At 54.9% G+C, this 121,896-nt stretch overlaps 3 protein-coding genes and 1 pseudogene across 4 annotated transcripts; all 4 read left to right on the top strand.

Annotated features, from left to right (window-relative positions):
- The first annotated feature begins 8,736 nt into the window (after positions 1-8,736).
- On the top strand, positions 8,737-29,195 carry DRG2 (developmentally regulated GTP binding protein 2). Of its 2 annotated transcripts, none has more exons than XM_090290994.1 (13): positions 8,737-8,928; positions 12,343-12,503; positions 18,107-18,196; positions 18,762-18,822; positions 20,285-20,375; positions 20,909-20,981; positions 21,104-21,194; positions 22,077-22,180; positions 22,589-22,665; positions 23,914-24,002; positions 24,778-24,836; positions 28,603-28,656; positions 28,994-29,195. In XM_090290994.1, the coding sequence occupies exons 1-13, from the start codon at positions 8,865-8,867 to the stop codon at positions 29,078-29,080; spliced, it is 1,101 nt and encodes a 366-aa protein (XP_090147120.1). In that variant the 5' UTR covers positions 8,737-8,864; the 3' UTR covers positions 29,081-29,195. The 2 variants fall into 2 exon arrangements, with proteins under 2 accessions (XP_090147120.1, XP_090147121.1); XM_090290995.1 differs by having other exon boundaries at positions 8,738-8,928; positions 22,083-22,180.
- LOC149997473 (U1 spliceosomal RNA) lies at positions 12,660-12,840 on the top strand (annotated as a pseudogene).
- Positions 29,196-37,821: 8,626 nt separating the features above from the next.
- Positions 37,822-89,256, top strand: MYO15A (myosin XVA). The gene is made up of 65 exons (XM_090291229.1): positions 37,822-41,613; positions 43,569-43,651; positions 44,217-44,280; positions 45,065-45,174; positions 45,524-45,598; positions 45,825-45,915; positions 49,216-49,221; positions 49,590-49,693; positions 49,812-49,875; positions 50,781-50,894; positions 51,412-51,573; positions 52,377-52,490; positions 53,001-53,059; positions 53,142-53,265; positions 54,273-54,368; positions 54,774-54,905; positions 55,447-55,572; positions 56,274-56,351; positions 57,111-57,259; positions 57,355-57,400; positions 57,579-57,703; positions 58,192-58,309; positions 58,641-58,816; positions 59,302-59,386; positions 60,094-60,147; positions 60,247-60,328; positions 60,410-60,540; positions 61,039-61,134; positions 62,011-62,246; positions 63,610-63,791; positions 64,100-64,172; positions 64,365-64,556; positions 64,795-64,955; positions 65,061-65,155; positions 65,636-65,750; positions 65,954-66,021; positions 66,104-66,181; positions 66,336-66,516; positions 66,606-66,738; positions 67,025-67,130; positions 67,293-67,365; positions 68,501-68,622; positions 68,782-68,841; positions 69,283-69,358; positions 69,882-69,997; positions 70,096-70,214; positions 71,138-71,279; positions 71,778-71,889; positions 71,975-72,049; positions 72,461-72,639; positions 73,134-73,249; positions 73,490-73,562; positions 73,813-73,885; positions 74,109-74,182; positions 74,396-74,478; positions 75,990-76,120; positions 77,170-77,264; positions 77,468-77,545; positions 77,916-78,012; positions 80,247-80,407; positions 81,322-81,455; positions 83,429-83,562; positions 83,932-84,065; positions 85,370-85,510; positions 88,532-89,256. Exons 1-65 carry the CDS (start codon positions 37,822-37,824, stop codon positions 88,631-88,633), a joined length of 10,776 nt encoding a protein of 3,591 aa, XP_090147355.1. The 3' UTR covers positions 88,634-89,256.
- Positions 89,257-92,744: 3,488 nt separating this feature from the next.
- ALKBH5 (alkB homolog 5, RNA demethylase) lies at positions 92,745-118,032 on the top strand. Its single transcript, XM_090291339.1, has 4 exons — positions 92,745-94,289; positions 102,076-102,156; positions 112,805-112,960; positions 113,843-118,032. Exons 1-4 carry the CDS (start codon positions 93,520-93,522, stop codon positions 114,018-114,020), a joined length of 1,185 nt encoding a protein of 394 aa, XP_090147465.1. The 5' UTR covers positions 92,745-93,519; the 3' UTR covers positions 114,021-118,032.
- Positions 118,033-121,896: the final 3,864 nt, after the last annotated feature.

The raw sequence follows: 121,896 nt of genomic DNA, 5'->3' as shown, positions 1-121,896 counted from the left end.
GGGAGACCAGTGAGGGGGCTACTGCAAACCCCCAGGGGAGGCAGTGAGGTTTGGAGGAGTGAGGTGTGGTGTGTGTCTACATGTTTTGCAGGTAGACTCAAAAGGATTTGCTGGTGGACTGGATATGAAGTCTAACAGCAGAACAGTCCAGGGTGATTCCAACCAAGGCGTTTAGCCTCAGCAACTAGAAGGATGGAGTGGCCACTGTGTTCATTAAGGTTACTATCTAATTTTTTTTAATCCTCACCTAAGGACATGTTTATTGACTTTAGAGAGGGGGAAAGGAAGAGAGAGAGAGAAACTGATCATTTGCCTCCTGTATGCTTCTCAACCAGAGATCAAACCTGCAACTTAGGTGTGTGCCCTGACCTAGAATTGATCCCGCAACCTTTTGAAACGTGAGGACGACATTCCAACCAACCTAGCCACCTGGCCGGTGCTCTCATTTTAATTTTAACTTATGGAGTAACTAGGTGAAGACAAAGATTGGTCAATGCCACTGAAAGAACATTGTTACCGTGTTTCCCCAAAAATAATACAGTGTCATATTAATTTTTGCTCCTAAAGATGCGGTAGGTCTGATTTTCAGGGGATGTTGTATTTTTCCATGAACAAGAATTCACATTTATTGTTGAACAAAAAATCAACCTTTATTAATATACTGTAGTCATGTCATCACAAACATCAGCATAACCAGCCAAACTCTGAATTCCATCAAGAATTTGGGGGGAGCTGTAGCAATGACTGCCGCTAGGTCTTATCTTCAGGGGAGGCCTTATATTTCTAAGCTTGAAAAAAAATTGCACTAGGTCTTATTTTCGGGTAACGGTATATTTCTCCAGAGGAGAGGCATGCCATGCCACACAGGGCCACAAGGGGGCACCAGGCTTTGGTCGGGAGGCTGAGGGAGCCAGGGGCAAGCCAGCGTCCTTATTGGGGTTTCCAAGACAAAGGCAGTACCTGGCAGAACGAGCAGTTCAGAAAAGAGTGCACCTGTATGATTCCACATAGCTAAAGCTCTAGAAAATGCAAACTGATCTGTAGGGACATAAAGCAGATCAACGGTTGCTTGTGGACAGGGCAATAAGAGGAGGGAGGGAGGCCTTACCAAGGGGTTCGAGGAAGCTTTTGGGTGTGATAGATACGTTTGCTGTCTTTTTTTCTTTTTTAATTCATTTTTTATTGTTTTTCTATTACAGTTGTCCCATTTTTTCCCCCTTTGCTCTCCCCTGCTCCACCCACCTCCCCTCTCTTTCATAGTCAGTCCTCATTTAGTTGTCCATGTGGGCCCTGGGGCATGGGTCAGTCCCTAGTAGTCTTGTAGCTGAGCAGGGGGAAAACTGGTTTGGTCTGTGAGAGTTTGATTAGGAGGTGGCAGCGGTGTGGGCTCTGGATAGGTGGCTGGCATATGAAAGGCGGACTGAGGAGCAGGGAGCTCTGTGCTCTAAGAATTGGCTAGACTTGGGAGGGACAGAGTCTCCCCAGTTAGCTAGGCCACAAATGCCTGAGTATCAAGGATAAAGTAGCCCTGGCCGGGTGGCTCCGTGGGAGCGTTATCCCATACACCAGACGGTTTCAGGTTCAGTCCCTGGTCAGGATACATACCTAGGTTGCGGGTTTAATTCCCAGTCGGGGCACATATGGAAGGCAACGCTCACATCGATGTTTCTCCCTCTCTCTCTAAAATTAATAAACATATCCTCGGGATTTAAAAAAGAAATAATTGGCCCTGTGATGAATAAATGCCAAATGGACAAATCCAGAATCTAAGAAAACACAGACTAGTTACATACTTGTATATCCGCTGCTAAAAAAGTACACCCTGGACCCTCAGCGGCGCGACCTACAGAAGTTTATTGCTCATTCACACCAAATCTGGTTGGCACAGGGGAGGCGGGGCCCACCAGCCATCAGGGGCTCAGCTGACAGCAGGTGTGCCATCACTAACCTGCACCTCCCGAGATTGCTTTGGGCAGCTGGGGCATCAAGTGGTGGGTTTAAGCGCAACAGGTCTGGAAGGGGCAACGTTGCTGCTGCCCAAAGGGGCAACGTTGCTGCTGCCCATTCAAGTGGCCACACCTGACTGCAGGGGCGTGGCAAGGGGATGTGGCCTAGCTGGGTGCCCAGAGGACAGGGAAATAGGTTTGGTGAACCACATGTCAGTTCTAAGGCAACAGCCACAGTGGCAGAGGTCTGGGGGCAACAGGCGCAGTGGCGGGGGTCCTGGGGAAGAGCAGGACATGGCAGGTCTGAGACAGATAAATGCCCAGTAGACTTCCAAGTGGTGATGGGTATGTGGATTTGAAACTGGGGAGAAAGGTCTGGACTGGAGATACAGATTTGACAACTATCAGCATCTAGATGCGGCATTTAAAACCATGATGAGGTCACCAAAAGGGTGAAGGTAAGTGGAGGGTCCCCCAACATGAAAACTCAGGGACAAGAGGAGGCATCAGCAATGGAGACCAAAGGAACAACCAATGAGGCCAAAGCGGGCTAGCAAGCTGGCGTCCTGGAAGCCACGTGACGGCAGTGTCTTCAGAAGGAAGAAGAACGTGTCAGGAACCGTGGGGCACAGGTCTGGGAAGGGCACTCTGACGCTGATGGCAGCGGCTCCCATGGGATGGCAGGGGCAAAGCAGGGTCCCAGCACGTCTAAGAGAGATGCAGGAAAAAGCAGAGATGTGACAAGAGCAATGTGCAGGTTTTGGTGTACAGGAAAAGCACATAAGTGGGAAATCACTGCGAGGGGGAGTGGTCAAAGGGTTTGGGGGGATTTTCTTAGGCAAATTATTTTATACCATCATATGTAATGAGGTTTCTATGGTGGTAAATGTATATAAAATCTACCACTTTAACCATTTTCAGTGACCATTCAGTGGCATTAGCACTTCCACATTGTTGTACAACTGTCATCACCATCCATCTTCAGAACTTTCTCATCACCCCAAACAGAAACCGCTGTCCCCGTCACACACTGACTCTTCCTCTTCCCTCCCCCAGCCCCTGGTAACCTCTAATCTTTCTGTCTCTATGAATTTGATGACTGGGTACATCATATAAATGGAATCGTATGGCACTTGTTCTTTTGTGACTTCACTTAGCATGTGTCAGAATTGTCTTCCTTTTTAAAACTGGATAATACTGCACTGAATGTGCAGAGCACATTTTGTCCCCCATTCATCCATCAGACGCCTGGGTTGCTTCCACCTTTTGGCTATTGTAAATAATGTTGCTGTGAACATGGGTGTACAAATATCTCTTTGAGACCCTGATTTCTATTCTTCTGGGTACATACCCAGAAGTGGAATTACTGGGTCATGTGGTCATTCTATTTTTAACTTTGTGAGAAGTCTCCATACTGTGTTCCATAGCAACTGATATCACCATATTCCATTCCTACCAATGGTGCACAATTTTACCAAGATTTGTTGTTTTAAAAAATAATAGCCATTCTAATGAGTATAAAGTGATATTGTGGTCATGATTTGCATTTCCCTAATTAGTGATGTTGAGCATCTTTTCATGTGCTTATTGTCAATTTGTATGCCTTCTTTGGAGAAACATCTATTCAAGTTCTTCACACATTTTAAAAATTGCATTGTGGATCAGACTTTCAGTCAAGATGCAGGTGTCAGTAACCATAGCTCACCTTTGCACAATGACAGCAAAATTACAACTAAACTGCAGAACAACCATCACGCAGAACCATCAGAAATTGGGTGGAATGGAAGTCTTGACAACTACGGAACAAAAAGAAACCACCTCCATCCAGACAGGTAGGAGATGTGGAGACTCGGAAGGGGCTGGTCCCACACCTCCATGTGGTGGATGAAAATTTGGGAGGGGTATCTCGGGAGCTGGGGTCCCAGCCCCACACCAGCCCCCCCAGCCCAGGGTTTCAGTGACAGGAAAATAAGACACCATAACTTCTAGCTGTAAAAACCAGCAGATCAGAATAACCCAGGGTTTACTGCCATTGAATATTTTACTTATAGTTTATTTAACTATTGTTTTAAATTTATTTATTATTTTTTCTGTTACAGTTGTCCCATTTTTTCCACATTGTTTTCCCTCCACCCTGCCCACCCCTTCTCCCACAGTCCACCCCCACCCCATTGTCCATGTCCATGGGTTATTCATACTAGTTCCTTGACTAGTTTATTTAACTATTTGTCTATTCTTAAAAGTATAGACCCTCCACCAGCCCACAAAAGTATCAGTATTCATAAAACCCAGTAAGAGTTCATGCCCACTTTCTGGACACCTCTAAGATAGCTGGTATCCTAAATCTATTAGAATTAATATATGTATAATTAAATCTAAAAAAAATATTGAGTTTTTTTTCCTCCTAGGTATAGACCCAAGAGAAATGAAAGCATGTCCATACAAAAACTTATAGGTGAATGTTCACAGCAGCATTAATCATAATATCTAAAAAGTTGAAACAACCCTAATGTCCATCAACTGATAGATTTAAAAATATATTATATCCATATAATGAAGTATTGATGATAAAAAATAATAAATACAAATGTTACAACATGGATGAACTTCAAAATAAATAAGTAAATAAGTACCAGCGGGATTTGAGTCAGTGAAAGGAACTACCAGATTCCCAAGAAAAGGGCCCTCATATGGACTTACTCAGACTCACTCCCTCTGAGCTCCAGCATCGGAGTAGCACCAGTGGCATATATGGAAGAACTGAAGTGTCTGACATCTAGATGAGAGCTGGGGGACAGCTTTCTCCCAGATAGAAAAGCGGGCAGGGTCCATTGTTACTTTTCTGAGCTCTCCCCCAAGAGAGCCACAGATCTCATAGGCGGGGGCATATCTGAGACTCCATCAACCTGGCTCACACAGTTTGCTCCGCCCTGGGGTATCTGTGAGGTTCCACTGCACCCAACTTACTGGCCCACACAAGCTGTTAATAGTGGCTTTTCCGTATGAATGGCTGGTCTCTGCTCAGGCTTCACATCTTCCTAAATCCTCTCAAACAAGCAACAACCAGCCTCAAAGAGCCTCTAGCCCCCCTACCTCTAGCTAAGCAGCCCTGAGCCCAGCACTAGCAGCAGCCAGCTTTGGATCACAGTTTGGATTTGCCTGGGAATCTCCAAGCCCAGCACAAGTAGCAGCCATCTCAGGTTGCTTTGTAGCTCAGGCAGGGTGGCCCAGGAAGAACACAGGTAGTCACTATCCTGGTCTACACCACCTGGGAAACCCCAGGGCCAGCGCACCCAGTGGACAGCTACGGACCGTGTCAGAGCACCACTACCCTGCCCCAGCACAACTGATCATACAAGGTGGGTGGAGGTTGGTTGTCAGTGGTCACAGCCAGTCCTTGCAGCTGACTGGCCTGGGTAAATCCTTCCCATTGGCCTGCAAACAGCAATCAAGGCTTACCTGCATGAGGAGGATATACTTGGCCCACATGGAGGGCCACCTCAAGTACCCAGCTTAAGTGATAGGGGAAACTGTGTCACTGGACCCTACAGGACACCTACTACATTAGGCCACACTACCAAGACAGGGAGTCATAGCAGCTCTACCTAATACATGGAAACAAACACAGGGAGGCTGCCAAAATGAAGAGACAAAGAAACATGGCCCAAATGAAAGAACAGATCAAAACTCCAGAAAAAGGATAGAACAAAATAGAGATGAGCAATTTATCAGATGCACAATTCAAAACACTGGTCATAAGGATGTTTGAAGGGTATACTAATGGAAATACAGAACAATTTACAGGAAATCAACAGCAGAGTGGATGAAGCTGAGAATCAAAGCAATGATATGGAACATAAGGAAACAAAAATCAACCAATCAGAACAACAAGAAGAAAAAATAATCCAAAAATAATGAGGATAGTATAACTAGCCTCTGGGACAACTTCAAGTGGTCCAAAATACACATGATAGGGGTGCCAGGAGGAGAAGAGAAAGTGCAAAAAAAAAAAAGGAAATCTATTTGAAAAAAAAATGAAAGAAAAGTTCCCTAAGTTAGTGAAGGAAATAGACATGCAAGTCCATGAAGCACAGAGAGTCCCAAACAAGTTGCACACAAACAGGCCCACTCCAAATCACATCATAATTAAAATGCCAAAGGTGAAAGAGAATCTTAAAAGCCACAAGAGAAAAGCAGTCAGTTACCTACAGGGGAGTTCCTATGAGACTGTCAGCTGATTTCCCAAAAGAAGCTTTGCAGGCTGTAAGGGATTGACAGGAAATATTCAAAGTCATAAAAAGCAGGGACCTACAGCCAAGACTACTCTACCCAGAAAGATATCATTTAGAATGGAAGGGCAGGTAAAGAGCTTCCCTGACTAGGAAAAAAACTAAAGGAGTTCATCACCACCAAACCACTATTCTATGAAATGTTAAAGGGACTTATTTTAGAAAAATAAGGTCGGGGATCTGGTCAAGATATTGGTGCAGGCAGACATGGCTCGCTTCTTCACACAATTACATCAAAATTACAACTAGAATATAGAAAAGCATAGAGTTACCTACAAAGGAGTTCCTGTAAGAACTATCAGGCGACTTCTCAAAAGAAACTCTGCAGGCAAGAAGGGACTGTCAAGAAGTATTCAAGGTGATGAAAAGCAAGGACTTACAACAAAGATTACTCTATCCAGCAAAGCTATCATTTAGAATGGAAGGGCAGATGAAGTGCTTCCCAGACAAGGTAAAGCTAAAGGAGTTCATCATCACCAAGCCTTTATTATATGAAATGTTAAAGGGACTTATTTAAGAAAAAGAAGATCAAAACTATGAACTGTAAAATGAAAACAAACTCACAGCTGTCAGCAACGGAATCTCAAAAACAAAAACAAACTAAGCAAACAACTAGAACAGGAACAGAGTCATAGATATGGAGATCATATAGAGGGTTATCAGTAGGGAGGGGGAAGGGGGAGAATTGGGGAAAAGATACAGGGATCAAGAAATGTACGTGGTAGGTACAAAATAAACAGTGGGATGCTAAGAATAGTAAAGGAAATGGAGAGTCCGAAGAACTTATGTGCATGATACATGGACATGAACTAAGGGGGTATTGCTGGAGGGAAAGGGAGTAACTGGCAGAGGGGACCAAAGGGGGAAAAATAGGGACAATTGTAATAGCATAATCAATAAAATATACCTAAGAATGAAAAAAATTTTTTTCACTAAACTCTGTTACAAACTTCAGATTTGAACAGTCTAAGGACTCGATCCCACCCAAATTTTTATTAAAAATGTACAGAAAAGTTAAAAGAATATTTCTCCTTTAAAAATATTTTTAAAATTTATTCTTAGAGAGAGGGGCAGGGAGGGAGAAAGAGAGGTAGGCAAACATCGATGTGCAAGAGAAACATCACTTGGCTGCCTCTTGCTCCCTCCCAACTGCACCCCAGGCATATGCCCTGACAGGGAATTAAACCTGTGACCTTTCCATCTACAGGCTGGTGCTCAATCCACTGAGCCACACCAGCCAGGGTAAGGGGACCTTTCAGTACACACCCACATACACTTCTCCCAGGTTAAACAACTGTTAACATATTGCTACATTTCCTTAGCTTGCCTTCTCTAAATGTATACATACTATTTGAACTATTTGAAAGTAATATACAGATATTATGTACTTTCACCCCTGTTACGGACCAAATATTTGTGTCTCCCCTTCAAATTCATATGTTGAAGCTCTAACCCCGAATGTGATGGTATTTGAAGATGGAGATGGGTCTTTGAGAGGTTATTAGGATCAGATGAGGTATTGAGGTGGTGTTCTAATAATGGGATCAGTACTGTTATAAGAAGAGATGGCAGAGAGTTCTTTCCCTGCCCCTCTCCCTTTGCACACTCACCAGGAAGGCAGCAATCTGCAAGCCAAGAGGAGGACTCCCACCAGAACCTAACCACACTAAGCATCCCCATTGTGGACTTCCAGTCTTCAGAACTGTGATATGTTCTGTTATTTAAGCCACCCAGTGTGTGGTATTTTGTTAGGTTAGCCCAAGCAAACTAAGAGATTCCCAATGCCACAGCATGCATCTGCTAATAATAAAGACATTCTCCTACATCATCACACTAGGAAAATTAGCAATTACTCCCTAATATTCAATATCCTATCCAAAGTCAAAGTTTCCCCAATTGTCCTCAGAATGTCTTTTTATAGCTGCTTCTAAATTTTCAACCAGAATCTAGGCAAGGTGCACAAAATATATTTAACATCTTTTTATCTACCCCCCCCTGTGCTTTCCCGTCATTTACAATTTTAAAGAGCTCCGACCACTTGTCTTAGAAAATTAACCACTTTCTAGATTTGTCTGTATCCCCTTATCTAAACTCTGATGCAGTATTTTGTTGTCTACTTCATGCTGCAGCGTATCAGGCGGTATCTGATGACAGATATTAAGGCTAGGTTGAACACCTGGTTAATGCGGTCACGGGGACCCACTTTTAACATCTACGTAAAGTACGAGCCACCAGGCTTACAGCTCAGCGCTTTTTCTTTACACTGGCAGTCGGTTACGCTCGGGACCGCAGTTCAGACCTCATCACCAAAGAGTCCGTCTGCGCCTGCCAGGCCCGGAACCCTCTCATCTTTGCGCCTGTCCGGGGCAGCACTGCCCCGCCCCTGCCCCTCCTAGCCCCTTCCGGTCCACCCCAGCGCCCCCAACCCTGCCGGCCCAGAGGGCGGAACCAATCGTGTCTGGCACTTCGCTGGGCGTCACCCGCCCGGACTCTGAATCCCGGAGCGCCGGGAGGCGGAGGACGCTGTTATCCGTGGGCTTCCGGGCACACGCTGTTCGGCGGCCGCCACCAGGCCGGACTATCCTGACCCGCCGCTGTAGCTGTTGGTCCTCTCCCCTTAGCCGTGGCCATGGGGATCCTGGAGAAGATATCCGAGATCGAGAAGGAGATCGCTCGGACGCAGAAGAACAAGGGTGAGGGCCGGCCCAATGGGCCTTCCTTTCCGATGGGCCTCAGTTTTCCTGTCCGTTCAATGGGGAAACAGCTCCAGCGGCAGAGCTGCAGCCAGCTTGGAGGCCGCGGAGAAGTGCCGGAGTAGTACCAAGGCAGGCAGGACCCTGAGAGATCTGATCAGTGCCCGACCAGGGGGCAGAGGAGAGACCGAGCAGAGAAATCCCAGCTCGCAGCGCGAGCGTCCGACCCTGAGAGGGGCAGGGCCGGGGTTGGAGCCCGGGCCTCCTCGTGGCGGGGCTCGGGGAGTTGGTGCTCTACCCTGCTGTGCTGGGAAGTCCGGGAGGAGACCTCTCAAAGATAAAACCTCATCCAGAGGCCGGGAGACCTGAGGTGGAGTAGTGGAAGCGATCAGGGCTTTGGAGGCCGGCGGACCTGGCTTTGAACCCCGGCTCCACCACTTACCTGCTGTGAAACCTTGGAAAGCCACTTCACCTCTTTGAGCCGCAGTGTCCTCATCTGCAAATGGGGATAGCAATGCCCGGCCCCGTCTTAGCGCACAAATAGCATATGCAGAGCACTACGCACTTGGTGAGCACTCAGTATTTAAAGTAAACTTCCCAACGTGGTGAAGGCACATGATGAAGCATCAAATCTGGGCTTCAAGTTGTAAGGGCTGGAGGAACTCAGAGAGGTGAGAAGACAAGAATGGTGACACCCAGGAAGGCTTCCAGGAGGAAGCTGGTAGAGGGAAGGACATTCCAGGTGGGGGGCAAAAGCATGGGAGTCTCTGTGAGCATGCTCTGTTCGTGGGACAGTGAGGAGAACAATCTAGATCGGAAGGAAGGTTGGGAGTAATGGTACATGCGATTGGCTGAGATGGGTAAGGCCCGGTGCCTGGCCAGACCTGCTGTGAGGGTGCAGGAGCAAGAAGCAAAAATGCTAGGTGGCTGATCTCTGTCCTCCCTTGGCTCCATTTAGTTCTGAAGGCTGAGGAGTTGAACGGCTTCTATCATTCATTCATTCATTCTGTAAATCATTACTGAGCCCTACAATGTGTGGTTAAAGCAGTGAACACAGCAGGCATCCCTGCTTTCACAGAGCTGACCATCCAGTGAAGAGTTTGTAAATAAGTAAATAAACAAGGTAATTCCAGATAGCAATAAAATCCCATGAAGACAATCCAGAGTGTTGGGGGTAGGAGCTGGGCCTACCAAGGCAGAATAACCAGAAAAGACCACGGTGAGGAGGAGGCATTTGAGCCGAGACCAGAATTTTTGCAATGAGCCAGACATGCAAAAAGCTGGGGGAAGACTGTTCCTGGCAGAGGGAACAGTTGGTGCAAAGACCCCAAGGCAGGAACACACATGGTATGTTTAAGGATCAGAAGATCTGGGCTTGGAGTGCAGTGAGGGAAAGTAGAGGGCCAGTCATGTAGGACCTTGTAGGTCATGGGAAAAGTCTGAGTTGTGTTCTAAGGGCCGTGGGAGCTAGTGGATGGTGTTAAGCAGGAGAGACATAGTCTGCTTTCTGTTTAAAAGTTCCTTTTCTGGCTCCCCTGTGGACTGTCATCTACAGGACTCAAAGAAAGTGGCAGGAAGGCTAGAGATGCTGCCACTTTGGCAGTGGTAGAGGAGGAGAACGTAAAGGTGATTAAGACCTAGTCCCTACCTTCAGAGATGCTCAGATTTTATGAGCTGGGATGATAGGAAGGCCCTGTGTGAACCTGTTGCTGCTGAAGCCATTCTTGACCATTTCTCACTGCCACCAGTTCGCTCCTTCACTCACTTAAACATTTCCTGAGCACCTGCCCTGTACCATACCCTGTGCAGGAAGCTGGGGATACAACTGTGACAGTCCCAGTTCCCGCCCTATGAGAGAAAGGGAACTAAAGACAAGGTTGTTTCAAATAATGGTGAGAGCCATGAAGACAGTAATCAGGACCATGAGGAAGAGAGCGGTCTAGGGGGAGATGGGGTTCCTGTAGATAGTGATAATAACCAACTTTTATTGGGTGCTTACTATGTGCTAGTCATTGTCTTCGTGATTTCTGTAAGCCTTACAGAAATCCAGTGAAGTAGTTATTGTTAATATCCCTCTTGTGCAGGTTATAAAACGAGTGCACAAGAAGATTTAGTAACATCCAGAGTAAAATGATCAGTGACTGCAGGGTGGGATTCCAACATGGGCTCTTAACCTCTGCATGACACTGTCCCCCAAGGCCAGGTAAGGGAGGCCTCTTTGAAGAGGTGCCATTTGAGTTGAGCCTTGAATGCTGAGAAGGAGCAAGCCCTGGAAAGAAAAGGTTGAAATGGAAGGAACAGCAAATGCAAAGATCCTGAGGCAGGAATGGGGTCAGCATGTTCTTCTATAACAGACAGCCACCATGACTGGAATGTAGTCAAAAGAAGCGAGAGTGGTAAGAAACATTGGGGAAGTGGCCAGGTCACCCAGGGCCTCAATTCTCAGTCTCAGCCACCGCCTCCTTTTACAGCAAAGATTTTGTAATACCCTCTTTACTGTCCTGAAATGTGATTCCCCACCAATAGTGTAAGTTTTGTACGCAGAGAATGTGAAAAATGTCAATCTAATGTCCTGATAGTAATATAGAGGAGGAAGAAGAGGAAAGTAATTTAAAATAAAAATACTGTGGGTTTCAATATGCAGATATTGGGCAACAGCCAAGATGTAATGAAGTGATAATGAAGCAGTGATATGCTTGCACCTCTGGGTTTGCGGCAGCCCCCCACCCCCACCCCCTGCAGAACAGTGCAGGCGGATTGTGTTGGTGCCTCAGGCACCCTCCAAGAGGCCCTGCTGTGGGCAGCCTGGGATCCCAAGACCACGAGCAGCTCTAGGTAAAGTTTCAAACAAAGCGTGCTATCATCTACCCTGAACATACCCAGGGGTTGCATTCCTGGATATTTCAGCATTTATTCACACTACAAAAAATGCCCTGTGTTTATATGTGAAATGGAGTTAGATTTCAGGCCCCTGTGAACCTAACCCAGATTTTCCCTCTGGGTGTCTTTGGGACATGAAAGGTCATGTGGGACACAGGACAGTTCTGGACTGTGCCGGACTGACTTACACACTGGCCCCTGCCCGGTAAATGCTAGTGAGGGCCTCACCGTCGAGCAGCCATGGGAAGCCTCCCTGGGAGTTTCCAGGATGCCCCCAGGGAGTGCTGCTAGCCCTTTTGAGAACCACTGACAGGGGTCTCAAGGTCTCCACAAGGAGACTCACTTTTATTCTAAATGGAGAAGCCAAGGGGGCATTTTCAGCAGAGGGGCAGTGTTTTCTTTCCCGTTCTTGACAGGGATTGCCATTTGGTTCTGATATTCCCGGCCAGCGCTTGGGAGGGTGGGGGGCCCCACCTGACCCACGGAGCTTGGATACTTTGGACACTTACCTTCCTCTTGCTTTTCGTCTTTTAGCCACTGAGTATCACCTGGGCTTGCTGAAAGCAAAACTTGCCAAGTATCGGGCCCAGCTCCTGGAACCATCCAAATCGGCCTCATCCAAAGGAGAGGGCTTCGATGTCATGAAGTCGGGCGATGCCCGAGTGGCACTGATTGGATTTCCCTCTGTGGGTAAGGTCAGTGATGGTCATTGTGGGCCTTGGGGAGGAAGGCGGGCTGTCTCCTTTCCAACATGACTCTTCTCAGAGAAGTCGCAGCCTACCCCATGATCAGGTCCCACCCTGTATCATCCTAACATGGAGAACAGTCTTTTAAAATTATTTTATTTTATTATACTTACCCGGCAAGGGAGACCCCATGATCGCGGAGGTGGGTATCCCGGGGCGAGGCTTATCCATCACGCTCCGATGTGCTGGCCCTGCGATGTCCCCAAATGTGGGAAACCCGACTGCATGATTTGTGGTAGCAGGGGGGAAATAAAGAAATAAAATGATTTTATTTTATTTTTTCATTTTAGAGAGAGGGGAGGGAGGAAGAGAGGGAGAGAAACATCGATGTAAGAGAGAAACATGGATCGGTTGCCTTCTGTGCGCCTCGACTGGGGACCGAACCTGCAACCCAGGCGTGTGCCCCAGACCAGTGACCTTTCGGTTTGTGGGTCGGTGCCTGACCAACTGAGCCACACCCAGGGCTGGAGAACATTCTTTCCTCTCTGGCAGAGTGGCTGCCCTTAGTCTCTGGCTCTTCGTTGTGCACATTTAGGGAGTATGCCCCGTGGGCCAGTTGCTGGAGGTACAGCAGGGTTGAGGTAATTGTGGCCCTGCCCACACAGAACTCCTACTCGGGGGAGGAAGGACACGAAGCTCATGGAGTATCAGGTGCATCAGGTGGTGGGGACTGCTTTGAAGGGGTGTAGGGGTAGGGGCTGACGTCCTTCCAGTCGTGGGTCTGGAGACTGCTCTGGTGAGCAGGTATTGGAGCAGAGGCCTGAAGGAAGTGCGGGAGCTTGCAGAACCCCGGGGACAGAGCATCCCAGGCAGAGGGAACAGGGAGTGCAAAGGCCTGTAGGTGGGAGTTTGCTCGGTGTGTTCAAGGGGGCCAGGGCAGTGGGGTCTGAGTGAGCAGCAGTGGGAGACGCGTTATAGAGGCTGGATGACCTTGGGGCCAGCATACACCTTTGGCCTTGGGTGAAAAAGAAGGAAGCGGGAGCCACTGCAGAGCTCTCTAGAGGTTTCTTCTGTCATCTTCTTAGTTTAGGGTAAAATTCATATTTCATTTTTATGTGGGGAGTAAGATAAACATCATTAAAGGGTTTTGAGCTGAAGAGGAGGGACTGAGCTGACTGGCTTTTAAAAAAAATAAACATAAAAAATAATAAATAAATTTAAATTTTAAGAGTCCTGGATTTGCAAAAAAGTTGCAAAGCTAGTAGAGAGAGTTCCTGTATCCCCCACACCCGGTATACGCTGATTTCCTTTGTTTTTCCTGCCCCAGGAGACTAGGTTATACTCAGTGTGTGTGTCTCCTTGGCTTCTTTTACACGTGGCCTTGATTTGATGACCCTGATAGCTTTTAGGAGTGCTCGTCGTGTGTTTTGTAGAAAGCCTCTCAGTTGGGGTTTGTTTAATGTTTTTCTCATGCTCACACTGGGGTTATGGCGTTTTGGGAGGAAGGCTGCAGAGGTAAATGCCATTTTTCTCTCATCATGTCAAGGGTACATACTATCAGCATGACTAATCATGTTGATGTTGACCTTGATCCCCTGGCTGAGGGAGCATTAGTCAGTGTTTCTCTCACGTTCACATTGTCCTCTTAGAAGGGGGTGCCGGGTTGCAGCCCACACGTGGGAGTGGGGAGTTAGCTCCACCGCCTTGAGAGGGGAGTAGCCACAAAAATTATTGGGAATTCTGTCCATGAGATTGTCTCTTCTCGCCATTTTATTTAATCTTTTATTTATACCGGTATGCACTCACGGGAATTCATTGTATACTTTGGGCTCTAATATCAGACTGTTCTTTTGTTACTCAGATTGTGCTAGCTGGGGAGTGGTTTCATTTGGCTCTTAGATGTACTCCTGTTGCGTTTTTCAGCATGCCCGTACTTTCTGATACTGTAAGATGCTTCAGGCTCATCTTGCCTATCCCCTGCCCCAGCCCTAGAATTGGTCATTTTTCCAAGGAGCCTTGGTTCCTTTTATTGGAGAGCGGTATTTAGAGACCAGGGTCTGGGAGCTGACTTCTTTGTAACGGAATCACTCTGACTATGTGCACGGATGATAAGTTGGGGCAAGGGTGGAGGCAGGGAAGCCAGTGAAGAGGCTGCTCACACATAAGCTGAGTGAGCAGTGACCAGGTGGCTTGGGCCAGGTGCTGGTGGAGCAGCTTTTAAATCAGTCAGCTAAAAAAAATGTATTGGACCCATTGCTCTGGGCCACACATAGGGGTAGTTGGTGACAGCCACCACTTCTGGAGTGCTTGCTGCAGACTGGGGGTCCACCCTGCTTTACATGTGGTGATTCTGTTTGCTTTTCCCTCTGCCTGTGTAATGGGTATGTGTGTATCATGGGGGTGGGAGCTTGATGTGCTCTGGCTACACACATGCAGTGCACATGGGCTCATATCTCCATTTCCCACTGGCATTTTCACTCCACTGAGGACATTGTCGTATTCAAATTAATATGTTAGAATTACCCATCTCTTCACAGCTGCCTCGAGTGCCATGCTGTGGTCCTGTGGTCAACTGTCGGCTACTCCCGTCCCCTGCGGGTGGTAGCTGGGTTGTCCAGGCTCTTGTCTGACCACACAGTGCTGTGCTGACTGTTCTTGTGCTTGAAGCTCTGCGCACTGCGGCTTGTGTTTCTGGAGGAAGAGTTCCTAGACGTAGGCATAGTGGCTCAGGGGATTTGGGTTCTTTAAGCAGCCATCAGCCTTGCTAATTACCCACCAGAGAAATGCCATCTGGGGGGAGCCGGGAATGTTCTCTAGTGTACCCACTAGACACTGGTGTCGGGGCTGGGTAATGAGTGCTGGGGTGGGCGCAGATTGGACCGAGACTAGGCTCTACTTCAGAGTCTGCGAAAGGACTCCACCCGATGGCATGCTTGTGCTTTTCCACCTCGAGGATTTTATTCCTGGTACTCAGCTGCATTCCTTTTCTCGTCCTCCCACGGTGTGGCCTCAGGGAACACTACTGCCATGGTAGTCATCGTCTGCACCAGGTAGACTGAGGCTGGGAAAGCTGCTGTAGATGAAAGTTATGACACCGTGGGAACCAGCCGCTGAGCCCCCCACAGCCCCTGCTCCTCCAAGCCTTTTGCTGTTCGTGTAGTGTATGGCTTTCAACCTGCCCATAAAGTGTGATCACCCATTTTACATGCAGTTTCCTGGCTTGGGCTCAAGTTCCTTTAGTGATGGGGTGCTCGTGACTCCCCAACTTCATAAAAGCCAGAGAGAGCCACCTGGGGGCCTCCTGCTTCAGCCCCTCAGCAGGAGCCACCGCCCCTCGGCTGGAACCCCTGCAGCCAAGAGGGCGGGATCCCCCCTGCCTCCCCAGCGCACCCTCTGCGGCTGAATGCGGTATGCCTTCACAGTCTCCAGTCTTGGCATGATTTCCTGTTCTTCCCAATTTTGTGTGATAAAAGTTCCCAAGCACACGGTGGAGGTGAAAGGACAAGGACAACGTGCCTTCTCTCAGATGCAATGCTGACGGATGTCTTGCCACATTGCTTTGTCTCTGTTTGTGCGTATGTGTGTGGGGAGTCTTGTTTGGACTGAACCATTTGGAAGTAAATTACAGGTGTCATGCTTCGTGACCCTACACCCCTAAATATTTAAGCTGGTATCTCCAGCAAAAAAGGACATTTTGCTCCTTAGCCACAAACTGGTAGAGCACACCAAACAAAATTAACAGTAATCCAGTAATTATCTGATGCCCCGCCTATATTCTAATTTCAGTAGTTACTCCAAAATGACCTTTGCCACTGGTCTGTCCAAACTAGGGTCCATTCTGGACTACATGTAGCCCCTGTGTGTGTGGTTTCTGCAGCTGCTTGAATCTAGAAGAGTCCCTTTTGTCATGACCCTAACTCGCTTAAGAGACCAGACCCCTTGTCCCACAGAAGGGCTGCGCTCCGGAGAGGTCTGCTGCCTCCTCGTGGTGTGCTTTGGCTTGTTTCTCTGCGTGCAGTTTCCCGGGACCTGAAAGCGGGGGCGGCCTCGCCCAGCTCCATGCAGTAGGTGGCGGCCACCTCACTTGCCACCATGCCAGGAAGCCCGAGTGCAACTGTGGTGCCCACAGAACTCAGGGCCTGTCAACATACTTTTAGTAGCTTTGGCGACCGGTGAATTGTCCTTGCCTCGGGGTTGTGTCAGTGGTTGTAAAATAGCAGTTCTCTGGTTCTCTTCCTCCCCCTGCTGGCTAGCTGATACTCCCTGTGATGTAGCACTGTCTCATCCTGGGGCTGTTCGGTTGCTCTGAAAGTGTGCCACCCGGAAAGACAGGGCAGATGCTTGCGCATTGCCCTTAAGTGATCTGGCAAGGTGTTGTGCTCACCGCTGCCCCACAGGTGCCAGGGGAGGGGTTCCAGGCTTTAGCTCTTTGGGTGTTGTTGTGGCTCATTAGTTTTCGCCTTTTCTTTCAAGTTTGCTTTCCAGTCTGCCAAGGACCTCTTCCCCAGATGAGACACTCAGGCTGGGAGAAGCCACTGTAGTTTCCCAGGTGTGGGCTCTGTGGCCAGATCCCACCGCCCCACTGGGAATCCAGGCTCTCCGGCCATGGGAGGGCCCAGGCCTCACCTGCAGAGGCCAGACACGGTCGGTGGTGTCCTTCAGCGGCCCTTGCTCTACCCTGCTCCCGGCCCCAGAGGCCCGCAGGGCGGAGAGTTTCTGGATTTGAGGCCTGTGTTTCCTTCACGTGCGCATTCTGGGTTTCAGTCTAGTGGTGCCTCCAGCCCTCCTGCCTACCAGTGAAGGGCACAGTCCAGGCTGCATCAGCCCAGACAAAACTGCATCTCAGTCAGGCTTTTTGTTCCAGGCGCCCTGCTGACTAGATGGGTGCCCGAGGCCAGGGCTGGGTATCTTTCCCCCTGGCTCCGCCCGCTGCTTTGGTTGCCCCTTGGGAGCAGTGTCTAGCACTGTGGTCTTGCTGTGCCCCAGACTCAGTGCACCACGTGCCTTATCGTCTCCATTCTTCTCCACACGGCCCCTCAGGAAAGGGGCTGGGGGGATGCCCACTCCCCTGTGAGGGCTCTGAAGCTCAGGAGATGAAGTTTCTTGCCTGGGGTCCCCCAGCAGAGGCGAGATCCAAGGCCAGGTCTCTGTCTCCTAGCCACACCACAGCCCCACTCCCACAGGGAACCCCCAGGCCCTTCCCAGTCGCCCTCCCTCTCTCCTTCCTAGCACCTCCTCCCACCGTCCGGCTTTGTCTCAGACCAGCAGGTCGGCATCCCCTCGCACATCTCGCCTCTCCCTGGGGAGCAGCAGCTTAGAGTGCTGTTGGGGCCCCGGGAGGTCTGGAGGGTTTCTGTGGAACTAGGGAGGGGCCCCTGATTTAAGTAGGGGAACTTACTTACTGTGTCCTCCTGAGACAGGCTTGAAGCCTCCAAGGGGAGCCCAAGTCCTCCTGGGTGGGGCTGGGCCGGAGGCAACTTTTCCCGCTGTCCCCTTCACACCCCCGTCACCAAGCAGAGGTGAGGAGAGGACCTCCCTGCTGCCCGCAGCCCCGGGGATTCTCCGAGGAGATTGAGACAAAGCTTGATGCGATGGCTTTCTTTTTCTCCTAGTCCACTTTCCTGAGTCTAATGACCTCCACAGCCAGTGAAGCTGCATCCTATGAATTCACCACTCTGACGTGTATCCCTGGGGTCATTGAGGTAAGTTGTACTTCGCTGCATCCCAGGAGGGGGAGGGGTGTGTGCTTGTGCTTCCGGTGTATATAAGTGTGTTGTGAGCGTGTGTGCCCTAAAGCATGGGCGCCTGTGGGCACTCTGGCTGCTGGGACCCCAGAGATGCATGGCCATCCTGCAGTACTGACTGGTTCCAGGGATCGGCCAGTGTGGGGCAGATCTCCGGGTGCCCTTTGTGCCTGCTCTCCCCACCACCCTGGCTCAGGTCACTCCCTGCTGCTGGGCTGGATGCTGCTGCCCGGCAGGCCTGGGAGCCCCATGCAGCTGGCATCCCGTGGCCTTGGTGAAGCATTTTATTTGTGCAGAGCTGTCGCCATCAGCAAAGAGTGTTGGGGGATTGTAAAAACCCCAGAGCCCTCCCCAGCTGGCTCCTCGGCTCCCAGTGAGGGGTGAGGCTCAGATGTGGCCATGGAGGCTGACCCGGGTTTCTAGTAGCCCCTAGCTGATGGCTGTTGTCAGGGTTCCGGGCTCAGGCAGACCCTGCCCAGTGGCAGCCCATCCTCACCTCCCTGTCCTCTCTTCTGCCTCCTAGTACAAAGGAGCCAACATCCAGCTCCTGGACCTTCCTGGGATCATCGAAGGCGCAGCACAAGGTGCGAGCTGGGCGCCCAGGGTCCACCTTCTCCCCCAGGACACAGGGGCCTCACTGTTGAAATGGGGTGGTGCTCACGATCCCTGCTGTGGCTCAGTGCTCTGTACTTAAGGGACCCTGGCCCATTACAATCCTGAGAGACCCATCTTGAAGCTGAGGAAACGGAGGCAGTGCAGTGACTTGCCCAGGGCTGCCCAGCTCACCAGACAGGCTTGAGTCCCCACTGCCACTCCATGTGCCCCGCTGTGCCCTGCGAGGGTCGGGCGCTCGTTCGCCGGCTGTTTCAGGCTGTGCTCCCAGTCCTGCCCTTTGTTGTTTGGAGTTGGGTTTTTTGGGGGTTTTTTGTTCTTATTTTGTTTTGTTTTGTTTTTGAGATGGGAACGTGCCTGTGGCTTGTGGCGGCAGGTGGCTGCACGCAGCACTTGCAGGGATGGTTACCAAGTGCTGGCTATCCAGCACGTGCCAAGTGCCAGGCTCTGTGCTGACCATGATTGCACCTAAGCCTTCAGATAGCCCTGTGACGTAGGGAGTGTCATCGTTTCTTTTCATAGCCAGGAGGAGCCCTGGGGACCGAAAGGTCAAAGGTCTGCCCTAAATGACTACATATTCAGCTGTTCAGTGGCAGACCTGGGGGTGGAGCTACCTCTCTGGCCACACAGCCAGGCCCCCTCTCCAGGTGCCCAGCCCCTCTCCGCCAGACACCTTTCTACTCCCTCCTGCCGTCATTGCGTCCAGGTGCTGCCTGTTGAACTAGGTCAGGGGCAGTGTGGTTCCCATGCCATCCTAGCAGCATATCAGCGGCCTGGAGGGGTCTGTCACCTTTGGGCACCTACACAGGCCAGAGGCAGCGGGCAGTGGGCTTCACCTTGTCCACCCCTCATTCTCAGGTCATAGGTCTACCTCGATCCTAGTGCTCCAGTTTCGGTCCCCAGCTTTCTGTGACGTTGGCAAGGCGCCTGGCTTCCCTGGTCAGCTAATAACAGCGGAGTCTGAGCACCTCCACCCGTGCTGCCTCCTGAGGCCCTGCAGCTCCAGGGGCACTTCGTCACCCTGTTCCCTAGACAGTTTCAAATCCTGGCGCCTCTGGCTTCCTTTTCTTGGGCGAGTGATTGAGTCCCTCTAAGCGAAGCCTCTGTATTCTTAGCTGTAAACGGGGTGCGATGAAACACAGCCATGCGGGGTAGTGTTGAGGGTCAGGTGAGGAAATGTCCGGGAAGCTCTTAGCACAGGGCCTAGGAGCAGGCGTCTCCCTCCTAAGGTGGTGAGGTTGAATTTCCTTCTAAAACAAGTACGATAGCATCTCGATTAAAACAGAATGCCACAGAAATCACAGCCTGGGAGGTGGCCCACGGCAGACACCAGGCCAGACTGTCAAGCACAGGAGTCTGAGGTGCTGTGGGCTGGGTGGGGTCACATGGTCCTGCCAGTGTCCCTGTGTAACCACATCCCTTCTGCCTGTCCAGGGAAAGGCCGTGGCCGGCAGGTGATTGCTGTGGCACGCACGGCTGACGTCGTCATCATGATGCTGGATGCCACCAAGGGAGAGGTGCAAAGGTCCGCAGGGCGGGGTGTGCGGGGCAGGTGCCCTGGAGCCTGCGGTGGACCCTCTGAGTGGTGCTCGGTCCTGTCGCATGGGAGTGGCGGCGGGACTGCCCACAGGCCAAACCCAAAGCGCTCAGGCTGCTGCCGCCTCTCCCAGAGGCTCACGCCTGGCGCAGAGGCCGGCTGAAGCGCGGCAGGAGCCCTGGCAGCACTGGCCGTCCGGGGCCAGAGGAGCGTGGCTTGACTGGCTCCTGCTGCAGAGGCCCAGGGCCCCAGTCCCTGCCCCAAACCTGCCAGGGGCCCAGCCCCAAGTCACAGCAGCCTTGCTCATGCCCCGGCCCGCCTCTGCCCACAGACTGAGTCCCGGCCATTCTCCCCTGGACAAGGCAGAGGGTGTAGAGGGTCCCCTGCAACTCTGGGTTGTTGGGAAGGAACGTTCCAGGTTGCTGGGGGCAGGTAGGGGAGGGTGGCAGGGGCGCCCTGTGGAGCAGGGAGGCTGCACAGCCTGCCCCAGAGCCCCTGTGCAGGCTGTGGGGTCCCCCCAGGTCTCTGCTGGAGAAGGAGCTGGAGTCAGTAGGCATCCGCCTCAACAAGCACAAGCCTAACATCTACTTCAAGGTGAGGCCCCGTCATCTGCGGGCTGCGGCGTGGGGACCCGGGACGGCGGTGCCGGTAGCTGAGGCATGGGGGGCGGTTGCAGCTGACCCTTTGTCAGCAGTTTTCCCTCCCGTCCCCCCCAGCCCAAGAAGGGCGGTGGCATCTCCTTTAATTCGACAGTCACACTGACCCAGTGCTCAGAAAAGCTGGTGCAACTAATCCTGCACGAGTACAGTATCCTTCATGAAAGCGCGGGGAGGGACCGCCCACAGCTGCCAGGGCAGGGGAGGGGCGCCAGAGACAGGCCTGGGGCCCCAGGGAACAGCAGCCACACACACACACCCCCACCCCCACCCCCACCGAGCCCCCTGGGCCCACCAGAGCAGGCTCCGAGAAAGCTGTAGCGGCGGGCACGGGGCTCCTGTCTCCCCTGCCTGCGTGCACACTTGGCGGAGGCTTCCTGGCTCCTCGCTGACTGCCGGGTGCCGTGGTGGCCGGTCCCCTCCGGAAGGAAGATGAGGTGCAAGGGAAACAGCTCCAGGGGCCCCAGACCTCCTGGTCTGCAGAAGCCTCAGGGAGAACCAGGGGCCTGTGCACACACCTCTAAAGTATTGTTGGGGATTGGGTGGGTTCTGGGGCTCCAGAGGTCGGGGCGGGGCCCCAGAGGCAGAGGTGAGCTCAGCGCTGGGAGAGCTCACGCGGAGGCGGGGCACCTAAGGAGGTGGTGAGGCCCCCGACCCCAACGGTGTGCAGGCTGAGGCAGGGTGGCCCCCAGCAGAGAGCTCTGCATGAGGGGACAAGAGCTAGACGAGAGCCTTCAGGGGGCGCTCCAGACCCTGAAAGCTAGACTTCCGCTGAGGTTTTCTGGGGATTCTGGCAAGTGGGTTTCCTTGCCTAACAGCAAAGATTTAAACTATTGATTGAAGGTTTTACACAGTATGGCTTCTTTTGAAAAGAAAAATGAGGGGCTCCCCAAACTTTAAAATCTGGTAAAACCTTGCAAGCAGATGACCTCCAGCATTGCTTTCAGCCAGCGAATTTCCTGATGGGAGGTTTCGGGCCCTCACCTGAGTGGGCCTGAGGGGCCGCCAGTGCACAGTTGGCCCTTAATCTGAGCCTCAGAAATCTTCAATGCGGAAGTGCTCTTCCGAGAGGACTGCTCCCCGGACGAGTTCATCGATGTGATCGTGGGCAACCGGGTGTACATGCCCTGCTTGTATGTGAGTGGAACAAGCCCCCACCCTTGTCCTGTGAAAGGGGAGCCTGGCCCTGGGCCACGTGTCCTGAGCCCCCTTGACCCAGACAGGAGACAGGCTTCTCTGAGAAACAGAAAGCAGTCTCCACCCTCACATCCCCTCTGCCCCAGTGGTTCTTTGAGTCTTGAAGATATGTCTCGCTTGATACTGGGGTTCCAGCCCAGCTTCTCCTTATGGGGCTGGCGGCCCAGGCCCCTTCCACCTTCCCCATCATCGAGACAACAAGGGCGGGGAGGACACTTAGCATCAGCCCCTGCAGCACGGTGTGCAGAGGGAGGGACTGCGGGCAAGTCTGTGGCTGTGTGGGGCCCTTGTCTTGTGCTCCTTTGTTTTGTTCCTTCCCCGGCACCCACCTCTACCTTTCAATCCCAGGTTTATAATAAAATTGATCAGATCTCAATGGAAGAAGTGGATCGCCTGGCCCGGAAACCCAACAGTGTGGTCATCAGGTGAGGCTCTGCCATCCTTTATGTGTGTGAGCCTGTCAGGGAGGCCTCTCAGCCCGCTTAGCTAAACGAAGCCTCCGGGGCACGGCTCAGACAGAGGAGACCCCCCCAGTTGCTGGTGACCTTGGCTCGGTCCCACCCTGAGTCACCATGTGGGTGAACGCTGGTTAGGGAAGCAGGAGGCTGGTGTCTGTCAAGGTAAATGGCTAAGAGTGGCGCAGAGGCTTCATAGCTTAGTAGTTAGACGGTGTCCCTTGAGGCCCGGGCTGTGAGCCAGTGCCCTTGGAGCTCTGGACGGGGTGGCTCTGTCAGCACAGAGCAGAGGAAGAAGGGAACCGAGGTGGTTAGGTGGGCAGAGCAATCCTTGACCACCTGCTCCCTGTTCTTCAGGGCGGGTTTGGGGCCAGGTGCACCCTGGCTGATGGCTGCTGATTCACTTCCCATCGCCATGGTGGGCACCTCCTTTTGAGGCACCCTGACTGCTCCGCTTGGCTGGTTTCCCAGCTCAAACCAGGTGCTCTGTAGCTTCACAGTGGGGCCTGGCTTACAGGAGAAAGATGCTCCGGGACCAGGTGGGGGTGCAAATAATGGAGGAGGGTCCTGGGCGCAGCATGAGGGCCATTTCTGGGCATTGTCCGCTGCCTCAAAGAGCAGCAGAAAGCCAGCGTCCCTCCCGTAGGACAGCCTAGCTCCTCTCCTGCTGCCTCCCAGGCATCCTGCGGGGGCCACCTGAGGACATGCCTGTCTTTGGGGTGTGAGAGCATCTTTACCTGCTTATCATGCCCAAAACAGCTCTGCAGAGGCCTGACATTTGCTCAGCATAAGACAGCAGTGAAGGGTCAACAGCCAGCCCCAGTGTCGCTGACATCCCTCTCGGGAGGGGGCAGACTCTGGATTGTCATCTTCCCTTAATCCCATCACGGCCCATCACCACTCTACGCAGCAGGTACCAGGAGGGAAGCCCCACCTCCAGGCACTTGTCAATTACACTTGCCATGCGCCTTCTTCAGAGAACAACGGTGACCCCCGGAGACGCGGCCGAGCTCTGTGGGGCGTGATGGCAGTTGCTGACTGGAGGCACTGGTGGCTGAAGTGTCACATAGCTGCGAGAACCATAGGCTTGGCTCCCCACAGGCTGCAGCTGGGCCGCCCTGCCCTTGGGGCCTGCGCCCAGCCAGATGGAGTTGTCCTCTGCCACAGAGAACGCAGAGATCTGGGGGCTCCTCTGACTGCCCGCTTCCTCCCTGGCAGCTGCGGCATGAAGCTGAACCTGGACTACTTGCTTGAAGTGCTCTGGGAGTACTTGGCCCTGACCTGCATCTACACCAAGAAGAGAGGACGTGAGTCAGGCAGCATGCAGCCCAAGGACAAGCTGTGTCTCCCCCGTCATCAACGGTGCCCGCTCTGCGCGCGGCCCCCAGAGGGCCCAGTGCCCCGGCCTGGCTGGTCTTATACACAGCTCAGCTTTTCGCCTACTCAGAACTGGCACTGTCCTCTACCCAGGCTGGTAGAGACCTCAGTGTGAGGTCCACGTTCCAGGGCTCCTGGTCTTGAGGGTGCCCTGGGGGGTAGGGGTAGAGGGTCTATGGGATAGAGGCAGCTCTGGAGGCCCCCACCAGCTACAGCAGTAACCCCCCCTCCTGACTTCCACAATGGTGGCAGGCCCCACTTCAGGACTTAAGGAGCCTTTTCCATATCTCCAGCCCCTGTACCCATACCTCACACACTCAGAGGCCTAGCTGCTGAGTCCTGGCCATTTTCATTGACCTTGACCTTGCAAGCAAGTGGAGAGATGTGGCTGCCCCAACTGGTGCCAGCCGCCGTCACACTGCGCCAGTTCTTCCCAGATGCTCTGCGTGACTCACCTCAGTTGGGGCCCTCGTGGCTCACTGGGTTACAGGCAGTTTGCCTGCTGAACTAGGATGTGTTCTGATTTTCTCTGTTAAGGTCAACGTTGTAGAAGACTGGTTGGGGGTCCACAACAAGGGGGCGCTAAATAGGGGGGAGGCTAGCCCGAGGCTGGAGACTGGAAGGGTCTCTGCCACCTGTGGAAGGGGACCCCAGAGCACGGGGCCGGACTGTGGCCCACACCCACACCCATCTCTGCCTGTTCAGAGAGGCCGGACTTCTCAGACGCCATCATCCTCCGGAAAGGGGCCTCCGTGGAGCACGTGGTGAGTTAATGAGACCTGCCTGGAAGAGGGTCAGGGGGCTCTCCTTCTGAAGCTCTCCTGGCCCTCAGCTGACTCTGGATGGCACGTGCTGCGGTGGCAGAGGGCCAAGGGCAGGCCCTGGCATTAGAGCTGGGATGCATCCCATCCCGACTACCCTTCCTAGCTGCCAATCAAGCCTCCGCTGTTCTCTGTGAGACGGGGATGGTGCTGCCCCCACTGGTAGTTGGGGGCGGTGTGGAATGAGGTCCAGCATGGGAAGCCCTGGGAGTGCTGCCTGGCACGTGGTAGATGTCCAGGAAGCAGTGGTCCTCACTGGCCTGGCCTGGCCTGTGGCAGTGCAGCGGGTTCCTCAGAGCCTCCAAGGTGTTCTGCTAAGGAGAGCTCCCACCACGTATTCCGGTGTTCATTTCAAGTTGTGTCTCCTTGTGCTGGCCCGGGACTCGGTTGCCACCTGCTGTGCCAGTGGCCCCTAGCTTCTCCCAGCGTGGCCTGCCCTCGGTGCTTCCACTTCCTGCCCTCAGCCCAGGTGCTGCTTTGAGTGCTTTCTGCGCTCACGCAATTTATTGAGCATCAGCAAAGTAGACCCAGTTCCTCCCAGAACTAGGGTCCTTTGGGGTCAACAGATGCCAGACACCTAATGTCAGAGGTTAATGTAGTGAAGGAGAGGGGCCACCGAGTCCACACAGAGAGGCCTGGAGGTCTCAGAGGAGGTGGTCTGAGTGGGCCTGTAGAGCAGGCAGGACCTGGCTGCGGGGTTGGGAGTGGGAGAAGCGCCCCGGGCAGGGGCTCTGGGCTGAGCTGGTGAGTCAGGGAGAGGAAGGGCGCACTTCTTTGTCCCAGACGGGGGTCACCCTCTACCCTGGAGATGTCCCTGCACCATCTCTTTGGGAAGGTACCTTGAACCCTGCAGGAGCAGGTAATAGCCTGAGATACAGGACGATGCTGCAGGTCACACAGGCATCTTCTTGGGCTGTTTTCGTCTGGCTCAGTGACTCAGCCCTGCTCACTGTACAGTACGTAAAACAGTTAAAATTCTGTGGCACACCAAAAAGTACATTGTTGTGCCAATCAGACAAATAAATAGGTATAGTTTTTTAAGATTATTTTTAAGACTGTATTTATTTTTAGAGAGAGGGGAAGGGCGGGAGAAAGGAGAGAAACATTAGTGTGTGGTTGCCTCTTGTGCACCCCCAACTAGGGACCTGACCCTCAACCCAGGCATGTGCCCTGACTGGGAATTGAACCAGCACTCAATCCACTGAGCCACACCAGCCAGGGCAGGTATAATTTTTAAAAAGATTTATTCGTTTTTTTATTTTTAGAGAGAAGGGGAGGGAGGGAGAAAGGGAGAAAAATAACAATCAGTTGCCTCTCACACGCCCCCAACTGGGAACCTGGCCCACAACCCAGGCATGTGCCCTGACTGGGAATCAAACCAGCGACCTTTTGGTTTATGGGATGAGGCCCAGCCCACTGAGCCACACCAGTCAGAGCAAAGTAGGTGTAATTTTGAGTCATTCACACCGGACGGCTGTTATGTTGGCATCACTTTTTTATTCGACACTAAGGGAAAAGAGGTCAGTACCCCTGACTAAACAGTCAGATGCTGCATGTTTTAAAAATTCTTGGGGTACACCAGTGGCAAGTTGCTGCTCTAGCTCATTTCTTCTCCGGCTCTGTTGATGGGTGAGCCTGCAGTCTGGTCCCCCTCATCCTTCCCTTCATTCAGCAAGCCCAGGCTCAGGCCAGTGTCAGCCTGGAGATGCCGATGCAAACAGGGCAGGGTTTGGCCTTGAAAGCTCGCTCGCCAGGTGGAAGGAAGCCACAGAAACTCAAGATCACCCTCCCACATCCCTTAGGTCACTCCAAAGAGCTCTGTGTGGGAGTGCCTGTCCCTGGGCCTGTTTTGGAACCTGTGACTGCAGTGTCTCCTGCCGGAGGCCAGCAGGCCATGGACTCAGGTGCCACGTGTACTGGCCTTCCCCATGGTTACACTGCCCTGTGTGGGGGCAGTTGCCTTAGCCCTCAGAGCCTCGGCTGCTTGCCCAAGAGGATGTGGGGTTTCAGCTGCACCTGGAAAGAAAAGCAGGAAATACTAGGAGCAGAAGAGTATTCCAGGCAGTAGGGGTAACAGGTACAAAGGCCCAGAGGCAGGAGCAAGTTGGGCAGTGCTGGCTATTTGCTCCCAGCTGTCACAGAGTCAAAGCAGCAGGTGTGGAGGGGCTTTGCAGGCCTTGCTCTGGAGCCTGGACTTTGTCCCAGGGAGGCCTGCCCTTCAGTGGTTCCCCCTCCTCACTCACGCTTCCTCCTGGGACACCTACCTGTCCCAGGTGCCTGGATGCTGACAACAGAAACCGAAGTAGAGGAGCGAGGTGGGCATTGGAGGGAGGCAGATCTGGGGCTGTACTAGCTCCCTGTACTGTCAACGTCCCAGTGCCCTGCATGCTCATGGCAGGGGCAAAGTGACCCCTCCCCAGGGCCTTTGTAATGCGCCCAGCCCAGGCCCTGCTCTGTCTGCACTGAGCTGACAAAGGCCTTACCTGTGAGTTGCGTGGCCCATAAGCCCCAGGGGCAGAGAGAACCAAAGAGTGCACTAGTAACCATCCCAAACAAGGTGCTCTCCCATATTGGAACAATGGCCTTCAGGGACCTTTTATTCCCCACTGCAAGAGACAAGTACACCTCCTGCTGACGACTCAACCTTAGTGTCCGGTATACTAGGCTGTGGTAGCACCTGTGGCCCCACGGGGGAGCACGTGCCCCACCTGCCTCAGTGTGCGTGCCGGCCCAGTGTTCCTGGAGCTCGCGGGCTTCCTGGAGGATCCCTGTGACAGTGGGACCCTGCTTTGCCATCTCTGCCTGTGGGTTGCATCCTGTTGCTGGGCAAGCTGAATAAAACTTAAGACCTATCTGCAGGTCAGAGCTGACCCCTGGGCCACCAGAGTTTACTCTGGTCTAGAGAGCAGCGAGTGTTGGAGCTGCGTGGGTGGCTGTCTGCCTGACACTGGCAGCAGTGTCCTCTCTGCCATGGCTGTGGCATCCTTGGTCACCCAGAGGAGGCCTGGACCAGGTTGGCTCCTTGGGAAACATTCTTGCAGGCCCCAAGTCTACCTCTGTCCCCACAGATGCTGGGCTGAGGCATCTGGTCTCCGGCCAGTGCCAGTAAGGCTCTGGGCATGTGGGAAGAGAGGCACCATCTGCTCCCTAGCCCACCTACACTGTCCCCACATTCTCGGGACAAGCTGGCTGCCCCTCCAAGGCTGCTGCCTCTGGCCTCCTGACAGTACTAGGATCCCTGTGACCTTCACCTCTGCCTGGGAGTGCTGAAGGACAGGGTGTCCTGGGGTGGGAGGGTGATAGGGGAGGCTCCACATCGCAGCTGTGGACAGAGGCATGAGAGACTGGGACCAAGCATGGTGACTCCAGGCTGAGGTGGGGTGTCCTGAAATCCTCTCCCATCGAAAGGGCATCTTTCGGGGAGGAGGGCCGCTGGCAGCCAGCCAGTTCAGACCTTTGCCCAGTGGCTGTGAGGACATTCCTCACTGGGCCCCACGGCCCTTGGACAAACCTGGGAGCACAAACGCCAGAGCAGCCTGCAGTTGAGAACAGGAGGCTGTGTGCGCAGAGCATGTGTTCCTGGACGAGGCTGCTGCTGCCTAAGTGCCCACCTTGGGAATGGCTGCTGCTTGGGGTGTGCCTTTTGCTTGGGGGTGGGGGTGGGCGTGGAGCCCCAGCTCACTGTCTGACACTCCTGTCCTCCCATTAGTGCCACCGCATCCACCGGTCGCTCGCCAGCCAATTCAAGTACGCGCTGGTGTGGGTAAGTCTAGGCAGGTGACGGGCTGCGGTCATCTTCAACACCGTCCCTGTCCCTGCATAGGGGGACCACAGTGTCTACGTGTCTGCCCCACTCCATGAGGTGTGCATGCTGTCCCAAACTGGACACAGGCCTCTCCACCTTCAGGACCGAGAGGTGACCAGACCACTGGGAGCACTGCTCTCTGAAGCCTGCGCTGCTTGCCAGCGCTGGGATCCCCTGCTTTAGACTCTGGTGTTCACATCCCACCCCACCCCACCTTCCTCGAGAAACAGCTCCCTCAGACCTGGCCTTTCAGTACTGAAACTGATGTAGTCTCTCTGCCCTGTTCCCCTCCCAGGGCACCAGCACCAAGTACAGCCCGCAGCGGGTGGGCCTGACCCACACCATGGAGCATGAAGATGTCATCCAGATTGTCAAGAAGTAGTGGCCAGGGGCCAGGCCACCAGCCCACCCACCCTGTCTCCCCAGGAAGTTGGACCCAGTGGGACACTCACTCTAAAGCCCAAATAGGAAGAATACAAATACATGTATTCCAGGAAGGGGTCTCTCAAGTCTCTGCTTTTTCCAGAAGTTTCTTCAGTTGATGATGAAGAGTGTGGGACCGAGGGACAAAGTTGGGGGGACTTAGGTTGGGCTGGGGTTATTCCCATGAGACTCACCCCTTGGATGAGGCTTCAGCCCCGTTTGGGCACTGAGGGAGCCTGTTGCCCCCTTACTTCCCAGCCAGGACCTAATGCAGAGGGGTAGCTCAGTGTGGGGCGGGTCGCTGCTGGGGCACCGCAGCCTCTCTGCTCCTGCAGCTCCTCTGGTATTCCAGGAGGGGGCCTCCTGGGTCGAAGCCCCCACCCCAGTCCTCCTCGTGGTGGTGGTGGTGGTGGAAGCTGGAGGCCAGTGGGTGTACAGACCCAGCTTGTGCCCTCCGTGGCCCGACAGGCCCTGTGCAGACGCCTGGGCTGGGGACTGTGGAGTCTGGGTTCTTTCTTTTCTCTCTCAGTCCTCTGATCTCAGCGCTTTCTGAAATAAAGGATGAAAACCATTTCTGTTCAGAGTGAGGTCAGTTGTGTACGTTTCCTGAGCTGCCAGGCTTTGTCAGCAGGCAGCACGGGACTAGTGATCAGAGTGGGTAGAGCCGAGTGATAGGGGACCAGGCTCAAGCCTGGCGTGCAAGGGAGAATGTGGGGACCTCCAGGATGGTTTGTGCCCTGGAGGGTTGGCGAGGGGCTGAACATCCCAGATGTGCCTGGCTGCCCAAGTTGGGCAGGGTCCCCAGAAAGCCCTTGTCATTTGTGGGGTGGCAGGGAGGTCCTCCTGTGAGAACAGGGTAGCCAGTACATTTCTTGTTGCCCCTGAGGGCAGGGGTGAAGGGGCCTTCGCCTGGTGCCAAGGAGTGGCAGCTGGTGTTCACTGGGATCCGCACTGCGTGCCAGGGGCTGTGTGGGGCCATCTCCACAGCCACCTGTTCTCCATGGGCAGCAACTTGCCCTGGGCTACATGGCTTTTAAGTGCAGAGCCAGGATTTGAACTACAACCTGGTGTGCCAGGACCTGGGAGGAGGCTTCCTGGAGAACGGGTGTCTTTGGGGGTGAATTGTAACAGGTTGGAGACTGCCGGGCACCAGGCCTGCAGCAGTGGCAGAGAGCCCCTGGGGGGCTCGGGGCGGGCTGGAGTGTGGAGTAGGCCTGCTGCCCAGCTCTCCAGGGTGTTCTGGGATCCTCTGTCAGCTGCTCAGCCCCCTTTCCAGAGACAAAACAAGAATAATAGATGTCATTAAATATACATGGGGCCCCAGGCGGTAGGCGCGGTGGGCTGGGCCTCTTTACCACCCCCCTCCCCGCAACACTGAGCTGCTCCGCTGGGCCAGCCATGCTTCTGGGGCCAGCCACGGGACCCCCATTAGGCGGGATGCAGGCAGGGAGCAGGCCACGGGACCCAGGTAAGGAAACCCTGGTCCTGGACCCTTGGTGTCTGCCCCTAATCCCATCCCCCAAGTTTGCAGTGGGAAGAGGGGAGGGGCCTGAGGGGACCTCAGTTTCTTCATCTATAAAATGGGCCTGATGATGCCCATGCAGCCCCCTTCTTGGCATTGCCAAGACAGGCGCATGCTCGGACTTAGCCGGCACCTCACCTGAGCAACAGCCACAAGGCTGGGGAGTGGTCACTGCCACTTCCTGCTGTACAGGTAGGGAGGGGCCTGGTTTCACAAGGCATCAGACCCAGACTCATTCTGTCCCCAGGCTGGCTGAGGAGGGGAAGATTAGGCCCGAGGTCTGGGTGTCCTCAGGCAGCGCAAACTCGGGTGGTCGGGTCAAGAGGCTCCAGCCACTGGGCCACCGTGTCCCTCACTGTGGATGGTCTTGTTTCCTGGGTTTGGTCTGTGCGTTCAGGGGTCAGGGTTGTCTGCGTCTGTGTGGAGCCCTAGGCCTTGGCTGGGTGACTGGCTTGGTGATGCTGTCTCACCTGAGAGAGCCAGAGGCTCTGCGTACTGTGCTCAACCTGGTCAGTGCAGACTTTGCACCAGGGCGGTGTCCTTGGGGCAGGAGAAGCCCCCCTCTCCTCCCTCCCCCAAAGCTCCTTGTCCCACCCCTCCAGGGTGAGCTCAAGGGTTGAGCCTTGCCCCTGCCTGCCAGCCTGTTACCTCACCACTCCGGGCCTTCTGTGAAGGGGGCTTTGTCCAGGGCGACCTGAAGTCCCTTCCTGCTCAGTTGGTGTGGTCCTTGTTCAGCACAGCAGTGCCCCAACCCCGACTCAGGCCTGTCCCTGAGCTACAGGGCTGCGCTCTCAGCCGGTGGCCCTCCTGAGGCTCTAGATTGGGGTACACAGGGGCCCAGGGCATGACTGACCAGCTGTATGTCCCAGTGTTATCTCCACGGTCCTTCCTCTCCAGCTTAGACTTCACACACAGGCCCTCATTTCAGAGATAACCTCCTTCGGCAGGAAGCCCAAAGCTCACCTGTCCTCTCCAAGGTCCCCTCCAGCCCTGAGTGCTGCTGCGGGGACTCGTTCCCCTGGGATACCGACTAGAACACTCATCTCCAAATAGCTTGCTCATCTGCATCCCTTTTCCCTCCTGACAGAGGGTCCTCCTCAGGGACTCCACGCCACACCATGGGAGACAAGCCAGTTCCACCTCCTCCCCCTCCCCCCCTCTACTGGGTCTGTTCCCTGGATGTGCCAACTACAGTTGACCCTTGAACAACACGGGTTTGAACTGCAAGGGTCCACTTATACATGAATTTTTACCAATAAATATACTGGAAAATTTTCTGAAAAAACAGATGAACCTTAAAATTTTCCTAATAACATTTTCCTTTCTCTAGCCTACTTCACTGTAAGAATACAGTATATATATATATAATACATATAACATACAAAATACATCTTAGTCGACTGTTATCAGTAAAACTTCCAGTCAGTAGTAGGCTATCAGTAGTTAAGTTTGGAGAGAGTCAAAAGTTATACATGGATTTTCCCAACCCCCACTTTGTTCAACGGCCAACTGTAACCTGCATTCATTTGCTGGGGCAGCCTTGACAAAGTACCAGGCTCGAGGCGGCTTAAGCAGCAGCAGCAATTTACTGCCTCATAGTCTGGAGGCTGGAGTCCAAGGTCAAGTTTGTCAGCAGGGCTGGTTTCTCTGGAGGCCACTTTCTCACTGGGTCCTCGTCCGCTGCGGCCTTGGCTCTCTCTCCTCTCTGGGGAAACCATGAACCCCCTGGACACACCATTCCTGCAGCTAGCACTTCCTCACGGCTTGGCTTCCCCAGCCCATCCCTGTGCCAACCTTCTCACCTCAGCGCTCTTCAAACTGCCCCCAAAACAGCTCCTGCCAAGGCCAGATGCCACATGTTGCTCAAGGGACCACTTCTGACCCTGTTTACTTGGGCACAGCCAGTGGCAGCCCACCTTCCCTGGCAACTTCTCGTTCTCTACAGTCTTTCAGGACCAGAATCTGTGTCCCTGCCTTAGGCAGCCTCATCAGCCCCCCACCCCCAGCCTCCATCTCCCCCAACCGGTGGGTCTAAACCACCTCCTTGACTCTCCACCGGGAAGTGCCACAGTCACCCCAAGCCCTCCCTGGCCTAGAGTAAAGTTGTAATGTTTCCACACTCCCAACCCTGTCCACTCAGCTGCACCAAGCCAACCCCAATGGTGCCCCAGGCTCCACCCCATCCCAGGCCCCCTGCAGCCCTCCCTGGGTGTATCCACCACAGTGTGTCACCAATGTCCCAGGCCAAGGCACTGTCCCCTCTCCCTGTTCCACTGTGCATCCCTGCCCATCCTGCTCCACGCAGTAGCTCAAGAGCTGGAAAGAGGACACTTGAGTAAATTCATGGTCAAGCTGTGTGGCCTCAGACAACTTTCTAGACCTCTCTGGATCTGTTTCATCATCTGTAAAGTGAAGAGGATAGTCTTTACTTCCCGAGGTTGTAGAGGCTGACTAAGAAGTGTGTGAGCTGGTAGTTCTCAGCACAGGCCCCACTGCTTCCTCCCTGTGGGCTCTGGGCTGGGTGATCTGACCCCTTTAAGACTGAGCCCTTCGTCTATAAAGTGGGAATAGCAGTTCCCACATTACATATTGTGAGAATCCAGTAGGTTATAGGAAAGCATTCAGCACTGAGTCTGGCACATAGTAAAACTTGGCAGTGTTGATTTAAAAAAAAATATGTTTATTGACTTTAGAGAGGGAGGAAGGGGGAGGGAGAGGGAGAAAGAGAGAAACAACAATCAGTTGCCTCCCATATGCTCCCCCACAACCTGAAATCAAACCCACAATATTTTCGTGCAAGGGACAACGCTCCAACCAACTGAGCTACCCAGCAAGGGTGGTGTTAATTATTCTTATTATTTTCAAAATGCGATTCTTGTCACGACAATCCTGACAGTGTAAACTTTGCCATGGCTCCCCACTGCTTTGGGGCTGCGCACTAGAGTCTTGCCCAGCCTCCACGGCCACATGGGCGGGGCCTTCCCGCTGTCCCATGTGCTTCTCCCTCCACATGCCCCATCACTCTGCTCCTCTCCCCACGTGGCCTTTGCACACGCTGTCCCATCTGCTGGAGCACTTCCCTCTTCCACTTGATTAGTTCCCTCAGATCTCCACGCAGGGTCAACTGGGGGAAGCTTCTTGGCCTTCCAGTGTGGTGTTTGGCCCCATGCATGGTGGCCTGGCCTTCGCAACTCTATTCTCGTGGTAGTTACCCCCTTATTGATGTGGCTCTTTGCCTAACGTCTGTGTCCACCATGAAACTGGGAGCTCCACGAGGACAGAGGCCATGCCTGGTTCCACTTGACTCTGGGAGCCCCTGGCACCCTGCACAGTGCCTGGCACAACCAAGAGTTGAGGAATGAGCAACACTTGCTCTCTGTGCTGGCTGTGGAGGCTGGGCACCTGCAAGGGAGGTGGGACCCTGAACCCACCAGAGACCAGAAAGGTCATGTGGGCAAGCCCTGCTGCCAGCAGTCCCCCAGACACCTTTCCAGAGCAGACGGAAGCAGCGGCCAGTCATGCCGATGCCAGCAATAACAATAACAGCCCTTGATTCCAGCCTAGGCACTGTGCCCAGCTTCCTATTTCTCTCTGAATGCTTCCCTCAGCCTCGGGAATAGGCAGCACCATTAGTACACACACTTGCAGGTGAGGAGAACCGAGGGGCTGCATGACTTGCTGAGGTCAGATCCAGGACGGGAGCCGCACCTGAGCCAGAGCTCTGAGCTGCCCAACTCCACGTGCCCTGGGCTGCTCTGAGTGCCATGGGCCCTCCTCCAGCTTAGCTCTCCTCTCTGAGCTTCTCTTCACCTGAAAAATGGAGCGCTGGAGCCCAGGGATGCTTGCCTGAGGTTTGCTGGAGGCCCCAGGCAAGCCTGTTGGCCACTTGCAGCTGCTGGCCTCTCAGTCCTTCCTGGTCAAACCCCTGGAGGCCAAGGAGTAGCAGGCAGGGAGTGTGGCTGTGGGAGCTGCCATGAGCCCGAAACAGCCCTGCCCCTTCTCCCCTCCTCTGTCTCCTCAAATGTCACGCAGACCTGGAGGTCGGGGTTGGACCCTGCAGCCCTGAATTCTGGGAGCTCACTGTCTCCAATTCTTTTTTTCCTCATTTTCACTTTTTCTCTTTTTAAATCTACATTTTTGTTTGTCCCTTTGAATCAGACACGCATTCTCGTTTCAAAAATCAAACCACAAAAAACGCTTACAGTGAGATAATCACTGTCATCAATTTCTTGTGTATCTTTTCCAGTTTTTCTACATGTAAATCAAAGCAAGCATGAATTTATCTTCTTACACACACACTCTCCTTACAAAAAGACAGGCCTGCGTGTGTGTTAGCGACAACACACGGTTCTGCACCCTACTCCATGCAGTAGCAGGCCTGGGGAAGCTTCCCTCTCAGTGCACAGAGATGGCTTCTGTGGATGAAGTACACCAGCTGCAGGGCAGCGCTCCACTGCGGGACGTACCGTGGTGGACGGCAATACATCGATGAGCAGTTTGGATGCAGGATTCCCTTTGTGCACAGGCTCTGCAGGACACTTTACCAGCAATGGCCTCCTTCCTCCCGCCCCCTCCTTTCTCTGAAACAGCTTCATGAGATAGGACCCCCATGCCACACGATCGGCCTCTAAGGTGCACATGATATGGTGGACTTTGTATGACACAGGTCTGCGGGCGCGCACACGCCCCGTGATGGCTGCAGTCCTTTCCTCTTTGCGCCCTCTCCTGCCAGGCAATCGCCCCCTCAGCCTCCCCCGTCCACTGGGACCTCCCTTGTCACTCTGTATAGTTGCTTCCGGTGGTCCGCTCTCTGGCCTCAAGTACCTGACACATGTGCCCATTTGCTGCAGCTGCCCTGCCCTCCTCTGCAGCCACTCACCATGTCACAGGGCCTGCGCTCCACCTGCACTGAGGCACCGGGTCCTCCTCCAGAGCTGTGGCTTCAGCACTACCATGTGCCACTGACTCCCTGATCTCTGTGATGCACCCGCTCCAACTCCCTGGTGGTGCCTAACAGACATCTGAAACCAACACGTCCCAAGCTGATATCCAGTCTTTCTTCCTCCACCGGCTCTGCCCACAGCCCTCCTCACCTCAGCTACGGCCTCTCCGTCCTCACCCTTGTTGATCTCAGAAACGTTGGAGGTGCTTGTGGCTCCCCTGTAGATCCTGCTGGCGCTGCCTGCCGCACATACTGACTGGCACTCCCATCACTTCTCTCCGCCTCCCCAGCCCCATGCCTGGTTCAGGCCCCCTGCAGCAGCCAGCCAGAGGGGTCCTGTGACGACTGAGGTCCAATTCCATCGGTTCTCGACCAAAACGTCCCATGGTCCAACCTCACTCATAGTCAAAGCCAAGTCCTCACCATGGCTCACAATGCCCTGTACCCCTGCCCCTAGAAGCCACCTGATTGCTCTAGTTTCTATCAAGTTCCCTTCTGCTCCCGGGGGGCTGCCTGCAGCAGGTGCCGCCAGCCTCTGGCTTGGCACAACCCCCTCCCCCCACCCCGAATTGCTGGGCACCTGACTGGCTGTCAGTGAATCTTGTGGGAGGAAGAAGAGAGACAAGAGCAAAGTGAAGAGGCAGAGGAGGTGAGGAGCTGGTGAGAAGGAGGTTCCCTCGCTCACAGTCACCCCTCAGCTCCCCGCCCCTTGTCTGAGAAGCGCCTTGAGCTGTCCCTGTTTCACAGCTGAGCAAGCTGAGGCTCCAAAGCCACCTGAAGGCACAGAGTCAGCAAGTAGCAGAACCATGGCCAGAACCTCTCTGTTCTGGGTTCTTCTATGCAAAACCCTAAGGGACCAAAGAATCTGCTTCGGGGCCTGAAGACTAAACAGAAGTTCAGTGAGTGGAGAGTTGGACATTAGCTGGGGGTCTGTCTTCAGCCACGCTGGGCCCTGTATGTCCTGTTCTTTGATCCTTGGACAGTGGGAAGGAGGAGGAGTACTGAGACTTCAGGTCCCAGAGCGGCCACGCCCAAGTTCTCCCCCCATTCCCTTCATCTAACAAGCCACAGCCTCTGCATCCTATAGTGCAGATTCTCAAGAGTGGACTGGTCATCAGCCTCACAGTGCGCATATGGCCGTGGGTCAAATGTCTGTCCTGGGTCAATCAGCTATACCCAAAGACAGCCACTGCCTTCTCAGCAAGCGCAGGAACTGGGAGGAGAGGGCAGGGACTTCAGGTACCAGCCACACACGTGGCACCTCTGGCCACTTGCGCTACCCAGCAGCTTCGTCGGGTCTTGCTTCCTCCTTGTGAAGGACACAGAGTACAGCTTATTACTCCCGTCCTACAGATGAAGAAATGAGGCCCAGAGAGGGCAAAGGGCTTTACTGAGGCCACACAGCCAGTCAGTGGCAGTGCGGGGGATCAGAGGAGGCCTGCCACACCTTGTTTCTGCTCCCTCAGCCCCTGGCATGGGGCCTCACAGGCCCAGCCGGAGCTCCGCTGAGACACACCGCCTTGCCTGCCTTCGGCCAGCAGCCTGGTCCTCCCCAATGCATTATTCACGCTCCCAAGAGCTGGCCAGCTCCAGTTACGCTGACCAAAGCCCTGGGCACCTGCCCTGTCTGCTCCCTTCTCCCTTTCCCAGGATGTGGAGGGTCCAAGGCTCCCTTTTAAGGCCACTTGTTGGTTTTTAAACATCCTATCTGGCTCAGGAGATGCAGCCCCACTTTCAGCCCAGTACAGATGTGCTGGGTGGTCTGGGGCAGGTGGCTTCCCATCTCTGTGGCTCAGTGTCTTCCTCTGTGAAGAGGCAGCGACACAGCACTCACTTCGGTGGGCTGAACCAGGTGAAGCACAGGGAGGGCTTCTCCCACATCAGCACGGCAGCCCTGGTTGCAGCCTCAAGGCCGAGACGGTCTCCCCGGGTACAGGCCTCAGACGGGCTCCCCTTCCCCTGGGTAAACGACACCCACGCACTTTCCACCACAGCTTGAGGGTGAAACCCAAGGCGGCCTCTTGAGCGGATGAATTATGGATCCGCCCTCTTGGAAACCTGGTCCCGACCAGAAGCAGTTCAGCTGTCCCTCCCCAGGCCACCCAGGCCAGTCCCAGCGGCTCAGAACCGGAGGCCACTGGTGCAGCCACAGGCAGGAGACCCAGCAGGATCCCTTGTCTCCAGGTCCCTGAGCTTGTGACACCGACCCCAACCGAGTGGGGAGCAGGCAGCCACCATGGCAAAGGAGGACGAAGATGAGAAGAAACCGAAGAAAGGGAAGAGGGGGAAGAAGGGGCAGGAGCCGGAGAAGCCCAAACGGAGCCTGAAGGGGACGTCGCGGCTGTTCATGGGCTTCCGCGACCGCACACCCAAGATCTCCAAGAAGGGCCAGTTCCGGAGTGCGTCAGCCTTCTTCTGGGGCCTGCACACCGGCCCGCAGAAGACCAAACGCAAGAAGAAGGCACGCACTGTGCTCCAATCGACCTCGAAGCTCATGACACAGATGCGCGTGGGCAAGAAGAAGCGCGCCATGCGGGGCAAGAAGCCGTCCTTCATGGTCATCCGCTTCCCCGGCCGGCGGGGCTACGGCCGCCTCCGGCCACGCGCCCAGTCGCTCAGCAAGGCGTCCACGGCCATCAACTGGCTCACCAAGAAGTTCCTCATCAAGAAGGCCGAGGAGGCCGGCAGCGAGCGGGCCACCGTGGATGCCTGGCTCCAACGCACAGGCTCTCACGTGGGCTCCCGCAAGCTGCCCTTCCCATCGGGGGCCGAGATCCTGCGGCCTGGAGGCCGCCTGCGGAGATTCCCCCGAAGCCACAGCATCTACGAATCGGGAGAGCCCGTGGGCTTCCTGCCCTTTGAGGATGAGGCCCCGTTCCGGCATGCGGGCTCCCGCAAGTCGCTGTATGGACTCGAGGGCTTCCAAGACCTGGGCGAGTACTATGACTACCACCGTGAGGGGGACAGCTACTACGACCAGCAGTCGCTGTACCACTACGAGGAGCAGGAGCCCCACCTGGCTGCTTATGGCCCTTACGGCCCTTATGGCCCTTATGGCCCTTACAACCCAGCCTGGCCACCCTACGGAGACAACCCCCACGCGTATCCACCGGAGGAGCCCTACGACTACTACCATCTGGACTATTATGGTAGCCCTTACTACCCCACATCTACCTACGGATACAGCTACGGCTATGATGATTATGAGCCCCCCTACGCTCCCCCAGGGGGTTACGTGTCTCCCTACAGCTACTATGAAGGTTTTGAGGGCGAGCCATACCCTCACAGCTACTACCTGGACCCCTTCGCCCCTTACAGTGGGCCGTACCTGCCCTACGGCCTCCCATACGATGCACCCGCCTTTGATCCCTACAGCGCGCCCTACAGCCCGCCCTACAGCGCGCCCTACAGCCCGCCCTACAGCGCGCCCTACAGCGCGCCCTACGGCTACCCCTACGCGGAAGGCATCTTTGGTGGCGGGGACCAGGCCATATACCCCCCCGAAGTGCCCTATCTTTACCCGGAGGAGTCGGCCTTCCCCTACCCATGGGTGCCACCACCCATCCTGTCGCCCCACAATCCTTACGCCCACCCCATGGATGACATCGCGGAGCTGGAGGAGCTGGAGGAGCCGGAGGAGGCGGCCAGGGAGCGGCAGGGCACCTCCTTTCGCCTGCCCAGCGCCACCTTCTTCGAGCAGCAAGGCATGGACAAGCCCGCCAGGTCCAAGCTCTCCCTCATCCGCAGGTTCCGCCTCTTCCCGCGGCCCCAGGTGAAGCTGTTCGGGAAAGAGAAGCTGGAGGTGCCCCTGCCCCCCTCCCTGGACATCCCTCTGCCGCTGGGGGATGAGGAGGAGGAGGAGGAAGAGGAAGAGCTGCCCCGAGTGCACAGGGGACCCTACGCCTACCCCTTCTGGGGCTTCCTCACGCCGCGCGAGCGCAACCTCCAGCGGGCCCTGTCGGCCTTCGGCGCTCACCGCATCCACCGCGCCCACCGCGGCCTGGGCTTCGGTCCTGATTTCGGCTACCCCTCCCCTCGCCCAGCCACCTCGCTTGCACGCTTTCTCAAAAAGACGCTGTCGGAAAAGAAGCCCGCCTCGCGGCTCAGGGGCAGCCAGAAGGCCCGGCGCGGAGGCCCGGCAGTTAGGGAGGCGGCCTACAAGCGCTTTGGCTACAAGTTGGCCGGCATGGACCCCGACCGACCCAGCACGCCCATAGTGCTGAGGAGGACCCAGGCGCGGGCGCGCAACAACAACAACTCGCACGGCCTGCCCGCGCCCGCGCCCGCGCCCGCGCCCGTCCCCGCGCCCGTCCCCGCGCCCGCACCCGCGCCGCCTGCCCACTGGAGCGCGCTGCTGTCTCCGCCCTCGCCCCGGCGGCCCCCCAGCCCTGGGCCGCCGCCCGCCAGTCCCCTCTCCCCAGCTCTCTCGGGCCTGCCCCGGCCAGCCTCGCCCTACGGCTCGCTCCGTCGCCATCCGCCGCCCTGGGCCGCCCCGGCCCACGTGCCACCGGCCCACGTGCCACCACCTGGCTCGCTCCGCCGCCACCCGCCGCCCTGGGCCGCGCCGGCCCACGTGCCGTTCACACCGCAGGCCAGCTGGTGGGCCTTCGTGGAGCCCCCTCCAGTGAGCCCCGAGGTGCCCCTTGACCTGCTGGCCTTCTCTGGACCTGGGCCCTCCTACCGGGGCTCCCGCCGGCGAGGGGCGTCCTTCAGCTTCCCCCGGACCTCACCATCGGCATCTCGGAGGCAGGCCTGGCCGCCCCTGCCTTCTCCCCAGCCCTCTCTGAGGAGTCTGCCGGGCCTGGGCTACCGATCCCCCTTGGGCCCTGGGTCTCCTCAGCTTTCCATGCGGGCTGGCCCCTTCCAGCCCACCTTCTCGCCCCTGCCTCGCCGTCCCCGATCACTGCGGGAGCCCCTTTCCCCACACCGTGTCTCTGGGCGGCTGGGCACCCCACAGTCGCCCTTGCCTTCTCCTCTACTGGGCCCCAGCCGGAGGGGCTACTCGCTCAACCTGTCCTCGCGCCTCCCACACACGTGGCGCCGCCTCAGCGAGCCACCCACCAGGGCCGTGAAGCCCAGGGTGCGCCAGTCCTTCCAGCGGTCTCTCAGTCCTGGGCCGTGGCGTGCACCAGTGGCTTCGGCTGCAGCTGCCCCTGAGGTCCGGGAGAGACAGCAGGAATCGGAGGACTCAGAAGTGCCCTGGACGGTGCCCCCACTGGTCCCCAGCTGGGACGTGGACATGCCTCCCACTCAGCGCCCATCCTCGCCCTGGCCAGGACGGGCAGGCAGCCGCCGGGGCTTTTCCAGGCCACCACCGATACCGGAAAACCCCTTTCTCCAGCATGTCGGCCCTGTGCCATCCCCTGACCCCCAGCTGGAGGACCCAGCCTCTGACTTCACCACTGTCTTGCTGGGTAGACATCATGACCTTGGGCCTGGAGAGCTGGCCAAATCGGCCAGCCCCAGCCCTGAGAAGCCCAAAGAAGAGACTTCCACCGGGGACCCCCAGCCACCAGCAGAGCCCCAGCCCCCGACCCCAAAGCCTCCCAAGAGTTCTCCCCCAGAGAAGAAGGTGTTAAGGCTCAGCCTCTCCTACCCTCTGGCCGAATGTGACCGGATGAGAGCCACGTGGCCACCATGGCGCCGCTGGGGAACACTGCGCAGTGCCCCAGCCCCCTTGGAGCCCACTCGGGCCCTGGGGCCGCTGCCCAAAGCAGGTGTGCTGCACCAGGCAGGCCCTGGGCGTTGTGCTATAGTCATGCCTCAAGTGCAAAAGCAGAGCTCTTCCCAGCGGGCTGGTCCTGCCACCCCACAGCCCTCTACCCAGCTGCCTGAGGACCCAGCACCCAGCCCCAAGACAAGAGCCTGGACTCTGCTCTGGTCCTGCCTCTGGCTGCCAGCGAAGACTCGCCAACCCTGGCCACAAGTACACGCCTGCCCCCCATCCTGCCGCCTGGGTCCTGAAGCCACCTATCTGCCCCACGGGGCCCCCTGGTCAGAGGTTGGCCCCAAAAGCTGGCGGAACAAGGTATGAGGACACAGGTCAGAAGGAGGGCTTGGGGTTCTGTCCTGGGAAACAGGGTAGGAGACAGCCTCAGGACCCTGGAGAGCTGCTGCTTTCTTGGGCCTCAGTCTTCCCATCTGTAACTTGGGCAGAACAGCCCCAGGCACAGGACAGAGGCACCAGAAACTCCTCCCAAGTCACTTTGGGGAAGGAATCTTGTCCTAGCCTGGGCTCTGAGGAGCCCTGTCCCAGTGCAGTCTGGATGGCATCTCTCGCCCTGGCTGCCCCTCAGATTCTGGCTGAGAACGAAACTGCAGGACTTGCCTGTCCGCTCTGCCCCTGTCCCACCCCCACACCCATATTCATAATGTTTCTCTTGCTTCCTCCTGATCCCTGCCCCCTCCACCCCCAGCTGGAGTCTTCTCTCTCTCTGGGGTTCCTGCTTAAGGGCAGTTCCCTGGACTGCAGGGTTCTGGACTACCTGAGGGGAGGGGCTTGAGAACCAAACTTCCAGCCTCTTCACTGCACAACGGGGAAACCGAAGCCCAGAAGGTCCCACAGTGGCCCAAGGCTGAGCCAAGATTCCTCCCCAGTCTCGCCACCTGTGGGGTGAGGGGCAGGCAGCTTTCTGAGGGTGCCAAGCCCCTGCCTGGCTGTCATGGTCTGTGGTGGAATGTGAGCCCCATGCTGAGTGGCCGTCAGTGAAGGGGGAGTGGTCACCAGAGCCTCCCCAGGGACGCCTCGGGTGGGCGGGGCATGCAGGGGCAGCAGGCAGTTCTCAACCTATGCAGACCGTGCCCCATGCAGCGGGCAGCCAGCACGCCCAGCAATGGCGACAGGGCCGGCCTGGCTGCTGGGGGGGCCCTGGCCCCGGCGGCGGGTGCCCAGAGCCGTGTGGGCCACAGCGTTGCGGGAGCGGGCTGCAGGGCGCCCTGGGGTGAGGGGCAAGGATGCCTGGGCGCTCCTCACCCTGGAATACGTGAGTGGCTGAATTATTCAGGGTTTGCGGCCACTGGCACACGTGGGCAGGCTGGTGGGCGGGAGGCCAGGGCCTCAGGCGATACTACCTGTGTCCTACTTAGCACGCAGGGCTCCCTCCCGGTGTCCCCTTTCCTCACCTGCTCAGGGAGGGGTGTGGGCTGGATCTGAGAGGCTGAAGAGTCGTGTGGGTCACAGGTGTGCCTGCGTGCCTGGGCCGTGTGCTCGGGGGTACCGCAGCCAAACAGGGAGACTGTGTGTGTGTGTGTACCAGACTCTAAGAAGCTGTGGCATTCATGGGATCACATGTGTGCATAGGCACAGAGGAGACCCTGCCGCCCAAAGGTGGCATCAGGACTTCTGTCTCGAAACCTCCAAGTGTGGGGACAACCCGAGGTGTCCATGCACATGACATGGTGTCGAATGGACACTGAGAGTACCTGCCTCCAGCCAGGCACCACAGGCCTTCACGCATGTCAGCGGGCATCTGGCAAGACCACAGGTGTGCATGGGAGCTGTCTGAGCTGCAGATGCCATCGTGTGTAGGTCTACGCGTGTGGGCCTCTGTGTTTGCCCCGGCCTAGGCACCAGGGTACAGCACAGAGTGGGGCAGTCAGGTCTTGGTCTTCCTGGAGGCCCCATGCACCAAGATACAAACTATCAAGTTGTCACATAAGCAAAGACTTGGGGTCCACCCTAGAAAAGGATGTCAGCAGTCGGAGAGCCTGGGAGGCTCGGAAGGCTTCCGGCAAGGCAGTGTGCAGCGCTCACCCCCTGGGTCAGGACACTGGGAGGCGCGTGGGAACACGCGAGCAGAGGGCAGGCACGGGTCCCCGAGTGAGGCGCTGCAGCCCCTCGCGTTCCAAGGCAAGGCGGCCTGCAGGACCCACTGGCTGTGCTTCAGCTTCCCTCCTTCAAGACAGGAGCAGGCCTCCATCGTGTCTGAGCCAGGAGCCACATGTGGGCGCCTCAGACAGGTGACCTGAGACTCTCTCTCACAGATGCATTCCATCCGAAACCTGCCGTCCGCACGGTTCCCCGAGCAGCAGCGGGAGAATGGTGTGGAGGACATGACACAGCTGGAGTGAGTGGGCGGGTGGCAGGGTCAGTGTGGGGTCACCGGGGGGAGCACCTCCTCTGACAAAGGGCACCTTTCAGAGCCTCAGTTCCCTCTGCGAGGTGAGGGTCACCCAGTGTCACAGAAGCCAAATGTGTGCATAGCCCTGCTCTGTGAGCCAAATGGGCCTGAGTTCAAATCCCAGCCCCACCACTTACCAGCTAGAGGCCCTTGGGCAAGTCACTTTATGTCCATGTGACTCAGCTTCTCATCTACAAGCTGTGGGCAGCACAGCTATTGTTACGAGGGTACTGTCATGTTGGAGGTGCCCACAGCGTGAGGGCCATGCTGGTCAACATCATTGTCCAATTATGGCGACTCAGCCCTCACGTCTGCCCCCTTGGAGCATCCCCAACATCGAGAGTGAGATAAGGACAGTGATTATCATCCCCATTGAACAGATGAAGAAACTGAGGCACGGAGAGGTTAAGTAACTCCCCAAGGCCTCACAGTTAGTTAGCATCGGAAAAAGACTTGAACTCAGGCCTTCCTGGCCGAGGCCCTGTGCTGACTGCCCTTCCTGCTCTCCCAGAGACCTCCAGGAGACCACGGTGCTGTCCAACCTCAAGACCAGATTTGAACGGAACCTCATTTACGTGAGTCCTCGGGTGGCTTGGCCCTGGGTTTAGGTCTGGCAGGCAGCTGCCTCCCTGTCTCCTGGGGCCCCAGTGGGAAGCATAGATTTCTCCTGCTGGGACCACACTTGTGGCCTCTGGTTTCAAGACTGAGGTTTCTACTCTTTGCGCATAACCTACTGGAACCTGGCACTCTGAAACCCAAGGTCTTCGGGCAGTGGATGCCAGGGGCAGAGACCTGGAGACAGGAAGACAACAGAGAAAGCTTCTAGAGTCCTAGAATCCATAGACCTGGGTCCCGGGGCTGGGGAAGCCAAGGGCAGGAAGGGAGCCACTGGATGCAGAACAACAGGAGGAGGCCCAGAACCACAGTGCAGGCAGCGGTGTCACCCAGAAGGGCTCCAGTCACCTCAAAATCCACTGCCCTCCAGACGCCTCCCCGCTGCAGGCAGTAAAGGCCCGGCTTCACTATGAGGCAGAGGAGCCCCTGGAGCCTGGTAATGGCTGTGAAGCAATGAAGCAGGCGGCTGCTGACATCGCAGCCGGCACAGAATCCTGGCTGCGGGGCTTTCCTTATTCCAAAAGCCTCCTAGCCTTCGCCTGGCCAGAACTTGAAATCCTACTACCAGAGCAGATGACCCGTCAAGCTGTTAGAGGGCCCAGGGTTTGAACACTGAGGCCAGGCAGCCAGTTGCCCTGGGAAACAGTGACCCCCATGGAGACTGGGATCCAGGCACCCAGGAGCAGGGGAGGGACACACAGAGCTGTGAGGAGCTAGGCACTGAGGCCACTGTCTGCAAAGCAGACGTATATCGGCAGCATCCTGGTGTCGGTGAATCCATACCAAATGTTTGGAATCTACGGGCTGGAGCAGGTGCAGCAGTACAATGGGCGGGCCCTGGGAGAGAATCCGCCGTGAGTATCTCCTGAGCAGTCCTGGGCTCTTCTGGGTCTCTGTCTGAGCTTGGTGAGTCCCTGGCTGCTCCTCAGCCATAGGTCAGGGCTGGTGGCAGTTGGCAGCCCACCTGCTCAGCCCGACAGTAGCTCCCCCAGCCTGGCCACAGCTCGTACTGAGGTGGAGGCCACTGTGGCTCAGAGCAGCAGGGGAGCATTGGAGGGAACATTTCCCGAGGGTCGGGGTGGAGCAAAACTGGCCGCTTAGCTGGACAAGATGCCCCTTGCCACAGCACCTGCCCCGTGGGAGGTCTGGAAGCACAGAAGGCAGGGCTCCACCACAGTGTTCCTCTGTGGCCTGTCTCTCCAGGCATCTCTTTGCAATTGCAAACCTCGCCTTCGCCAAAATGCTCGATGCCAAACAGAACCAGTGCATAATTATCAGGTAAGCACCATAATTATCAGGGGAGCAGCAGGTCAGGCTGACGGGGGCGGGGATATGGGGGGACCTCAGGTAACAGGTCTGCATCAGACAGACCTGCTGGGGGATCTGGAGAAATCATGTGCTTCTTGGGGCCGGCCCACCTGCCTCTGGCCTCATGGCAGGGTTGAGGGAGCCCACGAGAGGCAGTGCCCTGGTTGAAGCTCACTCTCCCCCTTTGCCTGGTCAGTGGAGAGAGCGGCTCTGGAAAAACTGAGGCCACAAAGCTGATTCTACGCTACCTGGCCACCCTAAACCAGAAACGGGGCATCATGCAGCAGGTATGTCTGTCTCCTCAGGGTTCTCAGCGGAGCACTCCCTGTGCTCCTCCAGAGCCAAGACTTTCTTGGCCCCACTTGAAGGTTGGGAGGTCTGAGCCCAGGGTTGCCCGAGAGTGCTCTTAGGACTTGGGGCTCTCTCCCCTCCCAGGGACCCCCTCCTGCCTGCATCCATGCAGCTCCGGGTCTGTCCCTCCTGGGCCTGGCGAGAGTAGCGGCCGCATGGGCAATCGGATCACTCTGCTTCTCCCACCTGGCCTCACCCTCCTGGTTATGGCTCCCTCCGGCTGGTTCTGAAAGAGACAGGACCGGCCTGAATGTGGGGGAGGTCTGGGTTGGGGGGGCACTGAGGAGGCCAGGCCAGAGTCTGCAGGATCAGAGAGCTGCTCAGAGTATAAGTCCTCTGAACCTGAGAATGTTAGAGATTTCCCAAGGACCTACTATGTACTGGGCCTGAGCTGGGCTGCGGGGGGAGGGGGCGTTTAGGCAGCACAGACTGACTGTTCTAGTGGAGGAGACAGGAAGAAAACCAATCCGCACCTGAATTTTGTGTATGTGAGAGGGTGGTGAGCTGTGGAGAAACGTGGGGTGGAGGATGGGGAGACTTGGGGGCTGTGATGGGAAGTGTGGCAATCAGGGGGAACCCGACTGAGAGGCAAGGGAGGGGCCCCGAGGCTGTCTGGGGGAAGAGCGCATAGGCAGAGGGAACAGCAAGTGCACACGCCCTGGGGTGCAGACAGGCCTGGGGTGCTCTTGGGACTGCAGAGTGGCAGCATGGAGTCCAGGTGAGGGAGGATGGCGGCTCAGGCCAAGGAAGTAGACCCCAGTGCAGTGCAGAGGCCAGCCAGCGGCCTCCTGAGGGACCAGACAAGGTTGTGATAAAGAGGGACCGTCCAAGGGTCTGGCCTGAGCCACAGGCAGCACAGGGCTCCGTCAGCTGGGTGAGCAGTGCTGCAGAGAAGACAGCGGCACCCTCGGGGCATCTACCAGGCGCCTGCAAAGAGGAGGTGGGCGGCCATGGATGCGCCAGGAGCCTGGAGCTCAGGGAAGGTGGGGCTGGAGGCGAAGGTCCACCTGCTCAGACCAGATAGACTCTCAGACACCTCGCCCTGGTCCATGAAGGTCTGTAAGTGGCCGCAATGACCCAGCCAATGGCAATCTCAGCAGGTGACCTTGGGGGCATTGGGCAGGGGCTGCTCAGCCCTCAGGGGAGCAGGTCAGCCCAGGCTCTTTGGTCAGCAGGGTTACTTGTTGGCGGGCCCCTTCTGAGGCCGACCTTGGCCTGAGTCTCCTGGCAGCCAAGCAGGCCGTCCTGTGGCTCCAGGCAGGGCTTTCAAAGCCTCTGCGGGAGTCTCCTGGCAGGAGCGACTGGGCGGGCAGCGTACGTGCACACGGAGCCCGCCTGTGTGCAGGGCCTTCAGTCATGTCCCGCCAGAGCCCCGTTCATAGATGGGGACCCTGAGCCCTGGGTGGGGGTGACTTACCCAGGGTCCCACAGTGAGGGGCTGGAAGAACTGGGATGTAAGTCCAGAGCGAGAGCAGGGAGGATGGCTGGAGCTGTGGGACACGGCAGGCCTGTGAGTTTCTGTGCCTGCACATGGGAGCTGTGACAACGGGCCTGCCAGCTGCACGGCCGTGGGCTTGTTTCCTGTGCTACACATCCTGCTCATGGAACCAGACAGGCCAGAACCAGGGTCAGTGAGGCATGGCTGGATCCGAGGTCTTAACCAATGCCCCGTGTCCCTCATGCGTGGGTATCGCCCTCGTCCAGCCTCCCAGTGGTCAGCAAGATGGTGCCACAGAGCCGGAACCTGCACGCCAACATGCCAGAGACAGTCTCAGGGCTCTGTCCTTAGGCTGGCTTTGCCATGTGTCCTCGCTGGACCCTGTCGTGCTCTGACAAAGGTTCCCCAGGGTGGGGAGTGACTGGAGGCTCTGCACCCCAAGCCATAGGCACCACCCCACTTGGGGGCTGGGTTGATCATCCCACAGGGCCAGGTGTTTACCCACCTGACTTACCTGTCCTGGCCCCTGGCCCCTCGCCATGTGCCCCAGCCCTGCAGTGGGCATGAGGAACAGAGAAGCAGCTGACCCACCCTCAGGTGCTCTCAGGTGACTCCCAGACTAAGGGACAGTACAGGCTGCGGCCCCTGCTGACCCTGATGCACTGAGCAACCCCAGGCTGGCCCCTGCTCCTCTCTGGGCCTCAGTCTACTCCTGCGTACAATGGACACAATATTTCCTGGACTAAACATGACTGTGGGAGTGACCAGATGGAGGGAACTGGCACTTCCCTCGAGATAGCAGGTATTATTTCTGCAGAGCTGGGGTTCCCCTGCTTCTCCCTTAAGAATTTATCCTGAGAAGTTGAGTCAGTGTGAGAACACTGCACACACAACTGTGTACACAGTCGTCACGGTGTTGTGTTCTCACTCACGGACCCGGCACCTCAGATGGCCAAGTCTATACAACAGGGGTGATATTAGGGCCTCCTTTATAGGACTGTTAACTATTAATTAGGCCAAAGGATCCAGCACGTAGTAGGTGCTTCATAAACGGGAGATGTGATTAGCTCTGCTCTTATAGACTACTATTCCGCATTTCATCTGTTTAGCAGATACTTGCTGAGGGCCTTCTATGTATTAAGTCCTGTGTAGATGCTGAGCCCAGAGGTGTGCAAACAGATTCCTGCCTTTGGGGGCTGGCGTGTCAGTGGGAGAGACAAGATACAAAGGCACGAGAGCATTTGCCAGCTAAGGACTACAGAGGAAGAGCCCCTGGTGCTCAGAGGCAGGGGTGTGCCTGGTGTCCAGGGCGTCGCCAGGAGGGCCGTGCTGCTGAGCAGAGAGGGGCCAGCCAGGGTTGGGCTGTGGAGGCCCTGGGGGTCCTGTGAGGACTAGGCTCTGAGCTGAGTGAGGAGGGAGAGCGTGGCCTGTGCAGGTTTCCAAAGGAGCTCTGGAGGGAGCCCGGGCAGGACCAGGGTGGTGCCTCCAGGAGCCCTGGTTATCCATGGCTGTGAGGGTGGGGTGGGCGGAGGATATCCCCAGCAGACACCCGCATCTGGGGCCCCCAAACCCTGACACCTGGGAGTCTCTGAGGTTCATGGCTTTATTCTTACCTGGTGGCTCTTCTGCCCACCACAGGGGCCCAAAGGGATCGGCTAGTCCCTCCGTGGTCAGGGGCCCAAAGGGATCGGCTAGTCCCTCCGTGGTCAGGGGCCCCTGGTGTGGGAGAGGGGGTCAGTCCCACGGGTGACCCTCACTTCCTTTTCCTCTCTCCTCTCCTCCCTCCTGACTACTGAAGATAAAGGTATTTGGAGTGTGTGTGTGTGTGTGTGTGTGTGTGTGTGTGTGCATGCCCATGCCCCTGTGAAATGCATGTGGGTGTGCGTGTGTGCACACTCTGTGTGATGGCAGAACTGGCAGCAGGCAGCATCTAACGACCTGTCCCGGCTGGTGCTGCCTTATGAGAGGCTGGGGCTGGGAGAGGGTAGCCGGGGTAGCATGTAGCGGTTGGGCTGCATGAGGTGGGGACATCGAGGGACCTAACGGGGACTCAGAGGCTCTATAGGGAGCCCATCTCTGGTCGCCCTTTGTCGAGAAAACCCAGGGTGGCCCTAACCATGCTCCCCACCCTAGGCCCCCAGAATAATTTCCACATCTTCTTCTGGGGTCCAGATCCTGGAGGCAACACCCCTCTTGGAGTCCTTCGGTAACGCCAAAACTGTCAGGAATGACAACTCCAGCCGCTTTGGGAAGTTTGTGGAGATCTTTCTGGAGGGGTGAGTGGGACCGTGGAGGAGCCCCAGAGCTCCACGTCCTGGCCCAGCCCACATCGCCCTGCCCACTGACCACCCAGGCTGGAGCTGACTCTGCCCCCCAACCTCCACCCCACCCCAGGGGCGTAATCGCCGGTGCCATAACCTCCCAGTACCTGCTCGAGAAATCCAGGATTGTGTTCCAGGTGGGCCAGGCCCTCCATGGCCTTGTGTGTTGGGACCCGGGATGGGGTTGAGGGGTGAGTGTGTAGATACTCAGAGCCTGGCACCTGGCCAGGCCAGGTAAATGTTGGATTAATGAACAAATACGTGTGTATGTGTGAGCTGTGACTGAATTTCCTCCCTTCCCCCACACCCTACAGCCACATTGGCTCTTCCCTGTCCCTGAAGCACACCAGCACGATCCTGCCCCAGGACCTTTGCACTTACTATTCCTTCCACCTGGAGCACTCTTCCCCCAGACACCTGTATGGCCAAACCCCTCACCTCCTCCAGGTCTTCCCTGAAATGTCACCTGCTCAGGGAAGCTATCCCATTTAAAAATGAACTCCCCATCCCCTTCACTGCTTTATCTCTCCCCAGAGCACTTCTCACCACCTGACACGTTTTATGTTTTAGCCAGTCAGTGATTTGCTGAGTGTCTATCTCCCTAGCTCAAAGGTGGGCTTCTGTCTGCCTTGTTCCCCACTGTGTCCCAAGGGCATAGAACAGGGCCAGGCCCATGGTGGGTGCTCAGCCATCCTGGCTAAATGAACTGTCAGGGGGCCTGTATCCACTCTGTGGACATACATGTACATAGGCGTGTGGAGCTGGTACACATGAAAAAGAGCCACCTGTTCTTATTTCTCAAAAAAACATAAATCCTGCCCAGAGTACCCTCCCCACCACCTTACCAGGGCTTCTCCACCCTCCTCTCCCTACCCACAGCCAGAACCAGGCTGGGAGCTCCCTCTACACAGGGATGCTGGGTCTCACCTGCAGGCCTGTGTGTATTTGTATTTGTGGGCACACCTGGGCCTGCATGTATGTCTGGGGGTCACCTAGGTGGGCAGCTCCCCTCTCTGCACCCACCCGCCCACCCACTCTGCAGGCCAAAAACGAGAGGAACTATCACATCTTCTATGAGCTGCTGGCTGGGCTGCCTGCTCACCTCCGGCAGGCCTTCAGCCTGCAGGAGGCTGAGACCTACTACTACCTGAACCAGGTGAGCACCAGCAGGCGTCTGAGGGCCCTAGGCCTGGTCCCCCCACCCCTTCACACCCGTGGGCTGAGAGAGCCAAGTCGTGTGTCCCAATAGCCAGCAAAGATGATGGAAGTTTGGGAGGGCAAGTTGGGACTGGAGGTGTCTTGTCATGGCAAGTGCACAGGGGTTCAGACCCAAGACGGATGAGGCCCGCCTGATGCTTCATTTTTCTGGACCCTAGAGCAGAACCAAGCAGCCTGGAGCTACTGTACTTCCCCTCTAGCGCCTCAGTCTCCTCATCTGTAAAATGGGGACAGCACAGCACCGCTGTCCAGGGAGGCGATGAGGATTGGCGAAGGAAGTGGATGTGAAGCACTGAGCACAGTTTCTGCTCAGAGCCTCCGGCCATGGGAACAGAATGAGTCCGGGTGACTGGGTGAGGGCTGGGCCCCGCTGCAGGTGGAGGCCGAGCAGGGGCCTCAGGGGTTCCTGCCCCCACCAGGGCAGGGCCCCTGACCCCTGGCCTGCCCTTGCCTAGGGTGGGAATTGTGAGATCTCAGGGAAGAGTGATGCAGATGACTTCCGCCGGCTCCTGGCAGCCATGGAGGTGCTGGGCTTCAGCGGGGAGGACCAGGACAGCATCTTCCGCATCCTGGCCTCCATCCTGCACCTGGGCAACGTCTACTTTGAGAAGTATGAGGTGAGAGGATGTCCCAGCACACCCTTGGGACACAGGCGTCTTTACACTGTACCATATTATTAGTTCTTTTCTCCCGCACTTTGGGATGGCTCATTTTTTTATTATTGGTGTATGAGCTCTCTTTACATATGTTAAGGAAACTAGCCCTTTGTCTTTTATGTGAACTGCAAATATGTTTTCTGTTGTATCATTTATATTTTGACTTTACTTACAGGTCTTTTGATGTTTGGGTTTTTTGTTCTTGTTTGTTTTCACCATGCAGCTTTTAAAAATTATTTTCAGTCACTTCATTAATTAATCTTATATAAATTTTAGACTTATTATTTTTTGAGAGACTGATCTCTCTAAATTATAACAACTTCCATAATTTTTCAAGATCTTTTATGGTTTTCATGGGGTTTTTTTGTTTGTTTTTTGTTGTTGTTTTAAATACCTCTTTGATTCATCAGGAATTTATCCTAGTAAGCTGTGAGGCAGGGATCTAATTTCTTGTTTTCCAGGCAGTTACTCAGTTATATTAATCTGCCACTTGAGAAATACATATTTGTCATGTACTAAATTCCTATGTACATTTATGACTAATTCTAGACTTTCTGTTGTGCTTCATTAATTGACGTACATACTATGTGTCTACTATCTGTTTTAATTATTGTAACTTTGTAATATGCTTTAGCGTCTTCTAGGTCCCCCTGTATTGCTCTTTCAGAATGTTCCTGGCTCTTCTAGCTTGTTTGTGTGTTTTCTATGAACTTAAGAACCAGCTCATGTAGCTGAAAGCATAGTCCTGCTGCTGTCTCCCACAGACGGACGCACAGGAGGTGGCCTCGGTGGTGAGCGCCCGGGAGATCCAGGCGGTAGCAGAGCTGCTGCAGATTTCCCCTGAGGGCCTACAGAGGGCCGTCACCTTCAAAGTGACCGTGAGTCTCTGGGCCCTGGAGACTCTCAGGGCCTCCTGCCAGTGCCCACACAGAGCTGCTGTGTGCCCTTCTTGTGGGATGCTCCCCCTCCCTTTCCTCCCTGGCCCATACCTCTTCGAGGTGCCCAATCTCCAGGCATTTGCATAGGCTGTTCCCTCTGCCGGAAACGCTCTTCTCTTCTCACCCCTACTTCTCCTTCAAGACTCAGCACAGGCGTCTCCATCTCCAGGAAGCTGCCCCTGACCCATGGCCCTTCTTCCCTTGCCAAGGCTGACCTCACAGGGCTGTGTCTACTCATGCCTCTATCTCCCCCATTAGACCAGTGGCCCCCACCCCCACCAGCCTAGCCAAGGAGAAGGCAGGACAAGGGTGTCCTATTCTACCCCTGGCCAACTGTATACTAAGACCAGTCACACCACCTCTCTTCCCCACCCCACCCCCCAACCCTCTGGGGACTTTCTGGAGGTGGTGGCCAGTAAGCTGTCACTCAGGGGCCACGTCCCTCCCCAGGAGACAACACGAGAGAAGATCTTCACCCCCCTGACCGTGGAGAGTGCCGTGGACGCCAGGTGAGGCTGCGCCCCTCCCAGCCTGAGCCTCCAGATGCCTCGCCCCTGCTGTGCCCACCCACGCCAAACCCCTCTGCTCCAGGGATGCCATCGCCAAGGTCTTGTATGCACTGCTGTTCGAATGGCTCATCACCAGGGTCAACGCACTGGTGTCCCCACAGCAGGACACACTGTCCATTGCCATCTTGGACATCTATGGCTTCGAGGTGAGGCTTCGTGGGTGGGGAGGGGCGAGGAGCACAGGCTCCGTCACTCCCTGCTCTCTGCCTACAGCACAGCCAACACCGGTTCAGGGGCTTCCCTTGTTCTTACCTCCCTGCTCTGCTACCGTTTCCTTCACTCACCCCCAGGCACGCCCGAGGCCGCTGGGTGCCAGTCCCCGTGCTGGGCAGCACGAGGGGCCGTGGGAAGGACCAGACCTAGGCTTTGCCTTGGGAAGCTTCCAGAAGGGACTGGGTGGGCATGGGGGACAGACATTGACAAACACATGGTCAGAGCCATAACAGAGTCAGCCTGGCACTGGGGGAGCCTAGAGAAAACCCTGATCTGGGCAGGGATCAGGGAAGGCTTCCTTGAGGAGGAGGCATCCCGAGCTAGTGCCTTAGGAACCAGTACAGGTGGAGGGATGGGCACACGCAGATGCTGAGAGGTGTGGTGTGCCTGGTGTCTGGGGAGCTGGAAGCCCTGTGCCGCTGCTGGGCTGGGGGCACGGTGGGGGACGTGATGCGAGGCGAGGTGAGGTCATGAAGTGAGAGGGACAGCTGACACTCACATGGAGCCTGCGGTGTGCCAGGCACTGTTTGGTCCCAGTGCTTCATGTCCATTAATTCACCTCGTCCTCACAACCGCCTTATGAAGTGGTGCTGTCATTATCCCTGCTTTACAGATGGGGAAACTGAGGTATGGAGGGCTTGTGTAAGGTCACATGGTTAGAAAGATTGGAGCCCTGGCAGAAGGTTCCAGAGCCTGAGCCTCTAGCCACTGCCTAAGTTGCCTCTCGTTGGAGCCTAGACTGCCAGGCTCTCGCCTGCACAGAGCGGGAGCCAGAGGATCCTGAGCAGCGGGTCTGCAGCCGGGCTCCAGCGCTCCAGAGCTGCGACCACACAAGGCAGGGTGGGCCTGAGCTGAGGGTGGAGTGGGCAGGGCCCTGGGAGGGGACAGATGGGCTGCTGCCCAGGAGGGACCGGGCCCAGCCTCCCCGCCTGCCTGGCAGGACCTGAGCTTCAACAGTTTCGAGCAGCTGTGCATCAACTACGCAAACGAGAACCTTCAGTACCTTTTCAACAAGATCGTCTTCCAGGAGGAGCAGGTGTGTGGGGCCTCCTCGCACACTCCCCTCACCGTCCGCCCGGCCCTGGGCCTCCGTGGTGACAGATGTGCTGGGTCTCTAAGGCAAATCAGTAGACTGAGTGGAGGGAAAGGCATCATAAGTGGGGAACCACACATGTGAAGGCCTGTGTCCTGGAGGGGAAGGTGCTGGGGTGATGACCCCAGAGAAGAGTCCTCTTGGGGGACCCTTTCCACCCTCTGCAAGGCTGTCCCAGGTGGAGGGAGGAGAAGGGCCCAGAGATGGTTCATGTTGCTCTGCTAGGAAGTGAGCTCCCTGTGCTAGGAAGTGTGCAAGCAGAGGTGCCCCTGCAGATGGGTGCAGCCCAGGAGGCAGGGTGGGAGGACCCTGGGCAGAATGAGAAGGCTGAGCCCCCGCTGTCTGCAGGAGGAGTACATCCGTGAGCAGATCAGCTGGCGGGAGATCACCTTCGCCGACAACCAGCCCTGCATCAACCTCATCTCCCTGAAGCCCTACGGCATCCTGCGCATCCTCGATGACCAGTGCTGCTTCCCCCAGGTGGGCCCTGGGCCCCGCGTGGGCCTGGGCAGGGCGCCCCATGGCCCTGGGCCTCGTGTGCTCCTGAGGCCTGAGGCCTGCATTTCTCTCTGCTCTGGCCTGGGATGGGGGCTCAGGACACCCAACCTGCCATTCACAACCTGGGGTGATTGAGGCTGGGTAGAGGGCTACGGGTGTCCAGACAAGGGTCTACACCAACCTGGGGGGTCACAGAAGGCTTCCTGCAGCAGATGGCCTTGGGGCTGGGCCTCAGATTCTCACTGGAAAACCTGAGGATGGGATGCGTGTTATGGGCAGTGGGACTAGAGAGAGCAAAGGCCGCTGGGCTGGAGGGGAGGCAGCTGGGAGCTAATCAGACACCCCTGTCTGCAGGGGTCCACTTAGGCCTCCACCCAGGACAGTGGGCAGCCAGGGGAAGCTGTGACTTGTTCTTCCTCCCCAGTGTTCACTGGGGATCAGTCAGAGCTGGAGAATTTGCCACTAGGCCAGGAGCAAGGTGCCCAGGCCCCATGCCCACCCACTGAACCCTGCCTGCCCCCAGGCCACAGACCACACGTTTCTGCAAAAGTGCCATTACCACCATGGCGCCAACCCACTCTACTCCAAACCCAAGATGCCACTGCCCGAGTTCACCATCAAGCACTACGCAGGCAAAGTCACCTACCAGGTGAGACCCAAGACAGCCCTCACGGCCTCCAGTACCCCAGTTTCCTGCTGTTGGAGGCGTCAGAGCACAACCGGGGCTCCTGACACTCCCACCTAGTTCCAGTTCTGGCCCTGCTGACCCTCAGCTGTGTGACTTTGGGCCAATCACTTTACCCCTCTGAGCCTGTTTCCTCAGCCTGAAAGTGAGGATGATGACATGTTGTGTCCATCCCATGAGAATGAGCCTAGGGTCAGTATGGGTTTGACACCGAGTTGCTGCTGTCACAGCGGCATCACTGGGGCTACCTCCTCACTGCTCTCTCAGGCCAGGGAGCTGAGCATCGGTCCCCATCCGGCCGCATTGCCCTCATTGGCAGGACGGGCACAGGGCAGTGTCCTCCACTGAGGGTGGGGCCAATACCCAACTGGTCATGTGAATGTGGCTAGTGCCCCCCTCCCCTGGGAGTGTGGAGGATAGTGGAGGCAGGATGGGAGGGAACCATAGCAGGGGGAAGGGTCCGGCCCCTTCTAGGACAGACAGGAAGACAGGGCCTGGAGGTGCAGGGCCAGGGTGGCCCAAGGGCTACAGGGAGGAAGGGAAGAAGACAGGAGCAGGCAGGCTGATGCACACTGGGCTGCACAAGCCCACTACCCGATTCCCCTGGGCTGCAATGGGGGGAGGGGTGTCCCAGCCCCAGCTTCCCTGCTCTTTTCCCTTTCCAGGTGCACAAGTTCCTGGACAAGAACCACGACCAGGTGCGCCAGGATGTGCTGGACCTATTCATTCGGAGCCGGACACGAGTGAGCAAGCCTCACAGCCCCCTGCTCTGGCCCTGCCCATCATCAGGCCACTCTCTCAGTCCAAGAAATGGGAATGTACCCCAGCCTGGTCCTGCCTCTGGCTCACCTTAGCCAGGCCCTGACCTCACCCCAACCCTAACCCCACACCCACCCAGACTGGCCTTGTTCTGTAGTTTCTCTCACTCCTGGCACCACCCGTAAAGGGCCATGCTCCTGGCTGGCCCCAGTGGACTGCCCTGTCCCTCCCCAGGCCCGTCCTGGCCACCCCCACCCAGCCTGTACCTGCCCCCACCCCTCTGGCTCCATGAGTGGCCTCTCCCATCCTTATTCCCTGCCACCTACCCCCTTCTGTGGGCCTCCATTTCCTCCTCTATCACATGGGCACCATCCTGCCGAGGTCACTGCCAGAGTTCATGACCATGTGTGTAACAGGTCACTTCGGGCCCAGGCACACAGTGCCTGTGTGTTCCCCAGACTGAAGAAAAAAGAAGTCAGCCCAACCACAGGACAGGTTCCTTGGAAGGTGTGAGCACCCTGACTTGAGTCATGTGCAAGCCAGGAGGACAGGGACCTTGCAGAGAGGGCAGGGGTCTCGTGGGTTGGTTTTCTGGTCATTCTTCGTGTGGAGACTTGATACCTTTCATTATCTCACTTTCTCTCTCCCTCCCTCTTTCTCTCGTGGTTTCTGTCTCTCGGCCTCTACCTCTCCGGCTCCGTGCCTTGACCACTGCCCTGGGCCTGTTGCCCACGCCTGCCCAGGCAGTGGCACGCCTCTTCTCCAGCCATGCCCCGCAGGCTGCCCCTCAACGCCTGGGCAAGAGTGGCTCCATCAGCCGGCTCTACAAGGCTCACACAGTGGCCGCCAAGTTCCAGCAGTCGCTCCTAGACCTGGTGGAAAAGATGGAGAGGTGGGCAGGGCGGGGCCCAGCCTCACCTACTGCCGCAGGGATGAGCGTGTCCCTGCTCTGGGGACTTACACTGCCTTCCTCCCGTCCCTGCCCAGGTGCAATCCCTTGTTTGTGCGCTGCCTGAAGCCCAATCACAAGAAGGTACGCGGTGGCTGAGCCAAATCCTTTTCCCCATGCTGTATGACCATGGGCAAGTGGCTTTGCCTCTCTGGCCCTCCACCTGCCCAGCCCACCGGGGAATATTTGCCACTTTGCACTTGGGTGCCCTTTGCACATGGGTGGGTCCGTGTGCAGACCTCTCTCTGGGCCCTCTCTGCAGGAGCCAGGCCTCTTTGAGACAGACGTGGTAATGGCACAGTTACGCTATTCAGGGGTGCTAGAGACTGTGCGGATCCGCAAGGAGGGCTTTCCAGTGCGGCTGCCTTTCCAGGTGTTCGTCGACAGGTACCTCGGTCACGATGGCTCTTTCGCTCCACAGAACCTCCCTGCCCCCCATAACCACCGCCCCCCCCCCTGCCCAGCCCACCTTGGTCCCAGGAGCACGCAGCCAGGCAGCAAGGGCTTGCTGTGAGCAGCAGCTCTGGTCATGCGCTGCGAAGGACCACCGCGTGCTAGCTGCTAGATGGCATAGGTCTTTATTGTTTTGCATTTTTTCATGGTCCGGTTATGTGTTGATTCCAAAGAGAAGCAATTTTAATAGTTATTATGACACATTTCCAGCAGATGACAGCAAGGTGTCTTGTTCCGTTGAAACCACTTTTGCAAGAGTAGTTTTGAGAATAGAGTGCCTTTTTCTGATTAGAAGACAGAGTAAACCACTGCTGGGACTCAGGCCTCTTGGAGACAGGGGGACAGGGGTGGTGACTTTGTGATCTAGCGGGCAACTGGGGTAGTAGGTCCCACAGCCCCAAGCTGAATTTGGACCTCTGCAGGTACCGCTGTCTAGTGCCCCAAGAGTACAACCTGCCAGCCAGCGGGGACATGTGTGTGTCGGTGCTGAGCCGCCTGTGCACGGTCATGCCAAATATGTACTGTGTTGGCATCAGCAAGGTGAGTCCCACCCCATGCTCAGCCCTGAAGGTCCCAAGTTCAGGGACTCCAAAAATGAAGCCTGTGGAATCAGAAATGTCCAAGCTAGGGATTACTGTCCCAGAGGCCATCTAGCTGAGCTTGGCAAATGGAACGCTGCTGCCCCCACCAGCCCTTTTCTCAGGTGCTTCCCACAGCGCAATGTGCCTTCTCCCTCTCTCCCATCTCTGCAAGCCCCATCCATCCTCCACCCAGCTCTAGGAGGCTGCCCTGTCCCTTCTGTCTCCATGGGCTTACCTGGAGTCCAGTCACCTGACCCTTCCCTGCCTTGGTATTTGTCTCCTGCCCTCAGCTCTTCCTTAAGGAACACCTGCACCAGCTGTTGGAGAGCATGCGGGGGCACGTCCTGAATCTGGCAGCCCTCACTCTGCAGCGCTGCCTTCGTGGCTTCTTCATCAAGCGGCGTTTCCGCTCCTTGCGCCACAAGATCATCATGCTTCAAAGTCGAGCTCGAGGCTACCTGGCCAGGTACAGCCCAGGAGCCCTACAGCGAGGCTTGGGAGAGGCTGTGCTGGAACTTAGGTAGTAAGCTCCCTGTTCCTGGAGGTATGTATGCAAGCTGAGAATGGGAGCCTCTGCTGGAAGGATGATCAGATTCTCTGTGTCTCTGCTTATGGATGTCCTTCCATCCCACACTCTGGCCCTTGTGACTAGAGGGTAGGAATCCATTCAGCCAAGAAGGACCCCTCCCTGCATCTCCAAGACCCTGGGATTCTAACTTAAGGGGAAGCACTGTTGCAGGTGGTTTAATCCAGGCTCTGCCACTTAATTTGCTGTATGACTTTAACCAAGTCCTTGCCCCCCTCTGAGTTCAGTCTTCCTTAGTGCCTAAGTGTCCCAGAATGAAGTGTGGCACCCAGGCCAGGCTGGCACAGTTTCTCTGCCCCTTATTCACCCACAACCCGAACCCCTAAGCTCCGCCACTAAGACACCCCTTTCTTCCCTACCCCCAGACAACACTATCGGCAGATGAGAAAGAGTCTGGTGAAGTTCCGGTCCCTCGTGGGCACGTATGTGAGTCACCGGCGCCTCCTCAAGGTGCAGGCCCATCCCTCGCCCTCGCCCTTCTCCCAGGAGCCAGGCCTGTCCTGTCTGGGTCCAGGGAGTGGCAGGGATGGGGAGGAGGCACTTAGCTCCCAGCAGGAGACTGTCTTGGGTTCAAATCCTCGCTCTGCTCCTGAATAGCTATGACTCAGGCTGGTCTCAAGCCTTACTTCCCGCTCTTCTTCCCCTTAGGGCTGTGGGGAGGGTTCAGTGAACACTGCACACAAAGGATGGGGCCTGGTGCTGGTTCACAGGGGGACATTCATTCAGTAATTGGGTGCAATTAGAATTTAGCGACTGGGCCAGCACCGAATATGGTTTTGTTCTTACCTTGATGCAAATCTTGACCCATTGCCATATAAACCAACACCAGCAACACAAACTTCATCACCAAAGCACTGAAGAACCGCGTGGCTTTTACTGAAGCTTTTATGGAGCAACAGGGCGTCTCTGCCTTTTCCCAGCGTTACCCCTCTGTCCCTTGCCTGCGTCTTTCTCTTGCGCTGTTGCTCTCCCTTCCCTCCCTGTTTCTCCGGCCACACCTCTGCCTCCCTCCACCTGCGAGGTGGGGCAGTCGCCTCCAGAAATCAGGCACGCTGACCCTCTCGTTTCCCACGCTGGCCGCCTTGTGTGAGCCGGCTTTGCGGCCTGCCACGGCCTCTGCCCACCATTCCCCGCCTTGAACATCTGCTCTCCTGCAGCTGAGGGCAGAGCGGAGGCTCCAGGTGGAGGAGGTGCGGCTGCGGGAGCAGGAGGTGGGTGTGGGCGTCTGGGTGGTAGCAGGGCACAGGAAGGGAGGACAGCAGGTGGGGGTTGTGGCAGGCCTGTTCTCTTACCGTGAACTCTTCCTCCAGGAGCTGAGCAAGCAGGAGGTGGTAGCTGTGGGACACCTGGAGGTTCCAGCAGAGCTGGCTGGGCTCTTGCAAGCAGCGGCAGGTACATCAGTGCTGGACAGTGTGGTGGGAGTGGGCGCAGGCGGGCAAGGGAGCCAGGCACCTCATGCCCTCCTCCCCACAGGCCTCAGGCCAGCCCAGCTACCCCGGGTGGCCCCTGTGCGGGCTCCGCGGCTCCAGGCTGAACCCCGTGTTACGCTGCCCCTGGATATCAACAACTACCCCATGGCCAAGTTTGTCCGGTGCCACTTCAAGGTAAGGGCTGGCATAGGCCCAAGCAGTCCTGGCCAATGGGCACAGATCAATTAGAACTGATGCTGTCCTCAGCCTAAGGCGGGTTTCTGTCCATGCCTTGTGGGGTCAGGGAGGAGCCCTTCAGTTGCTGGATCGTGAGGAGTCTGGGGGCTCCACGGGGTGGCCCGGATGGCAGTAGAGGGCCCTCAGGGGCTCGGGAAGTGGCTCTTTGGCAACCGGTATGGAAATACGTCAGAAGTATCACGATCAGTGGAGCCACAGTTTGTCATCCCTGCTTTAGTCTTCTGTCCCCCAGGAAAGGCCTAGAGCGGGGACTCAGACTGTCTCTGCGACCAACTTGCGGAGGGCCAGTGTCTGCCCCCTCCAAGCCTTTGTTTCCCCATCTACACACTGGGGACGCAAGTCTTGCCTCCTAGTCTCTTGCATTCCTACCTGGCACAGAGCAGGTACGCCTGGCCATCCTGGCTCTGTCCCCATTTGTCTGCCCTGTGCCCTCAGGAGCCTGCCTTTGGGATGCTGACCGTGCCCCTGGGGACACCCCTCACAGGGCTGCCAGCAGAGCACCATGCAGAAGCCGTGAGCATCTTCAAGCTGGTACGGGTCTGTGCGGACCACCTTCGTATTAGCAGCCCCTGTGCCTGGGGCCAGGTCGTGAGGCTCCTTGCCCTGCCCTCCTGAACCATCCACTCGCCAAAGCCGTAAGCCAGGGCCTCATCCTTGGAAGAGAGGCTTATGCCAGGGTGGGCCTTGCCTCTGGGCTGCGATCTGGGGACTGAGGGCTTGCCTCCTCCCAGCCATCTCCCTGGCAGGAAGGCTGCCTCTTGGTCTCCCCAGGGGCACCAAGAATAGACCCAGGTTCTTGCCTCAAGGACTGTCTAGTCTGAGAGGGGAGGCCGAGCACCTCTGACCAGTGACCACCAGCATGGACCCAGGGAGGCCCCTCATCCAGCCCTAGGCAGGTCAGAGCTTCCCGGAGGAAGGGCATTTGAGCTAGAGTCGAAGGCAGAGTCAGACTTTCAGCCAGGGCAAGTGGAGAAGGCACAAAGAGAAGAGGAAATCAATGCAATCAGAACAGAGAATCCGGAGAGCAAGGCCAGAGGGGTCACAGGCCTTGACTGACCAACGTGAGGCTCAGATTTCATCCCGAGGGCCTGTAGCTGAATATGTGGGGCCCATGGGGTCCAAATGGAGCAGGAGGCGAGGGGCCTACTGGAGGCCAGGGTGCAGGGGAGGGGGCGGGGGGGGGTCTGTGGAGGGTTCAGGAGCATATATGTTGGACCTTGGCTTTTTCCCACTGTTGGGGGGAACCACCTGGTCGCTTGTTGTGGAACATAACTATTATATTGTAATGTGGGGGACGTTTATATGGGCAGGGGGACACATGGGAAGAACACAAGGATGCATGTTGCGGGGAGGGACCTGGCAGGAACAACTTTCTGAGAGGCCCAGGGGAGTCTGTTTGTGGCCCAGATCCTGCGTTTCATGGGTGACCCCCATCTGCACGGCGCCCGGGAGAATGTCTTCGGGAACTACATTGTTCAGAAAGGACTGGCAGTGCCCGAACTGCGAGATGAGATCCTGGCACAACTGGCCAACCAGGTGTGGCGCAACCCCAGTGCCCACAATGCCGAGCGGGGCTGGCTCTTGCTGGCTGCCTGCCTCAGCGGCTTCGCACCTTCCTCGCGCCTCAACAAGTACCTGCTCAAGTGAGTAGAACCAGGTGGTGGGGCAGGGATGAGGACAGTGACGCTGGCGCGAAGCCAGGAGTGAGGTCTGTGTGCATGGGGGCCGGTCAGGGGCTGCCCTCTGTCTCCATTGGACTTACTCTGGAGGGTAGGAGTCAGGGGAGATTGGGCAAAGGACTTCCAGAACTCAGTGGGTGGCAAAACCAAAGTGGAGGGAACTGAAATTGAGGCATTGACGTCTCACATCATGGGGATTTCATGGGTGGTTAGAAATATAGACTCTGACAGTCTGTGTTCAAGTCCCAGCTCCACCACATCAGAGCTGTGCTACCTTGTGTAAGTTACTTCACCTCTCTGAGCCTCAGTTTCCTCAGTCTAAAATGGGGATAAAAAGAGAACCTACTTCATAGGCTGTGAGAGGAAAGGTGTAAGGTGCCTAGAACAGACATGGGGATCTGCTAAGTGCCGTGTGAGGACACATTATTGGCATCCCAAGGAGGAGGAGGAGGATGTCACCCCACTGGGTGATAAGGGTGACTTGCCAAGAAGAGAGCTCAAGTGGGCCCTGGGCATGGATTCTAGCTGTGACGTTTACATGCTGTATGGCCGGGGTACATCACTGCTCCTCTCTGAACTCCTTTCCTTACCAGTACTCAGGTGTGGTGACAGGACCCACCTTACAGGGTGGCTGGGGCTGCAGAGCACACGGAGTCACGCAGGCCACATGCAGCTGGTGGGCTGTTCACTTGCAGTCTTCTGAACCTGTGGCAATAGGGTAGGGCCACCTGCCTGCCCAGGCTTCCTGTGGACACAGCTCTAGGTTCCGTCCTGTAGCCACTGTGGTCCTATTCCCCTGCCACTCCTGGCCAGGCACCCCAGCCGTTGGGAGGGGGACAGGGAGCTGGGCGTGAGGAACATTGCCTCTGACAGGGGTCAGGCTCATTGGTCCTGGGTCGCGTGGGACCCTCACAGCCGTCTCTTGCGGAGGTGAGACCTGGGCAGCAGGCTGAGAGGGCAGCTCAGCAGCCAGGGTTGCCTGGTGAGAGGACAGAGGGTAGAGTCCTCCAGAGCCCCACTTCTTGCCCACATGGTGCTGCAGAGCCCACCCTGGCAGTCACTTTTCGCTCCAACAAGCTCAGATGCGTGGCCCTGGACCCTCTTTGGCCTATCCTCAGGCTTCCATGCTGGTCTGAAATACCTCTGAGTATCCTGGTATCCTTATTTTTCAGCCTACCCTTGGGACTCTGGGCTAGTCTGAGGCCTTTTCAGCCTCAACTTAAAGCTCTGGGCTAGTCTGGGCTTCCCTTAAACTAGCCTCGGGATGTCCCCCAACCCTGGGCTAGCCTCAGATCCCTCTTCATCTGCTCTCACTGCTGCCTCTCAGGTTTGTGTCTGATTACGGGCGGAGCGGCTTCCAGGCAGTGTGCCAGCAGCGCCTCATGCAGGCCATGGGCCGGGCCCAACAGCAGGGCCCTGGGGCCGCCCGAACCTTCCCCCCAACCCAGCTCGAGTGGGTCACAGCCCAGGAGAAGGCCAGCATGGCTTTGGATGTGGCCTGCTTCAATGGTAAGCCACTTTGTATGACCCACCCACCCCAATGAGGGAGGAGCAGCTACAGTCAGCAGGGCCTGGGGTCAGAAGAAGCCACAGGAGGTTCTGGAGCTGGGGAGACCCTGCGGGGTCTGGCCCTGGACAGAAGTCTTCAGGTGGGTGTGGGGTGGACCTGAAATGTGGGGAGGAGCCGGGGCAGAAAAGAGGCAGAGCCGGGGCCCTGAGGAAGAGTGAGAGGCCTGAGTGCAGGAAGCAGGGGGTATGCAGCAGAACCGGACCGACCGTGGCTTTCCCGGCTGAGCCCAGCACCCACTCTTGTCCAGGTGACCAGTTCTCCTGCCCGGTGCACTCCTGGAGTACGGGGGAAGAGGTGGCTGGAGACATTCTGAGGCACAGGTTAGCTCCTAGAACGCCCTGCCCAGACCACCCTTCTGCACCTGGGAAGGAGGGAAGGAGGTCAGATTCCCCAAAGGGCCCCACGGGGTCCACTCTGGTCATTCTTGGGGTGTGGCTCATATCCCAGAGTCTCCCCAGCTGGTACCCGTTGACTTCATCCTTCACTGATGTCCCTTCACATGCTGTCACCAGGGGGCTGGCAGACGGCTGGCGGGGCTGGACGGTGGCCATGAAGCATGGGGTCCAGTGGGCAGAGCTGGCAGGCCACGACTACGTGCTGGACCTGGTGTCAGACCTCGAGCTGCTCAGGGACTTTCCACGACAGAAGTCCTACTTCATTGTGGGTGCAGAAGGACCCATGGCCAGCAGGGGAGGCCCAAGAGCGTAAGTGGCTCCCTGGGCCCCCTCCCAGCACAAGACTCCCCCATCCCTCGGGCTGCAGGGAGAGGCTGAGTTCTGAACTTCAGCCTCCAGGTCCTCAAAGAGGTGGGGCTTCCCCAAGGGTCCCTCCTTTACAGGGAGTCACTCGGTTCCAGAGTACAGAAGACAAGGAGGTGGGGGGCGGTCAGGGAGGGCTACGTGTCTCTCTGGGGCCAGAGGTTACGTGTTGCCTTCCCCACAGGGTGTTCAGGAACAGCTGGGACTCGGAGGAGGACGTCCCGTCCAGGCCCCAGCCACAGGAGCACGTGCCCAAGGCGGCTGACTCCAACGGGTACTACAGCCACCGTAAGGACCGTACACATGAGGAGATTGAGCCCCGGAGAGGGACGACGACCCACCAAGGTCAACCAGCAGAGGCCATTATCTCTGGCGGGGAGGGCACCTGGGGTAGAGAGAGGTGACCAGCAGAGGGAAGAACCTGACTCCTGCGTGTCCCCCCACTGCCAGACCTGGACAGCCTCGGCGAGCCTGCTGTGTCTCACAAGGGGCTGGACTGCTACCTGGACAGCCTCTTCGACCCTGTGCTGTCCTACGGGGATGCGGTAGGGACCGGGGGTGTTTGCACACAGCAGGCACACGCACCTGCGGGAGGACTGCAGGGCCACGGGGTAGCGTGTCCCACCGGGGTCTCTGCTGGGGACCTGGCAAAGGAGGAGGGTGTCCTCTTGGCTAGAGAGGCTCCTGGATAGAGGCCCAGGACCTCCGGTGGAAGCCAGGCCCCTCAGGCATCCTGCTCCCTCTGAGGACCCCCGAGGGCCCCTCCCTGGCAGGATGTGCAGCTCTGAGAAGGGCACAGCCCCTCCTTGGCCTCAGTTTACTTGTCTGTGAAAGGGGGGCGGTGAGTTGGGAGCTAGCAAGGTGTGGAGGACTGACTGGAATGGACCGCGGCTGGGCAAATGTCAGTCACTTGCCTGGGGGGAGGCCCCTGGGAGTGGGGAGGAGGCTGGTGTCAGGTGCCCGCTGCCTTGGAACCTTGGGAGGACAGCACTGAGGCAGTCACTCGAGCCACCTGCTGCCCCCAGGACCTGGAGAAGCCAACAGCCATTGCCTACCGCATGAAAGGGGGAGGCCAGCCTGGTGGAGGTGGCAATAGCAGCACTGAAGACGTCACCAAGAGACCCCCAGAGCCAAAGCCAAGTCAGTGCCTGCCCCGGGGTTGGTTGCAGGGGTGGGCAAGCCTGGGGCTCCCACAAGTTCTCTGGGCTCCTTCCCGTGCTAAAATGGTGGCAGCCGTGGGCATGGTGGATGTGAGACAACTTGGGGGGGGGGCTGGTAGGAAATTCCTATTTTCCCTCATCTCCCCCGCCTTGGGATTCGCCCCTCTGCTGTGGCTGCCCCAGTCCCGGGCCTGGATGCCTCCACATTGGCTCTGCAGCAAGCCTTCATCCACAAACAGGCCGTGCTGCTGGTGAGTGCGAGAGGGGCTGTGGCAGTGGGGGCCTGTCCCCGGAGCACGGGCCTGCCTGGTCATTACCACTACCTCTCCCTAGGCCAGGGAGATGACCCTGCAGGCCATGGCACTCCAGCAGCAACCCCTGAATCCTGGCCCAAGGCCTTTGCCCCCGGAGGTGAGTCCGGCCTGCCCAGGCGAGTGCGGTGCTGCTCCGGGGCATCGTTGCACCTCTCCGAGCCAGGACCCCTGACCAACCCTGGGCACACGTGGGGTTCCTGAGGGCAAGTTGGTGTGTCCCAGGCAGCTCACCTCAGCCCTGCTCTCCACAGAAACCCCTAGCACCAGAGGCACGGCCCAAGTTCATTGGCAGTGGACCCCCGGCCAAGCCTGTGCTCCTGCGCTCCACTCCAAAGCCCCTGACCCCAGCCCCTCTGGCCAGGGCCCCGAGGCCCCCCACCAAGCCTGTGGCTGCCCCCATTCTAGCTCAGGACCGGGCTTCTCCAGAAACCAGTGAGTGTCCTATCCCTGCTGGGGGCTTCCCGGTATGGGTCTGGGAGGTGTGGTCTCACTCTGTCTCCCACCATCACCCCTGTCCGCAGCTTTGCCTGGCACGGAGCTGGTCCGGTACTCGACCCTCAACTCTGAGCACTTCCCGCAGCCCACACAGCAGATCAAGAACATTGTCAGGCAGTGCCAGCAGCCGCCCCAGGGAGGCCAGCCCAAGGCCCTCAGGTCAGCCCTGCCGGCCCCCCACAGCCCTGCAGCAAGGGTCCTCCACACCTACCTGAGTGCCCAGCAGTGTTGAGGGAGTGAGTCTATCTGTGCAGACAGTCCCCAGCGTCCCCTCTGGCAGAGGGAGGCCCAGACTGCTTTCTGCATTGTGCTCTATGACCTCGGGCCAGTGGCTGATATGAGAGCCTCTTGGGGTTCTCAGTTATAATAGCGGAGGGTGGAGGAAGAGGTTCCTCATTGTAGGAGTCTGTGACTGGGAAGAGCAGCTCAGTGTCCAACCCACCAGGAAGGACGGAGGACGGCTATTTGTGAAGCGGCCAGACCCCCACGAGGAAGCCCTGATGATCCTGAAGGAGCAGATGAGCCACCAGACAGCAGCACCTGGCACCCAGGTGAGGGGCAGAGGCTGGCTGGGCCCAAGCAGAATGAAAGACAAAGTGGGGTCTCCAGGGGAGCCTCAGAAACCAGGTGCCCCTATAAGCCGTGGCCCTGATGCTTCCCCCTCCACAGGGCCCACCTCTGCCCTCTGAATACTCTCTTTGGGGTGGGGACAGGTGCCCAGAGAGGCTGTGGCCCTGGTGAAGCCAGTGACCAGCACACCAAAGCCACCCATGGGGCCCACTCCAGGTGAGGAGCCAGGAGAGGGACGGAGGGGCAAGAGGGCGGGTGTTCCGTGCGTGAGGAAGGTCTGTGAGCACAGGTGAGCCTGCGTGTCAGTGGCATGTGTGTCTGTGTCCTGAGCCCGTATGGACCTACTGTGTGGACATTTGTGTGATCATATTAGCACTTCAATAACACTGATTTCAGACCAGGCCCACTCTGGTTCACTAAATCTCCACTAAAACCCTTTGACACAGTGTCATCTGTACCTACAGATGTTACATATGGGGGAACAGAGGCGCAGAGAAGTTAAATGACTTGCCCAAGGTCACACAGCTCAAAAATGTCAGACCAGGGATCTAAATCTAGGCCAGCCTTCTGCCATCGCAGCTGCAGCCCTAACCTCTGCATGTGCCTCCTGGCAGCCACAGTGATCTGTAGAGATAGAAATGAGCTCACAGCAAGTCCCAGGCAGAAATGGTCTGTGGCCCCTAGGAGGAGCTCCACACTCCACCCGGTGGCCTCAGCTCTGCGCAGCTCCCCAGCCTCGTCGCTCCACGTTGCCTTCGTTGCCTTCGGCACACTGTGCGCTCCTGCGCTCTGGATCACACTAACCCCACTCCTGCCTCAGGCCTCCGTGCTTGCCGTTCCCTCTGCCTAGAATGCTCTTCCCAAAAAGATTTTTGCATGCATGCCTGGCCCCTTCTTACCATTTATATCTCAAATTCACCTCCTCAGAGAGGTCTCCCAAACAACCCAGACTGAAGGACCCTCACAGGCCAGCCCCCAGACTCTCCTAAATCACCCAGTTTTGGTCCCCCCCCCCCCAGAGCTCCTAGCACTAAGAGCTTTGTCATTTTTGACTTGTCTGTTTCACCCACACCTGCTAGGAGACTAAACTCAAGGTAGGCGCCTCATCTACCCTGTTCACGGGGCCATCCCCAGGCCCAGCCCAGGCCTGCATACACTAGGTGCTGTATGTGTTGTACGAAGGGTTGGGCTGTAGGAGTGCTTCTGCGTGCACACAGCCAGGTGTGTCTGTGGCCAAGGGCATGGGATGCCACTCTGCCTCAGTCCCTTCCCAAGCATGAGTTCGCCTAGAATGCCCTCCCCAACGGCCCAGTGCCCCGCCTCACACCTCCTGGCTTGCTGTGCTCCCCAGCACTGCCTTCGCGGTCCCTGGAGCCTGCTGAGGACCCAGTGCAGACGCAGCTACACCGCCTCCTCAACCCCAACTTCTATGGCTACCAGGACTCCCCCTGGCAGATCTTCCTGCGCAAAGAGGTGCCTGGAGCCACAGGAGGGGCTGAATAGGGGTCACCAGGATTGGAGAGCCAGGTCTCAGGGTGGCACTGAGCTAGGCACCTGCAGTTGGTATAGAGCTGGGCTGTACCTAGGGGGTGGGGCCTTCAGAAGGTCCTCACTGAAGCTCCGCCCCCACAGGTGTTTTACCCAAAAGACAACTACGGCCATCCTGTGCAACTAGATCTCCTGTTCCGGCAGGTGAGGCCCAATCTTCCCTTTCTGCCTCAGTGTACTCAGCAGGACAACATGCACATGGACCAGCTGTCTGTGAATTCTGCTTCTGCACTTTTGGACTTGGGTCCTTGACCATGGTGTGGATGGGAAGCTGTTCTACTGCATCCCGACTCCCATGATTAGGGACAAGCCCACAGTCCCATCTAACCGGATTCCGTCTGAGCTGGACAGGGCCCAGAGGTCAAACCCAAGTCGCACCGTAGAGGCTAGGAAACTAAGGGCCGGGAGGGGTGGTGTGGCCCGCAGAGGGAAGGAGAAAGGAGAGCATCCTTGCTGTGGGGTCGAATTTACCCAGGTGGCCCCACGGCGGCATACGTGGGCCCCCACTCATCCTAGAACAGTCCAGCCGAGGCTCCCAGAGGGGGGAGTCCCTTGGGCCACCTGCATTACGGTTCATTCCTACAGATCCTGCATGACACGTTCTCCGAGGCCTGCCTGCGCATCTCTGAGGACGAGAGGCTCAAGATGAAGGCCCTGTTTGGTACCACAGAGGGAGGGAAGGGAAGGGATGAGCCTGGCCTCACTCACCTCCTAGACACCCCTTGTTGTTCTGTTGCTAGTCTCTCCCACAGCCAGGTGACAAGTCGTTGGGGTTTTTTTTGAAGATTTTTATTTATTTATTTTCAGACAGAGGGGAAGGAAGGGAGAAAGAGAGGGAGAGAAACAGCAATTGGTTTCCCTCTCACACACCCCCAACCAGGGACTTGGCCTGCAGCCAGGCATGTGCCCTCACTGGGAATCGAACTGATGACCTTTCGGTTTGCGGAGTGATGCCCAACCCACTGAGCCACACCGGTCAGGGCTAGGTGACAAATCTGATGTCAGCGCTGCCTGGCAGGCTGGGTAGCCTGGGCCATCCCGTCTGTCTCTGGATATTGTTTCCCAGTCTGGACACTGAGAACACAGTGGTCCCATATCCTCTTGCTGAGTATCAGCCTCCCTCCCTGTGATGTGGGCCAGCAGAGTGTGGGGGAAGGGTCCTGACCCAACCTGGTGTCCCTTAGCCCAGAACCATCTGGACACGCATCGGCCCCTGGTGACGGAGAGCATGAAGCGGACTGTGGTCAACACCGCACGTGACAGCTGGGAGGTCTACTTTTCCCGCCTCTTCCCTGCCACGGTGCGAGCCGCCTGCCAGCCCCACCCCCAACCCAGCCCAGTCCAGTGGCTCTAAGAACAGGGCTAGAAGGCCATCATGTGCCCTTATCCCCACCCCAGGGCAGCGTGGGCACTGGCGTGCAGCTCCTAGCTGTGTCCCACACAGGCATCAAACTCCTGCAGATGGTCAGGGGCAACCGGGAGGCCAGCGGGCAGCTGCGGGTCCTGCGTACATACAGGTGACTGGCAGGCGGCTGCACGTGGGGCTAGCTGGGCACTGGGGCACAGGCTGGCATCAGCATTTTCTCACTGACCTTCCACCTGCAATGTGCCAGGCAGGCTCTGTGCTGAGTCCTTTAATCTGGTCCATTTTAGAGATGGGGAGATGGGCTCAGGGAGAGAAGGGGCTTGTCTCAGGTTACACAGCCAGGAGGTAGGTGAGCCAGGAGCCCACCTTGCTGGCCTGCCTCCCGGACCTCTCCCCCACCCCTACCCTCACAGAGCTCATTGCTGTGGGTGTTGTCTGAGACCGTGAGACTGTCGAGGGTCCTGCAGCCCCTCCCTGCCAGCAGTGCCTTTGTCCTTTACAGCACAGGACAGGAAGAGGCTGGCTCACTTGGAAAGATGGAGAGAATTTGGTTAATGAGTGAAAGACAGGTCTGGCTTTTATTTTGGGGAGTGAGGAGAGACAGAGAGAAAGAGAAACATAAATTTGTTGTTCCACTTATGCAGTCATTGGTTAATTCTTGTATGTGCCCTGACCTGGGATTCAACCTGTTACCTTGGTGTATTGGGATGATGCTCTAACCAACCGAGCTACCCGGCCAGGGCCTGAAAGATAGATTTGTATAAGCAAAACCTGGGAGATTGGATCAAGAGGCAGAGAGAGAGAGAGAGAGAGAGAGAGAGAGATGGCAGAGCGTGGGGAGGGACTGGAATGCTGTTGGTGAAAAGGGTAGTTGGCAATGAACTGGAGCCACTGAGTGATCAAGGGAAGGCTGGGGAAGTTCCTTGGGTCCCAGGGGTGCTGGTTTAATGGGGCGGGGGGGGGGCTGGGTTTTGGAAATTGGACAGGGCAGGGGCAGAAGGAGAAGGATGGGTGGAGCAGAGGGTGTCCCTCTGGTCATTGGTTCCTGCCCTCATGCCACTATCCCCCCTTCAGCTTTACAGACATCCTGTTCGTGACCATCCCCTCCCAGAACATGCTGGAGTTCAACTTAGCCAATGAGAAGGTCATTCTCTTCTCAGCCCGAGCTCATCAGGTCAAGACCCTGGTGGACGACTTCATCCTGGAGCTGAAGAAGGTCAGGGTCTCCCTACAGATGTTTCCCCACCAGGAGCCGAGGGCTCTCCCACCCCAGACACATCCCAACCACACCTGCCTGGGAAGTATGTGTCTGTGTGTGTGTTAGCAGTTGTGTGTGCGCACGTGTGTGTCAGCCACCTGTCCATAGGCTTCCGTGGGCCTTCAGGCCCTTGCACAGGCTGTGCCTTCCACCTGCAGGGCCCTTTGGCCCTTGCCTGCTCCTTCAAAGCCCTCTGCCACGGCCCTCACTGAGGTCGTCACCGCGCCACCCTGCGCACACTGCAGCTGTAGCCCTCGCCCCCCTGCAGTGACGGCACCGCCCACCACTGCCCACTGCAGTGCCATCAGCTCCAACCCCCTCCAGACCAGGCAGCCGCCAGGCAAAGAGCAGGTCCTCTCTGCCTCAGGCCCAGCACCTGGCCTCTGTGGGGAAGCGCTGGGGAGGGAGAGAGGGGGAAGGGCTTGGAGCCCCTCACTCTGCCCTTGGCTATCTCAGGACTCGGACTACGTGGTTGCTGTGAGGAACTTCCTACCTGAGGACCCATCCCTGCTGGCCTTCCACAAGGGCGACATCATCCACCTGCAGCCCCTGGAGCCACCTCGAATGGGTCAGTGCCTTGGGATGGGGGCCGTGGGGGGGGGGGGCTGGGCAGGGGTCTCCCTGGCAATCGCTGACGCAAGCCTGGGCTACAGGCTGGAGTGCCGGCTGTGTCGTCCGCAAGAAGGTCGTGTACCTGGAGGAGCTGCAGCGTCGAGGCCCTGACTTCGGTGGGTGTCCCGGGGCCCCTGTCCAGTTCCAGCACCCCAGGACCTCGAACCTACCATAGAGCTTACCTTGGCTTCATGCATGCACACTGCCTGTGCAGGATGGGGTTCTCAGGCCTCAGAGGGGTCCGGCCTGGCCAGGTCTCCTCAGGCGACGCCTAGTGGCCACCCAGCCAGCCCTCTGCCTGCATATCTGGCTGAAGGGTCTCTGTGGACATTAGTGTTTCCATGCTCGTGCCAAAATGCTGCCCCACTTCCCACGGCAGGGACACCTTCCCTTCCCTGAGCCTCGAGCCTCCTCACCTGCAAAGAGGTGCTTTAGGGAGCAGCCAGGCTACTCAATGATCCCTGGAGGGTCTCTTAGTCCAAGAGGAGACCCTCCTGCTTGCCTCAGACTCCTTCCATGCCCTCTAGGCTGGAGGTTCGGGACCATCCACGGTCGCGTGGGACGCTTCCCTTCTGAGCTGGTGCAGCCCGTGGCTGCCCCCGACTTCCTGCAGCTGCCCTCAGAGCCCAGCCGGGGTCGTGCTGCCGCCGTGGCTGCCGCCGTGGCCTCCACGGCTGCTGCGTGGGAGGTGGGCCGCAGGAGAGAGGTGAGACCTGTGGGACCGGGCTGGTGGGGCGGAGACAGCAAGGGGCCATCCTGACTGGAGGTGGATGGGAACAAGGTCTGCCTGTGGCGGTGGCCAGTCCTGGGCGGGGTGAATCAGATAGGGCTAGCTAGACTTGTGGCCTGTGGGATGTGAGCAGAGATGGTTGGCGGTGTGGCCCAGTAGGGTAGAGAAGGGTGGAGTCAGCAGAAGGGTTATGACCAGGCCCATGTGGCAGGAAGGGGCCAGGGGAGTGGGGCAGAGGTGGAGTGAGGTAAAGCTAAGTTGTGAGGGTGGGGTCTGCTGGGCATGTGGGGGTGTGACCTGGTGGAGAGGGTGGGGGAGATTGAACCGGGTGGATCCACAGGGGGTGTGGGCAGAAGCAACATGAGACCCTCTGCGCCCCTTCAGCGGGGGTTGTGCTGAGTCAGCTCTGATGGAGTGGAGGGGGTGGCAGGTGTGGAGGACAGGCCCTCCTAGCTCCTGCCCTCCTGCAGGGCTCTCCCATCAGGACTGGCTCAGCTGACCGTGGGGAGGACGGCCTGGCTCTCCCACTGCACACAATGCTGGAGTTTGCCGAGAAGTATTTCCGAGACCCCCAGAGGAGACCCCAGTGAGTGGTGACCCCCACCTTGAGGAGGTCCGTGTGGGGCTTCTTGCAGCTGTCTGAGTGGGAGGCCCCACTTCTGTTGAGGGAAAGAGAAACCACCTAGGTGTGAGGCCTACCTGCATCCTCGGCTCCTGGGAGCCTTCCTGCCTGGTCAACTGACATTGGGTCAAAAATATTCCTGTGTAGGAAAGAATGTAGCCACAAGCTCGAGACAAGTGTTCTGCGGTCTACTTCCTGTTGTAGGGATGGCCTCAGGCTGAAATCCAAGGAGGGCCGGGAGTCCAGAACCTTGGAGGACATGCTTTGCTTCACCAAGGTGCCCAGCCCCGGGCCTCAGTTTCCCCATCTGTAAATGGTGATGCAGGCCCCTAGGGGAAACAGCCTTGTCCCCAGAGAGACCCCCCTCTCAGCACCCTGAGTGCCTGAGAGCAGCATCTGTCCTCAGTGTCAGCCTGGCTCCCTTTTCGTAAATTGGACCCTCCTGTCATGAGACAGGACCCACGATGTGGCCCTCCTCTGTTCAGATATGTCCCTCCCCGACGGTGACACCATTTCTCCCCTTACAGACCCCGCTCCAGGAATCCCTCATTGAGCTCAGTGACAGCAACCTCAATAAGATGGCCACCGACATGTTCCTAGGTGTGTGGGTGGGACTGTACCAGGACCCCGGGCAGGTGACATCCAGCACTATCTGACCCCTGCTCATTGCCACTCCTCTGGGCCTCTATACTGCCCCTCCCCCAACTCAGACCTGGCTGCCCCTGGCTGCAGCCTCTCAGAGAGGGGCCTAACCCTGGGGTCCCCTGAGGTGGGTGGGCAGCGAGGGGTCTGGTGGCCTGAGTGGGACAGGTGTTTCCTACAGCTGTAATGCGGTTCATGGGAGATGCCCCGCTGAAGGGCCAGAGTGAACTGGATGTGCTTTGCACCCTCCTGAAGGTCAGTCCAGCCGACTTTGCCAGACACCCAGTTTCCCGGTGTGCACCCCAGAGTTGCAGGACTTTGGGGTGGACCGCTTCTTGTGTGGCCCAAAAAGAAGTGCATCCCACTGGTGGGGAGGGGACGGGAGAAGGGTACCAGCAGATCTCCAAGCACCCACTGTGTTCTTATGTGCCTGGCACGTGGCATGTGAACTGACCTGTCCTCCTACAGCTGTGCAGGGACCACGAGGTTCTGCGGGATGAATGTTACTGCCAAGTTGTGAAGCAGATCACAAACAACACCAGCACCAAGCAGTGAGTGAGCTGGGCCTTTACCTCTGTCTTCCCCTCCCCCACTGTGTCCACGGCCAGGGCATAGTTCAGCCTCCACTTCCCAGGCGTGGCCCTTCCCGGATCCCCTCCCCAGTTCTCTTCCTCACTTGGTAGACAGAGCACGTGTATCTGGAATTGCTTGGTCTGAGACAAGCCACTCCTGCTCTTGGAACTTCAGTTTTCTCTCTCTGCAAAATGGCAGTGATCACGTGTGAATCCAGGTTCTTGGATTCACACATGATCCGTTCAAGCTGGTTCACACAAAAGAGGGCCCAGTAACTGGGAAGTCCAATGCGTGACTTTAGGCAAAGCGAGATCCAGGTGTTACCAAGAAGCAGGTTTTCTCTCTACTCTGGCCCTGCTTTCCTCTGTGCTGGCATCATTCCCAAGCAACACCTCCCATAGATTGCAAGACATGACCCAGCTCAGCAATCCCAGTGAAAGCAAGATGAACCCAATATTTGCAGCAAGAATTGCCAGATCCTGTCTTACTGGCCTGACTTGGTCACACACGTGTTTGTTCCTAAACAAACAGCAATAGTTGTGATTCGATGGATCTAGGTCACATTCTTGTCCCCAAACCAATCACTATAGCCAGAGGGAAGCTAAACTGTAATTTGGCCAGACTTGCCCTGACCGGGTGGTTCAGTGGGTTGGGCGTTGTCCCGCAAAGTGAAAGGTCACCAGTTCGATTCCCGGTCAGGGCACCGGCCTGGGTTGCAGGTTTGGTCCCTGGTCAGGGAGCGAGCAAGAGGCAGCTGCTCGATGTTTCTCTCCCTTTCCTTCTCCCTCCTTTCCCATCTCTCTAAAAATAAATAAATACAATAAATACATTAACTAATTAATAATAATGTGGCTGGACCTGGCTCTCCTGCCCACCTCCACACCACACAGACTTAGGGAGGGGTGGGGGGTTTCCCAAAGGAAGCCTGAGTGTTGTCCCCAGACCCTAGAGGGCCCGACAGTGACACCCTCACGCTGGGGCGTGTGGAGGTGAGCTGCGCTTGCTTAGGAGCGGCACATGGCAAGTGTCCCGAGCATATGCTGCTCTCGTTACCACCGCGCCCCGTCCTGTCCTGATCTCCGCCACCTCCTCCACGTGCTCCCCACCCAGGAATTCCAGAGCCATGCCTCCGTGCTCCTGACCCTCACCCCACCCCGCCACAGGCCTTATGTGCATGGCCTCTGCACAGCCCTGGCAGGGCTCACCCAGCACCTCTCCAGAGACATCCTCCCAGCAAAGGTGTTTCTTTGTGCGTGTCGGGGGCCTCATCCCCTTCCTTCCCTGCCTGCCATTTGGCTTCCCAAGCAGAATGTACCTTCTGCACGGCTCTGGGGACAGCGGCCCTGCTCTCAGCAGGTGGCTCCGAACACCTGCAGAACCCAGGAGCTGCCCGAAAACCGGAGACCTCCAGCCCCAGCCTGGGAGACTCCTGGGTAGCACTCCAAGGCTGTGGCCACCTGTGATGTGTCCTATGTGTGTGTTCTCGCAGGGACAGCTGCCAGCGAGGCTGGAGGCTGCTGTACATTGTGGCTGCGTACCACGGCTGCTCTGAGGTCCTCCAGCCACACCTTGTTCACTTCCTCCAAGATGTGAGCCAGACCCCAGGCCTGCCCTTCCAGGGTGAGGGGCCAGCAGCAAGTGGGGACCATCCTACATGGGTGCCTGGGCAGTGTCACTGAACATCTGTGGAGGTCCCCCAGGGACTGACATGATGGCTACCTGCCTGATGGCAAGGGTGGCATGTCAGAGGAGTTGTTGCTCTGGGTAGGGAGTTCTAGGTGGGCTGAGTGGTGGGAGCAAAGGCCTGGAGGCGGGCAAGCACGGCATGTGGAAGAGGAGGAGCGGGAGCTGGCGAGGCTGACCTAGGGTACTAGGGGAGGCCCTGCTGCTCTGGTCTTTGGAATCCACAAGGGTCTTGAGTAGGTCCAGGCAGGGGTGGGCCCAAAGCTGGCAGCAGGGCCTTGGCCTTTCCCTCCTTGGAGCATGGAGGACAGAGGCTGCTCCTCAACCTCATTTCTAGCCTTGTTGCCATAGCAATTCCCAGGTCCCCCTAAGAAGGGCCAAGGCCCCTGTGGTCACCACAGTAGCTGTGAAAGAGACAGGGGAGCTCTCTCTCTCCCCCTCTGAATCCTCCTCTTTGATTTGATTAACAAACACTCCCAGGTTCAGAAGTGAGTAGGCCCAGCTCTTGAGGAAGAGCTCCCAGAGCTGGGAGGGCCGCTGAACATGCCCTGCCCCTCCAGGCGCAGCACACTGCCTGTCAGAGAACAGGGGAAGCAGCTGAAGGAGGCCCCTGCACTGGGGCCCTGGGGGAGGGAGGGCTGTTGGCAGGGGCACCGCCACATCACCATAGTCACACAGTCTATTGCGGGCAGGCCCCCCCGGTCAACAGCTCACGGGAACAGCTATTTCCAGGGCTCATAAGTAGCCAAGGGAACTGTGGACTGAATGAAAGGCCTTAACCATATAGGATGTGGGTTCGAATTCAGCACTTATACTCCAGCCCTTGACCTTGGGCAAATCACAGCCCCTCTCTCCACTGTTTCCTCAACTATCAATTGGACAGTCAGAGCTTGTCCCACTGGCTGTGCAGGCTCATGGTTGGTGGCCAGGGGGGCCTCTTTCTCTTGCTGCCTACCCTGACCAAGGCCTTGACTCTGTCTTTGTAGGACTCGCCAAGGCCTGTGAGCGGAACCTGCAGAAAACCTTGCGCTTTGGTGGGCGTCTGGAGCTCCCCAGCAGCATGGAGCTTCGGGCCCTGCTGGTGAGTGTGCAGTGGGGTGGGGGTCGGGGTGAGCAGGAGAGACCCTGTTGTGCGTTCACGTGTGCGCAGAGGGGCCCTGTCCAATCCAGGTGCACAGCTGCTACTGCCTGTGCCTGTCCTGGGCCTCTGGGCTTAGGGACTCCTATGGGAGGGGACGCGGCTGGCCCAGATCCCACAACTCAGCCTGTCCTGTCTCCTCACAGGCAGGCCGCAGCTCTAAGAGGCAGCTCTTCTTCCTCCCCGGAGGCCTTGAACGCCATCTCAAAATCAAAACGTGCACCGTAAGTGAGGGGATGTTTCCAGCAGGCTGCCACTGGAGGGGCAGGGACACCCCAGTGTTCAGAGTAGACCCCCAAGGGTACTGAGCCCCTCACAGCCTCTCAAGGCAGGTCTTATTTCTCAGAAGAGCAGACTGAGCCTTGGGAAGGTGGGGCTTGCAGCTCAGGGCCAGACTGCAAGTAAGGGACAGACCTGCGCCTCTCAGACTCCAAAGCGGTGCCCCCTCCCTGCGCGAGGCTGATTCTCAGGGACCTCAGAGGGTCCTCACCTGTGTGCAGAGGGCCGGAGAAACTCTGCACTGGGCCTCCTGCCTGCGTGGGCCGGGGCCACAGAGGCCATCTCGGCTGGCCTCCCCACTCCTCCCTCCCCCAGGTGGCGCTGGATGTGGTGAAGGAGATTTGTGCTGAGATGGCTCTGACGCGCCCTGAGGCCTTCGATGAGTATGTCATCTTCCTTGTCACCAACCGAGGTGAGTGGCCAGGAGGACCAAGCACACTCGTGCCCACCACGTGGTCTGTAGGGTCCGGGTTAGATGCCACTTCCTCCCAGAAGGCCCTCAACCCCCACGAGGAGGGGCCTTTCTGTGCACCGAGCACCCCTTGCCCTTGGTCTGTCCCTCTCTGCTCCATTGTGCGTAAGTCTGTCTCGCCTACCAGACCGGGAGTTTGTGGAGGACGGGCCCTCTCTGATCCCTCCCTCTGCGGCTCAGAGCCTGCTCAGTGGACCCTGCCCTCAAGGAGCCCCCATCCTAGGAAGGTTTCCCTTCAGAGATCCCAAGTCCTGGAACCCAGAGATGCAAGCATTTTTCCTGCCACTTATGCCTTAATACTTATTGGTCATAAGAGCTCCTCCCATGGTTTCACTAGATCTTTTTCATGTGGCCCAAAGCCCCTTCCATCTGCTATCCTCCTACTCTAGACCATGGTCCAGTTTGCCACCAGCTGGTCGACTCCATCCGCTCCAACCAGTTCGCCCCACTGCCACCTCGACCCTGAACCACATGTCTGTCCACGGCCCTGCCTGCCTCAAGTCCAGCCCAGAAATGATGGGGGGCGGGGAGGGGGGAGAAGGCATGACAAAACAGTGCTAATAACTGACATTTAGGGAGCAGATACTGTGTCCCAAGCACAGTTCAAAGCATTTAGTTCTGTCCTCTCCTTTAATCCCCACAACAACCCTATGCAATGGAGACCATTATCCCCACTGATAGATGGGGAAACCGAGGCTGACAGAGGGTGTAGTGGTTTCCTAGTGCTGCTGTCACAAATCACCACGTACCTGGGGGCTTAAAACAACCCTTGTTTAGCCCTGGCTGGTGTGGCTCAGTGGATTGAGTGCCGGCCTGCAAACCCAGAGGTAGCAAGCAGGTTTGCTTCCCAGTCAGGGCACATGCTTGAGTTGCAGACCAGGTCTCCAGCTGGGGGCGTGCAAGAGGCAGCTGACTGATGTATCTTTCGCTCATTGATGTTTCTCTCCCTCTCTCTCCTTCCCTTCTCTCTAAAAATAAATAAACAATATCTTGCCCTGGCTGGTGTGGCTCAATGGATTGAGCACCAGCCTATGAACCAAAAGGTCGCAGGTTTGATTCCTGGTCAGGGTACATGCCTAAGTTGGGGGCATGCAAGAGGCAACAGATTGATGTTTCTTTCCTTCTCTTTCTCTCTCCTTTCCTCTCTCTCTAAAAATAAATAAAATCTTTAAAAAAACCCAAAATATTATATATATTAAAACAACAACAACAACCACCCTCATTTACTATCTTACAGTTCTGGAGGCCAGAGGTCCTAAAATCAGTGTCATGGGACTGGTCCCTTTGGGTGGCTCTAGGGGAGGAACTATCTTCTTGCCCTTTCCAGCTCGTAGAGGCCACCAGCATTCCTTGGCCCATGGCCCTTCTTTGATCTTAATCCATCTGTCTCTCTCCTCTCCCTCCTCCTTCTTACAAGGACCCTTGAGATTACATTGGGTCTACTTGGATAACCTAGCATAACTCAAGACCCTTAACTTAATAACTTCTGCCAAGTCCCTTTTGCCATGAAGGTAACATCTTCACAGGTTCCAGGACATGGATGTCTTTGGGGAAGGGCCATTAATCATCCTGCCATGAAGCTTAAGGGACTTTCCTAAGGTCACACAATTGGGATTTGAACCCAAGCAGTCTGGCTCAAGAGTCTCCCCCTCTCACTTTTGTCCATTTTTACTGAAGGTGCAGGACAGGGAGCAGAAATGTCAGTGCAGAAAATAAAAACTGAAGCCTCTCCTGCAGACTCAGACCCACTCAGTGCCAGACCCCAGTCCCCCACTCCCACACCCCCCAACCCCCGGCCAACTGCCCCTTCAGGAGCCCAGCAGGGGTCTCTCCTGAAGGAGTTCTGCCAGAAGGCATCCATGGGTCTCATGATCTGAGGCCTACCGTACTTCTCGTTGTCCCTGACCTCCTCTGCAAACAGACTAGGCCTTCCCTGAGCGTAACCCAGAACACTTCCATCGATCTGACGGGCTGCGGCTTTGAATGTGAGGTATTCCCATCTGTGGTCATCAGCATCGCACAAACACAGGCGTCCTGTTCCATAACATGCTCTCCTTCCCTGAGCCTGCCATGTCCCAAAGCAAGCAGGGGCTTCCCTGAGGCGATGCTTGCGTGGGTGGCCGGTTGAGGTGTGCGCACACATGTCCCACACAGCTGACTCTGGCTCTCTGCAGGGCAGCACGTGTGCCCGCTCAGCTGCGGCACCTACATCCTGGACGTGGCCTCAGAGATGGAACAGTTGGATGGCGGCTACATGCTCTGGTTCCGGCGTGTGCTCTGGGATCAGCCACTCAAGTTTGAGAACGAGCTATACGTGACCATGCACTATAACCAGGTCAGCACACGTGGACCACTCTGATGCTCCGGCACGTTGCAGCCTCCCCACCAGGACTGTGAGGCCAAACCTCACGGTCCTGGCGTTTGAGGCCTCCATGATTCAGGTGGTCCCCGCTGACATTTCCAGCCCCAGTGCCTCCGCTCCCCTGCATGGTCTCCTCGGAGGGATCCAGTGAGGTTGCCCTCACTGCTTAATTCTCAGACCACTGCCTGGCCTGGCTGGCCTGCATCTCTGCTGGTCTAAGTGCCCCCAGCAAGGCTGCCCCAAACAGTGCCCCTCTCATGAGGGCTCTGTCACTTCCCCTTTTCTCCTGACTTGTCTCCCGGTCGAGCACATGGCCTGCCCTCTCTCAAAGGCCTGGACAGGCCTTGACTGACACTGTTATTTTTACCTCTGTGTTATTCCCCTCTGATACTTGGTCCTCTAAGTCAGGATCCTGGGGTCTACAAACTCTTTTTCTCCCCTCCTATGCTAACATTTGTGGAAGTGCTTGGACAGAGAATGTGTTGTGTTTTTTTTTGTTGTTTTGTTTTGTTTTTGTGTGTGGAACTGGTGGCAAAGCTGCAAATACAGTCACTTGGCTTTTGTGGCCACATGGTGTCGCTGTTGCCAATGACCCCGCACAGTCCACTACAGTGGCCAGCAGCGTCCCTTGGAAAGTTGTTAAAATGCTGACCCCCTCACCCCAAGTCTTGCCCCATATCTAGTGAATGAGAGTCTGGGTGTGCAGTCCATGACTGTTTTAGTGACTCAAGCCTGTTCAGTTTTCAGTAACCCCAGCCCAGCAGACACCCACGCACTACTGTGTGGAGGCCCACTTTCCCCAGGTCGCTGTGGGGACTCCCCAGCCCCTGTGACTGAGTGCTCCAGCGCGTGCCTGTCTGCAGACACTCATGGAGTGCCCCCCATAGGTGCTGCCTGACTACCTGAAGGGCCTCTTCAGCAGCGTGCCAGTCCGCCGGCCCAGCGAACAGCAGCTGCAGCAAGTGTCCAAGCTGGCTTCGCTGCAGCACCGGGCCAAGGACCACATCTACCTGCCCAGTGTGTGAGCACCTGCCCATCCATCAGCCCCCCACCTCCCATTCCTCAGAGCTGCATCCCAGGCCCCATGCACCCCGCTTGCACCAGCAGGCTGTCTGGGGAGGGGCTGGCCTGCCCCCAGGGCTGAAGTCCTACAACTCGCCATATAGCTGAGACGCCTCCTCCTCCCACAACAGGTTGTTTCCAGCTGGTATTAATAGTTCAGAGCAAATTTAATGATACAAAGGCTTTCAGTACATGGCCATGCAGAAGTATTTGGCCACAGAAACGTTCACCATGGTGCGTGTCCAACAACAGGGCGTTCCTTAAGTAAACCCTGGGGTGCTAGGCAGCCTTTACACTGATGTTCTCAGAGAGGCAACCAATCAGTCCTTCTTAGACTTGGTCTCAGGACCTTTCTACTATCTAAAAATAGGACCCTGAAGAGCTTTGGTTTATGTGGGTTTTATCTATTGATATATTTACCATATTCAAAGTTAAAACCGAGAAACAATTTAAAATATTGATTTATTAATTAATTTAAAAGTAAGGATAATATGTGACATCTTATTATAATAACTATGATATTATATAAGAAATAATTATAATACAAATAATATAAACTAACATCACATGTTAATATAAATAACTTACGAAAAACACTATTTCCTAAAAACATTTAGTGAGAAGAGTGGCCTGTTTTACACTATGTAAATCTCTTTCTCCTCTGGTTCACTGGAAGACCTCTGCACCCTCACACGGGCTCCTGCCGTCAGCCTGTGTGGTCTTATGTCATGTAGCCCCTGGCCAACCCCACTGTGCACTAGTGAGAGAGCAAGAGGGGAAAGCACATGACATCGTAGTGCTATTATGGAAGTGTCTTTGACCTCCGAGACCCTCAGCCCCACTTTGAAAGTCCCTGGTGTGAATAATAGTAAGATAACGTAGGTTCAGTGCATGTCCTAGTGCTCATAATGCAGTGAGGGCCCAAGATGTAAAGCTCTTTTATGCTATAGTTTTCAGCAAAAACACAGGAAGCACATAAAAGTGTAATCCCAATCCTGGATAAAAATGATCATTGAGTTCTTATTTTTTGCAAAGCATTCTGTATGCATTATCTCAGCTAATCTCCCCAACTGCACTTTATTTTCCCCTTATACAGATGAGGAAACTGAGGCCCAGAGAGGTTATATGGCTTACCGAAGCTTACCAAGCTAATAGGTGTGGGGAGGACCAGGATGCAGATGTGGGGAGGCTGAGTCCAGATGCCAGGCTCTTACCCCAGCCGTGCAAGAAAGGAAAGATGTGCTGGTGGGGGGTGTCTCTTGGGGAAGGTGGTGCCCTGATTTTCTCCCAGCCCTCCCCAGTATGTAGACCAGGGTCGCTGGGACTGGCTGGAAGTGCTATTGGTCTTTTCCAGATGTCCCAAGGCAGAGGAGCTGCCCTGAGGAAGCCAGCATGTCAGAAGGGACTAGAGTGGGGATGAGGGGCTGATGGCCCTGCAAGGGGGAGTCACAGGATTCCTCTGCCCCATAATCTGACCAGTGCTGGTGGTGGCTTTGCACACCCTGGTATTGCCACCTGCCACTCTGTCCTGTGCTTCTCACCTCTCTGGCCTGGGCTTCTCCTTGTGGGTAGGCACTACAAAGCAAGAACCTGCCGTGGATTCAAGTCTCAGCCCCCTGACTCAGACTCACTTGGTTACTGTGTGACCTTGGACCAGTCAGTGAACTTCTCAGAGCCTCAGTTCCCTCATCTTCAAACAGGAAGCCTAGTGGTTCTGGCCAGCAGTTATTGAGCCCCTGCTGTGTGCCAGGGTACTGTGTGAGCACTTTATACCCACCTGCAGCCCCCCTGCACTCCCCAGTGTTTAGCCTTCCAAGAAGGTGCAAGGATCCCATCCGTTTTGCACACGGCCTGCAGTGCGTACTAAGTGAGACCGTGTGCAGAGCTCATGTGCTGGCAGGTGCTCAGGACCACTTTGCCCTCCACGTGCAGGCGGGAGGTCCAGGAGTACATCCCGACCCGGCTCTACCACACCGTGGCCGGCTCAACCTGGCTCAACCTGGTCATCCAGCACCGGCAGCAGACGCAAGCGCTCAGCCCCCACCAGGCCCGTGCCCAGTTTCTGGGTAAGAGTCCAGAGCTGGGGGAGACAGCCATGTGGGCTTTGCTGGGGAGGGGGCTGTGGAGGGTGGAGATGGAGGCCCCCTTTCCTTTGCGTGAAGGCATTTTTGGTGTTAGTGAAACTGAGCTGCTTGGAGAGGACACCTGTCTCACCAGGGCACTGCCTAGACTCTGGGTGGCCCTGGCAGAGAGAGCTGGCAGTCAGGGAGAAGAGCCACAAGTGGAGGCGGGGGCAGAAGGTGCCGAGGCAGGCCTCTGGGAGAGGCTGGAGGAGCCTGGGGGACAGAGGACTCCAGCTGGCCGCAGCAGGGCAGATGAGGGCCGTGGCTGTCACTGATGAGCCTCTCACACTGACTGTGCCTCTCCTACCCCAGGCCTCCTCAGCGCCTCCCCCATGTTTGGCTCCTCCTTCTTCTTCATCCAGAGCTGCAGCAACCTTGCTGTGCCGGCCCCCAGCATCCTTGCCGTCAACCAGAATGGCCTCAACTTCCTCAGCGTTGAGACCCACGTGAGTGGCCTCAGCCTGCTCAGCGCTCCCCTCCTCCTCTGAGCCCTACCCCTCAGAGGTGCTGAGATCTCCAGTGGTGGAAGCCCACCCAGCTCCACCATTTACACCTGTGTGACCTTGGGCACATCTCCACACCTCTCTGAGCCTTGTTTCCTCATCTGGAATGTGGGAATGATAGCACCCACCCCATGGGGCTGTTGTGAAAGTAAAATGAGGTAAAACACATGCTAAACACTCATAGAGTGTCTTAATCAGCCCAGGCTGCCATGACCAAGTACCATAGACCGGGGGCTTCAGCAGCAGAAGTAAACTGTAATTGTCTCTCCATTCTGAAGGCTGGAAGTCCAAGACCCAGGTGCTGGCAGGGTTGGCCTCCTCTGAGCCCCTTGTCCCCGGCTTGTGCATGGCTGTCTTCTCCTTGTCTTCCCATGACCTGTCCTCTGCATGCACATTTCTGGTGCCTTTGTTTTGTTCAGATTTCCTCTTCTCATAAAGACACCAGCCAGGTTGAGTTGGGGCCCGCTCTGATGGCCTTATTTTACCTGCATCACCTCTTTAAAGGCCCTGTCTCCAAACACAGTCACATTCTTGAGGTTGGGGGTTTAAGGCTTCCACACATGGGTCTGGGGTGACACAATTAAGTCCATAACCGACAGGACCTGCTACCCCCCTTTTTCAGTTCTTCCAGAAGTGGACCTTGACATGAAGACAGGGCAAGTGACTTATCTGGAGGTCATTCAGGAAGCACTGGAGGGAGCGAGGGGGTCCGGAGGGAAGCTCGCACGCTGTGGGCTAGGCATGCTAGCAAGCAAGTGCTGCTGTGGCAAGTGCCACTAGTCCAGCTGGGAGATGGCGTGGAATGCACCCCACAGAGGACACCCTCTGGCCTGCTGTCTAGCCACTGTGTTCCCATCTGCCATTAGTCTAGGCATTAACTCTCATATCTCCGGCTTTCCCTGTATGTGCTCTGAGTTTGCTCCTGGAGCTAGAAAGAAAGCTCCAAAGAGGTGTAGGTGTTAAGAAGCAGCTTTGATGTGAAGGTGGGAACACCACCAACATTTACGGTGCCCCTGCACCCTCAGGATTTAGAGGGGTGCCTGGCACTTTGTAGACGTATGCATGAACATGTATTGAATCAGTTTTACAGGTGAAGTCCAGAGATAAAGTGATGACTTGCTCTAAGTCACTGGGGAACTTGTACTCGAACCGGGGTGCCCTGCCTTCTATTGATCTGGTCTGCAGGGGTGGGGCAAGGGCTGTTAAGACTGTCCCACGCAAAAGCCTGTCTGCCCCTTCCCCCACAGGAGCTGATGGTGAAGTTCCCCCTGAAGGAGATCCAGTCAACATGGACCCAGCGGCCCACAGCCAGCTCCAGTTACCCCTACGTGGAGATCCTGCTGGGGGATGTGGCAGCCCAGTGCACCATGCAGCTGCAGCTGGAGCAGGTGGGCCCTGCCCCAGCACCCAGGCCTCGTCACCCAGCCCCTCACTCCCTTCTTTCACTCACCAGGCTCTTCTCTGTGTCTGGCTCCGAGATAGGTCTGCCCCTGGCTGGGCCACAGGAAACACCCTGCCCAGGGCAGAGGACAGAACTAGCCCAACACTGCATAGACTGCAGGTCGTTAGAGTGGTCTCCCAGCGCAGTCTGGGTGGTGGGGTCATGGGAAAGGGCCCAAGCTGTTTGCAGAATAGTGAGGAGTTTGCTAGGGAACTGGGGAGACACAGCGAGGGCAGGAGAGGTCTTGAAGGTCCTTGAATGCCAAGCTAACAACGTGGGCCTTTCTTTCCCCCAAGGGCACTAGAAGGTAGGTGAATGGGCAGTGGCACCAGGGCTAAGGCTTGGAGATAGATTATGGGGCCTGGGATTGAGGGTAGAGAGGATGGGGTTCCCACGTGACACACAGGGAAACAGGCCCGCCTGCCCTGTCCCTGCTCATAGTTGCAGCAACTGTGGCTGCTCTGTAAGAGGCATGACTGACCGCTAGGCTTCTGCCCAAGTGTCAAAGCTCCCTGGGGGGCGGTGGTAGGACCAGAGTTCTTACCCCTCTGAAAGAGGATTTAGGCTTGAAGATGGGGCCGAATTGGGGCTGGTTGCCCAGGACAACGCCCTCCCACTGGGGCCTGGCTGAAAGGAGCTGATTTCCCACAGCAAGAAAGAGGGACTCCCACTGCCCCAGCCCTGACTCTGAGGGACAGGACAGAACAGAGCCTCTCTGGCTCTCTGTGCTCCTTGGAGAATCTGCACCTCAGGACCAGGCTCCCCAGTCTGCTTCCCACTGTATCCCAATTCTCCTGCCAAAGTCACAGTTCTGGCCTTACCCTCTGGCCCAGTCTGCTTCCCAAAACCCTCCTCTGTGAGCTCCCACCACAGTGAACCTGCTTCCTTGTACCTGCTGACCACCTGCTCCTTCTTTGTTTCCTTTCCTGGTGCCTCCTCCCTGGACTGCCTCTCAATGTTGCTGAGTGTGGGCCTCTCCCCCAACACTCCCTCTAGCACTGAGACCTCCAAAACCATTTGCTGTGACAGTCCCCATATTCCTGTTTCCTGCCCTGATGCCCTCAAGCATCTCCCTTGGAGACCAGCAGGCCTCTCTAGCTTTCCTCCCAACTCTCCCAGGCACTCAAGCCTCCATCTTAGGAGCCCTCCCCATCCCTGCACCCTCCTCTCATGATCTCTGTGACCCTCTGCTCTCACCCCTCACCCCAGCTCCGTGAAGACAAGATCGCCCCCCCTTCCTGCCCAGACCCTTTGTACTCACTGTCGCTTCCACCTGGAATGCTTGCCCCACCCCCACGCCCATTCATCACAGGGCTCCCTCCATTTATTCTACTTTCATCACAAACATCACCTCTTTCTAGAAGGCTTTTCTGAACCTGCTCCGTGATAATCCTCTTTCTGCCTTCGTGGCCCTTACTCTGGCTTGCAAATCATTTGGTTATTTATGTCTTGTCTGTGTCCCCCACCAGAATGTCAGCCACAAAAGGGCAGGGCTGTGTCCCTCTTGTTATCCCTAACACTGTGCCTGGCCCAGTAGATGCTCAGTAAGTGGGTGGATGGACTGATGGAAGCTTTTTTGGCTTCTCCAATTCCTCGCAGCCCCGCCGACCTCTTTATGTTGTCACCTCTGCCTCTCGCATGTATGTGTGGCGGGGCGGGGGGCACATTCATTCCTTTGAGCGTCATTCAGAACCACTGAGCATCTCTAGGTAGCAGGCTCTGCACTGTGTCTGCAGGGATATTGAAGTGACCAAAACCCCCTCAGGACTGGCTCTTACCAAGCCCCAAATTTCATGAGGGAAACATATCAAAGAAATTCTCCAATAAAGCATGATGCTCAGTACTGAGAAGGTGTACTTGAGCTACCTTGGAGGTCATCAAGAAGGCTTCCAGGAGGTAGTGATGTCTGGGCGCAGTGTTGATGCAGCCCACAGACCTGGCAGGCTGTGTGAGGGGATCCTGAGCATCCCTGCTTCTTACTGAGCCTCAGTTTCCACCCCTGGCAAGTAGGGCAATAATTCCAGTGAGGTCTGGAGCACGGCAGCATGTGGGCAGAAGTGGCTGGAAGGGAAGACCCCCATCGTGTTCTCTCTGACCTCATTAGCTGAGGTGGCCCCCAGGGCAGGAGAGGCACAACTAACCTCAGCCAAAAGCAGTTCAGGGTGCAGCTGTGGGCCTCCTCCCACCTGGGTTCAAGTCCCCACCATCTACCAGCCGTGAGGTCTGGGGTAAGTGGCTTCATGGCTCTGGCCCGTTTCCTCACCAGTGGAATGGGATCTAAGAGTGTCTGCCTCATAGGGACACTGTGGGGACTAGCAGGGGTAGGACACAGGACTCAGGGGTAGTAGTCAGGACAGTGCCTGGCACACAGCTGCCACTCATTTCTGCCCCCTCTGAGCAGCTCCTGCTGGCCAGGGCATTCCTGGGGGGATTCCAGTTGCCTGTGGTCTGAGAACCACACTCACAGATGGATTTTCCACCATTCTCTGCTGCCCCCCCACACTTGGGAGCCCTGAGGCTGGGTCACCCCTTATTCTGGGTTGTGGGTGCCAGGTGGTAACCATGGCAACACATAGTTAGAAACTTACCATTTATGGACTGGATTAATATTTCTTAAAATCTAAATGATTTACACAAAATAAAATCCCATGGAATCCTCACCACAGTTCTGTGGTGCAGGCCCTGGTAAATTGAGACCCTAGAGATGAGGCCACTGAGGCTCAGAGAGAAGTAACTGACTCTAGGTTACGTAGGTCACACGCAGCAAAGCTGGCAGGTGCTCTTGGTCTCCTGCCTGCTTTCCCCTTCCACCCCAAGGCCCAGCAGCCCTCCGGAATCCAGTTGGGCCCTGGGAGAGTTGGGGAGGCTGGCCTCCGCCTCTCTCACAAACCACACCTCACCCCAAGGTGAGAGCTGGGGAAGTGATGGCAGTCTGCGGAAGCGTGAACTCTCACTGTCTCTCCTGCAGGGCCTGGAGCTGTGTCGTGTGGTGGCTGTGCATGTGGAGAACCTGCTCAGTGCCCGGGAGAAGCAGCTCACATTGCCCCCCAGTGAGATCACGCTGCTCTGACCCAGCCCCCAGCCCTGCAGCTGCCCTCTCAGAAGGTTTGCTCCGTGGCCCAGGGGAGTTACTGGGTCTCTCTGGGCCAGTGACCCCTGTGAGGGCCAGAACCTTGGGGGAGACCAAGAGGTGGTAGGAGGAATGACCCAACCCCCCAGGAAGCCAAGACCCATCTAGAGTTGGGATGGAGTCAAAACATGCAACCTTGGGTCAGATAGGAGGAACTTTCATAGGCTGCCCATGGATCCTCCTGCCACATATACACTGCAGGCCCTGCCTGACTCCCACCTGTGGCAGGGAAGTCCCAAACCGATGGCCTGGATGAACTGAACTTTGCCTTTGGTTTGATGGGTCTGATGTTCAAATTTGCTCCACATCACAGCCCCTCACCTTTCTTCCTTGGGTGCCCCCTGCATTGCCACTCAGCTTGGATTCATAACCGTTGGTCATTCCTGACCAAATAAGAGATGCACCTAACCCTAGCTGGTGTGGCTCAGTGGATTGAGCGCCAACCTGCAAACCAAAGGGTCGCTGGTTCGATTCTGTCAGGGCACATGCCTGGGTTGTGGGCCAGGTCCCCAGTTGGGGGAGTGTGAGGCAACCACACGTTGATGTTTTTCTTTCTCCCTCCCTTCCCCTCTCTCTAAAAATAAATAAAATCTTAACTACAACAAAAAGATGCATCTGCCCTCCATTTCTTCAAGTTGCTGAGTGGTTGGAAAACAAATCTGAGGGAGGAGGCAGGAGTTGGAGGCCTAGTTATGCCCAATTCACTGCCCATGAACAGAACTTCCAGCAGAGACATTGGTCCTTACCTCTCCCTGCAGACCCGTGTCCCCACTCCATAGTGCTAGGATAGCTCCAACCCCACACCCCCATCCCTGGTTGGGCCACACAGGGTTCAGCAGTGGTATAGTGGAGAGAGGTTTCATGTCAGGGGCTAGGTGGGGAGAAGTCTGGGGAAGAGCTTGCCAGAGAATAGGACTTGGCTGTTGGGTTTTGAAGGATGAGTAGAAGTTTGTTAGGAATAGATAGACTGGAGGGGAATGAACATCCCAGAGAAAATTGTGTTTGCTCCCTACTATATCCCCCAGAGCCTAGGACAATGCCTGACACAAAGTAGCACTTAAAAAATACTTGTCACATGAATAAAAGAATGAACGAATACTGATGGAAAGTGCTGGTATTTTTTGGAAACTGTGGGAGAGGGGAGCACTAGACTTGGGAGAGGAAGTCTGGATAAGTATGTGGGGGCATAATTGGTTGGAGCTGTGGTATCAGAGGAAGATTTATTTATTCATTACCTATTAAGCACCTACTGTGTACTAGACAAATGCTAGGAACTGGGAGTTGCTCAGTTAAGCTATAAATCAGGACAAAGCCTGTAAGTGGGAATTAACTGGGTGATAAGGGGAGGAAACAGCATGTGCAGGGACCCTGAAGTGGACCTTACTAGTGGCAGGACTTGAGACTGGCAGCTGGCAGAGGTGGAGTAGTTAAGGCTTTGCAGACTATGTAGGACTTTCTCCCAAAAACCATGAAGAGCCTTCAAAGCTTTTTTCCAATGGGGCTGGGGCAATCTGCTGAGATTGTATTTTGAAAAGGTCATTCTGACCACAAAGCAAGTGCACGTAGGAGGCAGGGAGACCGGGGGGAGGCTGCTGCCTTGTCAGCTCGGAAAATGGTGTAGACACTCGTGGTGGTGACAGGCCTCAGGAGAAGTTAACTTGGGAGAGATTTCGGAGGCCCAATGGGCAGGACTGGGGATCCATCAGGCCATGCTGGGGCAGGGAGGGTCAAGGAAGAGGTACCACAGGAATGTCCCACTTTCACCACTGCCTCAGGTTGGCTTCCCCCAGAAGCAGCCCTAGGAGTCCAGTGAACAGAGCTGACCAGAGAGGTGAGGGAAGTGGGGAAAGAGCCATAAAGGCAGTAGGTCTGCCCAGGTGTGAGGCAAGAGGACTTCTGGATTTCAGAATATGAGTAGGATGAATGAGGGAAGCCACCTGGAGGTGGACCCTTCACACCAAGCCTTCCCAGCAGATGCGCATGGAACTGAGAGAAGTGTCCTGGCCAAACCCTGGCCAGACTGCGGATTTGGGAGCTAAATAAGTGACTGAGATCTCAGTTTTGGGTGCTTTGTTACAGAGCATGGGGTAAGCAAAACACCAGAGCTCTTGGATTTCATTTCAGGACCTGGGCCTTAAGGCATAACGCTCATGTTTTAACAGCTGTTCTGGTGACTCTGGTGGCATCAGAGAGTTGAACCCTCTTCAGAGGAGGTAACAATCCTCGTAAGGCAGAGAGGAGTCAAACCCTGCTGTGTCCCCCAGACTCTCCCTCCTGGCCCCCCCTAACCTGAGCCAAGACCTAGAAAGATAGGAACTCCAGGTTAATTGGGGAGATCCAAAGCAGAGGGGACCAAGCCCAGGGTTTACAGCCTACCACGGGGTGAGAACAATACAGGACAAATGTCTGGGTCACATGGGAGCCTGAGACAGTCAACTGGTGAAGGCTTGGGATCCCAAATTGGTATAGCAAGATGCACCGTATCTGCATGCTAAAAATAATGGGAAGGACCCTCTATGTGTGACATGGGGCTGGACTTGGCCAGGTTCAGTGTCCCCATATTCACCACCCTGGTCTTCCCCTGCACAGAGGTCCCTCCTTCTGCCCAGGACCCTCAAGACTCTTCAAAAGATCTTGGGTTGGTAGTTAAAAGGCCTAGGCTGTGGACCCAGAAAGGCCTGTGTTCAAATTCCACATATGGATGCTGATTTGCTGTATAGCATTTTGCAAGTACCCGGCAGGGGGCTTGGAGACCACGTCCAGGGTCTCAAGTGTCCAGAATTCCCCATTCCACAGGTCCTGCTGTTCTGGCCTTGACAAATCACTACACGACAACCTCCGCCTCCCAACAGGGACTGGTAGGACCCTCAGCTTAGATGCAGAAACTGAGGCTCAAGGTTAGCAATCCCCTCTGCCTAACACACATGACTCCACTTCATCCTCACAACTACCATATGAGGTGGGCACTAATGTTACTCCCATTTTATGGACTAGAAGACAGGTTCAGAAAGGGAAATCAGTTGCCCAGGGTCATACAGCCTGTCAGGAGGTCAAAAGTCGAACCCAGAGTCTGGTCCTTATGCCCTGACACACTGCGGTGGGGTTGGGGGTGGAGTAGGTGAGGACGGGAGAAACACGGGCTAGAAGCAAAATGGCCAGAGTTGAGGTTGAAGGCAGACACAGAGACCAGATCATGAAACCTAAGATCCACATCATTTCAGTGAGAATCTGGGAAGACTGCTAGGAAGAAGTGAACTGAAACTCAAAAAAATAAAAGCAATCAATCAATCAATCAAAGATAAGAGGGAGGAAGCAACAGCTTGTGTAAAGGCCAGGAAGTGTGAGGGGGTATGTCTGCAGCCCTGGTAGTGTCAGGGAGAGAATGAAGCTCAGTGTTCTCGGAAAGGGTCTTTAACAAAGGCTTTGAACGCCAAGCAAAGCAAATGAACGAGGCTGGGCAGAAACCACTGAGGACCCACCCCAGCGCACCCCAAATCGCCACGCCTTTGCTCACGCCGTGCACCCTGCCGGATCGCACGCTTCACAACTTTTGAATTGTCTCTAGTAATTATATGTAGTTTTCCCTCATCCACGAGCCTACTCGTCCTCTTTTTCTTCTGTCGTTCCCGTAAGAGCTGCCCCCATCCCCATTTCCAGCTCCAAGGAAAAGCTAAACCAAACCCGGAGCGTCTCGTGACTGCGCACGCACCCACCGCCACCCGGACGTGACTCGAGGAACGTCCGCTCCAGGCAGCGGCGGGGCGGGCAGTGAGGTGCCCGATCAATGAGTCCAGGTTGTGCGAACATCGTCGTCTGGGTTCAGAGCTCGGACTCGCTGCTCTTGGCCCCGCCGTTTCAGAAGTTTCCTTAAGCGTCTGAGAGCTTTTTTCCTGTAGGTCTTCACTCAGGCACTTACTTAGCCACCCATTCACCCTTCAGGGGCCCTCCCCACAGCTAATTAAGTGACGGATGCAGTAGCCAAGGCGACCGCCTGATTGACATGCATGATTACCAACCAACTTCCGGAAGCTCCCGTCTGGACCCGCCCGGCACGTGGCCGGTGGCCTCTGAAAGAAGTGAAAGCGCCAAAAGGGACGGTAACCGACAGCCTAGGTTGTTGGAAGCTGAGGCGTTTTCGGAAAGTCCAACGATGCCGTGACGCAGCATAGTGACAGCATTGGTAGTGTGAGCGCACCCCTGTGGAGAGAGCCCTTCAGTTGCGGAGGTGGCACGGCGTGGAGGCAGGTTGCTATTTGAGGGTGCTCCCTTGGAGTCCTTCTAGATTGGGGGAGGGGTGGCGGACGACGAGCACTTCCCGTCTGCGCTTGCGCCTGCACCTCCTTTGACCCGGCCCGCACGCACGCGCATGCCCAGTGAATGCGGAGCCGCGGTGGCCGGCGGCACTGCGCGTGCGCGTTGAGGAGCCTGCTGAGGAGGGGCGCTGGCGGACGTCGGGCGAGCGGCGCGTGACGTCGTGAGGAGCGCTTTAAAGTGCGGGCTGGGCTGGGCGTCTGAGGGTCTGGCCGGGAGTCAAGCCGATCCTGCGTAGCGGCCCTCCGCGGTATGAGGTGCTGCTGGCGCCCCTGCCCACTGGGACGTGGAGAAGGTGGAGGAGGAGGAAGCCCCGTAGCCGCCACCGCTGCATGACCCGCCGCCCGTGAGGCTCGACCCAGCGCCTGGTCCTTCGATTCCGCTCAGCGGGTCCTCGCATGGGGGCCTGACGCTGAGGACCCCCTTCCCTCCGGGGGCACCGGGGCACGTACCCCGAGAGCCATGCCCGGCCGCCCTGCCTACCCCGAAGGATCCTAGAGCAGCGTCGCGGGGCCATGGCGGCCGCCAGCGGTTACACGGACCTGCGTGAAAAGCTCAAGTCCATGACGTCCCGGGACAACTATAAGGCGGGCAGCCGGGAGGCAGCGGCGGCGGCGGCTGCTGCTGTGGCTGCCGCGGCCGCTGCCGCGGCTGCCGCCGAGCCTTACCCGGTGCCCGGGGCCAAGCGCAAGTACCAGGAAGACTCGGACCCCGAGCGCAGCGACTATGAGGAGCAGCAGCTGCAGAAGGAGGAGGAGGCGCGCAAGGTGAAGAGCGGCATCCGCCAGATGCGCCTCTTCAGCCAGGACGAGTGCGCCAAGATCGAGGCCCGCATCGACGAGGTGGTGTCCCGCGCCGAGAAGGGCCTGTACAACGAGCACACGGTGGACCGGGCTCCACTGCGCAACAAGTACTTCTTCGGCGAGGGCTACACCTATGGCGCCCAGCTGCAGAAGCGCGGGCCCGGCCAGGAGCGCCTCTACCCACCAGGCGACGTGGACGAGATCCCCGAGTGGGTGCACCAGCTGGTCATCCAGAAACTGGTGGAGCATCGCGTCATCCCCGAAGGCTTCGTCAACAGTGCCGTCATCAACGACTACCAGCCTGGTGGCTGCATCGTGTCCCACGTGGACCCCATCCATATCTTCGAGCGCCCCATCGTGTCTGTGTCCTTCTTTAGCGACTCCGCGCTCTGCTTCGGCTGCAAGTTCCAGTTCAAGCCAATTCGGGTGTCGGAACCTGTGCTTTCCCTGCCCGTGCGCAGGGGCAGTGTGACTGTGCTCAGGTAACCCACCTGGGAGGAGGGGGCGGGCCTGCTGCTTTATATGCCTACCCTGACCCAGGAGGCAGCAGCCAGTTGGAGCCTGCACTTTACAGTTGTAACCCGGTCAGGGGTCTGCGTTTAAAACTGGTACGAAAGCAGGGAGGGGTCAGGAGACGTTCTAGAATTCCGTATCCCGAGTCAGGGACCTGACTCAAAATTAATCTAGACATTTTTCCAGAAGGCTAAGGTTTTAGGAGTCTCTCTGTCTCTCTGTCTCTCTTCCTCTGTGATTTTAGCAAGTCCCCTTTTTTTAAAATTTTGGATCTCTGTTTTCAAATCTGTGTTTTTAAAAAAATGAGTTGAACTTAATCATTTCAAAATCGTTATAACTACCGTTCGGGGGTTTCTTAACAGAAAATAGAGAGGAAGGCCCCTGAGCATATTTAATTGATACACATTCTCCCATTCCCAAGAGGGGGAGTGACTTCCCAGGATTGAACAGAGTTGTGGTTGGGCCCCTAGGGAGTAGAGTGCAGCTCACACTTAAAATTCATCCCTGTTGGGTGCAGTAGAGCCCCTTGGTTCTTTGTAAGAATGTGTTACCTGTTATCAGGATTAAATGAAATAAAATAAAGCTGGTCTCTTTACCTGGAATTTGGTCTTGTAGTTATGTCAGCAGCAGAACTTAGATTCTTGACCTCTTTTTTGGGCCTGACATTCTGCTGAGCATTAGTCATTGCCCCCAGAGAAGATTGCTTGCTGGAACATCTTTGCTGTTTATATGAAGCAAAACATTTATCTGGAAACTGCTTCCTTCCAGCCCTGAAACAGGTAGATCTAGCGTGTACTTCCGTAATCCCTGAAACCTCTTAGGAGGGTGTAGACTTCAGCTGTTCATAGTGGCTTGGTTGAACACCAGATTCTACTATGGGGTCAGGACACATTGAGGTATTGTTGCGAGCAGCGTAACCTCTGAAGTGCAGGCAGTGTCATATATTCCAGGGTCATGGGGGAAGTAGGGTCCCTGGAGCCCTCTTCATCTCCTGAGCAGGTCATCTAATTTGAGTTGAACAGCTGAAGCTGCTTCCAAATCTGGGGTGGCAGCAAACCCTTGGTATACCCAACGTCTTCTTGTGGGAAATTTTGGGAAGTCAGTGGAGGCAGCAGTACTTCGGCTTCCTAATATGTCAACTGCCCCTTTGTCATTTGGGCTTCTCAGCTTCTCAGACCTGTGCATAGTACTCCTGGATTGACAACTTAGCAGAGCCCTTTTAGGATGGGGTTTCCAGGGCAGACCCTCCCACGTGGTTTGCTGTGGAAGACAGCTTGGTGTCTGACTTCATTGAAAGATACTAGATGCTGAAAGGACCTCATACAAGAACCATGGGGTCTCTTAATGGCATGTTAATTTTCCACATAATCACAGGCCTTCAGGGTTGTTCTCAGAAGGTCTAACTATAGTCAGGTGTGTAACAAGATTAAAGGGGCAGTTTATGACTTGAGACTCCCTGCATCCCCTATACATGAAAACCCCTGTATTGAAGAGCAGAAGTTGCAAATTCTTAAAATGCAGGTCTGGGGACCACTTTGTAAAGTGTATGATTGTCTAACCACTATAACATACACCTGAAACCAATCCAAAATAAAACTGAAAGTAAACTGAAATATCTTTTTAAAATGAGATTGCACTATCAGGAAAATTTTCTTCATCTTTTCCTTAGAATAGTAAATTCCGAAGGCTTTCCTAGCCCCACTCCCAAGCCCCCTCCTGCCCATTCTGACTTGGCTCAGTTAGTGTAGGAGGCTTAGCTGTGTCCTGAAAAGTGCTGCCCCAGGCTTTGACTCCAGCTCTGTTCGCTTTGGGGTCTCCTGGGCATCCTCTGACCTGGCTTTCCCATCTGTAGAGTGGGGGTGATGCCCACATCCCAAGCCTAGTGGAATTAAATGTGGTCATTTGGTGTGTGATAGAGGTAGGCACTTAAATGGGTATTTGCTTTAGTGCACAGTCATTTAATGATTCCCTGCTCTGTCTTTGGAGAAGGGGCTAGGGATTTGGTGGAGCCTGAAACGCAGCTCTTCCCTTTATGAAATTCACCACCCAATGGAGACTGCAGACAGTTACAGCCCAGGAAGGTAACTGCAGGAGTACCCTGAGGTGGGCAAAGGGACATCTTAACCCATTCTGGGGTGTTGAAAGTTTTGGGGAGTAAGTACGCTGGAACTGGAAGGGTGACTAGGAGTTAGCCAAGCAAACAAGGCTTTGGCTGCAGTAGCAGGGAATGGCCATAGGTCAGGGGCATGGTTAGATGCTGCCTTGAGGAAGGTGAAGTTTATTATTAGTCCTCACATCCAACCTGGACCTAAAGTAGAGAGTCTGGTGAAGCACGCCTTGGTAAAGCTCTAGGTCAGAGCTTCTCAACAGCAATACTGTTGATACTAGGGTTGGCTAATTCTTTGTTGTTCTGGGGCAGTCCTGTGCATTGTAGAATGTTTAGCAGCATCCCTGGCCTTTATCCAGTAGATGCCAGTAACACCTGTGACAATCAAAAATGCCTCCAGATATTGCCAAATGTCGTTGGGGGGGTGGGGTGCAAAATCATCTACAGTTGAGAACCATTGCTCCAGGGTTCTGAACACCCCCACTAATTTAAATCTGATAGCACCTGCTCACTTAGCACTCTGGGCTTACTTGGTGTTCAGGTGAGTGAACACCTGCTCGCTAGTGGTTCTCTTCACATCCTGCTTGGGTTCTTCCCCAAGCTGGTAAAAAGGTAAAAAGCTCTCTTTCACTTCCTGATAGGTGTCCCAGCCCAGAGGTGAGGAGCTGTAAGGGAAAGGCTGATGTGGGGTGGGCCTCTGCAGATGGGGAAGGGTTCTAGTGGCTCTCACCTGATTCAGACTTCGGCTGTCACTGGCAATGTTGCCTATACCTGTCCAAGGCAACATGGCCACAATACACTTACATTAGCCGGCGGCAGCATCGGTGTTAGTGTGTGGCACACATGACTCAGCAGTGTCCGAATGTGGGCATTTAGAGCAAGGCTTCACAGACCCTTCTGGAAGTGCTGCAAACTTCTTTCCAAACCAAGTCAGCAGTTGTTTTCTGTAACCTTCCCCTGTTGGCCTTGGGTGGATCCTCTGAATGCCTTCCACTAGGGAACTAAATACATTTTACCTCCTTTTCATACCACACACCTCCTCTTCCTTGTAGGGTGAATAGGCAGATTAAAACAGATTTCAACTGGATTAATTAGAATGATTCCTCAAGGCTAATTGCTTACTTGTTGCTACTTCTAACCATTGCATGGTCAGTGGTTGTGACCACGTGCACGCAGACCCAGGCCTTAGCCACCTGTCTGGAAATGACTTGCCCAGCCATGGGATAACAAGAGGGAAGTTCAGTCTGTGACTTCTAGTAACAATTGATATGGGGTGGAGTGGGCACTCCTGTCAGTTCTGGGCTAAGGGCTGATTTTGTTCAGCTAGTTGAAAGCAAAATTTAGCTTTCTGGCTTAAAATAGTTGGGAAAGTAGGGCACACAGGCCTGGGCCACATCTCTTGTGTGGAATTTTCTGATTCTATTGGAGGGGAAGGAACCTCCAGATGAAGTCAGGGCTGTGCATTCTCAGGAGGCGCTCTGGGCCAGACCTCGCTTCTGCCAGGCCTGATGAGAAGGCAGAGAGCAGCGAAGGGAAGGAAGCTAGGAGGCGAGCTGTGGTCTTAATTTTGAAGCTCAGAGCAAGCATAAAATAAATAGGCCATAAAAATTTCAGGGCTGGATGGCCTTTTTTGGCTGGGCAGTTGGTGTGCAGCTGTTGCTAAGGTATTGCTGAGTGAGACCTCAGGGACAGATTGGATTTTGTCACCAGGAAACATAGATTGGGACTTTCTTCCTGCACCTACTCCCTGACCCAAAATTACAAAACAAAAAGCAATGTAGCATAGAGACTGAAACTAAGAGTTTGATTGGCATTCCAGTGTCACCATCTTAGCTGTTCGACCTTGAACAAGTTACTTAACCTCTCTGCACCTTAGTTTTCCTCTGGCAAATTGGGTTGTTAATACCATAGAGTTGTAATTGAAGAATGACTCCCTTTCACACTACTGAATGCTTGCAGTTGAAGTAGTACCTCTGGAGATGCTTTCTCTGCCCAGCTACTCTATCAATACCTCGGTGTGTACAGAATTGGGACTTGGAGAAGATTGACCTTCTTTATAGGGAGCCCCAGGACTCCCAATAAAATTAGGCTGTGGGTCTTCTTGGAGATTTGAGTCTTGAGCTCACAATCCCACCACTGTGCCAGGTGGCTGGCCTGCTGCCTCCAAAAAGCTTAAGATTCTCAACCATGCAGGCCTATCCCTGGAGGCTGCCCAGAGTAGGTAGCACCAGAGAGAGGCTGTCACAAGGCCATTATCTGGGCCAGTCCCTTCATCTCTGATTCTGTCCTGCACCAGGCAGGGCACAGAGTAGAAGGGGATGGTGGCCCTTGTGGAAGTGGGCCTTGACAGCTCAGTCTCCGAGACTGTCCCCTTAGAGGGTTTACAGTCCCTTAATGAGTTATTCAGATTTCTCACTTAACCTGCACCTACCTAATCCTCTGAGGACATGACTTGCTGTTTTGCTAATGTAGAAACTGAGGCTTCAGAGCTGTGGAAGAGTTTGAGCTCAACACATTTCATTGTGTCCACTGTTTGCAGAGATGAGGAAGAACTTAACAAAACTTTGTCTTGGAGGGAAGACACTCCACAAAACTAAATGTAGTAGTAGAGAGGTGTGGGTGGGCCATGTAGGGGAGCCCTTCCCAGGGGAGGAGACTCTCAAGAGTCTCCCTAAGGCACAGCACTAGTGGGTGACAGAGCCAGGTTCTGTGATTCTTGGTGCCTGCGGCATACTAGTCACTGCTGCATGAGGGGACTCAGCCCAGGCAGGCTGACCCGCAGGCAGTACTTTTTCCTTCCCCTCCCCTAGGAAAACAAAAAGAGTGGGAGGCACTGGAACTTTTCTTTAGACCAAGAGTAAGGCTGGACCCAGGGCATATTAAGTTTCAACTCTGCAGGCCCAAACTTGCAAACAGTTTTTCTTGTAGCAGGTACGTTCCTTAGTAAATAACCCTCTGTGGTCTTTGCCGGACACTTCGGCTGAAGGTTGGCCAGAAGGGCATCCCCTGCTCAGGACTTTGAGCCTCCTGCTCCCAAAGGAGCCTGATACTTGGAGGAGGGGCCAGTAGGCTGTTTCACAGCTGCTAGGAAGTTATAAGACACCTGCGCTAATGAGCTTTCAGGGGGTCAGTGCCATGTTCATTTCTGGAGGCCTCTGTAGTCCCACCGCCTCACTTGTTCTGAGGCCTGGGCTCTGTGGCAGGAAACTGGCATGGCTTGTTTTACATTATAGAGCCCTTTGGGGTGCAGGGACCGTTAAGATTTGATAAGCATCAGTATTTTCTCCAGAACTGTATTTCATGAAAGTGGTTTCTTGTTGGAGATGGGAAGTCAGGGCTATTGTTAGTGCCTGTAATAAAGTCAAACAGATCGGTAACACTTGTTAACAGTAGGGAAGGTTACCTATAGCCAGTACTGCAGATTTAAGCCTTAGAAATGTGTCTTGGAACATATTTGGGGGATTGGATTTAGCTCTTTGAGGAAGTCCTACGTTTATATGGGGCTGCCTTGCAGCCCAGATCTGCACTCCTTCAGTGTGGAGTAATGAGAACATAGGAGGAGACCTAAAGCTTCTAGCCTGGGAATAAGGCCCAGGAGGCCTCTGCTACTGGCAGATCCCTGCATGGGGAGCCTGGATCACATCTTCTTGGCAGGTGCTGAACCCAAAGCTCTGGATTGCCCCAGGGTGGTCCAGGGCCCTCTGGTTTGTGTCAGATGTTTAGTAGATGGGAGTGGGGTTCCAGGCACCCTGCGTTATCTAATTTAATCCTCAGAGCTGCCCTGCAGGTCGGCCTTTTCACTGCTGCTTTCCAGGGGTGCCAACCAGGTAGTCAAATAACTAATTCTGTCTGGAAGGGAGGAGGCACTGTCCCCCTTTTAAAATTTTATAATCAGCGCTGACCAGGTTGCTCAGTTGGTTAGAGCATTGTCCTGATACACCAAGGTTGTGACTTTCATCCCCTTCAGGGCACATACAAGAATCAGCCAGTGAATGCATGAATGGATGGAACCACAAATCGATGTTTCTCTCTCTCCCTCTCCCCCTCCTCTCTCCATAAAATCAATACATAAATTTTAAAACATTAAAATTTTATAATCATTAGTGGCCATAAAGGAAAACCTAAGTTATAAAGCATAACAAAATGAACATCCACAAGTGTCGCTGGTTCGATTCCTAGTCAGGGTTGCACGTCAGGTCCCCAGTTAGGGGCATGAGTGAGAGGCAACCACACAGTAAAAAAAAAAAAAAAAAAACATCGAGAGCCTATTACAGATGAAGAAACTTAGGTTTAGGCCCAGCAAGTGACTTAACTAAGGTCACAAAGCTAGCAGGTGGCAGAGCCTCAGACTCAAACCCAGGTCTCTTCAACTCCACAACCTCGGTGTGGTGTTTCATGTTGTGGGCCTATGAACATTCATGGTGTTATTTGAGAGAAGGTTCTTTGGTCAGTGCTCAGTAAAAAGCAGATTGTTTTGCTATAGTAATTCTCAGATCCTTAAACTTCTTGATATTTTCCAAATTGATTTGACTTTGGGCACTTGTCCATAGTTTCCTGAGTGACTGATTTTCACAGAGAAAACTGGGAAACTGGTTTAGGAGCAGCTCTGAGGGGAAATCCCTAAAATAAAGGTTATTTTCTCTACCCACTGTGTGACATCAAATCAGATTTCCAAATCAGAGGTACTTCTCTCTCAGATGTTTTTATTTGCTCTTGTATCTTGCCCACCGTGGGGCTGGCTGGCCGTTTTGAAGGGGTCCTCCGCTGGCCGGCAGTGTCTGTGTCAGTTGCCCTTGAGAGGAGAGCTGATGAGAAGCCATGCAGAGGAAGACTTACGGTCTCGGGGGTGGTCACGGGAGCCCTGCGCAGGAAGAGAAGGCAGAGAAAGCGCCGCCCCTCCTCCAGGCCTGTGGCTGGATGTGTGTCTGGCTGTCCAGCTGAGCAGAGGAGCTGGGGGTTCGGTGTCTCTTGGGTGCCATGTGCCCAGTGAGGGTATATGAGGGGGCTTAGGAAGCTGAGTTTGCTCCCTGATAGATCAGAGGGACGCTAGCTGTGAAGAGGACAGCCATCTATAGTCATTGGTCGGTGAGCAGTTTTTAAAGTTGTGTGTCTTGATGAAAATAGATATTTGAGTGTGATGGAAATTCTTAAAATATCCCAAACACAGCTGTCTTCAAGATTTCGAAGTCTCCCTGCAAATGGAGGTTTTTTTGAAAGCTTTTTTTTCAAGTAGATTCTCTTTCTGAACATTGCAACTACCTTGGCTTCCCCAGCAAGCTGGAGGGTGGGGGAAGGGCGGGAAGAGGGAGGAGGAGATGTTTTTCTTGTCACCAAGGTCTGGCCTGAGTCCCTGCAGCTGTGTCCAGAGTGACTAAAGGTGTACCCTCTTGAAGGCCCTTTACAGGAAGGGCTTCTAGCCTGTACTGGGGGATTCCTGAGTTGGCTTCTGCTTCAAGGTTTTGCCTGCATGGTTTCTGGACAGAGGTGTTCTGGACCTTAACATGTTATTTGATTTGCCTTCCGTGTAGATCCTGGAACCTCTTAAATAATGGGGCAGAGGGCCGTATTTTTTCTCCTCCCCGCCCCCCTGCCCCTAGAACCTCGGTTGTCTGTCCCCTCCCCACTCTCACTGCTCTGTCTGTTTTCAGTGGGTACGCTGCGGATGAGATCACTCACTGCATACGGCCTCAGGACATCAAGGAGCGCCGCGCCGTCATCATCCTCAGGAAGTAAGTGCACTGGGGCCGCGCCTGCAGGCCTGCCTGTCTGAAGCTGTGGGCTCGGGTTCTCTTAGAACTTGACTCCTTTGTATCCATAGCATGGCAGCATAGAACCCTAGAGAAGAAAATGTGGTGAGGTGTTTTTTTTTTTATTTGGTGAAAATAAAGTATGTTTTTTTCATTAGAAAGTTAAGTTCTGTGGCTGTTGCACTAGGGAGCTTAGGATCGAACAAAAGCGCATGCTCCTAGAGTTTTTCTGGGAATAGTCTTAAGACAGAATTTGGGGAACACTTTTCAAGACCCCTCTTTTTTTCTCCACTTTCTTGATTTCTAATTTGTCACATGTGCTTTTGCTGATTATTTTTAGACTGTGCCTTAGCAGCCTGCTTTAAAAATGCCCGGGTTTTCACTTTGGGAGCAGCAGGGAGTGAGGATGGGAAACAAAGGTGGGAAGTCAGGCTGCTGTGTTCAGCAGATGCGTAGCTTGTGGCTGTTCCTCTGGCCAGGGAGTCAGGGATGTACTGACCAACTCTGCCAAAACCAGCCTCACCAGCACTTCTTTCTTTCTGCTCCTGGGGAGAGTGGACTGGGCCAAGCAGACAGACACTGGGTCAGGATAAACCTGCCTTTAGAATGAAGTCCAGGGTTGCTCAGACCCAGGCTGGAACAGGATATTCTATAGTTTGCCATCTCTCTCTCTCTCTTTTTAATTTAAGTGAACTTTATTTTTTAGAACAGATTTAGATTTATGGAAAATTGTGAAGATAGAGGACTAAGAGGTCCCATGTACTCCACACCCCATGTCCCCTGTTGTTAACATCTTACATCCGTGTGGTATTTTTATTACAATCGAGAAATCTGTATTGACCCATGATTATTAACTAAAGTCCATACATACTCAGATTTCCTCAGTTTTTTCCTAACGTCCTTCCTTTGTTGTAGGGTTCCACATTACACTCAGTTGTTATGTCCCCTCAGTCTGCGTGGCTGTGGCTGTTTCTCAGACTTGCCTAACTTGTGATAACATTTACTGGTCAAGTATATTTTTACATCTCTCAGCTGGGATTTCTCTCTTATTTTTCTCATGGTTAGACTGGGGTTACAGGTTTTGAGGAAGACCACAGAGGTATAAAACACCCTTCTCCTTAGTGTCATGTCCAGAGCACAGGAGTTATCACTGCTGATGTTGACATTGACTGCCTGGCTGAGACTGTGGTCATCAGGTTTCTGCATTCTGAAGTTAAACTGTTCTCCCCTGCCCATACTGTACCGTTAGGAGGGAGGTCTCTACATGCAGCTCACACAAAAATGGGAACTTAGCTCCTCCTCTTTAAGGGGGAAGTAGCCACACAAATTACTTGGAATTCTGCACAGAAATTATTTCTTCTCCCCCATTTATCTCTTTATTCAGTCATTTACTTACATCAGTATGGTCTTGTGGGTATTTATTTTATGCTCAACTTGTTCCATGTTTGGCCATTGGGCTCTCTTTCTAAGTACTTCCTTAACTTGCCTTTTTTTTTTTTTAACTTCAGTTGATAGCTTTGGGCTTAGAACGCTAGAATAATGTGGTGAAGTCTCTTTGGTGTGGCTCTGCCACTTCGTCGAGTCACAACTTTGAGTCTGTGCTTTATGATCTGCAGAGTGGAGACAGTTGAGACCTGTGATGCAGGCAGAGCACTGGGCATATTTGGGAGCTCCAGACACAGGCCAGCCTGGCATCTGGCAGCCTTTGTTCTCACCAAAAAACGTTCCCTCAATTCATCAGAAGAAGGTTTTCTATCTGCCTTGTTGGTTCTTAGCACAGGCCCAAACCCAGAACCTGGAAGTGATGCTGCCCAGGGTGCCAATCATTTCTTCTCAGTTTTTCCCTGGCACCTCCACCGCACCAGGGACATGTGGTTCATCCAGGCCAAGAACTGGAGAGGAGCTCCCAGGGTGATACTGACCCAGAGTAGCGACTGCTCTGAGGTTCCCTCCAAGCTTCTGAAAACAGCTTGCCTCAAGAGAGTCTTCACCGGAGGTACAGATGGAGGTGGCCTCAGCCAGAGCATCAGCTTTTCCCTTCTTGAGTGGTGGCTCCCTTACATGGCTGCCTGGATGCTCCTCAGTGGAGGTAATGTCCACACTGTTAACCAGTGCCTCCAAGAAGCTCTTTAGCCAGCTGGGCTCCTAAGAAGGGCTGTATGGGTGACTGAGGCTCTTTGACCTTCTGACTTGAGTGGTCCCAAGAGCCAGCAGGAGCTAGGCTGGAGGGCAGACACAGAGCTTCGGTGTGAGAGGGCTGACGCGGAGTGGGAGGAAGCTCCCCAGCTTCCCCAGGCAGCTGAGGCACAGGCATCCCTGTTGTCTGCAGAATAAAATCTAAGCTCCTTGTTGGGCTTTGCCTGTCCATCCAGCCTAATCTCTTCTACTCCTCACTTAGGTTAAAGTACCTGTAGTTCCTAGTGTCATCCTTGGACTTGTGTCCTGAACTCTTACAACAGTGTGGCCTCTGTTGGAAATGCTTTCTCATCTAGCATGTTCAGCTTCTGACCTACACCCTACCCTCCAAATGACCCACATTCACCCACTGAAAGTTGGTTAGCTTAGCCATCCCTCGAGGCTTAGGTGTTGGCTGATTTGACATGCAGGGAGTATCATATACACACCTGTAGCCCTCTCGTTACACCCCCTCCCCATTTAAACTGTCACAGCGCATGCACTTACATTGTGAATTTCCAAATTTGTGTTCTATAGGGGCAGGGAGATCCTGCTCTATCGGGAGCTCAGCATGAGGCCTGGCCCAGAGGAGGAAAGTTCAGGCTGAGAAGGAGCAGCTCCAAAGTAGCTGTAGGGGCTTTTCTTGGAAAAGGACAAGCTGGTGACAAGATGAAAAGGGGAGCGTCCTGGCCCAGGCACTTCCCAGATATTAGGGATGTGGCCTTGGTGGGTACCTGGCTGATTCGATGTCTTCTGGTGTAGTCACATTCAGATGGGTAGAATTTGGGCATTAAGCCTGGTCCACTCATAAGCAAAGGGGTAGAGCCATAGCCATCTGTCTTCTCTTAAGACTAGAAGGAGGGTCTAGGGGCTCTGTCCCTGGCTCAGGTCAGTCAGCTGGAATGGTCCTTCCAAGGACCTCATGGGGGGGAAATGGGCGGGTGGCTGCCAAGTGCTTCTGGTTCAACAGCACGCAGCTCCTTTGACTGTGGGTGGCACTCAGGCATCACGTGTGCGGTGTCCTTGTTTCCTGCAGGGAGAGCTGGGAGGCTGGGGGTGACCCGAGCGCCTCTGTGGTAGAATCCTTGGGCTGCAGCTTAGTGTTAGAATTTGGGGGCACCACCAGTAAATGTCTGAGTAAGGCCTAGAACCTGGCTCTCCTGGTGCTGGGTCTTGTGGTCCCTTGCTGGGTGCCACAGGGGCACACCCTCAGCCCTACCTGCATCGTGTGTCAGTGAGGTGGGTGCTTTGAGTTTAAGAACCACGTACAGAAGGGCTTTCTGGCCTCTGCTCTGCAAGGAGAGAGCAGATTGATGAGTGTTTTAAGTGACAAGGAGGCTGCTCTCCAGAGCATGGGGTGAGGCAGTAGCTGCAGGCAGGTCAGCTCCTCAGCATTCCCTATCCTCCCTGAATGTCCCTGTTTCCCAGTTCATCCAGGGCCAGCCGCCCAGCATGCATTGACACCCTGGGCAGGGAAGCTGGACCTAACCTTTTTGAAGGTATAAAGTTTTACACTGCTGGGTAGAGAATCAAGGGGCTTGCCAACTTCTGGGGTGTACAGATCATCAGAGCAGGTGGTGGTAGTGGTCCGTGTTTTCCATAGTTCCATGGTATGTACCTTCCAGAGGACCTTGCAGGCTGCCTCATGCGAAACACTCACCTGCTAGGTGCTAGGCACTGGGGGGAGTGCTGTCTGCGCCCACACACCCTTGACCATCTTCAGGCGACAGTTTCCCGGAAAGGCGGTTTGGGTTGGTCTTTGAGCAGGAGTTCCAGACTTGGAGACATTAAGCATCAGCCATGCACACGGCACCCAGGCAAACATATAGGAGACTTAGACGCCTTGGTGCTGCTGCGTGACAGGTGGGCATCTGGGTGGCCAGTGCAGCACAAGGAGAGTCAGCACTGTTCTAGAGGCCCAGAGTGTGCTACCTGGGGCCTGGGGGCTTACCGGGCAGTGGGGGAGGGGCTGGTATGGAAGGATGTAAGGCTTGGTAGTGGCATGCCCAAAGCTTTCTCCCCTCTCAGGTGTGCCATCTCCTAAACTCTAAGGGATCCCACAAGACTTGCAACCAGGGGAGCAGTGGGCAGTGGCAGCTCATCCTGGGCCAACTCCCTGATCCTGTCTCCAAGGCCCCCTGTTCTGACTTCCCTGTGAGTTCAGGCAGCCCAGCTTGGGGTCTCCTGGTGCTTCTTCTATCCTTAAGCCCTTCCTTGTCTCACTGTCCCCAGCTTTAATAAGTGTACTCTTAAAAAAAAAAGAAAAAAAAAAAAAAAAGGACCTGGTAGATCTGGTTTCTGTGCCGGACACTGCATGCTAGGCAGAAATGGTAAGTGAGCTCAACAGATGGAGGCAGGAAGTACAGAGGATCTCTGTAGTTGACGGTGAGATGAGGGTCGGGCCTTAGATCAACACTTGATCATCAAGAGAGAGCTTCTGGGCCTCAGGGCCTTCTAGTTGGTGGCCAGGTACCCAATCTCAGGAAGCCCCCAGGGCTGCCCTGGGTCTGTGCAAACAGAGACCTAAAATGGCTCAGGCATTGGAAATACACTTCTTGGTCAAGTGGTACTCACCTCAGAGGAGGCAGAAGCTGGAAAAGGCAACTGGAGAGTCATTTGCCAAGTGTTAACTGAAGCTGGTGTGTGCTAGGTTCTGTGCTAGTGCCAAGAATGCGGTCTCTTCTCCTTCCCATGGTGCTCTGGGGGAAGGCAGACATTGAGCACCTCACCAGGGACTGGCCAAGGAAGGCTTTCCAGAGAAGTGCCATTGGAAGGTGGTCAAGGATGTGTGGGCACAGGCAGGCAGGCACAGAAGAAGCTTGGGGGCAGAGACAGTTCAGTGGAAGAGATGCTCTTGACAGAGGCTTGGACTCTGAGGCAGTCCATTCTGGATCACAAATGGAGATGGAGTGGAGCAACTGATAGGCCCTAAGATGGTCAGGAAAGACCGCCATGCCAGGGAAGCCTGGAGGACCCCGGGTAGCCACTGAAGCACACGGCCGTTGCAGCAGGGGCTGCGCATGGGAGGAATTGTTGAAGGAGGCTGAGCGAAATGGCTTATTGGGACATTCAAGCTGAGGGGTCCCAGGGGTCAGGGGGAGACCCTCCCTGAAAGCAGAGCAGCTCTGGTGTGAGACAGTGTGTGGGCCAGCCGAGGTGAGAATCGAGGGTGCCCTCTGGGCTTCATCCCTCAGGTGGGTGGGGATGAGCGGACAGCTTTTGATTTCCCTGGCCAGGCCTGAGACATCACCCCCACCTGCCATCACTTCTCTCTTCCTGATTCTTGTCCCCTGTGCCAGAGGTTAGCCCACCTCTTCCTACCTGGTTCAGTGAGTGTGTGTCCACACACATATACCCTACCCATTTGGCAGCCTGACCAGCCTGTTGTGTTCACAGCTTGTCCATGGAATAAGAAGGTGATGAGACCACTGAGGGACATGACCAGCTTGGCTCTGCCTCTTCCTTGCTGAGCACAAGTCAGTTACCTGAGCCTTAGGTTCTCATCTGCACACTGGAGCAGTTGTGGTGCTGGGCGTGGTTCAGCTGGAGAGTGCTGTGTGAGTTTCTCCTAGCCTCTTCCTTTCAGTCCCGCCCTCCCAGCCCAGTCCTGCTGGGTCGGGCGGTGCTGAGGAAAGCTAAGCGCAGCCGCGCATGAGCAGAGGCCCGTGGAGTGGGTGCAAAGGGACACCAGGAGGCGAGTTGTTCAGTGGCTCGAGAGGGAAAGCAAGTTTGGTGTCTGGCCTTCTGGTTCCTGGAAGATGATATCTAAGACTTGACCAGGCCTGAACTAGGAGCTCCTCGTGTTACAGAAACAGGGGAGTCCAAAAACAAACCCCAGAGTTTGCAGCTGGGAGATAGGCAGCAGGAAGCAGCTTTCAGGATGCCCTTGCATGCCTGGAGCTAGTGGCTGGATACATTGTTGCAAAGATCCCCTTACTTCCAAGACTCAGGAAGATGGGAGGGATCTTGGACTGTGGGCTGGTATGGAAGAAGCAGACCGAGCCTAGGGAAGAAGCAGACAGAGCCTACTAGGGTTCTGTGAATGGTCAGGACGGTTTGCAACACCCACTGAGAGGAGGCAGGGAGGGAGAGAGGAGCTGCAGACATTTTGGGCTGGCTCTGGCTCTGGGAGGCTCACTCTAAGGCTGTCTCTGGCCCTCACGACCTCACTCTCTGGCTCTTGTGGGCTCCCTCCATCTGGCTTGGAGAAGGGGTCTCCAGGCGGCTTTAAGAAGAGGCTCTTGACAGACTGCTTTGAGAAGAAGAGGAGATCCGCGCGGTTTGCAGGAAGAAGGCAGTTTCCAAGGAGGCTGAGAATCCAGGCGGTCCTGCATTGAGAACTGGAGGGCACCACAGCACAGAAAGGGCCTCCCCAGTCAGAACTGAGTGATTGGCAGCTGCTGGTAAAGCTGAACTGTGCCTGGGAAGTAGGGAAACGGTGTTTCTTACTTCCGTAAGACTGGCCAGGTCTGGGAGGGGGAGGCAGGACTTTGTGTAAATAAACAATTCTTTTCCTTTTGACCAAACTCTGGTATTCAGAGTTGTAATTCTGGCGGTGGGCAATCGGACTCCTAACTAAACAGCCCCTGGGTTCTGTTTCAATCGGAGCAGCCCAGGGGCTCTGTTACACTCGGGCACTTGTAACCAGGCTGAATGATTTGGAAAGGCTCCCCTTGGGGCCTGGGTATCTTTCAGGCTGTGTTTGGGGAAAGGTCTACTGGAATCCCAGGACCATGTGCTTAGGGCATCCCACTCTCTTTGGGTAATACCCCTCATGTTCCTTTTAGGCTTTTTTGACTATAGCAGACTTCTACACCTGTCTCAGAACTGCCTTGTTGGGGGGACAGGGCAGGCAGTGGAGAGGTGGGTGATGTTTGAGGAAGGCTGGTAGAAGATGGGAAAGGTACCCCGAGGGGGTGGATATTGTTGTAGGGGAGACAGAGGTGCAGATCTGGGCTCAGAGGTGCCAGAGCTTAGGCATAGGGGCCTAGGTCACTCGATAGGCAGGGCTGCTGAGATAGGCCCACAACATTGCTTCCTGCCTCCCTTGGGAAAGCCAGGGTTTATAGCTCACAGGTGCTTGATGAGGGTGGAGCCAGAAGTTGGGGGAGCGGTGGGCAGTGGGGCCTGAAATGCAGACGGGTTCCCCATCTCCCAGAATTGGTTGTTTGCCTGCGCAGTTCTGTTCTGCTGCAGTGAAGTGAGCCCACTGGGCTTCAGAGGCCATCGTGGGGTTGTAGCTACGTGATCTAAGCAGTGACTTGGTCTGCAGTTCAGCATTGCTTCCCACCCCCGCAGTTGGTGTAACCCTCCCCAGCAGCTTCTCTGAAGGATTCTGCGAGTGATAAAGGAACTGGAAGGGAGCAACTGGGACAGTTACTTCCTACTCCCTCAGGTCACATTGTAATGTGTTGCATTAAGGCTGTCATCCTCCCTTTGTTCTGGCTTCCCCTGTACCAAGGCCCTGTCCCTACTTTGTCCTGGGCGCTGCCCTGACATCCTGGTTGACCTTTCTGGAGTGCTAGTCTGTCTAGTGAACCCTCACCTCATGTACCTCGCTGCGACCCCTGGATGCTGACTCAGATCTGTAATGCAGGTCTTTGCTCCTCTTGCCACTTGAGAAGGCCCAGACCTTACTGCTAGAACTGGGCTTTCTTACTCCGAACGTGTAGCTTTATGCACTGAACCCCAAGGGGCCTGGCCTGTTCCCTGGGAGTTGGCTGCCTTTTCAGAGGGGTGTGCTCTGAAGTTATGCTGCTGGTGGGCTCGGGAGGGCCACCTCTGGCCACCCCTCTGAGAGCTGCCCCTTGATAGCAGCAGAGCTGTCATGCAGGCGGGGCAACATGCTGCCCTCATTTAGGCAGCAGAGAACAGCAGAGCCAGGCCATGTTCCTGGCCTGTCCCCCCAGTCTGGGCTGCTATTACCTTTCTCCCCAGGTTCTCCATCCACCCTAGACCCATAGTGAGGGGCTGCCGCCACTGCCCCCTGGCTGCACGGTAGGCCACTCAGGTAGTAAGCAGCTAGGGAAGGGTGGGGCCGTACCAGGGCTTGGCCTGCATGGCAGGACAAGTTTGTGTTCCCTGCCCCGGAGATGTGGAGGTTGGGCTCTCTTGGTGGCTCTGCTGTTCTGTTGCCATCTGTCACTAACCCAAGGAAACAGCTCCAGGGTGCTAGTCCCTGCTCACCTCGGGCTTTTGGCATCAGGGGCTTTTCAGCTCTGAGTGTGCTCCCTGGCACCTGTGGGACTTAGCTTTGTGGTGCCAGAAAGGAATGATCCTCCGTGAAACTTTAGACCTTTGGAGTCCTTGAAGTCAAGCTTAATGGCTGTCTCGTCTGGTCTGATCTCTGCTACTTGCACCTCTCAGCATAGGGATATGAGGTCTGGCCTGGCGAAGAAGAGGGCTTCACCTTCATGTCTGGGTGTTCCCCAGCACCACCTCTTCCTGGTGCTACTCTAAAGGAAGGTGACTTGTCCTCGGTGTCTAGACCCTCGGTACAAAAAGGGGCCTTAGAGCCCGTCACATCTTTCCCTCCTTTGCTCCAATGGGAAAATGGAGGCCCAGATAGGGGTGGCGAGGAGGGCTGGCTCTCCTCTTGCTATTAGGGCCTGCTTCCCTGATCCTGGAGTGCCCAGAGTGGAGGGAGAGACTGGGAGCTGTGCGCCTCTGGCCTCCGTCTCTGTGAGGCCAGAGCAAAGGGGCAGGGACTAGTTGCCCTGCCTGCCCACGAGTTTGAGCCTGAGAGCATCAGAATGTGTGTTGTCCCTGCTGGCCTCAGGAGAAGACCCCTGTCTATCTGGCTTGGAGTCTCACCTAGGCTGAAACCTTTCTCCCAAGACCTCCAGGATGTGTGACTTACTGCTCTTCTGACCCCGTTTTTCCCATCTGTTGACAGCAGGCCAGCCAGTAGGGTAGGGGGCACTATGAGGACTGGCTCTGGTTGTTACCAGGAACGCCAGGCAGCCTCTGAGCCCACCCCAACTTGGGGTCCTGCCCTGATCACAGCACCTTTCATTCAGAACCAGATTTCTCCTTTGGGCCCAGCAGCCTTTGGGAAAGATGCCTGCAGGGCCTTTTGCCAGCTGTGCCCCTGTGATTCCACATCCCAGATTGTTCTTCAGCCCCTTGCTGTGCTAGCCTAACTTGCCAGCCTTCTGTGTACCATACAGGAAGCCGTGGGCTTCTTTGAGGCTTCCCTGTCCTGGCTTCAGATCACTGCCCTGGAGACCTTCCTGCCCAGCCTCTCCAACTCCTTTTCCTTGACCTTATTTGCATGTTCTTCCTTTACTAGGCAGTATATTCCGAAACTCGTACCTGGTACTAGGTGGGTACTTTGAGTCATGCCGGCCAAGGCTCAAGGGCTTTTGAAGGCAGTTGGTTAGGCCTCATCCCACAAAGCGAAAGGTTGATGGTTTGATTCCCAGTCAGGGCACATGCCTGGGTTGTAGGTTCGGTCCCCAGTTGGGGGCATATATGGGAGTCAACCGATCAATGCTCTCTCTCACGTTGATGCTTCTCTCCTTTTCTTTCTTCCTACCCTTTTCTTTAAATAAATAAGTAAATAGAATCTTTTTTCTTTTAATATGCCCCTCCTACCCCTCCGGATGAACACCACTTGCTTATAACTTCATACAGTGGACTTCCATGTAGTTTTGTTTCCTGGAACTTCTGGTTATTTCTGGTTTTGCGGTACTTGTATTCCTTCTTAGTTGTGGAGGGAGATGGAGCGTGTCAGTCTAGGCCTCCATCTTGGCTGGGAGTTGTCTCTTCATCTTGACAGGCTCCTGTGTTTATTTGCCTCTGCGTCTTAGGTAGAGCTGTCGCTCCTGTTCAGAATCTTTTTTTTTTTTTAAAGCCCTTGACCTAGTCAGGATGCTGGAATGAATAAAAGCTTCCAGGTGGCTGTGGTGGGACGAGATCAAGTATGTGAATGTGGAGTTGGGCCTGGGCCCCCCTGGCCCTGCCACAGCCTCAGTATCCCTGTGTGAGAGAGTGGGGAAACTTACACTCGGTTCCCCTCCAGTCCTTCCGTAGACCTGGGCCAGGAGAACCTTCCTGTTCTGGTGTTTCAGTTGAGGATAAAGATGTCTGTTGGAGTATGTTGGTGCCCACCAGATGGCCCTCAGCCCTCTGGCAGGTAGAAATGGGTAGAGACTCTCTGGGCCTGAGGCTGCCTCCTCCAACTGAAAGAGTGCCCTGGGGTCTTTCCCCTGGGGCCACAGCTTCCTATCACGGAAGTCTCTATACAGAAGTATTCTTGTTCCCTGCTCCTAAACCTGAACTTAAGCATCTTTGGAAGTCAGCCAAACCAATCCCTGGTTGAACCACAAGAGACTAAGGCTCAGAACAGAGCTTCTGGCCTCCATACTTAGCCTGCCTGGAGAGAAAATTGGTCTGGTAGGATCCATACTCCCACCAGAGGCTCACTGGTAACCCATGCCTGCTTCTTTTGCAGGACTAGATTAGACGCACCCCGGCTGGAGACAAAGTCCCTCAGCAGCTCCGTGTTACCACCCAGCTATGCTTCAGATCGCCTATCAGGAAACAACAGGGACCCTGCTCTGAAACCCAAGCGGTCCCACCGCAAGGCAGACCCTGATGCTGCCCACAGGTAGGACCCTCAACAAAGGCTAGCAAAGCAGCCCCCGTGGCCTAGCTGCAGGGTGAGGTGAGTAGGGAAGCCTGAGATAAGTGGTTGGGAGCCTGGCATTGCCCACCTCTCTAAGCCTTATGTCTAGTTCCCCTGGGTTGGTGACATTGGTAGCGTTCACACTTGACCCCTGACAGATTACCTGTATCCCCCAGAGAAGACGTTGGACCGAGACTCTTGACAAGTGGGAATGCTTGTGGCCTGACCATGGTTTTCCATTTTCAGTCCACCCAGACACCCCAGTGGATTGTACATAAACATTAGGGACCAGGGCCCCGTTTTAGGGTTGGGGAAGGTTTCTGAGGAATTACTGTTTAAGCTAAGACCAGAAGGCTGAGGAAGAAAGACCTATGGGAAGGGCAGACTAGGCAGGAGGTACCGTACGGACTGAAACACAGAGGCAGGAAGAGCTTGGTGTTTCAGGGGCCAGTGGGGTTGGTAAGCAGAGAGGAGGTGGGTAGCGATAGAAAGCGGGGCAAGGGAGGTGGGGTATTGAGAAGCAGAAGGAGGTGGCAGGACTGTGCGGGGTGCTGGGCTGTGATAGGGAAGGCCTCTTTCTGTCCACCACCTTGGCAGTGTCTTGGGGCACCACACTCAGAGCCAAGCAAGACCCCACATGGCCCTTGGGAAATGTCTCAAAGACTAGGGCAGCCACTAGCACTTAGTGGGCAGGGACCACAGAGCCATTGTTTCTGCCAGTACTGCCCCTCTTGGGAAAACCACCAAGCTGAACTGAGCCATTTGCAAATGAGGGTGAGCACCAGGCAAAAGGTGGGAGGCCCTTCCCCTTGGCCAGCCTCTCGGGTAACCCCTTCCCCCACCTCCTGCCCTGGCCCCTTGCAGGCCTAGAATCCTGGAGATGGACAAGGAAGAGAACCGGCGCTCAGTGCTGCTGCCCACACACCGACGGAGGGGAAGCCTCAGCTCCGAGAACTACTGGCGCAAGTCCTACGAGTCCGGGGAGGACTGCCTGGAGGCCGCGGGCAGCCCCGCCCGGAAGGTGAAGATGCGGAGGCACTGAGGCGCCGCGGCCTCTCTGGGACTTGGGTTGGTCCTCACGTAGCCACCCCGCGTTTGTTGCGTTTTGAGGGGTTTTGTTTCTGTTTGTTTGTGGGGGTTTTGTTTTTGTTTTGTTTTTGTTTTTTGTTTTTTTTGGACCCTTCTATCCCCATGGTTTGTTGCCTGTTAAGGCTGAAGAACAGAATTAGTTCTTGATTTTTCTTCTGGATGGAAAGGCTGACAGAAGCTCACGCTGGAGTGGCCAGTGGAGGCAGGCAGGGCAACCTTATTCAAGTGGGGCTGTGTCAGGCTGGTTTTATTTAAAAGACACAAAATGTTTTGGTTAAGAAAGTTAATTGTTTGGTTTTTATGTTAATCCTTCTCAGTGTTGTAAATGAAGTTGTCTTCTCCCTTCCCACCCCCCCATGTCAAAGCTGGGTTGAGGTCTCCGGGGCCTTGCTGGCTCCACAGGGGTCCTGCTCTCCTTCCACCGGTCACCTGCTCTCCAGGCTCTGGAAAGTCGTGCAAACACCCTTTTTCTCTTGCAGCGGAGTCCTTCAGGATGACTAGACAGAGGCTTGAACAGCCAGCCCGTGCAGCCCACTGCTACTGGCTGAGCCCTGGGCATCCTCCACGCCCACTGGCCTGGCCTGCCCACAGGTCCCTGGCTGCAGCAGGAGGGGGGAGGGGTGCTGGCTACAGTGGTCCTGGCTTCTTGCCAAGAGCACGCCTCTTTGCTGGATTGCTCCTTTCAGGCATATGCGTGTGGTTGTATGATCAGTTAGACTTGCCATGTTGGGGCAGTTTTAGGAATCGTTTCTAGCTGGAGGGACTGGTGTCCTTCCAAGTCTAGCATTTGGGGTATGGAAAACTGTTGTGTGTAGTGGGATTTCTTTTCAGTTTATTTTTCCTTTGGTCTCTGGTCTTTCCCCTCCCCTCTCCTCTCTTACATTGGCCAGTGTGGGCCTTCTCCTGCCTGCAGCACGCAGCCGCAGCCAGAGCTCAGGCCTGCACACTGGGTTGGTGTCCCTTCTCCCTTGGGGCATGGGAGCTAGGAAGGGGCTTCTAAAAAATAGTAATAAACGGGAAAAAAGTAGTCTTTGGCAGTTTCCACCTACTCAGCTTCTCAAGGGTTACAAGGTTTTGGGGGGGTCTAGGTTTGTTAGAAATGTCCTTGCCAGCCAGGGCCAAGACCAGGCCCGCTGAGAGCAGAGGCCCTCCCAGTCCCCAGGTTGCTATCACCATGGGAGGACCTTGTTTCACAGAGGCCCAGGCCTGAGGCTGCCGGCGTTGGTGGCAGCTACCATCAAGAAACCCCTCTCGGGCCAGAACAACTTTGCCAGCATGGATTCCTCAAGTTGGAACTGCATAACTAAAGCAGTTGCAGGGTTTTTTTGTTTTATTTTTTTTACAGGTTTTTCCCCAAAAATGATTTGTAGTTGTGTGTGCAGCACTTTGCCCTCATACGTGTGCTCTACAATAAAAACCAAATCTAATATATTTTGAAACAGTTGTCTGATGCTGTCATAAGAGAGGGCTTGCCTTTGGTGCTTCCTTAACCCCTCTATTTTCTCTCTAAGCTCTGAAGAGGGGGTTGGTGGTGGGCAGCTTATTGCCCACCAGGGCTGCAGAGGAAACGACCAGTCACTGACACAGGGCTGAGGGCTGAAGGTGGACCTGCCTTCTGCTGTTCCTCTCACTCCCAGGAAGATGGATTTCATAAACCATGCGTCTGGGTGCCCAGGGTGCTGTGGATCAGACCCCACTGAGCTCTGGAAACCCTTCTTCCGAGAGGCGATCGTAGAGGCTGTGTGCTGGTGAAGCGGGGGCAGCACGGGCAAAGGCGGGGGAGAGCCTGGTCTTGGTAGAAGATACGCAAGTGGTTTTTCTCATTAAACAAGTTCTTGAGTTCTTAAGTCTTGCCAAGCCCACACTGTGACCCCAATAGTGAGCAAAACTTCTCTGGTCCTTGCTTTCAAAGTGCATACAATAGAATTGTGGCAAAAGGATACAGGCATGAGGCAAATGTTTTGGGATGGAGTGGGATTGGGGCCCAGAAGGTTTTAGTACCTCCAGATCCCATACCTGGCCCCCAGGTTCTTGTCAAGGGCTTTGGTATAGAGGCTCCCTCATTTGCTTCTAGTCCCAGAGCCAGTCGGCTATCCAAATCCTTGCTGTGGACACCTGGCAAGCCACTTAACTGCCCATTTAACAGTGAGGAGAGTCCAGATGGAACAAGTTACCAGCCAGGGCTCAGTCCTGCAAATCGGTGACAGATCTGGCCACTTGGGCCTGCTGGGGTAGTCACTGCACTGCAGACTGGGCCCTGGGTGCCCCAGAGGAGACACTGGAGCTGAGAGGCAAAGTGACTTGCCAGAGATGCAAACGGTACATGGTAGAGGTGGGCACCCCCACTCTATGCCTGGGCCCCTGATTGGGAGTGTGGGATGGGGACTCAGTGGAGAACTGGGGAGCTGAGAGGGACTCTCTTCTGTAGCTGTGACAAAGCCAGACTCCGGTGTTTCCTAGTCCCTGAGTGAAAGAGGCCCTTTACCCAGTAGGATTGAGAAACAGGAGAGGCTAAAGATAGGGGGTCCAGCCTTAGCAGGGCCTGCTGTGTCCTTGGCTTAGTGTCTGTACCTGCACAGTGGCTCCTTGGCTCCCTATCTCAGACTGTGGTAACCCTTTGAGCAATCCCCAAGCCCACAGAGGCTTTAATGAGGGATCCCATGCCTGACTTCCTGAATTGGACTGTTTCCAGCCATCTCCTGGGGCACTGGTTGTTTGGGCCAGGTGCTGTGCCCCATCAGTCTCTGCCCCCAGCCCAGTCTTGCACATAGTAGGTGCTCTAACAACATCTGGCACCAGGACTATCCACCTGGGGAGCCCATTCCATTTCTCCAGTCCTGTTACATGGTAGGAGAAACTGAGGTCCAAAGTCATGTTCATTCAAAAAATATTTGAGTGCCCTATTGTGTGTCAAGCTGTGCTGGGTGCTGAGGATACAAATAAGACAGACCTGGTATGTGTCATATACACACATGTTATAAATTGTACTAATATAAAAATGTGTAGCACATAAATTACAAATAAAATATACAATACTCTTTATTATAAATTCTATATAGCTGGTGGTTTCTCACAGAATGCTTTGGGGGGGAGGGCTGAATTCTTGTATTTATAGCCTACCTGTGGTGCTAATTCAACCACAATATGGCAAATGGAATTGCATCCCTTCTGCTTGTATTAGTTTCCTGTGGCCACTGTAACAAATTACCACAAACAACAGAAATTTATTTTCTCACAGTTCTGATGGTCAGAAATCCAAAATCGGCTATTACTGGGCTGAAATCATGGCATTGGCAGGGCCATGCCACTCCTGGAGACTTTAGTCCTTATCTCCACCAGCGCCTGGACTTACGGCCATATGGCTTTCTCTCCCCTATGTTTACCAAATCTCCCTTTGCCTCTGTCACTAAAACAGTTGCATGATTGGATTTAGGGCCCAGCTGGATAATCTCCCATGTAAAGATTTTTAATCACATCTACAAGGTAAAAAAGTATAAAGTATATGTGAAAAAACTTATAAATTCCAGGGATTAGGGCCTGATATCTTTAGGGGCCACTGTTCAGCCTACTACACTGCTCTTTTACCAGTAAATCTATGGTCATTAAATCTGATATATGACCTACTGATTTCTCATCATTGAACAAATTGTTAGTTGGATTGAAATTTCTCCAGCCTCAGCACTACTTTTAAATCTAATCTGCATCATTCTTATTTTCTTCATCTATTTAAGTCTAGACCTGTGCTGTCCAATACAGCAGCCACTGGACAGTCTGGCTGTTGAACACCTGAGGATGTGGCTAGTTTGAATTGAGATGTGCTTTAAGTAAGTGTACAGTACACGTCAGAATTGGAAGAGTTAGTATGAAAAGAGAAATGTAAAATATATCGTTAGTTACTTTATATTGATTACGTGTTGAAATATTTTGGACATACTGGGTTAAATAAAATATGCTATTTAAATTAATTTCACCTGTGTCCTGTTACTGCTTTAAATCTGGCTACTCAAGAGTTAGAATTATGTGTGTGGCTTGCATTGTATTTCTATTGGATGGCACTGGTCTAGAAAATCAACAATAAAGCCTGATTTTTGGTATTTGCCAACATCCATGGTGTGAAGACTGCCATCATGGCTGATTTCAAGCTACTAGTGCAGTGGTGGGGGGTGTGCAGAAGCACAGCACTTACATGGCGTTTCCACCACACTGACCACAAGAGATATAGTTAAAAGAGCACAGGTAATGGCAAAATATGATAAAATAGGAAGTGTTTAGTTCTGAACATTGCCTTTGCTTTTAATATAATTTTAATTCTATATATTTAATTCTTAATACTGGCTCTGTTTTAACAACTGACTTGCAAAAATTCTTAAAAGTTGTACTTCTGGCCAAGATGGAGGCTTAGACAGACACACTGCCTCTCCCTCCACGACTAAGAAGGAATACACCTACCTCAAAACAGACAACCAGAGGTTCCATAAAATCAAGCTGTAAGGAAGTCCATCAAACAAAGATATAAAGAAGACATACTCATCCAGACAGGTAGGAGGGGTGGAGCCAGGGCAGAGAGGATGGGGCGTGGAGGTGGCAGCAGCTGTGGCCGGCCAGTGGAAAGCACAGTCATGTTTTAAAAAGTCGGGAGGGATACCTGGGGAGTGCTCCCAGCACCAGACCAGACTGCGCAGCTCATGGTTTCAGCGCTGAGGAAAATAAAGCCTCGTTGCTTCTGACTGTGCAAACCAGTGGGGGTCGGGGCGGTGGCAGAAACTGCTGGTCTCTCAGGAGAATCCGCTTGTTTAAAGAGCTCCCATGGTCCTAGAACACCCGCAGACCCAACCACTCTGGGAACGACGGCCAGGGCAGCAGCTAGAGAGGCACCAGTCCCATACGGAAGTGGGAGAAGTGCCTGGAAAAGGGGCAAGTGCTGAGCAAATGGCTCTGTTCCCTCTCAGATCTCTCCCCCACATACAGTGCCACAACGTGGTAAAACAGATTGCTGACGATTTCCTAAGGCTCCGCACCTAATAATGTAACAGGTGCAGCAGCTCTACCTAAGACACAGAGGCAAACACAGGAGCCTGTCAAGTTGCGTATGGCCCAAAAGAGGGAGAACTAAGCAATGACAAGATAGCTAACCTAACAGATGTAGAATTCAAAACACTGGTGATAACGATGCTCACAGACTTGACAGATATGCTTGTGTACAGCAAATGCAGAAAGGAAGAAATGAAGGCCATGCTAAGTGAAACAAAGGAAAATCCTCATGAAACCAATGGTGAAGGGAAGGAAGCCGGGGTTCAGATCAATGATTTGGAACATAAATAGTCAATCATCATAGACTGAAGAAACAAGAATTGAGAAAAAGGAGAGGCTTAGGAACTTCTGGGACAACTTTAAACATGCCAACATCCAAATCATAGGGGTGCTAAAACGAGAAGAGGAAGAGCAGGAAATTGAAAACTTGCATGAAAAATAATGAAGGAAAACTTCCCAGATTTGGTGAAATAAATAGACATACTAGTCCAGGAAACACAGAGAATCCCAAACAAGCTAGACCCAAAGAGACCACACCAAGACACATCATAATTAAAATGCCAAAGATTAAAGACAAAGAATCTTAAAAGCAGCAACAGAAAAGCAGAGTTACAGTATTCCCTCACTTATCGTGGGTATTACGTTCTAGACACCACCACCCCCCGCAATAGGTGAAAATCCACGAAGTAGGAACCTTACATTTCTTTTAGTATTTAGATATATTTTAAGGCTTTATAAACTCCACACACTTATAAACCGTTCCCAATCCCTTATTAACCTTTTCCACACTTTTATAAACACTACTTATGTTCTTAAACATATTCTACACTCTTAAACCTATGTAACTTTAACAACATACGTATACAGTACCGCAAAATCCTGTGATATAGTAAAAAATCCGCGATAAATAAATATTTTTAAAAATCCCACGATACAGTGAGGCCGCGATAAGTGAACCGCGATATAGAGGGACTGCTGTACCTACAAAGGAGTTCTCATAAGACTTCCAGTTGATTCCTCAAAAGAAACTGGGGGCAAGAAGGAACTGGCAGTACTCAATGTGATGGAAAGCAAGGACCTACAACCAAGATTATCCAGCAAAGCTATCATTTAGAATGGAAGGACAGATGAAGTGCTTCCCAGACAAGGTGAAGCTAAAGGAGTTCATCATCAACCAAGCCATTATTACATGAAATGTTAAAGGGACTTATTTGAGAAAAAGAAGATCAAACCTATGAACATTAAAATGACAACAAACCCACAACCATCAACAACAGAACCTAAAAAAATAAAAGCAAAAACAAACTAAGCAGACAACCAGAATACAGAATCATAGAAGGATCATTTGGAGGGTTATTGGCTGGGAGGAGGAAAGGGGAGAAGTGGGGAAATGGTACAGGGACTAAGAAGCATAATTGGTTGGTTCAAAATAGGTAGGAGGATGTTAATAATATAGGAAAGGGTGAAGCCAAAGAATTTATATGCATGACCCATGGATATGAACTAAGGGGGGTGGTATTGCTGGAGGGAATAGGAGGTACTGGGTGGAGGGGAACAAAGGGAAAAGAAATTGGGACAACTGTAACAGCATAATCAATAAAATGTACTTAAAAATTTTTTCTTAAAATTCGACAGTTGGCTCGTGGAGCCATTATTGGGCATAGTGGGGACTTTGGTCCTTCAGTTAGACTTCAGGGTGCTCATTGGTGCAGTTCTCCCCTGTGCCCACAGTGGGGCAGCAGAGTCCACGTGACTGTGCTTCAGAGTGGGGTCAAACTGAGACTCCAGAGGCAAGGATTTAGGATTCTTCCTGCTGCCCTGCTCAGCCAGGGCCCCCAATATTAGTGGGAATGCAGAGGGGCCACTGTTCACTGGGGCATTGTCCCCTATGAGCTTTTATTTTTTTAGAACAATTTTATTTATTTTTGGAGAAAGGGAAAGGGAGGGAGAAAAGGAGAGAAACATCCTTGTGTCAAGAGCTACACTGATCGGTTGCCTCTCGCACGCCCTCAACTGGGGACGTGGCCCACAACCCAGGCATGTGCCCTGACTGGGAATTGAACCTGCAGCCTTTTGTTTCTCAGGCTCAATCCGCTGAGCCACACCAGCCAGGGCTCCCCCATGAGCTTTTATACATGCCAGTGCCCTCTGCCTTGGGACACTCCTGCTGGAGCCACCTCCTTCTTCCACCCAATCTCTTCAGGGCTGTCTCTGGGCTCCCCAGACCACTGGCTTCACCAGCACAGCCAAGTGTGCTGTGTGGTCCGAGTGCTTCCACTCCTGGGTGGGAGACTAGGTACCACCTCCTGCCTTCTGCTGGACTCGTAATTGTGAGTGAGGCCCTTTGAAAATTGTCATTTAATTTTTGCCACAACCTCTAATACCTCACGTGGGGGCCTGAGTTCATGACTTGATTCTACCATGAACTAGCTGTGTGACTCTGGCCTCAGTTGCTTCCTTTGTAAAATGGGCACAGGATGAAAAGGATGACTGGTGCCTGGCACAGATTTAAGTATTCATTGTTGTTAAATGGTAGCAATTATTACTCACCCTCATTTTGCAGATGAGTAAACTAAAGCCCAGCAAGGTGAAGTGACAGAGGCAGGAACTTGGGGCCACAGAGAGGAATGAGGCACAGAACAACTTCCGACAAGCCTATGGCAATGGCCACCTGTTCAGCCCCTGGAACCTGAAACTCCCTGCAAAGGGTAGGTACACCTGAACCCCAAAGTTCTGTGGCCCAGCAAAAGCCAAGGAAGCACAGCACAGTATCCTGGCTCAGTGAGTGTCAGAGCTGA

The sequence above is a fragment of the Furipterus horrens genome, unplaced genomic scaffold (genome assembly GCF_987537825.1).
Source record: "Furipterus horrens unplaced genomic scaffold, mFurHor1.1.pri manual_scaffold_11, whole genome shotgun sequence".
Lineage (NCBI taxonomy): Eukaryota > Metazoa > Chordata > Mammalia > Chiroptera > Furipteridae > Furipterus > Furipterus horrens.
Note: the sequence above shows the minus strand (reverse complement) of the source record. Positions and strands in the feature narration are given on the sequence as shown.

Coding starts and splice junctions, on each gene's coding strand:
- DRG2 (XM_090290994.1), top strand. CDS start 8,865: ATGGGGATCCTGGAGAAGATATCCGAGATCGAGAAGGAGATCGCTCGG. Junction 12,504..18,106: donor GATTTCCCTCTGTGGGTAAG/GTCAGTGATGGT, acceptor TTTTTCTCCTAG/TCCACTTTCCTGAGTCTAAT. Junction 20,982..21,103: donor AGCCTAACATCTACTTCAAG/GTGAGGCCCCGT, acceptor CGTCCCCCCCAG/CCCAAGAAGGGCGGTGGCAT.
- MYO15A (XM_090291229.1), top strand. CDS start 37,822: ATGGCAAAGGAGGACGAAGATGAGAAGAAACCGAAGAAAGGGAAGAGG. Junction 57,704..58,191: donor TTCCAGGTGTTCGTCGACAG/GTACCTCGGTCA, acceptor GGACCTCTGCAG/GTACCGCTGTCTAGTGCCCC. Junction 80,408..81,321: donor TGACCATGCACTATAACCAG/GTCAGCACACGT, acceptor TGCCCCCCATAG/GTGCTGCCTGACTACCTGAA.
- ALKBH5 (XM_090291339.1), top strand. CDS start 93,520: ATGGCGGCCGCCAGCGGTTACACGGACCTGCGTGAAAAGCTCAAGTCC. Junction 94,290..102,075: donor GGCAGTGTGACTGTGCTCAG/GTAACCCACCTG, acceptor GTCTGTTTTCAG/TGGGTACGCTGCGGATGAGA. Junction 102,157..112,804: donor GCCGTCATCATCCTCAGGAA/GTAAGTGCACTG, acceptor CTTCTTTTGCAG/GACTAGATTAGACGCACCCC.